Source organism: Eschscholzia californica, unplaced genomic scaffold, assembly GCF_041429995.1.
Source record: "Eschscholzia californica isolate CP2 unplaced genomic scaffold, dmEscCali1.0.p SCAF_5, whole genome shotgun sequence".
NCBI classification, from domain to species: Eukaryota; Viridiplantae; Streptophyta; class Magnoliopsida; order Ranunculales; family Papaveraceae; genus Eschscholzia; species Eschscholzia californica.
Window position 1 is genome coordinate 20,893,858 of NW_028238472.1, and position 121,378 is coordinate 21,015,235.

At 36.9% G+C, this 121,378-nt stretch overlaps 4 protein-coding genes and 2 long non-coding RNA genes across 10 annotated transcripts; 1 reads left to right on the forward strand and 5 right to left on the reverse strand.

Annotated features, from left to right (window-relative positions):
- Positions 1–2,640: 2,640 nt before the first annotated feature.
- Positions 2,641–15,686, reverse strand: LOC147537761 (uncharacterized). Of its 2 annotated transcripts, XM_086644422.1 has the most exons (3): positions 14,615–15,184; positions 11,939–14,539; positions 2,641–3,788 (listed from the first exon to the last, which is right to left on the reverse strand). In XM_086644422.1, the coding sequence occupies exon 2, from the start codon at positions 13,680–13,682 to the stop codon at positions 11,955–11,957; it is 1,728 nt and encodes a 575-aa protein (XP_086500548.1). In that variant the 5' UTR covers positions 13,683–14,539; positions 14,615–15,184; the 3' UTR covers positions 2,641–3,788; positions 11,939–11,954. The 2 variants fall into 2 exon arrangements, with proteins under 2 accessions (XP_086500548.1, XP_086500547.1); XM_086644421.1 differs by having other exon boundaries at positions 11,939–15,686.
- A 13,277-nt stretch (positions 15,687–28,963) lies between these two features.
- Positions 28,964–104,248, forward strand: LOC147537762 (uncharacterized). 2 transcript variants are annotated; one of them, XR_015226287.1, is made up of 4 exons: positions 28,964–29,138; positions 30,467–31,130; positions 34,208–34,252; positions 104,166–104,248. It is a non-coding gene; the product is annotated as an uncharacterized LOC147537762 (long non-coding RNA). The 2 variants fall into 2 exon arrangements; XR_015226286.1 differs by lacking the exons at positions 34,208–34,252; positions 104,166–104,248 and having other exon boundaries at positions 30,467–31,142.
- On the reverse strand, positions 66,954–73,704 carry LOC147537763 (sulfate transporter 1.3-like). Of its 3 annotated transcripts, none has more exons than XM_086641138.1 (14): positions 73,429–73,704; positions 71,461–71,833; positions 71,319–71,367; positions 71,003–71,210; positions 70,732–70,906; positions 70,362–70,427; positions 70,167–70,280; positions 69,968–70,084; positions 69,747–69,873; positions 68,815–69,101; positions 68,528–68,718; positions 68,282–68,367; positions 68,094–68,170; positions 66,954–67,456 (listed from the first exon to the last, which is right to left on the reverse strand). In XM_086641138.1, exons 2-14 carry the CDS (start codon positions 71,791–71,793, stop codon positions 67,313–67,315), a joined length of 1,974 nt encoding a protein of 657 aa, XP_086497264.1. In that variant the 5' UTR covers positions 71,794–71,833; positions 73,429–73,704; the 3' UTR covers positions 66,954–67,312. The 3 variants fall into 3 exon arrangements, with proteins under 3 accessions (XP_086497264.1, XP_086497262.1, XP_086497263.1); XM_086641136.1 differs by lacking the exon at positions 73,429–73,704 and adding an exon at positions 72,112–72,455; XM_086641137.1 differs by lacking the exon at positions 73,429–73,704 and having other exon boundaries at positions 71,461–72,455.
- Positions 88,790–89,879, reverse strand: LOC147537764 (uncharacterized). The gene is made up of 2 exons (XR_015224880.1): positions 89,648–89,879; positions 88,790–89,131 (listed from the first exon to the last, which is right to left on the reverse strand). It is a non-coding gene; the product is annotated as an uncharacterized LOC147537764 (long non-coding RNA).
- LOC147537765 (uncharacterized) lies at positions 90,202–102,996 on the reverse strand. Its single transcript, XM_086639957.1, has 4 exons — positions 102,915–102,996; positions 102,454–102,510; positions 101,805–101,876; positions 90,202–90,426 (listed from the first exon to the last, which is right to left on the reverse strand). Exons 1-4 carry the CDS (start codon positions 102,960–102,962, stop codon positions 90,202–90,204), a joined length of 402 nt encoding a protein of 133 aa, XP_086496083.1. The 5' UTR covers positions 102,963–102,996.
- A 7,046-nt stretch (positions 104,249–111,294) lies between the features above and the next one.
- Positions 111,295–118,343, reverse strand: LOC147537766 (MICOS complex subunit). The gene is made up of 12 exons (XM_086639258.1): positions 118,195–118,343; positions 117,924–117,987; positions 117,157–117,828; positions 115,404–115,541; positions 115,118–115,270; positions 114,945–115,022; positions 113,869–113,961; positions 113,661–113,780; positions 113,358–113,435; positions 113,049–113,228; positions 111,963–112,064; positions 111,295–111,837 (listed from the first exon to the last, which is right to left on the reverse strand). The coding sequence occupies exons 1-12, from the start codon at positions 118,203–118,205 to the stop codon at positions 111,604–111,606; spliced, it is 1,923 nt and encodes a 640-aa protein (XP_086495384.1). The 5' UTR covers positions 118,206–118,343; the 3' UTR covers positions 111,295–111,603.
- Positions 118,344–121,378: the final 3,035 nt, after the last annotated feature.

Sequence of the window (121,378 nt, forward strand, 5' to 3'; positions counted from 1 at the left end):
TCTCGATTCCTACGATGGATGTTCATAAGCACTACGTATGTCCGGAGATGATACTTAGTCAAACAAACTTCCTAAACGATTAAAACCGAATCATCGAAAATGTCGTCTAGCCGCCTAACTCTGTGAAGTGCATGACAAGACACATGAAATTTGGATCTAGACTACGATCGATATCGATCACTTTGCCTAATCGATTAACTATGCGAAGTACTTGATAAGACACATGAAAAACGATTGAAACAAGTAATCAAAATAAGAAAACATCAATTTATTGTCAAAACATTAAATCATCACATAGATAATCACAAATTCATCACATTTCATCTCATTAACGACACACTTGATTTAGCTAACATGGTGAATAAGTAATAAATGAAAAGAAGATGATGAGAAATCCCCCTTTTTCGATGTGGTTCGAGGCTAGGTTCGTCGGAAAATTTGAGTAGTTAAGGTTCAGCCGATCTCCCCTTATCAAATTTCTGGATTTCCCCTTAACAGTGCATAATGGGTCTCCCCGAGCAAAAATCAAATCTCCCCTTAGCAACCAGACTCATCTTCTTCATTTAAAACCCACCACCATTAAAGCTTCACCAAGCTTTCTCTCTCTAATCACTTTCAATCAAAAACCAAATCAAACAACATGGGTAGCTAGCCAAGATGATGGGGAAAAAACAAAAAAAAAAAAGATGATGGGGAACAAAAGTCCTATGGTTTCCGGCCAAGAAAGTTGCCGAAAACTTTAGAAAAATCCGGTCAAAGAATGGTGGATTCCGGCCAAAACCTCAGATCCGGCCAGAGCAAGCTTTCCGAGCACATTCCTTCCGTCCCGTGCACGCCCTTTACTCGTCCCGCTCGTCCCGTGCTATCTCCCAACTCCGAGCTGCTGCTGCTCCCATGAGCAGCTGCTGTTCCGGCCGAGAATAGCAGCTACAGCTCGTCCCATGCTGCAGCTGCAAGTGTCGTTCGTACTGCTGTCGAAACAGCTGCTCGTGCTGTTGCCGATTTGGTGCCACCTTGTCCGTGCTGTTGAAGACCCGTGCAAGATGAAGCAACCCGAGCTGCTTCAATGGAGCTCGAGATGCTGCTGTCCCGTACACTCATGCAGCCGCGACTTGGCCGGCCAAGCTTTGGTCGGCCAAAGCTTGGCCGGCACCTCCTCTCCTCCTCTTACTCTCTTGCTCTCAAACCCTTGGTTGTTAGTGAAGAACACCAAAAACCTTAGAAACTCAAGCTCTCTCCTCTTGGTTTCTTTCCTTGCCAAAGTTGAAGATGATGAATAGTGTCCCAACTTGTGTTTACACAACCCTAGACTTAGTCAAACTTGACTAAGTCTTAGGCCATTTTGACTTGGACCAAAAAGGTGCCCATAGAATCTCTATTATTCTCTTCCTTTTTGGGCTCTTGGGTTGGGCTTCTTTCTAAAGCAAGGGAGTGCCTTCATCTTGTCTCTACATTTAGAACCAAGGGGGTGCCTTCATAGAATCCTTGTTTCAAGACCGAACCTCGGCTTCTTTCATTCACAACTTCTCCGTCCGAACTCCGAATCGACTTCCGTTTTCACCGTCGGACTCGTCATTGACTTCACTTGTTGTTTGACTTCTGATTTTGACCAAAATGACAAAAATACCCCTGGTGCTCTTTTCTTCCCTTTTGTCGCATAAGATAGAAATGTGATAATTCGCTCTCTTTATTCCGAATTACACACCAAACCCCAGATAAACTACCTAACAATGAAAACACATAAATAATTAGAAATAAAACTCGAAAAGAACTAACTCATCAAAGTTAAGTGACCTAAATGTGGCATTTTCACGCCACATCAACATCCCCAAACTTAGAATTTGCTAGTCCTCGAGCAAACAAACAAAACAAGACAATAAAGTAAACCTAGCTCACTTTCGGAGGACTCCCGGTTGCATTTAGCATATGCAACAAGCCTTTAAACCCTTAGGTTACCCCTAAAGGACGAGTTTTGTCTCGTGAGGGTTTCCAGTGAATACACCCACAAAGTTCTAGATTTCCAAGAGACATAAGGGTTCAACTATCGATGCAAATAAGGCGATGATCAACAAGTGAGAGACTTAAGTATGTCAAACATATGAACCAAACCAATAAACACAAAAGCATGCTAAGAGTCTCCTCACTAATACTTTCATACTCAAGTGCAAATGTCTCATCATCATGAGTATCATCCAAGGCTAAAGTTACAAAACCTTGTTTCCTATCATAGCACATTTCGCCTCGACTTTAGCCTCACGGTCATACGCTCTTTAACATGAAATCACTCAAATCGAATTGCAATGGTTCACTCTCATGTGTGAGCATGGAATAACGGAAACTCAACACATACAAAATTAAATGAGGATAACAAGTTCTAAAACGAAATGATCTCTTAAGAATGGAAATAACCACTAACGGAATGGGGAAGCTCACTCACCCTTCTCACCCACTCTACCCTCTAATAATGTCTCTTAAAAGTCAACGGATACAAGTGATGGAATGGAAGATGATGAAATCCCGAGAATGTCGATGCCTTCAACGATAAAAGAACACTCAAACAACCTTTAAACTTAACTTCTTGCCTTGAATACTTTATTTTCCACAACACTTACACAAACACAAAATAACACATATATACACTTTCTTTCTTTTTTTTTTTTTTTTTTTTTTTTTTTTTTTTTTTTTTTTTTTTTTCTTTTCTCTTCTTTTCACTTTTCACTTTCTTACACACATACCCAAACACCAAAACAAAAATACAACTAGTATTCTCAACAAATCACCTTTACTTTCACATTTTGCTTTCACATCCTTTTTTCTTTACTTTTCATGTCTTGATTCTCGAGAGTAGTATGATGAATGGATGGTGGAGTATCCGTTTCCCTAAAGTTGACACCATTATCGGGTTTCATGGACTACAAGAGTAAGGTTTATTCGCTATCCTGATGTCACTCCTAGTGGCTAAGGAAGTTGAGCTCATGAGATCGTCTAAGCTCTTTTGAAAGTTGCGAAGTTGAGTAGCTCTTCATTCTACTCGGAGTTAGCGCGGAAGAGTACACTCAAAAGCAATAACAAGGCTCAGATATCTCACATGGGTTGAAGTCTCCACTAATGACTATTTTAGGTCACTTAGAAGTGTTCCTTCTTCCTTAAGATGCTACTCACATGATAAGACACCAACACCAAAGGACTTAACATTCATGAAAAGACTAAGAGCATGCATAAGATTTATCAAGAAAGAACCACATGTATCAACATACTTAGAAATACCACTAGAGTCATACCAAATCTACCCAAAATTTTCAAATTTGGTCAATTTGTTGAACTCTCTTGTCTTTTGAAATCTAAGGTCATGATGTCATGCGACCAAAAAGTCGTATCCCCATCCCCAAACTTAAAACTACATTGTCCTCAATGTTCTAAGCATATACTCACCAAAAGATAAGAGGTACAATAAGTTAAAGAGAAGAGTGGAAGGATATTACCATAGCCGGCGGAGATAGAAATTTATACTACCAAGACTTGTGTATTCGAGTTCCAAGTTGATGATAAGCCCATCGCCATCCCCAAACTTGGAACAAACCACGTCCCAAAAGTATACAAAGTGAGAAACACTCCTAACACATCAATATAAAACATAAGAATGAAGCATAAGCATGACAACATAAAAATGACCACTCACGCAGGATCACTCGATTGCATCGAACCATGTAATTAGTCATTGATTCTCTTGCTTGCACAAGAGCACGAGTTAGGTCTCGTGGAGGGTTTTCAGAGATGATACCCACAAACTGAAGGAGTTGAAGGAGATGTCCTTCGACCAAGGTGACAATGCGAACAATTTGTCGGATAGGACAATTGATGTGGAAGATCATCAAGTCCGATTGATTTAGGGATCGTAGAGTTGTAGCTAGAGACCAACTACGATCGTCGAATTACGAAGTAATTCGCGGCTAACTTCGATCGGATCCTACAACGGGTTACACATAAGAGTGACAAATTGATCTAAGATATGACTAGTGGGAGTGAGATATAATCATGGGAGTGTCCCATAAACATATCTCATAGGCCTAAAAAGGAATTAGGCAAAGATAGTACAAAAAGGCCAAAAACAGGGTTTTTGGGCCTAGACCGGTTCGGGTACTTCTAGGACTCGGATTGGGCTGAATTTTGGAGGGTTAGTTGCTGATATAATAAACATTATATCTGCCAATTTTCGTGGTGTTTGGGCACCTCCTCCTTGGGGAATTGAGAAAATACCAATAGTTGCTATTTTCGACTATTTCCCTAAATCTTATTCTAAAGGGTGTTTTAGGAAACCTAAAAGGAGGTGGATTCTTATTAGGGTTCTATATAAACACTCTTAGGGCAGAGAATAAGGTGTGGAATTTCTCTCTAAGCTTTCTTACTCTACCACATCAAGTAGAGAGGAGAAAGTGAGCTAATTCCCATTACTATCAATCTAGTCAAAGAAGAAGGTGTTCTTCTTTTCCAACCACCATTGGTGTGCTAGCTATACAACAAGGTGGGAGATCAAATTGATTGCTCGTGTCCCAAGTAGAGGAGCTACACTTGAAGCTCTTGGTCTTCTTCAATCAATTCAACTAGTTCGAGGGAAAAGCGATTAAGGTAATCTACTATCTCCATTAGATTAATTACTAGTTTTGCATGTGATCCTGGGAATACTAGTGTAGACATTAGATGTCATATTTCCACTATAAACACTAGTAGAAGGGTGTAAATCCCTACAGTGGCGTCAGAGCCTCTTGCTATTAACTAGTTTTTGCTAAGAATCGAACTAATTAATATGCTTAATAGTTTGAAAATTGAGTTTATAAAAGTATTTTAAAAGATGTTTTTAAAAGTATTTTAAACTCATAATTTGATGGGATTCAATAAATTTTCAAATTGAGAATCAAATTGATGATTAAAAGTGTTTTAAAAGACTCAATTTCATTGAGTTTCAAACTAATCCATGCTTGATTATGTTGATAGTTATATTTAAAAAGGTTTTAAACATAAAATTTGATTAATTATGAATTGGATTCAAAGATTTTTCAAAATTGATTTCAAAATTGTTCTTTGAAAAATTTCAAAAACCTAGATTTTGATCCAAAATTGGTTTGATTAAGAGTTGTTTTTAAGTTTTGGAAACTTTTGAAAAACAAAATTTTGGAATTTTAGAAGTGTTCTAAAAAGAGTAGTTTTGACTTTAGGAAGCTCTCAAAACAAATTTGGAAAAATTTAAAAGTTTGTAAAAGTTTTAAAAATTTTTTAGAAGTGTTCTAAAAGGAATTTCAAAAATTTAAGAAAAGTTTTAAAAATTGGAAAATAGCAACTTAGAGTTGCATAAGAATTTTTTTTTTTTTTTTTTTTGGAAACTAGGGTTTTGAAAAACCCTAGTGTCCGGCCAGGAGGCTCCTGGATGCGTCCTCTGGACGCGTCCAGAGCAGCTGCTGAGACGCCTCTTGAAGACGCGACCAGCAGCTGCGATAGAAGCTTCTGGACGCGTCTTGAAGACGCGTCCAGGTCGCGTCTAAGACGCGACCAGCAGCTGCGAAGGAGCTTCCTGGACGCGTCTAGGACGCGTCCAGAGCACTCGACCAGACGCGTCTTGGAGACGCGTCTGGGAGGTTCTGGGTGTCTCGGACTAGTCCGAGACACCTAGTGCTGGTCCGGTCCAGTACCAGACACGTCTAGGACGCGTCTGGTACATGGACTAGCGTCCTGGCTCCGGCCAGGACGAGACCAGGCCTTGATAGGCCTCGGCCAGGACATGCCGGCCCTATGGGCCGTGCTATGTCCGGACCTTGTCCGAGCCCTTTTTTGGGCTTGGGCCGGGACTTGTCTAGGACTTGTCCCGGGCTTTTTCGAGGCTTTTCGGACCACGAAAAGGGATCATCATTCGAGTGGAAGTTTTTGCCAAAAATTATTTTCCGATTCCAACCAAATAATTCCAAAATCAATCCGGGCCATCCAATAGCCCAAAACGGATTTCTCTTTAAATTGATTTATGAAATCATTAAGAATCGAACCAATATTTTTTCCGAAATTGACCCGGGCTTTCTCGAGCCCAAAACGGAGTTTTTCTTAAAGATGATTTTAGAAATCATAAAAGATAAAACCGGAAAGCACCACTAGTAGAATTCTTCGAATTTAGACTTAAGGTCCGTAATGTGACATGTGATGTCAACAAAAGTATCTCCCAAGATAATCATGCATATATAATTCTTAGCCTTGATATATTATATGATTGCATGTGATGTGAATGCGGGAAACTAGTATGGCCATAGATTTATTTCTTTATTCTTGTTTTAAGCACGGATGGGTGCATGCTTTGTAATTAATTTTAATTTCAAGTTTATACGATCTGCGAATCGTTAGAGTCTTGTAATTAGAGTTTAGGGTCTATGAGTCCATTGAAGAAACTCGAGGATGAAATCCAAAGGCAAGTGGGAGAAATCAATGGAGGTTCCAAGATGGCGATCTAAGACGAACCAAAAGGCGAAACAAGAAGAAAACCAAGGGTGATTAGATCTTCTAGGTTAGGGGCCATACTAGGATCCATGTCTGCTTGATTTACTTTCTCGCGCGCATTTACTTACTTATTTACGCTTTATGTCGTGGATGTTAGTTAGGCTAAATAGTTCACTATAACAAACGCCAGACTAGCGTAAAAGTCCCCAAAAGTAATCTTGAGTAATCGCCTATCCAGATTAAGACACTCGTTGCGCCCTTGTTCGAGGAAGGTGGGTCGGCCTTCGCAGAGTACCTCCTCTACCTTGGGACAATGCGGGTAGGTCTATAGAAGAGGCCTACACGTCTAAATGGTTTTACTCAACGAGATCAGCAAGAGAGTCTTGGATACTCGAGGCAAAAGGATAGATTAGTCATTCATTAATGAAATCTATTAACCAAGAGTCATAAGGTATGATCAGTGAAGGAATTCACTCACCCGGAATGACGGAGTCAAAGGGTAGGGCCTTCGTCCGCTTTACTTCGAAGAACTGGGGTCTTGGAATCACTTATTCAATCGGGGACGATTTTTATTGAATAATGTGGGAAAACTAATGTTTTTCAAAAACGATAACGAGTTTTAAAACTTTGCCATTTCTTTATGTAGTTTTAAGATGACACAAACGATTTCAACATTGAATCACACCTAAGGGAGGTGCTGATCCACTTCCTAGAATGGAAGAATGAATCCGAGAATAATTCTCAGATTCAAAAGGAAGGTCACTAGAATACCCAATCCCAATGTTGACTCATACAAGAGAAGGTCAAAAGCCATTTGCAAGCAATCGTATAACATTCTCTTTGGAAGAATAATGAATGCTAGCATAACCATTAAGACAAACTGAGGAAGAATTTCCCACAGAAGTCATAAATGGAGAGGTACGAGACCTCCAAGGCAATCTGAAAGTCATCCTAACGGAAGACAACAGAATACATCTATTACCCAATTCAATATTGATTGAACAAAGATAGATAAGACCTTAGATGAGTCACTCAGGTTGTTACAAACAAACTGAGCAGAACATACGGGAATATCCAGTCTAAGAAAGGTTCTTAAGATTTGGTACAAAGAATCTAAGAAATAGATTCAAAAGGGCAAAAGGATCAGTCAAGTGAGACAAACATTTGATCAAAGAAAAGCAGCTACCGAGTACATGATCAAGAGTATTTCTCATTACTGTGAATGTTTCTGAACAATGGCTAGACCATTTAAAAGGAAACTACCTTTAGCACCTGGAGGACAAAAGGAATGGAATTATGAATTCCGATTCCGTATCCTTGTTAACAAAGTTAAAAACAAGTATCGTAAAATTCCTTCATCAGGTATTTAAGACCAGATGAGCGGCTCAGTGGGAGCTCAAGGAAATCACATACTTGACTAAAAGAAGTAAAGATCCAAGAGGGAGCAGAAGCAGTAATGCTAGGGATGCTGAAAGGGATCGAAGTCTTCTTTTAGACACTGATCTAGCTTAGAACTTAATAGTGATTATTTTGTTCTTCTAGAAACGTCTGATGTTTTAAACCAGTGATAAAATTAACTGAAGGTTAACATTGATAATGGCTAAAATCAAGAGATTCAAACTCATTAAACTTCAGCATTGTCAATTGGGTCTTAAGGACTAATTGACAAAGTCACCCTTTTCAAAAGGCATAAAGACTAGTAATCTATTAGGACTCATACGGTGTTATGCAGACCTATAAGTTTACTTGCAGAAGCTAACGAGAGAAACTTCAAATACGTACTCTGACAACTTCATGAAGTATGGAAACGTACAAATCATAAAGTATAAGTCAGAATGTTTGAAAGGTTCAAACAAAGTACAAACCGAAGTAAAGAATCACTTTGACAAGATAGTGAAAACTTGAGTCAAACACTTGATAACCATCAAAGGAGTTGAGAAACAGTTTCCCAACTCTGCTCCATGGAACACATCCGACGGATGGTGGATTCAGTGGGAGCAATCGAACATTGCTATGCATAATTCGATCAAAGATGGGTTTAAGCCAGTCTTCCGAATATTTTGGGACATATTCTATAAACGATTGTTTTCACACTTACCAAAATTCCGTCTAACAGCTAAGCTTGTAAAAGCATTACAAAACTAGCTAATATCTGATGCAATTTCTTTTAAAAGAAATTTGGGCTTCTTCCATAACTAATCAAGAGAACAAAGTGTTTGTTGCTCATGATAGTATTCTTCTAATAATTAGCACACCTAGTAGTCTGGGAGAAAACACTAATTATTAAAAGAATAAGTGGGAGAAAAGTACAAGTCGATTTAATTCGATCATGAGAAAAATCATGGAGGGTCATGAAGAACAATCATGAAACTTGTACAAGACGATTAAAGTCGACCAAGAGCAACAAACTGCGGCTCCTCGGAAAAGGAAAGGTTAAAGACATGATCTTATAAACCCACCGCACAAAAGCGAATGTCATTCGCCGGAGAACTCTCAAAACAAGTGAAAGTGTCTCTAAAGGAATATCTTAAAGTAATTGAGAAAATTCCAAATTGTTGTTCAAAAGCCCTAAAAGGTCAAATCTCAAAGACACAGAAAATAAAGGTTATTTCTGAAGAGATAAAAGACCTGCGCAGAAACGGAAACTGACTCTAGATTTTGGCTAGAACCCAAAATCATCGTGGAATCCATATCTCGTCAAGACATGAAGCTTGATAATTTAAGTCAACAAAAGACCTAAATTGGTTTTCCAAAATAGAAAACTGAGAAGGATGGAAACATTCGTGTTTCCCGAAACGAGACAAGAAGAATAAAGATTCTTCCAATCAAGTTATGTCCACAAGCATGCTTCAGAAATCTATCGACGGATTAAAAGCACGCAAGAGTTAGAATCTTCGATTCAGAAGGCAATCAGAGAAATTTGATTCCTGGAGAATGAAGAAAATCTTGAATCACGAGTTTCAAGAAGGTAAGTGGGAGTAAACAAACCTTCCGGGTCCGTATGCAGAGTACATACAAAAGATTGAGTACGACATAAGGTGTTGTATAACAGTAACGAACTGACTCAATAAAGGACCACACACAAAAGGATAAAATGCCATTTTGGGCATCTGAAGATCTATAAGCATAGATCAAAAGGATGATAGGATTAGAGAGACTCAGTACGCTGAGATGCTTGAGATCCAAAACAGAAAATCTAAGACTCGGAAAGTCTAAAAGAATTTCGACCCAAAAACTCATGACAGAGGGCGTTGCAAAACTCGGAGTCTAAAAGACACCGATGAGCTAGCACGCATGAGAGAGACATTTATGTTCGAAAACATAAAGTCAATTATGTTGGACATGATTAGCATTTAAACATCCGAATTCGGATTGGAAAACCGAAACACTACTTAGTACATCCTAGAAGGCTAAAGGATGAAGTAGTACAAAATTGAACATGTCATCGTAGCAAACTTCCAGACATGGAAGGAAAGTAGGCTAAAAGTGTTTTAAGCCGGGAACTGTTGCAAATACTACACAAAGAATTAAAGGCCTTAACCCTAGTAAAGATTACTAGATATTATCAAGGTTGAAGATAGTAATCTTCAAATTAATTGATAATAAGCAAAGTTTAAAACCGACTACCACGGTAGTCAAACTAAACTGTCACCTAAGGCATAGTATGAGATTCATACACAGTCTAAGGCATGAGGTGTAATTTTAAACCTCGACAAGTAAAACTGAGTGGGTAAAAGGGGTTTTACGGAAGAGGCTCAGATTTACAACTCTCGTTATCAGAAATAATAAGAATTATTTCACCAGTCGTCTAAACTTGGTTTAGTGTTTAAACGACAGTCCATAGATAATAAAACGTTCCGAATAGGTTTGTCAGATACGTGATCTGATGAATGAAACCCTATTAAGTGAACTTGGAATATTTATTATCAAAAATCCCTGGTCCAGGTCATTGCATGGACAACAATGACTCACGAAGACTAGCACGGGAGTCGATGGGTTAGCGCAGTTTCATGGGCTATAGGAATAGTATATTCTATTCGACTACGTGGGTGTATAAAAGGTTTATACACTGGATAACCCTCAAATGAGAAGTACATCATTCGTGATGAACGTCAATACTTCTCATAAAGACAATTGGAGAGATTCCTCAAAACATGAGTGCTCCACTCATCTTATGTAAGGAATGCCCGACTTTGGTTCCGTTAAACGCCGCGCCGTAAAAGGAGGTTATAAAGACGGATACTGGGGAGGACAGGATAGACATGAAGTTAAGTGGGAGCGCAAGAATGGATTGTGTCACATTAGGTACAAAGTGTCTCAAGGCCACTTGATGAGTAGCAACTGAAAATGAGTGGCCGCGCTCAAACGGATTAAAAGTTAATCGTTTGTCATTTACAGTTGTACTCGGATATCAAGAAAGTTTGAATGATGTGACGTATCAGATGGGATACTAAATTGACACGGGAATCGAGGCATTGCACTTGTTCTAAGTCCAAGTGGGAGTCTGAAGGAGTTGAAGGAGATGTCCTTCGACCAAGGTGACAATGCGAACAATTTGTCGGATAGGACAATTGATGTGGAAGATCATCAAGTCCGATTGATTTAGGGATCGTAGAGTTGTAGCTAGAGACCAACTACGATCGTCGAATTACGAAGTAATTCGCGGCTAACTTCGATCGGATCCTACAACGGGTTACACATAAGAGTGACAAATTGATCTAGGATATGACTAGTGGGAGTGAGATATAATCATGGGAGTGTCCCATAAACATATTTCATAGGCCTAAAAAGGAATTAGGCAAAGATAGTACAAAAAGGCCAAAAACAGGGTTTTTGGGCCTAGACCGGTTCGGGTACTTCTAGGACTCGGATTGGGCTGAATTTTGGAGGGTTAGTTTCTGATATAATAAACATTATATATGCCAATTTTCGTGGTGTTTGGGCACCTCCTCCTTGGGGAATTGAGAAAATACCAATAGTTGCTATTTTCGACTATTTCCCTAAATCTTATTCTAAAGGGTGTTTTAGGAAACCTAAAAGGAGGTGGATTCTTATTAGGGTTCTATATAAACACTCTTAGGGCAGAGAATAAGGTGTGGAATTTCTCTCTAAGCTTTCTTACTCTACCACATCAAGTAGAGAGGAGAAAGTGAGCTAATTCCCATTACTATCAATCTAGTCAAAGAAGAAGGTGTTCTTCTTTTCCAATCACCATTGGTGTGCTAGCTATACAACAAGGTGGGAGATCAAATTGATTGCTCGTGTCCCAAGTAGAGGAGCTACACTTGAAGCTCTTGGTCTTCTTCAATCAATTCAACTAGTTCGAGGGAAAAGCGATTAAGGTAATCTACTATCTCCATTAGATTAATTACTAGTTTTGCATGTGATCCTGGGAATACTAGTGTAGACATTAGATGTCATATTTCCGCTATAAACACTAGTAGAAGGGTGTAAATCCCTACACAAACATCAAACCCATCTCAATAGACCAACCAATCATATAACAAAAGACGAAATATTTGGGGGTCTACCCATACGAAAGTTATAACTGGTAAGAACCGTCTCACCACAATGTAATGGTATGGGTTTATACGTGAGACGACAAAAAATAAGAGGTAATCTCCAAATTTGGATGATGACAAGGCAACAAAGTTTGATAAAATAACAGAGGGGGAATGCATTTCACCAAAATGATCTACAAAGGTCTCAGGAATCAAACTAGTCATGTTGTTATGGTCCTCCTGAGCATTAATAGTATTGTCCCTTTGAACTACCGGTGCAAGCATATATATATCACAGGTAGGCAATAATTGTTGAGAGAATGAGAGTTTAGGTCTATCAACTGGTTTTGGTTCAGATTTCGACTTTAAAGCCTCGTTATGTTCATCTCCTCTCTCAGAATTTGTAAGATCCTCGGGTATATCTACCTTCATGGGGGTCTCCAAGTTAGATACTTCATCTATTTCGAGAGTGGAACTAAACGTAACACATTTAACACTAGCACTAGGTGTATTACCCTCACCTATACCCTTGGAATTTGTTGGAGTTTGGGGTTGGGAAACCCTTTTCTCGATGTCTTTCAATTTTTCCTCCATCTCTTTAAGGGCGTGCAAGGTATTTTGGCTAATCTGAGTTTCTGCCTCATAAAATGATTTCGAAACATCTTTAAGAGTCCTCTCATGATGAGACGCATAAGAACCAACTAAGGACTCTTGAAGATTCTCATAATCATTGGTAAAGACATCACTCCTCGAACCTACGGGCTTCATATGAGTGTTTACGACATTTGTGCATCCTAGCGAGACATCTCGACAAAGAGAAATAGTAGGGCATTTACTTGCTACGTGTTCTCGACTTGCACAAATGCTACAGACACTATCAATCGCTAAATCACCATCATGCATATCTATAAATTCTTTCCGAGCCATGTATGCAATTTTATCTTCTACTTCCCCATTCTCCTTTAAAAACCATATGCCTCCTTTTGAGTAATGGTTTCCTTCGGCTATATCTCCGTCACTCTTAACGGGTGTGTCCCAATCTTGGGCCTTCTCCGCTAAGAGGTCGAGATACTCCCAAGCCTCATTAGGACTTTTACTCATAAACTCTCCGTTGCACATCACTTCCACGAAGTGTTTCAATTTGGAGGTCAAACCATCGTAAAAGAACCCGATGACCCTCCATATTTCATAGTTATGATGTGGACATGCGAGAAGGAGGTCTTTAAATCTCTCCCAACACCCAAAGAAGGTCTCCTCTTTGTGTTGCCCAAAATTCATAATTTCTCTTCTTAAGGTGTTGATTCGATGGATTGGGAAAAACTTTTTCAAAAACGCCCTAGTCATCTCATCCCAACTTCTTATAGTCCTAGGCCTTAGAGAATGAAACCATATCTTCGACTTTTCTTTCAATGATAATGGAAATAGTTTGAGCTTAGCGACTTCCTCAAGTACTCCATTGATTGGGAGTATCGAGCAAATCTCATCGAACTCTCTCAAATGAAAATATGGATCTTCATTCTCTAGGCCTCGAAATATAGGAAGTAATGGAATAGTCTCAGGGTCTATGTCTAAATTACACTCATAACTCGGAAATATGATGCATGAAGGTATGCTAGCCATATTAGGTTCAAGGTAGTCTCTAAGACTTCTAAGTGGTCGATGAACCTTATACCCATCATTCCAACTATCATTCCCATAACCATCCATTGAAGCACAATTAAAGCAAAATGCAAGCAATCACAAGTTTTCAATTCAACTACTATCAATAATAGACAAGATGCAAATGCACTTAAGCCGCTCAAATTAGTAAAGGTTAGGGAACGATACTAGAGGTGGCGTTTGTTACCACAATTTGATCCTCTTCCCTTTTCTTGTGTCTCCCTTTATATCCCCAAACTTGTTAACTTTCGTCCTTTAGAGCTCCTTGGATGAGTACCTTAGAGAAATTCAAAAAAATTAAGAAGAAACTACGAAAATAAACAAAAAAACGTCTAAGTAAACAAATAACACCAAACTAATGAAAAACACGACAAACGATATTCAAACTACTAGACCTATCCCCGGCAGCGGTGCCAAAAACTTGATGCACCCGAAAAGGTTGCAAACCCAAGCGGAGGTATCAAGTAGTAATCCGGCAAAGCCGGGATCGATCCAAGGATAGGAAAGTAGTTTGGATATTGAAGGGTCTTATTCGTCGGTTTAAGTGTTACTAGCTAACTTAGACTAAGACGGAAAGAAACAAATATAACGGGGGGTTTAATGAATAAGCAACAAGGAGAAAACAAGTAAAACAAACTAAATTATCAATGTAAACAGGCGAGAGAGATTCGAGAGAGGAGTTGAAGGAACAAGAGTAGGGAGGCAACAAATAAGTGAGAGAGGTGTCGAGGTCCGGGAATCCGTTGTGGTGAACCTACAACTATTTACGGTCCAATCGAATGTATTGATACAAACCTAGTCTCGATTCCTACGATGGATGTTCATAAGCACTACGTATGTCCAGAGATGATACTTAGTCAAACAAACTTCCTAAACGATTAAAACCGAATCATCGAAAATGTCGTCTAGCCGCCTAACTATGTGAAGTGCATGACAAGACACATGAAATTTGGATCTAGACTACGATCGATATCGATCACTTTGCCTAATCGATTAACTATGCGAAGTACTTGATAAGACACATGAAAAACGATTGAAACAAGTAATCAAAATAAGAAAACATCAATTTATTGTCAAAACATTAAATCATCACATAGATAATCACAAATTCATCACATTTCATCTCATTAACGACACACTTGATTTAGCTAACATGGTGAATAAGTAATAAATGAAAAGAAGATGATGAGAAATCCCCCTTTTTCGATGTGGTTCGAGGCTAGGTTCGTCGAAAAATTTGAGTAGTTAAGGTTCAGCCGATCTCCCCTTAGCAAATTTCTGGATTTCCCCTTAACAGTGCATAATGGGTCTCCCCGAGCAAAAATCAGATCTCACCTTAGCAACCAGACTCATCTTCTTCATTTAAAACCCACCACCATTAAAGCTTCACCAAGCTTTCTCTCTCTAATCACTTTCAATCAAAAACCAAATCAAACAACATGGGTAGCTAGCCAAGATGATGGGGAACAAAAGTCCTATGGTTTCCGGCCAAGAAAGTTGCCGAAAACTTTAGAAAAATCCGGTCAAAGAATGGTGGATTCCGGCCAAAACCTCAGATCCGGCCAGAGCAAGCTTTCCGAGCACATTCCTTCCGTCCCGTGCACGCCCTTTACTCGTCCCGCTCGTCCCGTGCTATCTCCCAACTCCGAGCTGCTGCTGCTCCCATGAGAAGCTGCTGCTCCCATGAGCAGCTGCTGTTCCGGCCGAGAACAGCAGCTACAGCTCGTCCCATGCTGCAGCTGCAAGTGTCGTTCGTACTGCTGCCGAAACAGCTGCTCGTGCTGTTGCCGATTTGGTGCCACCTTGTCCGTGCTGTTGAAGACCCGTGCAAGATGAAGCAACCCGAGCTACTCCAATGGAGCTCGAGATGCTGCTGTCCCGTACACTCATGCAGCCGCGACTTGGCCGGCCAAGCTTTGGTCGGCCAAAGCTTGGCCGGCACCTCCTCTCCTCCTCTTACTCTCAAACCCTTGGTTGTTAGTGAAGAACACCAAAAACCCTAGAAACTCAAGCTCTCTCCTCTTGGTTTCTTTCCTTGCCAAAGTTGAAGATGATGAATAGTGTCCCAACTTGTGTTTACACAACCCTAGACTTAGTCAAACTTGACTAAGTCTTAGGCCATTTTGACTTGGACCAAAAAGGTGCCCATAGAATCTCTATTATTCTCTTCCTTTTTGGGCTCTTGGGTTGGGCTTCTTTCTAAAGCAAGGGAGTGCCTTCATCTTGTCTCTACATTTAGAACCAAGGGGGGTGCCTTCATAGAATCCTTGTTTCAAGACCGAACCTCGGCTTCTTTCATTCACAACTTCTCCGTCCGAACTCCGAATCGACTTCCGTTTTCACCGTCGGACTCGTCATTGACTTCACTTGTTGTTTGACTTCTGATTTTGACCAAAATGACAAAAATACCCCTGGTGCTCTTTTCTTCCCTTTTGTCGCATAAGATAGAAATGTGATAATTCGCTCTCTTTATTCCGAATTACACACCAAACCCCAAATAAACTACCTAGCAATGAAAACACATAAATAATTAGAAATAAAACTCGAAAAGAACTAACTCATCAAAGTTAAGTGACCTAAATGTGGCATTTTCACGCCACATCAGAACGCTCAAAGGAATAATGACCGAGGGATACACATAGCTCGAGACTGATCAGATTCGAAACGATATCGGCGGGTTTCGAGAAGACACGTCAACTCTCCCACTAACAAGGCACCACGTGTCCACACATGCTGAAATAACTGCCGTGTACAACAACCCAAAAGATCAGCGCAAAAAAGGCGTGATCAGAAGATCAAATACGTGACGTCACAGAATAACGCATGGAAAGGAAATTAATTGCTTGAGCAGAGGTCGAAACGTGTCTCAGGAGAACAAACTACGCGTCCATCAGTCTAAGACAAGCACAGTTTGAATCAGTTCTGGCGAATATAGTCTTAGAAAAAAGAGGTTTTACTGTCAGCAGTCTGTACCAGCTCGACGAATATCAGCTCAGAAATATGCAGCTTTGGGAAACCAGAAGAAAGACTGAGTTTCACGAAACATCTCTGGTCCAAGTAAAATCCTTGACTTCAAGGTCTTCAATGTTAAAAAACACACGAGTTACTTCTATTCCTCAGTCTCGTTACTTTCGACTAAGGAGTGGCGGGACTCATGATGATGCATAAAATGTCCAGACGTTGGCTAACGTCTGAAGAGCCAAGATCAAACCTGAAGTCTAGAGGGTCAAACCGGCTTAAGGCAACAGGACAGCTGAGCTCCTGATGGTCCACCGCATATTCCTCTAACTCGAAGGTCGGCGAGAAGCAACCAGCCCTGCATGGCACGGACAGATCAGCCCTAGGGTCTTCAAAGGAGTAAGGGGGGTCCACACAGGTTCGGCCAGTGTCTTACGCCCAGAACTGGGGAGGCAGCAACGCCAAGCGACCTACCGACTTAATCTGGAAACTTCTAGAAAGATCTCAGTCGGCTACACATCTCGAAGTGTTTAAGTCAGTTTGAACTCCACGTATCTAAAGGAGGAAACTTCTCTTTTAGAGTCTATCACACCGGCAAGATATCTACGGAGAATCCTTGAACTTAGGAACTTCCACTTATCAATGATCCAGGATAGACTCTGAGAGGAACCCTAGATACTCAAGAGAGGAAACTTTCCCTTCGGTTTGACGGCAACCGCCTTACCTCATCCACTAATCACAGTCGGCCTAACATCGCCTATAAAAGGCCCCCCACATCGTCCTTCACTGGACACGATCTCTTTACCTCAAAAAGATCACAATAAACTCAGAGTTCTCATAACTCACCCCCAAAAGGATCAATCAATATTCATTCTTTTACTTCAAAAGCACCCTGACTGGCTTGAGCGTTGGAGCGGTTTTCGAACCCTTTGCAGGTTTTCCTCCCTCGAAAACAGATGACAGGAGGAAAGAGCTGGAGCAAGGAGAAGGAGCAAGGAGCGAGGAACAAGTGCCAGGAGCTGGAACATAGAGAAACAGAGCTGAAAGCAGGAACACAGAGCTAATCGATCCCCGATATAACAGAGGATTCGTACATAACTAAGGTTGTCATGCATCAACTCCCTATTTCATGCTGATCTAACAGAAAGCCATTTTTTGACATCAGCAATATCATTGTGAATGTACAGGAGCAGTTGGGAACTGAGTATTTGGCCAAAGGAGAAGAGATCCAAGAAGAAGCAGACGCCACAATTGCTAAGGATGCTGCAAGAGGTCGGAATCTTCTTTAGGCACTAGTCTAGATTATTTTTTTCTAGTTAGACATCATCTCTGTACTAAGTATTATGGAGAATCAATAAAAGAGTTTAGTTCTTAATTGAGATGTCTTAAAGGTGCTAAATTAACATTTGTATGGAAAGATTCTAAACTGGGTTACCTTGTAAAAGAGACGCAATAAAATGTGACTCATACTACGAGGTCATCCCAATGATAAAGGGATGAGAACAGAGCGTTCGATATAACCAAGAACGCTTGGGAAGAGAAGAATCGAATTGACAAAAAAGAGAATCTTGAGTCAAAAACAGAAGTTGATCGTCATTTCTAACCTATCCAAGTTGGAGCGTCCAAAAGGATAAAATTGAAGAGTACGAATCAAACTCTATCCTTCGATAAACACTATATGTCTAGACACAACTTCCCACACATAACCGAAATCCGTCTAAAAAGATAAAGGTCCGTGTACAAGGATTACAAGGCATATATTAGCAAATCTGACGTAATTTCTTTAGAAGAAATTTGGGCTTCTCACAACCAATCAGAGAACAAAGTGTTTGTTGCTCTTGATGGTATGCTCCTAATAATTAGTTTCGAAAGAAATAATTAATTACGAAGGATAAGTGGGAGGAAAATTCGAATGGATCGACCAAGAGCAACAAAACTGGTATAATACAGTGGGAGGAAAAGGAATAAGTATCTACCTCGCAAGACGAATAGAAATTCGTCAGAGATCTATCAAGTAGTTGAAAGTTACTCAAAAGAGATATCTCAAGTGTTGAGAGTATCATGTTGCTCATAAGCCTTGAAGGTCGTTACTACTTATCTAACAAGCCTAGAAGATTGAAATCTTACTAACAAAAGATAAGAGCATAGACGTGCGCAGAGACGGAAACCAACTCTATAATTGGCTAGGAGTCAATTGATTATGGAATCCTTTCTCATCAAGATTAGGAACTTAATAATTTGGTCAATGGAGCGAAACCATTGGAAGAAAATTAGTTTTCAAGGAAGAAAACTGAGAAGGATGGAAAAGTTGGAGTTTCCCCAAAACTAGACGAAGAAGATTAAGATCGCGGATTCATACCAAGAGGTTATGAACGAGATCTTACATCGGTCTAAGTTTAAGTCCATACTAACACAAGGAAGTCAAAAACCGTAACAATCGTCGACTTTAGAAGTTAGTAAACAAGCATGCTTCGGAAATCCGTCAAGGGAATGAAGCAAGCAAGAGTTGAAATCTTCGGTGCAACAGTGGAAATCAAAGACGTTTGATTTCTAAAAGAATGAAGAAAATCTTGAATCCTAGGATTTCAAGAAGGTTAGTGGGAGAAACGCTTTTCAGGTCCGGTATGTAGTGTACATACCGGAATTGAGAACAACATAGGGATGTTGGAATCAGTTAATGAAGGACCACAAAGGATGAAATGATTTGGGTATCAAAGGTCTATGAGTAGAGATCGAAAGATGATAGGACTTAGATAAGAAAACTTGGGATTCTTAAAAGTCTTAATACGAAAGACTCTAAAAGAGATATTCGACCCAAATCTCATGGCACATAGCTCGACAAGACTCACAGTCAGGGGACCCTGATGAGCAAGCACGCGTGAGGAAGATTGTTATGTTATAGGCATAAGAACGGTCATGTGGGACATGATTTAGCATTTGCTCAAGACATCTCGAATAATGGAGTATTGAGAGGTGTTAACATTCCAACTCAAATAAGATAATCTGAAACCACAACTAACATCCTAAAAGGCTTGCAAAATTGTTAAGATGAGTTAGAGTAGAGAAAGTTGAACATGTCAATGCAAACTTCCAGACATAGAAGAAAAGTAGGTTGAAAGTGTTTCGAGCCGGGAACTGTTGCAGACTCTACAAACGAAAGAATTGACGCCTTAATTCTAGTAAAGTGTTACTAGAAACTATCGATGGAAGATCAAAGGAAGTGACCTTCGATTAATTGATAATTAGGAAAGTTTAATCGGACTACATCCGTAGTCAACTAAATTGTCACCTAAGACAAAAGTATAAGGGTCATACAATATGTCTAAGGCATAAGGTATTTCAGAAATAACCTTAACTAGTAAATTGAGTGGGTAAAAGGGTTTACGGAGGAAGGTCAAATTTACGAACTCTCGTTATCGAAAATAAGTTAGTTATTTCACAATCCTCTAAATTTGATGTAGTATTTAGACGACAATCCACGGATAATACAACATTCCGAATAGGTTTGTTAGATAAGTGATCTGCTAAATGAAATCCCATTAAGTGAATTTGGAATATTTAATTGTCATCTCCCTAGTAGCAACTGAAAATGCGTGGTCGCGCTCAAATGGATTAAAAGTTAATCATTTGTCTTTCACAGTTGTACTCGGGATCAAGAAAGTCTAAATGACGTGACGTATCAGATGGGATACTAATTGCATTTGTTCTAAGTACAAGTAGGAGTCTGAAGGAGATGTCCTTCGACTAAAAATGCAAATACGAGCAATTTGTCGGATAGGACAATTGATGAAGAAGATCATCAAGTCCGGACGACTTAGGGGTCGTAGTGTTTAGCTACAAACATAGGAGAGTCCCATAAATATGTCCCACAGATCTAAAATAAGTTTAGGCAAAGATAGCACAAAAGGCCCACAAGAAGGGATTTAGGGTCGGGGCTTAAAAGGAGTTTTAGGGCCCATTATAATGGTCGTCCATGCTTGGCCGACCTACCTATAGGGGCTGGCTAGATCTGCCCAAGATCGGCTTGATGTGGTCGGCAAATAATAAGGAAAAGGGAAAATATAAACTACTTTCTATTTTCGACTATTTCCTTAATCTTATTCAAAAAGGACTTTTAGGAAACCTAATTAGGGTTGGACTCTAACTTGGGGTTCTATATAAGGTCTCTTAGGGACTTGATAAGGTGTGGAAATTCTCAAGAAGTTTTCAACCCCTACAATATCAAGTAGAGAGAGAAAGAGAGATATTTCCTAAGCTATCTAATTAGTCATAAAGAAGAAGGAGTTCTTCTAATCAACCCACCGTTGCAGTTCTAGGTAGCAACAAGGTGGGAGATCAAATTCATCATTCGGGTGTCTTGAGTAGAGGAGCAACACTTGGACCTCTTGGTCTTCGCATTCGATTGGAAAGGTTGGAAGGAAAAACTAGAGATTTAGGTAATCTCCAACTCTTACTTGATTATTAGCTTATGCATGAGATCTTGGGACATACTAGTGTTAGACATTAGAGCGGAACTAATGTCTGAGATTTCGTTAGTAACACTAGGTGACACCATAACCCAACAAATAGATACCTTTGTTGGAATTGCGAAATCCTTCATTTTTATCCTCCAGGTACATAGTGCGATTTCTCCACCAATGGCCAAGACCGTTACAGTAGAAACACTTCGAATCCGGAGAAGTGTCTTTGGCTAATCGCTTGCTTCCTTCATCTTTGAACCCTTTGTTCCTCTGAATCAACAGAAGTTCCTTCTTTGATTCAGACATTTTAATGCCTTTCCGGGTTGCTTCGGAAGTCCCGTACTTCCTCAACCACGATTTATGTCGAGACATGTCCCTCAATCGTCGGCTGATTGTATGTGCATCCATTTTCCAAAATCTCTTTTGAAGATTTGGTTCCATGGTTGCCAACATAAGGCATGTTACTGAAAACGGTTTTATCTTGATAATTTTGGCCTGCTCTTGTTCCTCTGACGTTGAGGTTGGAGTTATATTTGGAATTGGGGTATCCAGTATGCCTTCATTATTTGTGGATCCGAGAATCATTCTCAGATTCATCTCTCAATCGTGTAAGTCATCCATGTTCAATTTATCTTCTTCGAGGATTGAACATAGGTCGAAAAAACTATCTTTTGCCATTTTAAAACTACATGAGGAAAAAAGGATTTTTCTAAGTATTACATTCGATATTTTGCAAAAAGACTATTTTGCCACATTATCCAAGAAAACCGTCCCTCGTTCAATAATATAATTCCGAGACCCTATTTCTCAAAGATTAAGCGGACTAGGGCCCTGCGTTAACCTCATTGATTTGGTTGAGTGAACTACTTCATTGGTCATAACCTTATGACTTTCGGTTGATGGATTACATGTTATATGTTAAATCCATCCTCTTGCCTCGAGTAGTTAAAACTCTTTTATTGATCTCGTTGAGTGGAACCATTTAGACATGTAGGCCTCTACCATACACCTATGCGGTTGTCCCATTGTAGAGATGGCACCCTGGGGATGCAGACCCACCAACAATAACAAGGGATCAACGAGTGTCTTAATCTGGGTAGACATCCTACTGAAATTTCTGTCAGGGACTTTTTACCTTTTTTCCTAGCATGCATTATAGTAAACCAAGAACTAATCATCCACGACATAAACATAAATAAATAAGTAAATGCGCGCGAGAAAGTAAATCAAGCACATATGGATCCTAGTATGACCCCTAGTCCTAGAAGATCTAACCTTCTTGGGATTCTTCTTGTTTTCGCCATAGTTTGCCTGGATAGCCACCCTCGAACCTCCATTAAATTCTCCCACTGAAACTTGGATCCCATCCTTGAGCTTCTTCAATGGACTCATAGACCCTATACTCTAATTACAAGACTCGAATGATACGCAGATCGTATAAAACTTGAAATTAAAATTATTACAGAATGCACTCACTCGTGCTTAAAACAAGAATAAAAGAACACAACTTCTATGACAATACTAGTTTCCGCATTCACATCACATGCATTCATAAAATATTCTAAAAAATCAATTATATATGCATAATAATCCGAGATACACTTTTGTCGGCATCCCTATGTCACATACGAACCTTAAAGTCTATATTCGAAGAATTTGACTAGTGGTGCGTTTCGGTTTTATCTTTTATGATTTCCAAAATCAAAATTTTGTTTGGCCCTTTGGACAAACCAGATCACTTTCGGAAAAATTTGGGTGGAACCGGGAGTAAAATCGGATTTTTGACGCAAAAACTCTCACTCGAACTAAGGCCCAAAAATTAGCTCGGGATGGCTCGAGACAAGCCTCGACCAAGGCCCAAGGGTTTGTCCCTCGGCCTAGGCCACGGATGGCCATTGGTTTGGGCCAGACATAGTACGACCGTAGGCCGACATGATCTGGCCCGGACCAGTTTTGGCTAGGACGCGTTCGGTTAAGTCCCAGCTCCTGGTGTCTCGGACTCTAAGACCGAGACCACCTCGGACAACTTAGGACGCGTCCAGGAAGCTTTCAATACTCGTCTCGATCATAGGCCGAGACGCGTCCCAGACGCTTCCTGGCCCGATTTTAGAAACTTCCAACTTTCTAAAGCTTCCAAAAAAAATTTTCTTTTGCTTCCAAAGATGTTGTTCCATATTATAAAAGAAAATTTTTTTTCAAACAACTTCTAAAACTAATGAAAAACAACTCTTTTTAATAACTGAAATTAATCAGAATTGAACTTTTGAAATTTTTTTAATCACCAACTCTAAAATCAACTTGAATAAATTTTAAATCACATTCCAAACTAAACGAATTGATGTGTAAACAACTTTTAGACTCATCTATCTATCAAAACAAGCATAGATTAGTCCAAAACTTAGTCAAAATTAACTACGTGCAAGAGGCTCTGATACCACTATTGGGTTATCGTGTCTCCTAGTGTTGTTAGCGGAATCCCATACATCTAATGTCCAAAACTAGTATCCCTAGGATCTCATGCATAAGCTAATAATGTAACCAAGTTAGTTTAGAGATTAATTTAATCGCTAGTTTTCCCTCGAACCTTTCCAATCGCTTAAGAAGACCAAGAGCTCCGATTGTAGCTCCTCCACTTGAGACACAGAGCGATAAACACCTTTCCAATCGCTTAAGAAGAACACCTTCTTCTTTGACTAGATAGATAGTTGGGAATTTTCCCTCTTTATTTCTCTACTTGATGTTGTAGAGCTAGAAGCTTCTTTAGTTTTTCAACCCCTTATTCAAACTCTAATGAGACATTATATAGAACCCTTTATAGTACAACCCTAATTAGTTTTCCTAAAAGTTCCTTTTGAATAAGATTTAGGAATTAGTCGAAAATAGGAACAAGTTTTTATTTTCTTCTAACCCTTGTTATAGCCAGCCAAGGCATGCCCTAAAGGGCTGATCTGGCCGACCCCTTACGGTGTGGCCGACCATACCTAGGCCAGCTGTGATTCCCCGTGTCCCAAAATAGACATGACCACGGCCCGACAATTCACAAACGAGACAAAAATTTGGCAGTCTCCTCTGTAAATCGAATCGGTCGTACTTGAAAACCTGTCATGCAAACTATACATTCACGTACACAGAAATATATGATAGAGCGGAAGGTAAACAAACTCAACATTACTTCGGGTCGAAACCCGAACCATATAACAAAATACAAAAGTCTCTTAAGACAGACATACCACTTATAAACATGTCTAAGTGTTATATATATACATATTAGAGTTTGATTTCTGCAATAAATACATAACTTGGAAATGACGAACAGCCAAAAAGCAAAAGATCAAAGAAAACGACGTAACCCTGCTAGCCTCGTCAGACAAGATCACCGGCTGGAATACATACTCCGTCTCGAGGCTACGACAAAGCACCTGCACACTAACAACTGGTAGGGGGTCAGAATACTCACTGACATGAGTTATTCTGGTAGAAATCTAAAATCCATCACGTTTTCAAAAGTTCATTTAACAAGTTGTAAACATCATAACAAAACGATTTATCGGTCAAAGCTGTATTTACTATTTATAAACCATTTTCCTTAATCTAGCAAGTAATAGAAGTGATTAGCTGCCCATCCGTGGTGCGCTCCTAATTAAGAGAGAGTTCCTCAGGTGAATCTATAGTGCGTTAGATAGTGCCGTCCTATAACGGCACTAGCTAATGCGCTAACATCTCCTCGAGAAATAGACTTACCCTTAGCCGATAAGTCCCTCTCTCACTAAGGGACTCCACAATCATTGAAGAGTTTACCTCATGGTACATATATACCTTAAGTACCTAAGATGTTTTGACACCGAGTTCGAATAATAGAGCGGTCCCCCAATACCCATGGAAGGACCTAAACCTTATTCTATTCGGTACCCTATCATGCATCTAATGCGATCTTTCAAAATCCATTTACATTCGTATATCAAAATCATATTCTTATTCAATTCAGTATCTTATCAAACACAAAAGTGGAACAACCAAGAGTCATATCACACACAAAGCAGAGGGATTCCCAATCAATGTCACCTCCCAGGCGAGCGGTCAGGGTGTACGGTTCTGAGCCTCGAGCACCAATGGCGAGCAAGTGAAGCACTCTACTCCTACGGGTCTCATGACTAGTGTCGCCCACCTCACCGGTCTCACATGGGTCACACCCGTGTCCACATGTCATCCTACCTCAATGACTACGTGCCCGTAGGTTGACATAATCCGCAGTCAGGTACATACAAGAAAATGCCAAGTAGTTCGCAATCACAGTAAAACAGTTCGAAAACATTTCTCGTATCACAGTAAAACCATTCAATCATGTTTTAGTTCATCACTTAAAATCGATTTTCATGCTACCTAAACTCTAGTTATATTGGAGCATATATAATTGTAGAACCTAGCACATTTCATTATCTATAAAACCATGTTGGATAAAGGATTCAGAACCCCTACCTAGCGGTAATTCTGCTATGCCGAAACCGTAGCAAAATTGTCCACGATAAGCTCTGGCTCCCCCCTCTACCAAAACCATAAAGAACCAATACAAACATTAGGTTCTAAATGAAGAACCTTCGCACAATAAAATAAATAAATAAAAGAAAACAACGAAAACTTAAAACATAAAAGCAAATCCGCTAACTCTGGAAGACTTCAACTATAACTGAAACTGATCAATCTCTAACTCTTGTAGCCATATCTAATTAACGTGAATCCTAATCCATTTAGAAGACATTTATGTCCTTAATATTTTATTATTGATTGGCTTTGCCTAATTCAGATTGAATCGTCTTCTAAATTAGCAAAATACGAACAACAACAAAATAGACTTTTCCTAACAGCATGCTGCTCACTATAACAGTCATAACTCTTTCATCCAAACTCCAAATGATATGTACCTTATCATTTCGGAAAGCTAACATCCTAAACTACGACTATTGTGTTTCGAGAAAGTTCGTCCGAATAAACTACAAGGCCCAGAAATGTTCAAACAGTAGATTGAATGTAACAGTCCCTCACACCGTCCTTCGGTTGATAATCAAACACCATTAACCTCTCTAACATCATTTAAATTCCAAAATTACTTAACCCTCAATAACATAAACCCTAGAATTTCATACAACTATGAAAACCCCCAAATTTGCAACCATAATTGATTCGAAAAATCAGCAAAGTTGTTGAGTTTTTTACCTTGACTTAGTTGTTTAACTTCTCCTTTGATGAAACCCATTCCAATTACTATAAACTCGAAACCAAAGAATCCATTAAAACTCAAAATACATAAAATTGGATTTTTAGAGAGAGAGAGAGTATGAATTTCTTACCAAAATCAACAAAACCTAGCTTGAATCACCCCTTAAAGCTTGAAATTTGACAAAAACTTCAATTCCCATTCAAAATTCCATCCAAAACACTGTGATCAATTTTCGTCAATACCCTAGCTTGGATCACTCCTTGAAGCTTGAAATTCGACAAAAGCAAGTATTCCATTTAAAATTCTACCAAAATCATCTCTTTCATCGAATTTTTCTCTTGGGTTCATCGAAACCCTAAAACCCCAACGGAAAGATCGAACAGAGAAAGAAATCTGATTTTCGTTCTCTCTTTTCCATTCTCACAAACTTCCAGTTCCGTCTCTGGTTTTGACCGGATCGCAAAATACCCCCTCCCTCAAATTGGGACGGTGCTGATTTAGCCCCTCTTTTGATATGAACCAAATGTCAAATAGTCCCTCAACTAACCTTAAAAACATGAGATGTTACAGCAGCCCCTTATGGTGTGGCGGTCATACCTAGGTCGTCCCCTTATGGTGTGGCCGTCTATACCTAGCCTGACCCACTAATGGGCCTAAAACACCTTTTTAAACCTCGACCCAAAACTCCTTCGTTTCGGTCTTCGAATTATCTTTGTCTTATCTTTCTTTAGGTCTTTTGGACATATTTATGGGCTAACCCATGTTTATGTATCTTATCCCTCTAGTCATATCTTCCCATCAAATTGACACTCTTTGGTGTAACCCGATGTAGGATCTGGACGAAGTTAGCCGCGAATGGCTTCACGATTCGACGATCGTAGTTTGTTTCTAGCTAAACATTACGATCCCTAAATCGTCCGGACTTGATGATCTTCTTCATCAATTGTCATATCCGACAAATCGTTCGTATTGCATCATTGGTTGAAAGGCATCCCATTCAAGGATTCGGATTACCGAAATAATGAAATTGCTGGACTCATTCCAGCGCCAATCGTTGATTTCGAAAAATGTCTCCTCAGGTTACCAGTCAGGAAATTGAGACCTTGATGGTGGATCTTTCAATTGAATGATGCTCTGTCTAGATGAACGATACTCCTTCCTTTAATTCCCGTTCTTTGCTCCTAAAAACCTAGGGAGAAGACCTGCAAAGAGTTCGAAACCCTCTCTGACGCTCAAGACAACCAGATTGCCCTTTGCAGTTAAAGAATGAGTATTGAGTGATCCTTGTGGAACGTAATGAGCTTACCTTAGTGAAGGTGATGAGGTGTCATTTTATAAGTTGATTAGGACCGACTGTGATAGACGGTGTGGATGAAGCGGTTTTGATCCACCGTTTGGGATAAGACTACTGTTCGTAGTTAGGGTTCCCTTTTTAGTTTTTCTCGTATCTAGGATAATTAGAAGTTCCTCTATTCAAGAATACTTCATAGATATCCTGTCGAGTTGATAGATCTTCAAAGAGATGTTTCCTCCTTTGAGACTCTTGAACCCCAAGTTAATTAAACACTTAGTATCGTACCCGACTGAGATCTTAAGAAGATTCGAAATTAAGTCGGTAAGCGTGTGGTGATTCTGCCTTCCCATGTTAAGGGAATAAGGCGTCAACCTTGCTAACGTGCACCCCCTATACTTCTTGTGAATCCCTGGGCATACCTGGTTATGTTTTTGGCAAAATAAGGTTGGAGCTCCTTTGATAATTTGGCCGACCTCCCAGTTATCGTCTCGGCTTAGGTGGCAGATCTCTTTAGGCTTAGCGGTCCTGTTGCCTTGAGACAGGTTGACCCGTTGGGATCCGGGTCTATTCTTGACTTCTTGACGTCAGTCAAAGGATTACCATTTTATGTATCATAAGTATTTTCATTCAAACATATTATTGTTGAAGAATCAAAGGATAGTTTGAACAAAAACATCAATATGGAAGAGATGGGCTCGGTTTCAAGGGTTTTGAAACCCTTGAAACCGAGCCAATTCTTGGAAGATCTACACTTTTTGGAATCTAAAAACCCTGGATGAGCTAGGCATCTAGGAAGGGATCTGCTCCTGTTTGAGAACCCTAGAAAAATTTGTAAATTTTTGTAGGTTTTCCAGGAAATTCTATTAACCGTTTCTTTCACTTCGAATTTTGCTCATGAAACCTTTTTTGATTCTTCCAAACTACAAAAATGAAAATATAAAATGAAATAAAAAAAGTTAGGGTTTTACCTCTTCAATATCATTAATTCATACTATAAAAATGTTTGTAAAAGCTTCTTTAAGCCGAGATTGAGAGGTTTTTTCTTCCTCATGCACTTAGGGTTTGAGAAATAAAATAGTGAAGGGGTAGAAGTTGTCGTTTACTTGTAGTAACCGTACAAGTATAAGAATAAGAACAAGAAGAAGAAGAGTGACAATCAGGGTTCCTATTTTTTTTTTTGATGAAATATCAGGGTTCCTATTTGTTATTGTATTTGTTTATGGTCTTCAGATTAATCACTGTTTTAATATTTAAGGATTTATAGAGTTGTTCTCTAATAAAATAAAAGTCCCATTAAGTCAAACATAATTGTCTTGCACCATGTCCAAAAATAATTGTCCAAATAATATATTTGGTTGTGCATATATTGGAATTGATGTAAGTGAAAAATTACCCCGAATTTGTGCCAACTTATGGAATTGAAGTCGGTCTTCAATGTCGGCCCCAACAGACTTATAATTAGGTTAGTTTCCTTGATGCTTCTCCAAGTTTGTTTGGAGGTCCCGTTCTCCGGCGTTTTCTAGGGTTTTGTTCATCAACAAAATAGATTAAAGAAAGAGACTGAAGAAGATTAAAAGGTATTTTCTCTCTCGTTCTCTCCCATGAGTTTCTGTTCATCTTTATGTGATTATTATTCTGAAATCACTGCTTAATACCTTGATTTCTGTTTATTAGTTGTTTTTTTTATTATAGAACACATAGCTATTGCCTAGTATTGTTTGATTTGTAAGATTCTCTGCTCCTTTTTACATGGGTTATCTTAGGAGGTCATAACTTTCTAGTTCTAAGTTATCTTAGTATGTTTATTTTGGAGTCCTTCATATGAATCCCCTAGTATGAATTCAAATCTAAGTATTTTTATTTGAGAGTTGAGATTTTTTAGGACAAATATATACTCCTAAAAACTAATATTGTAAACAATTAATTTTTTGTCAAAAATATGAAGCAATCACATTTATGCTCAATTTGGTTTCGTGAATATCAATGCAAGACAAATCTAGATGAATTCTATCTTCTAATTCATCTAAAGCTAAAAAAAAGTCAATTTTCATTGTTCAAGAACTCCCACTCTCTAAACTTTACCCAAAAAATCAGAATTCAAAATCAGGAACTCACAATATCAAAATTAATCACCAAAACAATCTAAATAAGTTTTTAAAACAATCCAAATCAGTAACCCAAACAATAGAGTAATAGGCAATGAATTAAGCAAAATCAATAACCTAAACAATCACATCCACCCAAAATAACAAAATCAATAACTTAAATGCCTAAAACAATCAGAATTGAAGTTTATGAGCTTTAGAAAGAATCAAAAACAAGAAACATTAAGGAAGAAATGCTAGTTATCTAGATCATAGATGGTAGATGACAAACCCTAGATTTCGTTTTTGTAAAGAACTAAGAGGCCTAGATTTTGATTTTGGACTTTGATCTTCAACCTATGGAAAAATGTAGCCTACCATCGATGTTAGAGACGGAGAAGTGAGACGATGATTGAGCTTTGCAAAGAAAAAGAAGTGATGATGATGAACCGATCAACAACTCACTCTCTCCGCTCTTAGAAGTCGAAACTCAATCCCTGCACCTAATTTCCTCCTCCAAAATCAAACTAAACAAGAAGTTACTAGATTACTTACTCCTACCTGTTTAATAAAATAACGAGTGGCAGTCTCGCTGTAGCTCCGCCTTTGGCTATGACCTTCTTTCATAATGGGAACCCTGATTTTGGAACCCTGATTTTGGAACCTTGATTTTGAATTGAAATTTAATTTTGTGTCTGCTCATGTTCGTTGAAATTCTTTCTTGGTCAACAGAAATCGGAATGTCTCATGTTATTTTTTTCTAGTATCCAATTTACAGAAAACTATATGGCTGATTAAGTGTTATTTTTGTTTCTTATTAGGTTATTTCCTGGGAATTATGTCTTTGAAAATCGGTTCCCCTGATATAAATGGAGAAATCACAGTTGATATGTTTAGAGAGGAGCTTAAAACTAATAAGCTCATTTGTGATATGAAGCTACTAATGGCATCAGCCGTTGAAGATGTGACTGCTTTAAAGAAATGTTCGATTTCGGAGGGTTTTGCCGAGTTAGCTGAGATTAAAATGCAAAAAATCATGGAGAAAGCAAAACAAATCAAAGACCGATTGAGAAAGATCGAAAGAGAGCGATCGGCATTACTTGAAACTTGTTTAGAGCTTCAATGCAGGATGGAAGCTCAAGTGGAGTACATAAAAAACCAAAAAAATTATTTAGAACTTCGAAGAAATGATTTATCGACTCAAATATCGCTTCTTACTGAACAAAAGGGCATGGGAGTAGACGAAAAGATAACCTGGTTGTACAGTGAGAAGTCTATAATTGAATCCCGGGTTGTTTACTTGATACCTTATGAGGAAGATCGAGATGAAACTCTATCTGACTTCAAGGAAAATTTGGATGATTTGAAAAGTGTAGATCTAAACGATCTCCAACTAGAAGTAGACTCAAGTATGCAAATGTGGAAGAGACAGTAAATTACTTTAGAAGACTGAAGTAACAAAGAGTTGGAAAATGAAATTAACTTGTTCAGGAAAAATAACCTAATTAACTTGTTCAGCAATATGAAGATAAACTGATATGAATGTAAAAGCAGAGACACCAAGATTATTAAAGGTTGCAAAAAACCCCTCCAATATAGAAGGTAAAAACCACGGGACCTAGTCCAGAAATCTTCCACTATGATTAAATAATGGGTTACACAATTCTTCACCAAACCTATGGTGGATAAACCAATTGTTCAAGATGTGTGGAAACACTCTTCGATAACAATTCTTCCCTAAACTAATAGAGGATTTACCAATTCTTCTCTAAAACAATAGGGGATTAACCGACTCTTCACCAAAACTATGGTGAATAAACTGAACAAAGAAACAAAGAATAGAAATCTCTTACTCCTTAGGATTTGAACAAATCCTAGATTACCAATGGCTGAAGAAGATAACCACAAACTAAATTGCTTCACAAGATTAATAATCTTCTTTTCTTCAAACCAATATTCTTTTCTTCAAACCAATATTCTTCTCTTTCAATCTCTCTTGAAAGAACCACTTCAGAAATCTCTCTTTCTCTGACTTCTCTTTGTTCTGCAAAGTCTCATCTCTCTTATCTCTCTCTCTAACCTGAGAAGATATATTTGAGAGGATTCTCTAGTAACTCTCCCAACTGGGAGCTCTCAATTGGGAGGATACTCTCTAACTTGAAAGTATGATACTCTCTAACCTGAAAGTATGATTCTCTCTAACCTGAAAGTATATATCTTCCAGTCTTTTTCATCCATCTTCATCGGTTTTCTACCGTGATTTTTAATGGGTGCAGCTAAGTCTTTGCAGTATAACAAATCTTCCATCTTTGGTTTCCACATCAAATAGTTTTCTCCATCTAAGCTAATCATGCGATTACTACTCCCTTCCAAATTTCTGAACGATAAATCTAGCCTCAGCTCTGGTACCACTTGTTAATAATCTCTTCACTTTCATGCCTTAAACAAGGAATAAGGGAAATCCTATTCCAACTATGAGTCCTTTTATTATAAGGAGGGACCCCAACAAACTCCCCCTCCCGACTTATGAAGAGGGGGGACCTACCATCCCCAAACCTGCAACACTGCTACATAGCTCATGTTTGCCTTTGGGTAATTGTTTTGTCATCATATCTGAACCATTGTCGTCATTATGAATTTTCTCGATCTTCAACACCTTGTCTTCAAGAACATCTTGAATCCACTGGTATCTCACATTTATATGCTTGGACTTGGAATGGAAACTAGAATTCTTACTGAGGTGGATGACACTTTGACTGTCGCAATGAATAACATAACTAGAAGTTTCTATTTTTCCCCAAACAAGGAATAAGGGAAATCCTATTCCAACTAGGAGTCCTTTTATTATAAGGAGGGACCCCAACAAACTCCCCCTCCCGACTTATGAAGAGGGACCTACCATCCCCAAACCTGCAACACTGCTACATAGCTCATGTTTGCCTTTGAGTAATGGTTTTGTCATCATATCTGAACCATTGTCGTCAGTATGGATTTTCTCGATCTTCAACACCTTGTCTTCAAGAACATCTTGGATCCACTGGTATCTCACATTTATACGCTTGGACTTTGAATGGAAACTAGAATTCTCACTGAGGTGGATGACACTCTAACTATCACAATGAATAACATAATTATCTTGTTTCATACCAAGTTTTCCTAACAGCCTCTTCAAGTTGACTCATGATTAGTGTCCATCAACTAAAAGTGAGAAAGAAGAAATAGAGAAAAATCCTTATGCTTCAGCTGTAGGAAGCTTGATGTATGCAATGGTGTGTACGAGACCGGACATTGCATTTGCAGTTGGAGTAGTAAGCAGATTTCTTGCCAATCCAGGCAAAGAGCATTGGTTAGCAGTGAAGTGGATTCTGAAGTATCTTTGAGGTACGTCTAAAGCTCGTATATGTTTTGGTAATGATAAGCCAGTATTAGTCGGTTACACAGATGCAGACATGTCAGAAGATGTACACTTCAAAAGGTCCACATCAGGCTACCTATTTACACTTCTGGGGTGAGGCAATGCGTACTTCATGTTATCTGATCAATTTATCACCTTCAACACTATTAGATGGAGATGTAGCTGAGAGAGTGTGGGATGGGAAAGAAGTCAGTTATGGACACCTAAGGGTGTTTGGTTGCAGGACTTTTGTGCATATACCTAAAGATCAAAGAGCAAATCTTGATGATAAAGCCAAGCAATGCATCTTTTTAGGCTATGCAAATGAGAAATTCGGATACAGGTTACGGGATCCAGTCGATAAGAAGATTATTAGAAGTAGAGATGTGGTCTTTCTTGAAGATCAAACTATTGAGGACTTCGGGAAAGTTGAGAAACGTGAGAATCATAGTAATGATCTCATTGATCTAGATCCACATATCTCTTCTAAGGTTATGTATGATAATGCAGGTGAAGAACAAAATCATGAAGATGAAGCTCATGAAGATGTTCCTATGGGTGATGATGTTAAGCAAGGAATGGAAGTTTAACATGAACCACCAGCTGAATTGAGAAGATCGACTAGAAAGAGAGAGCACCATCTACCAAGTATCCTCCACACGAGTATGTGATGGTTACATATAGTAGAGAACCGCAGTGTTATGAAGAAGCCCTAGATGATGAACACTAGAAGGAGTGGTTGAAAGCTATGCAAGATGAGATTGAGTCATTGCATAAGAATAACACTTTTAAGTTGGTTGAAAAACCTAAGAATAAGAAAATTCTTTAAAATAAGTGGGTGTTCAAAATCAAGACCGAAGAAAGAAATTCACAACCCCGGTACAAGGCACGCCTAGTGGTGATAGGATTTGGGCAGAAGAAGGGTATTGATTTTGATGAGATTTTCTCACCGGCGTTGAAGATGTCCTCTATACGGTTAGTATTGGGATTGGTTGCAAGTATGAACCTAGAAATTGAACAAATAGATGTCAAGACCGCTTTCCTTCATGCTGACTTGGAGAAAGATGTGTATATGGAACAACCAACAAGGTTTGAAGTTAAAGGTAAGGAACACTTGGTTTGAAAGTTAGAGAAGAGTTTATATGGGCTGAAACAAGTGGTATCAGAGCATATGAGAGTCCATTTGGTTTGCTTCAAAAATAAATTGAATGAAGTTTGTTTAAGCATCTATGCTGGTTTGTTTTGTGTTAGGGTATGGTTTTGACCTTGTATTTCTACATAAATTAAGTAAATTAGGGTGTTCGATTTTTTAGCACTTATAAGTGCTAATCACTTACTAAGTGATAATCACTTACTAAGTGATAATCACTTAGTAAGTGCTATGGCGTTTGGTTTCCATCACTTCTAAGTGTTTGATTTTTGTTTTTATATTAATTCTAAATGTCATAAAAATGAGAAATTGTCTATTTTGACGTTAAAGTTTTTACATATTAGCATTTCATACTAATTCATTATGCTCGCGAGTTTGGATACAAGAGAATTGCGGTTTATGAATACTTTCTGTTGAAAATATTAACCTCAAATAACTAAAAATTATGAACGAGAAAGAACTTACATTGCATCATGGAGTTTGGGTGCTTCCGTGATTAATGAAGGAAGAGATGTGAAAAAATTTAGGAGAAAAATTTAGGTAAAGGATGAGTGAAGAAGGAAAAGAATCGTCCCTAAAATCATAAAAGGTTTTTTTACTTATCAATTGTTTAAGATTTTCTTTTTAGTTATAATTATTTTGGTAATTATTATATTCGGAGAAGGATAAAAATGTCTTTTTTAGCACTTAGAAAGGGAGCGGCTTTGGGGAACAAAGAAAAATTTCTAGGGAATAAAGACTTAGTCAATCATGATTGACTTAGGAGTCATATTTATTTTTAGACCCAAAACTTGACTAACTTGTCTTTTGCCCCCTAATCTTCATCTTCCTCAGACCTCATCCCACCACAAATTTCGGTCACCAACAATTCCAACCACCTCTTTTCTTTTCCCCTCCTCTTTTACCTTACTTTCTCTTTAGATCTGATTATAAACTTACAATGGCTCCTAAACAATAATGATCTAGGTTGACTACATCAGTAGTACATGCAATTTATTGAACCATTACCGTTTTGTCCACAATCAATTTGCTTTCATACCTGAAAATAAAATTAGTCAGTGATTAATAGGATCGGAAGAAGAAGAAGAGGATTAGGTGGATTAGGTTTTATAGATCGTATACAAGGAAATTAATTAATCCTAAAAACTTAAGGCATCAGAACAAGCTTCAAAAAGGAAATTAATATTAGAACTGAACTTCAAATTCCAAACTCCGACCAATTAAGAAGACAACCAAATCCATGTAAACTATAACGTAATTTGCAGATCTATGAATTCTAAACACATTAATTGGATAGATCAGCAAGATTTAATAACAATTAATGAACAAACAATAAAATCAACAGAAATCAAGAATTTGTGAGATGATTACCTTGTAGATGAGTTGATTTTCTCTCTCTACGAAGAAGAATGGAATCGATCGAACTCATATAACAAGAGAGAGATGGTTTTGCACAGAGGGGAAGAAGAGTTGATTGAATTTCAAATAGTAACACAAAAGAATAGAGAGAGAGAGAGAAGAGATCTACCTATGGTGATTTAAGGAGGAGATAATCTCATAATCAGATCTAATGAACAGTATCTTTTTCGCTCCTACTCCCTTCACCATCTTCTTCAACACTGATCTGAGTTGAAGGAATAGGTTTTAGAAAGAGAAAGAAGGGGAAAAGAGGATGAGGAGGAGAGAAAAAGGGAGAGAGAGAGAAGTGAGAGATAAGGTGGTGGTCGGAATTGTTGGCTAGTGGAATTTTTGGTGGGATGAGAGTTGAGGGAGATGAAGATTAGTGGGCAAGTTACAAGTTAGTTAATTTTTGGGTTTAAAATAAGTTTGCCCTCTAAATCTTTATTCCCTATAGAGTTTTTATTATTCCCCAAAGCCTCCACCAGTAAGTGAAAAAAAAATAAGCTCAGATTTGGGGCTTACTTTTTTGCACCTACTTTGGCCCCACTTACAAGTGATACTCACTTATTAAGTGAAAAATCAAACAACCTAAAATTGCCGGCCCGAACTTATTAAGTGAAAATTACTTAATAAGTGCAAAAATCAAACACCCTCTACGTCAAGAAAAGGTTCGTAAGTACTAGAAGCATTGCAGCTAATCAAGTGTCACGTCAAACAAAACAAATATTACTGTTGTTCAATCACTTCCGTTTAGGGATGGGAATCGGTCTGATCGGGCTTACCCGCGGTACAATATCAATCGGGCTCGGGCAGTCTGGGTCCAGATACTAGTATGGCCGACAATAAATCCGGTCCGGTCTGAACCGGTCAAATATTTAAAGTCCCCTGCCCAAAGCCTGGTTCTTTCTTCGGGTACCTGGGTATCGGTCCGGGCCGGTTTGAGTAAACCGAAAGTACTAATAATTTTAGGCCAAATAGGGCAAAATTGGGTCCAAATTAGGGGAAAATTGGGGGCAAATTAGGGCAAAATTTGGGTCAATTCTACTTGAAACAAGATGATGAGAAAAAACAAGATGCAGAATAAACAACATGAAACAAATTTAAGAAGAAACAACATGAAATAAATCTTAAGAAGAAGCAATAGATATTAAAAAACAGATCTTAATCATCTATTCGTTGTTCTTCTTCTTTGCAATCTATTGGTTCTTCTTCTTCTTCGTTCTTCTTCAACTTCAGTCATGTTTACCTTCGTTCTTCAACCTCGCAGAGATGAGAGAGAGAGAGAGTTGAGACTGAGAGAGTTGAGATGAGAGAGGAGTCAATGAGAGAGGAATTCAAGAGATGATTCGTGAAAGAAGAGATGAATTCGGGAGATGAGAAAGAGAGAGCTCTAGGTCAATGAGGATGTCTTCAATAGAAACCTATTTATACCCTAGGATGGAAACCCTTAATCTAACGGCTGGTAATGTGACTAATCTCTTAATCGGTCGGGGCGGTCCGGGCTTGGTTATGTGTAGCCGGTCAGAGCTCCAAAACCAGGACCGGCCCGACAACTCCAATCGGTCGGTCCGGGTTTGGCCCGATCGGACATTGGGCGGTGTCGGGTGTCTCCGGACTTGGGCGGACACCGGGCGGACACCGGGCGGTTCACGGTCAACAGGTTTTTTTCCCAGGCCTACTTCCGTTTGAGCAAAAGTTAAGTATGTTAGTTTTTACAATTTTGTGTCTTTACAGAGATACTTGATAAATTTATCTATTTTCTGCAAATGAGTACATAAGTTAAAAAAGTTTTTGTCTTTACAGATTAATATACTTTCTAGATTTATCTATTTTTAGTAAAAAATTAAAGTAAAACGTCACGCAATTGAAACTGAGGAGGTTTTTTGAGGAGAGAGAGAGCAGTGACGTCAGCCGCGTAAACTCTTCCCTTTCCTTTTCACCTCAAGATCCCCAATTCTAAAACCCCAATTGTAGCATCTTCATCACAAACTCCTCCACCATAATCAGTCAAGAGAGCTTTAAAGATCCCCCAACTACTTCCTTCTCTAAAATCCTCACAAACGACAACTAAAATCTTTTGCTGAGCACGAGATTTTTGCTTCCCAAGACAAGAACTCTAGGGATTGGTGGCGACTCACATCGGATTTCAGCTCGAGGTATAGTCAACACCAACTCCAAGACAACCAAGCAATAGATTTTAACACGTAAGTAGGCTCTAATTTCATCTATTTGTCTTATTTAGCCGGTTTTTCTTCTTCTTTCTCTGGTTTTGTTTTCTCTCTCTATAGTATTTTTCTTCTCCTCTATCTCTCTCTAGAATGTCAACGGTCACGACCAGATCAGGTGAGTAGACGGCTCTGAGGTGTAATGGATTCCCAAATCCTTTACATGTCGAGCAATGATGTTCTTTTGGCCGGGTATCTTCGTCTTCTTCCTGCTTCCCCTCCTCTATTTATATCTCTCTCCTTCTGTAACCATCTTCATCTTCTTTCACCATATCACAACCCTCTTGTTTCTTGTTCTTATTATGGCAGTCCAATACTCCCTTTCAACTCACGGCAAACTCACCCTCAAATTTACTAAACCCTCTTCTAAATAGGAGCTTCAACCAGTCAACTCTGGTTTCATTGGAAGATGGGTTTGTCCCTATGTTGTAGGTCTAACCTTCATCAAGAAAATGCTTTACCCACAATCTAGGTTCTTTAGGGATTGTGACTACGACCCTACCCAAGGTTCAGTGAATACCTTTCTCCTTAAACCCAAGAGTTAATTCATCCTTGAAGCCCTTAATTTTTGTCGTCCCTGAATACTTCGAGGGATGATGTTAGTTATAAGGAGGTTGAATTGCCTCTAACTGACTCGACTGATGACTTGTTCTTCGAACCAATGAGATGCACTCTATACAAGGTACCTCAGGCCCTCCAAAACAGAGAGGAATTCGACTTCATTTTTGGTTGCATGGGAAAATCATCAGCATCAAACCTAGAAACTTTGGAAGGGTCAACAACAACACAGTCAGTTCATTTCTTCTACGACGTTCGTTCCCCTTTACTAGCTGTCATCAATCCAATTTTCTCCAATGGGGAGAAAAAAAATCAAAATCAGCTATCAAAAGTTTCCAGGAGCAATATGCCAACTTTGTCGTATCATTGATCATCATCTAAACAGATGTCCTATCTTTGTCAACTCTTCGGCAGAAGATAATGCCTCAGATCCAGAACCGATGGTAACCACCATGGATGACTCCCTCATCTCACTTCCTGAACCCCCTCAGTTGTTAGCACCACCTCCCTCCCCTGTTTATAGTACTATTCCTCCCCACAAGCTGTTTCAACCATCTGGTAAGAGAGGAAGAAACAACTCCAGACACAACTCTTCTAACTTTTCGGATCATTCAGAAGAGAATATGCAAGTTGATACAATGATGTTGGAGAACGTCAACGCCAGGAGACTCCTTCAAGAATCATTGCCCCTCACTCACCGCCTGAACATTATCACTAATGCAGGAGTGGAGGAAGATGCTACACCTTCAGTCTCATCTTCTCACTGATTATCTTGTCTGTGTCTATTTTCTTTTTCTTTGCTGGTTTATCTATCTTTCTGTTTTAGTTAGTTCTGTCTTTGTCTCTTGTGGTTGTAAGAGTCTAGTTCTATTCTCTTCTGGCTAGCGTCCATATCTGGACTTTTTTGAACCTTTAGTGCAGGTAGGCTGAACTAGGGGTGGGAATTAGGACGGGTGGGTCGGGCACGGGCACAGTAATACTCGGGCACGGGCAGGTTCGGGCAATGTATCAACTTGACCGACAATTTTTTCGGGCAGGTCGGACGGGTAAACCAATACTTTGGGTCCGCCATTACCCGCCCGAGCCCGGCAAAAGAGTTGAGCAACTCGGGCAAACGGGCGGGTTTGGTCGGGTAGACCGAATGTGCCCTTAAGGAAGGGAAGATTTAATCCCAACTTTAGAGCTAGCAATTAAGCCCAATACGAACCACTCAAGCAGTGTCAAGCACAAGGGAGTTATTTTAAGCACCACCCTCATGTTAGTTGTTACTTGGATGATCCATGGTTGAGATCTCTAAGGTATTTATAGAAGCTAAAGCTTCTTCAATTCCTAAGAAATTTCTATGTGGTACTATCTCTTCATCTTCAAACTATGAGTGTTGTCACTCTAATTTAGTCCCACATAGAAACATTTCTAAAGAATGGAGTGACTAAACCATTATATAACTCTTGTGAACTTAGAAAGAAAGTAAATTTAATGAGGCTAGGTCATTGTACTATGCCCATGAACAAAGATTACTGTGTCATTTAAACTAAATCTCAAAGTCTGTAAAAGAGATTGTTAATAAAATTTGGCAAAATATGGTCAAAATCTCTATTGTCGCATTGAGCAATGGCTTCAAAAAGACCTCAACTGTCCAAATATCAAGTAACACACAAACTATGACCAATCTTGTAATGAAACTAATTGTCTCCAAAAAAGAACAAATACCAATGCTCCGAAGAACCAGTTGCTACACCACCCTTAGAGAGCACCAATAATGCTGAACCTAGGAAGAAAATGCAACACATCAGACCCTTATTCTGGAGGTCCACCAAACCGATCTTTGTTTGGAGGATTCAAGAAACACACCGGTATGTTTAGTCATGATTTCGGATAAAAAGTTCAGTTATTTTTTTTAATGTTTTTTTTTTTTTTTTTTATTTTTAAAAGAGAGATTGCCTTTGAACAATCATGCTTCTGCTGTTCTCACTAATCTCTATCGAACACGATAATACATTCCATGAAGAAAGAGCAAGTGTGGAATTTGGAAGGGGATGCGATGAAATTCAAAATATGGTGCAGAAGACGGGATTGGCTCACATTGCCAAGTACTCATACCAAAAGTTGGATCCAATCTTAATCTCGGCATTTGTGGAGAGGTGGTACGAAGACACCAACACTTTCCCTATGCCCTTTTGGGGAGATGACGATCACGTTGGAAGACGTAAATCGTTTGTGTTGTCTTCCGGTGATAGGTGTTGTGGTTTGCGTACCAGAGGGGTTTAATACCAATATTAGATTATATGGTCTTCATTGTGGAAGTATTATCCATAAACTAGACACGGACTGGAGTAAGAATTTGACGTGATTTTGTACACATATTCAATAGCTTTTTAACTACATAATTCTCTTCACAACTCAACCTATTAGCATACGTATGACCATGATGAGTTTCGGCTAACTCTTGGTTATGAATTCCATACACAACGACCACCTTCCACGTATCACCTTCACTCGATATTTCTTTGAGATTGAATGGAGTTGCATTTCGTTTGTGTTACTTTTTGTTTTCTTTTCAAGAGGTAGACTTATTTTTGGAACCAAATCCTTTTTCGTATGTGACTGAAACTCACCACTTACTTTCATAAATTAGTTGTAATCTTGGTTTAGTGCATGTTTTTCTACGCTCTGGCTTGCGTATCAAATTACAAAATTATGCCTTCTACCAACTTCCTTAACCCATTTGACTAGTTTTTCTCATCTCGAACACCTTTTCAGTCAGATAATGCTCACCAACATCAATACTTATTCTTTGCCCACACGTGAATGCACATGGATATTTGAAACATTTAGTTGTCGGATGTTCTCTTCGACTTCGTTGAAGAAAAAAAGGGATGTACTCTCGACTTCGGCATGCCACTCATCCTCCCAACGGGGACCTCCGAATCCCACGGTCTCAAAGAAAGAAGTGAGAGATGAGGGCTTTCATTTAAATCAAATAGGGTTATTTCCCAAATAGCCCCCAACTTTATGACCAACTTCCTCCCTAGCCCCCTACTTTATCAAAAATACCCAGAAGGCCCCCTTTTTTAGTTGCCTTTATAAGCCCGTTAACTAGTCATCACCTCTCTCTCCTCCATCTCATCACCTCTCTCTGCCACCTCATCCTCTCGCTACCTCATCGTCTTCACCGGCGAAGGTAATCGACCGACCAATTTTCCTGCCGGCGACCTTCAAACATTAAAAACAAAAAAAATTCTCCCTCTACCTCTCATTTTCCCTCTCTTCTTCTCTCTTCTTAGGACAAGAGAGAGGAAGAGAGAGAAAAGGAATACCTTATAGGAATACCTGACCTAGAACCTTTCGTTGAAGCTCTCAATAGAAGAAGTTGCAGACATAAAAGATTTCACCTCATCAATTGAATGTCTTCCAAAGGCTTTAGATTTGATTGAAAAGCTTTTAATAGATGAAGAACTTTGGAAATCTCAACTTCGGCAGTAGTGTGTAGATTTTGTTTTTGATCCATTTGGAAACACAAAATCTTTAAATTGGGGTTTTTATTAGAGATAAGTAGGTTTGACTTAAGATCAGACTGGATTTGGTAAACAAAGAATGATGAGGGTTCCGTAGTCAATGATGAATTCTAGGAGAAGGGGATCAAAATAAGCCATTAATAATTCTCTTCCCCAAAGGCATCTTTGAGTTATATTCTAAAATCTTCAACCAATTTCAATATTCTCATCATAAAATTGTAACAATAAACAGACTGAAAACCCAAATGGTAGATTACAACTATAAAAGTAAAATCAAAATCAGGTGGGTTTTCTAGAGAGGGAAAGAGGTTTAAGATTATGGGTTTTGTTTCATGGAACTTACTTGAATCGTCGACTTTGAATCGATTGGTAGATGCCCATTCATTATATTTTTCAGAATTCCTCGAAGAAGGAATGTTCCATCCTTTATCATCACCAACTTCATACTCCCTGGATTCAACCAAGGTGAGTTGGTAATAAACCAGATAATAAGTAAATGTGTTCTAAAACTTGGATTAAAATCATACCGTTCGATCAAACAACTAGTGTTGAAAATATAGGATTAAATCAATGGTATCTGTAAACAGGTGATAACTTTCTCCGCTATGTCGTGGTATGGAGGCCACTGCCTTGAAAGTGATTTCGGAGTAACCTTGGTGCTAATTCCTTATTTCCGTTCACTCCCCAAGGATTGACCACAACTTACTGCCTCTGTCTGCACTAACAGAGATAGTAATGGAGATTGCAAAACTCAAAGCTTAAGCAGACAGAAAGCAGAAGATAGCCGAAATTGAGTTGTGTGTTTTCTCTCTCAGTTTGGGCCAGTAGATATAGTCTTAGAGAAAACCCTAACCACCTAGGAAGCGTGGTAAAGAAGTAAGGAGATAAACTCGGAAACTAATTAGATTAAACCCCACGAAATCAGTTTGAAATAAACTTAAAGACTGATTATGTTAATCCCACCGACTTAGTCATAATCCGAGTTTGAGTCAAAGTAAAACTACTCTCTGTGGAAAAAGAGTAATTTCACTTTAAGCTCCCAAGCACCTGGGCACACGGGCATACTGGCTCACAGTCACACGGGTTCACGGCCCAAAGGGCCAAATAGCGAAGTGCCCAAAGAACCAAATGGCCAAACCCCCAATTGCCTCGCATGTGTGAGCACGCGTCTGGGAACCTTCTTTAGTCCACCATGTGTTTTACTATGAGTTGTCAAGCAACTTATTATAAAGCATCTTTAGTTTCACTAGTTGGAAGACGTGGGATAATTGTCTAGAGAAAGAAAGTTTTGAATGCCATCTTCGCTCTAAAGGTGGGCCCCACCCATGTGCTAACTAGAAGACATGATAGTCTTGACTAGTAGTAAGTAGGTGAGGCTCACTCTCAATTAATTACAAGATGGTAATGGGCCCAACCAAGGAATTTATCCACATGGGCCCAACCATGCCATAAACCCAGCAATCCCCCACAAGATGGCTATCAAAGACTTCTGACTACTAAGCTGAAGTGGGACATGTACTTAAGTCTTCAATAACTTTCGATTTGAATTGACACATAGTGGAGTGGGGCAACAACCAAAAATAGAGCACCCAAGTGAAATTACTCTTGAACTTGGTGATTCTTGGCTGACACCCCCACAACACATACGATACCCGTTGAGTTCTGTGTTCTCCGCGATTCGTTCATGTTCATTCAGTAGGCCCTAAACATACCTTGGGACTAATGATCTTTTAGGAAGACTGCTGTATGTATTTGATTAATGGTGGCCTTTCACCCTCGGGCTCACGTAGGTGATTTCTTCAAGTCTACCTCGATGTAGACGTCGACCCCTCATTCGGGTCAAAAAATCATTAAAAACTTTGGTAAGTTCATCATCGTCATCATCAGCAACTGTACACCCATATATTCCGTCTCAATAGGACCACCTTTACTGGTGATGGATGTAACAGTCATCGGTGCATTCATCAAGTTCGTCTCAATAGGACCACCAGAAAGGGCTATAAATGCATCAAGTCTGTCTCAGTAGGACCACCTTGAAGGATATGAACACATTCATCAGTCGGTGCATTCATTAAGTCCGTCTTAGTAGGACCACCGCAAAGGGATATCCGTCTCAATAGGACCACCGCAAAGGGATATAAATGCGTTAAGAGCTTCATGCTCAGCCTTAGGTCCAACTCTGACCCGTTCAGCGAAGTTTTGCTAGCTTCACTTTAGCTAACTCCGCTCTACGCCATAGGAATAGAAGATCAACACAAGGGCTTCTACCCCATTCCCCTTGACGTTTCGAGAACTAATCTCCTGGTTAAGCCTTTAGTTAGTGGGTCTGCCAGATTCTGTTTTGACCTCACGTAATCCAAAGCTATTACACCATTTCTCAGCATATGCTTCCCTGTAGCATGCCTTATCATGATGTGTCTCTTCTTGCCGTGGAATACATTAGTCTTTGCTATTGCAATGGCAGCCTGTGAGTCACAATGAAGGGGAATTGGTGTCATCTCCCTCCCCCACTGTGGTATGTCTCCCAAGAGACTTCTTAGCCACTCTGCTTCCTAACTGGCTAGCTCTAGCGCGATAAATTCAAACTCCATAGTGGAGCGTGCTATACAAGTCTGTTTGGAGGATTTCCAAGACACAGCACCTCCACCCAATATAAAAACATAGCCACAAGTCGAACTGATCTCATCGTTGTCAGTGACCCTGTTAGCATCACAGTAGCCTTCTAGAACAGCTGGAAACTTACCGTAATGCAGACCTAGATCAATTGACCCTCTTAAGTGAAGGATATAGTCCTTCTGTCTGAAGGAGATGTCCTTCCGAAGGAGTGTCCTTCGACCAAGATGGCAATGCGTACAATTTGTCAGTTAGGATGACGATGACTTATCCAGAAGATCATATAGTCCGGTCCAATTAGGGGTCGTAATGCTTAGCTAGAAGCCGCTTATGATCGTCGGATCACTTCGGTAATCCGCGACTAACATAGACCGGATCCTACAACGGGTTACACCAAAGATTGGTAGCTTGATCGGAGAGAGTTGACTCATGGGAGCTTGCCTATAGATGGATATGATCCAGTCTGATAGTGCCAAAAGATAAAAAGAATCGGACTCGAAAGAGAAGCCAGAAGAAGGTAAAAACCCACTTATAGGCCGACCAGACGAAGACCGGTAAAGGGGAGGTCATGACCGGCCATAGTGTGTGAGTGGGCCGGCCAGGCCAAGCCCATTAATGGGCTTAAGTGGCCGGCCACACCCTAGTTAGGGGAAACCCTAATTCAGTCAGAAACAAGTTCTGATGTGTTTACTTTTTCTAGGACTCTTACGGAAACCTAATTGGACCCAAATTCTAATTGGGGTTTCTCTATATAAGAGTCATTAGAGAACATAAAAAGGGTGGATTTTCTCAAGAGAAAACAACTTCTTTCTCACAATATACAGCTAAGTGGAGAGAAAGGGTTTGAGAGAAAAAGCTCCCAAGGAGGCAAAAGAAGAATGGTTCTTCTTCTCAACCTTCAATGGCGTTCTAGCAGACAACAAAGAAGGGAGATAAATTTATTTACTCCGGTGTCTTAAGTAGAGGAGCTACACATGAAGCTCTCATCTTCTTCGGGATAAAAATATTGGAATCTAGTTCGTGGGAAAACGAATCCACCTATTCTTCTTTCAATTTTTAGTTCATTATTAGTTCATGCATATGATCCTTGTAAACTAGTGTTAATCATATGATGATTGATATTCCTCTTACAACATTAGTTAGATGATTATGTGTATTAGATACGTACAAAACCCTACAGTGGCATCACGAGCCGTTTGCATGTAACTAGTTTTGGCTAGAACGAATTGGATTCAAACTTGATTTATTAGATAGATTAGTTTGAATAGAGATTTGAACATGTTTTAATTAGTTTGAATTAGATTTATTCGTAATCAAAACACGTATTTGAAAGAGTTTCAATGCGTAGAATCATTAGATTTTGAGTTTTTTGAAAAGAGTTTTCGAAAACGGATCTAACGGATTATAGATTTTGAAAAACGGGTTTCAAAATCATGAATTAGGCCTAGGTCCGGACGCATCTAGATGTGTCTGGACCCTTCGCCTTGCCTTATGGGTGTCTCGGTTGGTGCCCGTGACACCCTAGGCCGTCCGGATCCATCCCGACCTTTGGCCAGGTCTCATGGTGTCTCGGTTGGGTGCCGAGACACCTAGGACCCACCAGAGGCGACCATCGCGTCTGGTGGAAGCTGCTTAGACGTCTCGGATCACATCCGAGACGTGCTCGGGCTACCCGAGCCACCAGACGCGTCCGTATCTATCTCACGCGTCTCGGCCCAGCCGAGACGCTTTTAGGGTCCTAGGACGCGCTAGTGGCCGCGTGTGTCTCGGTCCTAGACCGAGACACACCCGGGATGTGTGGGGCGCGTCCCAGACACGCCCTTATCCCGGGCCAGCAGACGCGCCCTTATCCCGGGCCAGCAGACGCGTGCAAGACGCGTCTGCTGCTGCTGGCCGAGACGCGTCCTGGCCAGCATGCATATGCAGCCCTATTTACATATTTTTTTTTAGCAACTTCTAAATTTTTCAAGTTTCCCTTTTTTTTTGAGTGGCTTCTAGAAGCCATAAAATCCCAATTTGAAAACCATTGAATCCCCATTCAAAACATTCAAATTAGATGTGTAAAACACTTTTAAACACAACTATCAATCTAATCAAGCATGGATTAGTTCGATTCTTAGCAAAAATTAGCTATTTGCAAGAGGCTCTGACGACACTATTGGGATTTACACCCTTCTACTAATGTTTATAGCGGATAAAGACATCATATTTCTAACATTAGTATCCCCAGGATCACATGCATAAACCAATAATGCTAAGTAAATAAAACTAGTTCGATGATTACCTTGATAGCTAGTTTTTTCCTCGAACCTTTCCAATCGCTTTTGAGAAGACCAAGAGCTTCAAACGTAGCTCCTCTACTTGGGACACGAGCAACCAATTTGATCCCCCACCTTGTTGTTAGCTAGCACACCAATGGTGGTTGGATAGAAGACCTTCTTCTTTGACTAGATAGATAGTTAGGAATTAGCTCATTTTCTCCTCTCTACTTGATGTGGTAGAGTAAGAAAGCTTAGAGAGAAATTCCACACCTTATTCTATGCCCTAAGAGTTTTTTTTATAGAACCCTAATAAGAATCCACCTCCAATTAGGTTTCCTAAAAGACCCTTTAGAATAAGATTTAAGGAAATTGCCGAAAATAGTAACTAGTTGATATTTTCATTCCTTGAGGAAGTGACGTCCAAACCCAGCCAAAATTGACAGATTTTATGTTCCTAACATAAGGAACCGACCCTCCAGAAATCAGCCCAATCTGAGCCCTAAAAGTGCCCGAATCGATTTAGGCCCAAAACCCGATTTTGGGCTTTTTGTACTATCTTTGCCTAATTTCTCTTTAGACCTATGAGATATGTTTATGGGACACTCCCATGGTTATATATCACTCCCACTAGTCATATCCTTTCATCAAATTGACACTCTTATGTGTAACCCGTTGTAGGATCCGGTCGAAGTTAGCCGCGAATTACTTCGTAATTCGACGATCGTAGTTGGTTTCTAGCTTAAACTCTACGACCCCTAAATCAACCGGACTTGATGATCTTCTTCATCAATTGTCATAGCCGACAAATTGCTCGCATTGCAATCTTGGTCGAAGGAAATCTCCTTCAGGAAAGCGAATCAAGGTATTCTTTTTTCAGTTTCTAGTTCATTATTAGTTCATGCATATGATCCTGGTAAACTAGTGTTAATCATATGATGATTGAGATTCTGCTTACAACATTAGTTAGATGATTATGTGTATTAGATACGTACAAAACCCTAAATTAAGTACTTAAGCAGCCGACCGAAGTGCATTCTAATGTTCTTCACTAGGGTAATGTGGGAACCTACTAAGTCTGTTAACCACATAGGCTATGTTAGGTCTAGTGTGATTCATTAAAAACATCACACTTCGTATGATCTTAGGATACTCTGATTGTGAGACACTAGCTCCTTCATTTATCACTAGAGTTGTGCTGGGATCATAGGGGGTTCTCACAGGATTAACATCATACGAGTTGAATTTTCTCAGTATCTGTTCACATAATGAGGTTAACTTAAAGAGATGCCTTTTTGGGTCCTCTTTAATTTGACCCCTAGTATGACATCTGCCTCTCCTAAGTCCTTCATCTTAAACTTAGATAGTAGAAAGGTTTTGACCTCGTTCACATCATCTACGTTAGCACCAAAGATAAGTAAGTTATCAACATACAGACAGATGATGACATATCCAGACTTGCACTGTTTTGAATATACACACGAGTCTGAATTATTCGCAGTAAAGTCATTGCTTACCATGGTAACATCGAATTTCTCATACCATTAAATGACGAAATAAACTAATTTTATTTCGGATAACAAGAGTTTGTAAAAGTGAGTTCCCCACATAAACTACTTTACGTGCACAATTTTACAAGTCTCTTTAAGGCAGTCTTTCATGACCTTAATTCCTTAAATTCGCACATCTGATTAATTAATACCCACTTCTACTTGTCCACTTGGAACTTATGCTTATCGTCGGTTGCCTTTTGGGTTGTGTAATGCACCCGCCACTTTTCTAAGATGTATGATGAGCATATTTTTAGATATGGTAGAGAGGTTTCTCGAGGTCTTTATGGATGATATTTCAGTCTTCGGGTCATCATTCGATGAATGTCTGCATCACCTCACACTCGTGTTGGTTCGATGCAAAGAGAAGAACCTAGTTCTCAATTGGGAGAAATGTCACTTTATGGTTCGCTCAGGAATAGTCTTAGGGCATGTCATTTCAGAAAAGGGCATTCGAAGTAGATAAGGCAAAAGTAGAGTTGATAAAAAGCCTTCCAGTCCCTAAAACGGTCAAAGATATTCGATCGTTTTTAGGCCATGGTGGATTTTTGATGAGACATGAAAATGTCCCATCTGAATCTCTAAATTTGGGTTAGTTAGTCCATTTCGGGCAGTTACTCTGATGAATTATGTATTTCTCTTTCCCAGGTGTCTTTTACGGAATTTGGTGCAAAAATTGCTAAAATCGGGAGAAAGACACACTTGAGGGCATTTCGGTCATTCAGAGATGAGGGTGTTCTAGAAATTTAAGTACTCCGTTGAAAAGTATAGTGCAAGACGAATCGGTAGGCGAAAATACGATGGAGAAATCGCTGGGAGAGAGAGCAAAGGCAGAGAAAGAGAACAAAAACACGATTCTCATTGTTTCTTCCGAGAAGAGAGAAGAATTGTAGAGAGAGAAAGATTATTATTGTGTTTGATTATCAATTATAAATTCACCTTTTGTTATATTGATTACCTGGTGTAAGGTTTTAAAGTGAAAGAGAGAAAAACAAACAGTGGAGTGAGAAAAGTCAGTTGAGGAAGACAATAAAATTGGTTGGAAAATTATTTTCCCACAGAGAAATCTATTCCGAGAAGATGAGAAAATCGTATTCCTTTAGGCTATGTTTGGTCTGTTTGTCTGGAAAATAGTAAAAAAAACAGAAGGAAAATACTTCCCTAAGACCCTATTTGGTTGCAAATCAGCAGGAAAGTTAATTCTCTCCCACTTAATTCTCATACTTTAAATTATTTAAATATTTATCTCTCTCAGCATGAGTAGCTAATTTTCTAGTTTAGGGTTTTGATGAAGTTCTGATTATGCATATTTCTTTGACGATTATTTTGATAGATTAAGTGCTTCAAGTATTGAGTTCTTTTAGACTTTGTTCATGATTTTTTCATCGGTTGATACTCTTGAGTTGATTTATCATATTTAGAATGACACCTTTAATGATCAATACTTCTTAGTTGTTAGTCAATTATTGAATCATGACTTCTCTTTCATTACTTATGCTTCTTGAAGCTTGATCCACCATGTTTAGGTTAGGTTCTTTAATGGTGGATACTTGCTAGTTGATAGTTAGAGTTGATAAGAACTTAGTATTTTGATTCATAAAAGATATGAAATTTAAAGTTGATGTCTATGCATGATTAGAATGGATTCTAAACCCTAGGCTTTCTCCCCATTTCAGTGCATGTTCATTATTTGTTTTAATATTTTATTTCATCACCAAAATCATTTGAAAAATCACACTACTTTTAAGTATTAGGATAGGTTTCACTTAGTTCCTGCGGATCGACCCGGTCTTACCGGAATTATTACTTGACGCGCGTATACTTGCGGGTATAGACCTATTTAGGAAACTTTCTAAGCCCATCAAGTTTTTAGCGCCGCTGCCGGGGACTATGTTTTAAATTTGTTCTAATCTTGGAAAGTTTTTATTTTTGGTAAGTTTTGAATTTTTGAATACTTTGACTTGCTTCTCTGTTTTTGGTGTGTAGAACACTAAGGAGCTAAAGAGGAGGCGCAACAAGGAGGCGGACTCGAAAAGAAGAAATTTACATTTATTTTATTTTATTTTATTTTTGGTGAGAGAGAGACTTTAGACTTTCTAGATTTTATTTTTGGATTTAATTTTTTGACCCTAATTTAAGGGGCACAATTGCAACTGAAGCCAAAGAAGGCTCGGGTTCGGACACTTGAGGGAAGAGTGGCCCGGGTCGTCTACAAAGGTCATCGCCCGTCTTGAATGGGAGGTAACTTCTCTGATCACCCATGAATCTCCTGTAAGTGGGTTACTTGTGTGTTTGTTTTGTGTGCCTCATTTATTTGACGAACTTCTTAGTTTAATCGTCTTTAGTAAGGGCACAAACCCCAATAGAAGATAGGAGTCGGATTTCATCACCGATCTCTTGCCCATTTAGGAAACAACGCTGCGAATCCCAAACCTCACTTCAATTAAAATCTGGTTTAGACATTGGCCTTAGGGTATCGAGCTCATAGGATCTTTGAAACAATTCAGGGACTTAATTTTTATTTGGGCATTCCTCAAAAGGGAATGTCACTCAATTCTTTAAAAGGTCAACTCGAGAAGAGGAAATGTTACCGAAGGTTGGACGGCTATCACAACGTTCATTGTTGGCTGTCTCCAAGAATTGTTTGGCCGTATTACTTTGACGGAGTAACCCTCATAACAATTATAGTTCAAGCTTTGTTACGGAGTAGGAGCTGTCTAGATTTTTAAGGTGAATCTGACAAACCCATTAACTAAAACTAAGTCTAACTTGTTGCTAGAATTTGTTTAGGTTGCTTGGTGGAGTCAGCTTGTTTGTGCTTGCTTTTCCTCTAGGGTCTTCGTAGTGATTCTTTGGTTTAGCAAAAAAATAAAAAATTAAAAGGGAGATGGATAGATCATGGTCCCAACATAATGACAAAAGTGACGAGAGATCTTCAAATCTACCATGGTGGTACAGCAAATGGTCAGAATAATGTTAGTCATCCTAGATACAATGTGCATAATGATGGTCGTAGGGATTATTATCAACCTCAAGAAGGTTATGAACTATATTATAGATATCCTGACAGATCATCTTACATGCATTATAGTAGAGAGTCTTATGCTCCAAGTGTGTCCCACCCTCAATGGGATAACATTGAAACTAATGACTCTTACATGCATTATAACGAAGAGTTTTATGCTTCACACGTGTCTCAACCTCAATGGGATAATGGTGAAACTGTTGACTCTTCATCTTTAACATCATCTTCATCGGCCTAAACTGTTAGTGATCTTCAAAAGAGAATGTTCGATTTTTGTCAGAACTTAGAAAAATAGACTGACAATATTTGTGGAACTATACAAGAAATGCTCAGTAGGACAACTGAAGTTATAGAAGAGGATAATGTAGAGTACAATACACAACACCCTGTGTATGATGATGAGGACACTATTTTAGAGGAGTATAGTTCTCCCGAAAATATCGTTATTGAGCCTAAGATCTCAGAAACGATGGAGCCCAATATTGAGATATTCTCTCGTAGTACCAAAGTTGAAATCCCTTCAGGCCAAAATGAAGAGGCTGCTAGAGTTGAAGATGATGAGAAACCTAAACTCCCAACTGGGGATGATGAATCATGGTTGACCGATTTGTTAAATGAGTGTAATGACCCGTCTGGCTTAGGCGAATGTCTAGAATTTTTAGAGGACCCCGATTACAGGATGTCTATCCGACCCAACTTCTAGGGATTGTGTGTCTGATAGCAGGATTTCTCCATTGAAGGAACCCGAAGTACCCGTTTTAGAGAAACCTAGTTTAAGTTCGGTGTCATTGATAGTCCTCTAGATAATTTTGCATTTTGTCCTTCAGATACATGTGTAGATTTTGAAACAATCTCTCCTTTTGTCTATCATCAATATAATGACCCCTTCTATCTGGTCTGTGATCTCTCTAGTGCAGTACCAAACTTAACGACCTTATTATCGTCTAAGTTTGGAGATTGCCCTTCTTTCGTGATAGTCTCACTTACACTATCACTAATTCACAAAAATGTGAAACTATCGTTCACTGAAAACTTTGTATTTTGGGTGGACCCACAGATGTATCGATCATTGGTTTACAGTTAGTCATATTTCTGTAATCCAGTAGGTTAATTCTACTATTTTTTTTCGAGTCATCTGTTTTGTCTGGCTGAAGACGTTAAACTTAGCGCTTTCTGGGAGGCAACCCACGGTTAGGACGTTGGAATCAGGTAATATCTTACCCTTCACCCTGTTATTTTTTACATAGTCTTCAGAACATTGAGGACAATGTTCGGTTTAAGTTTGGGGATAGGGGATTGAAATTTTTGCTAAGTCCTTAATTCAAAAATTCAAAAGGGTTTAAAATTTTTTCAAAATTTAAAATTTTGGATTGAAAATGTGAGTCTAGTTGTTTTTGCTTGTTAATTGTTATAGAGTCTAGTTGATCAAGCTATCCGTTTGCTAAAGGTTTTTCCATGAATTTCGAATCTTGAAGTTGTCTGTGCACTAGCCATGTGAGTGTTAAATAAGTGAATAGTTGACTTTTCGGAGAAAACTTAATCGATCATTAGTGGAGACTTAACCCATGTGAGATTTTGAGCCTTTCTTTTTGCTTTGAGTGATCTCTTCTGCGCTAACTCCGAGTAGAGTGAAGACCTACTCTACCTCGCAATAAATAAAAGAGCTCATTTGATCTCTTCAGTTCAAAATTTACAACCACTAGGGATGCCCTCAGAAATGCAAACTTTACTCTTGTAGTCTGAGAAACTTGAAAACAGTCTCAACTAAGGGAAGATAGAAATCATTTTACCATTTAGAACCCTTAGAGTAAGGCATGAAGCAAAGTGGAGAATTATACCTAAGGAAAGTGTTAAGAAAGTATGTATCAGAAAAAAAAAAAAAGTATTGAAAAAAAAAGGAAAAAAAAAATAGAAGAAAGAAAAAACAAATTAAGTTGTTTTTAAGTGTTTATCCTTTGAAGTAATTCTTGAAGGTTTGAAGACGTTGAGTTCTCAGGAGTTCTAGTTCATCTATAGTGCCTATCGACCTCTAGGAAGCATTGCTTGATAGTTGATCAGGTGAGAAGAGTTGGTAAGCTTCCCCATCCCGTATTAGTGGTTGTTTCCTTTTTATAAGATCAGTCATTTACGAAAAATTTAGTCCGATTTTTTTCATGTGTTGAGTTTTCCTTCATATTCATACTAACACATAGAGTGAACCATTTCTGAGTGACTTCAATTTTTGAGGGTATGACCGTGAGGCAACAGTCGAGGCAAAATGTATCAAGACGGTAATCAAGGTCTGGTATGTTCAGAACCGAGATGATACTCATATTGGCTGGCCACGTGCACTTCGAGTCTAGATTATTAGTGAAGGGATTTTTAGCTTTTGTATGGTTTGGTTGACGTGGATTTCGTTGCTATTAGCTTTCGAGAAAACCACTTTTACTTGTCCGTTTGGAACTTATGCTTATCGTCGGATACCTTTTGGGTTGTGTAATGCACCCGCCACTTTTCAAAGATGTATGATGAGCATATTTTCTTATATGGTAGAGAGGTTTCTCGAGGTCTTTATGGATGTCTTCAGTCTTCCGGTCATCATTCGATGAATGTCTACATCACCTCACACTCGTGTTGGTTCGATGCAAAGAGAAGAACCTAGTTCTCAATTGGGAGAAATGTCACTTTATGGTTGGCTCAGGAATAGTCTTAGGGCATGTCATTTCAGAAAAGGGCACTTGAAGTAGATAAGGCAAAAGTAGAGTTGATAAAAAGCCTTCCAGTCCCTAAAACGGTCAAAGATATTCTATCGTTTTTAGGCGATGCTGGATTTTTGATGAGACATGAAAATATCCCATCTGAATCTCTGAATTTGGGTTAGTTAGTCCATTTCGGGCAGTTACTCTGATGAATTATGTATTTCTCTTTCCCAGGTGTCTTTTACGGAGTTTGGTGCGAAAAATTGCTAAAATCGAGAGAAAGACACACTTGAGGGCATTTCGGTCATTTAGAGATGAGGGTGTTCTGGAAATTTTAGTACTCGGTTGAAAAATAGAGTCCAAGACGAATCGGTAGGCGAAAACAGAAGTCAAATCAGAGTCCGGGTTAGCAAACTAGAGCAAGTCAAAGATTTAATCTAAATCAGGTCTTCAAGACACGTGGCATGCAATATGACGTAGTGGGAGCAATATTCGGTACATAGGTGGGCTGCATAGGACGACATTCGGGATAGGTGCTGAAGAACGACTCAATACATGCGGGCGCCCAAATTCTGGTACTCCTCGCTTGCCACCTAGCGTCCAAATCCGTGCCCTTTAATCTAACGGTTTCCTTGACCATGAAACATACTAATAAGTTGTCCCGCGATACACCGTATCTAATCCCTATAGCCAGCACATGGTGTGCTTTTTGTAGCAACTTTTATGGAATTCTTTTGAATTCTTGAATCTGTTGTAACTAAAAAGGATAGGGGGATTGGGTGAAGGGTCCAAAAGGAGGCCCTTAATAGGATTCCCATCCTAGGTAGGCAAAAAATAAAAAGCAGGTCCAAAGTGTCAGGTTGGGAAAAAAAAATGACGAAATGGCCCTTAGAAAACGAAGTATTTACGATTCATGGCATCGAAAATTACAAAATTGCCATCGAAAAATTACAAAATTGCCATCGAAATTTCTAGGGAAACGATTTTTTTCTGAAAAAGAATCTGACAACCCGTCCATCAGAATCTGTACTGTTTAAAAATTTACGGAACTGCCACCGAAAAATTCCCGGGAAACGAAATTTTTTTCGGGAAATTATTTTATTTACTGGAAATTTTTTTCTGTACTAGACAATTTTGCTGGGCGGGAATTTGAAAATTCGTAAAAAAATTTGAAAATTTGGGCGAGAATTTGAAATTTCGTTTGAAAATTGCGAAAAAAAGATTTTGTGACCGGGAAATTATTTTATTTACTGGAAATTTAGGCGGGAATTTGAAATTTCGTCCAAAAAAATTTGAAATTTTAGACGGAAAATTGAAATTTCAAAAAAATTTGAAAATTGGAATTTTTTGTGTACGGGAAATTATTTTATTTACCGGGTGGGCGGGAATTTGAAATTTGTAAATTATTTTATTTACCAGTCAGTTTTTTTTCAGGAAAACGTCTGCATGTCCCGTCCAAGGGCAAGAGGGGGATAAAAATAAAAAAACTGACATTTGGACCTGCAACTAATTTTTGGGTAAGAGTGGATTTTTTTTTGGGTTTACCCCCCAGATTTTGGACCTTTGACTCAAAAATCCAAAAGGATATGAGTGTGGGATTTATGGAAAGTGTAAAGAGGACGTTGGCTGGAGTTACAAGACGGGGAAGGAAAATGAGATTTTTTTCCATCTCTCTCTCCTAAATCTGAACATCTTATTGAAACCTAGAGATTAAGTGAAGGTTATTAAGAGGGATCAATCGAATTATAGATTGCTGGATATATTCTCTGAAAATAGATTATCTAGAAAGAGAAAGAGATTGAAGGATAGACAGCAAATCATGACTGGATTTTTCCTCTCTATAAATTCAAAGGCGAGGCATCATCAGAGGGGGATCTCTCCATTAAAGGAAAAATCAGAGAGAATTGATCATCTCCTCTTGAACTTCAATGATATAATTTCTATATATATAGAGGCAGAAATCCATGGGAGAGAGAACAAAGGCAGAGAAAGAGAACAAAAACACGATTCTCATTGTTTCTTCTTCTTCTTCATATACTGTTTTCTTTATTTTTGTGAGAGAAAGAAAGAAACAGAGAGTTAGAGAGAGAGAAAAGAGAAACAGAGAGTTAGAGAGAGAGAAGAATTGTAGAGAGAGAAAGATTATTATTGTGTTTGATTATCAATTATAAATTCACCTTTTGTTATATTGATTATCTGGTGTAAGGTTTTAAAGTGAAAGAGAGAAAAACAAACAGTGGAGAGAGAAAAGTCAGTTGAGGAAGACGATAAAACTGGTTGGAAAATTATTTTCCCACAGAGAAATCTATTCCGAGAAGATGAGAATATCGTATTCCTTTAGGCTATGTTTGGTTTGTTTGTCTGGAAAATACTAAAAACAGAAGAAAAATACTTCCCTAAGACCCTGTTTGGTTGCAAATCAGCAAGAAAGTGAATTCTCTCCCCACTTTACTCTCATACTTTAAATTGTTTAAATATTTATCTCTCTCAACATGAGTATCTAATTTTCTAGTTTAGGATTTTGATGAAGTTCTGATTATGCATATTTTGTAGACGATTATTTTGATAGATTAAGTGCTTTATGTATTGAGTTCTTTTAGACTTTGTTCATGATTTTTTCATCGGTTGATACTCTTGAGTTGATTTATCATATTTAGAATGACACCTTTAATGATTAATACTTCTTAGTTGTTAGTCGATTATTGAATCATGACTTGTCTTTCATTACTTATGCTTCTTGAAGCTTGATCCACCATGTTTAGGTCAGGTTCTTTAATGGTGGATACTTGCTAGTTGATAGGTAATAGTTAGAGTTGATAAGAACTTAGTATTTTGATTCATAAAAGATATGAAATTTAAAGTTGATGTCTATGCATGATTAGAATGGATTCTAAACCCTAGGCTTTCTCCCCATTTCAGTTCATGTTCATTATTTATTTTAATATTTAATTTCATCACCAAAATCATTTGAAAAATGACACTACTTCTAAGTATTAGGATAGGTTTCACTTAGTCCCTGCGGATTGACCCGGTCTTATCGGAATTATTACTTGACGCCCGTATACTTCGGGTATAGACCTATTTAGGAAACATTCTAGGCCCATCAATTTTATCGACGGTTTATTAAGGATTTCAGCAAGATATCTAGACCTCTTTGTAACCTTTTGGCAAAAGAGAACAAATTTGTCTTTGATGGTCCTTGTTTAGAAGCCTTTGAAAAACTGAAGCTTCTGCTTACTTCCGCCCCCATTATCTGACCTCCCAACTGGATTATTCCATTTAAGATCATGTGTGATGCATCTGATTATGCAATTGAAGTCGTGTTAGGTCAACGTGAGAATAAACTTATTCACGTTATATACTATGCTAGTAAGACGTTGAATAATGCACAGTTCAACTACTCTACCACTGAAAAAGAGTTGTTAGCTGTAGTGTATGCCCTAGAGAAGTTCATATCATATCTTGTGGGTTCTAAGGTCATAATATTCTTTGATCATGCTGCATTAAAATATATCCTTTCTAAAAAGGATGCAAAACCTAGACTGATTAGATGGATATTGCTGCTACAAGAGTTTGATATAGAGATTCGGGACAAAAAGGGTTCTGAATATTTAGTAGCAGACCACTTGTCTAGACTTATAGTCGAGTCTGTAGAAGACAAGTTACCCATGAGAGAGAGCTTTCCTAATGAGCAACTTCTTAGTGTCTCCCAATTACCTTGGTTTGCTGATATAGTGAATTATCTGGCTACTGGTCAAATGCCCAAACACTAGACCAAGCAAGATCGTGATAAATCTCTAGCCGAGGTAAAACGGTTCTTCTCGGACGATCCATACTTGTTCAATTATTGTCCTGATCAGATCATTAGGAAATGTGTCCCTCATAATGAAAAGTCTAGAATCATTTCCTTCTGTCATGATCATGCATGTGGCAGACATTTTAGTGGTAAAAAGACGGCTGCCAAAATTCTACAATGTGGTTTTTACTGGCGGTCTATCTTTAAGGATACCCATGCATATTGTCTGGCGTGTGAACGATGCCAGAAGTTGGGAAGCATTTCACGTAGGAACATGATGCCCCTTAATCCTATATTGGTAGTTGAGATTTTCGATGTGTCGGGCATCGATTTCATGGGTCCCTTCCCAAACTCTTTTGGAAATTTGTACATCCTAGTTGCAGTTGACTATGTGTCGAAGTGGATAGAGGCAGTTGCCTGTAAAACGAATGATCACAAAGTTGTGATCCAGTTTTTAAAAGAAAAAATATACTTTCACGTTTTGGTACATCGCGGGCAATCATTAGTGACGGGGGAACACATTTTTGTAATAGGCAGTTTGAGCTTTTAATGAAAAAATATGGTATTACCCATAGAGTGTCTACCCCATATCATCCACAGACTAGTGGTCAAGTCGAGGTGTCTAATAGGGAGATCAAACGCATTCTTGAGAAAACGGTTAACACAAATAGGAAGGATTGGTCTTTACGAATAACCGATGCACTGTGGGCTTACCGTACATCGTTTAAGACCCCTATTGGAATGTCTCCATATAGACTAGTGTATGGCAGAGCATGTCACCTACCTGTTGAGTTAGAGCATAGAGCATATTGGGCTATCAAGCAACTGAATTTTTCACTTGACAAAGCGGGTAGAGAGAAAAAGTTACAACTCAGTGAGTTGGAGGAGTTAAGAAACGATGCATACGAGAGTGCTAGGTTGTATAAGCATAAGATGAAAATGTTACATGATAGAAATATTTTAAGAAAAACATTTTCACCGGGTCAGAAAGTTCTCTTATATAATACTCGTTTGCATTTATTTCCTGGTAAACTTCGTTCTAGATGGACATGACCTTTCACGGTCAAGTTTGTTTATCCTTATGGTGCAGTCGATATCGAGGACAAAGATGGTAGTATGTTCAAAGTGAATGGACAACGTTTGAAACCATTTTTAGAGATGTCAACCGACATAGAGGATGTTTTTATTGAAGATCCTGTCTATCGAGACTGATCCGTTGTGATCAGTTTCGTCTGGCTGAAGACGTTAAACTTAGCGCTTTCTGGGAGGCAACCCATGCATAGGACTACTACATACGGTAACATCTTGCCTTACATCCTGTTATTTTTGCATAGTCTTCAAAACATTCAGGACAATGTTCGGTTTAAGTTTGGGGATAGGGGATTGAATTTTTAGTCCTTATTTCAAAAATTCAAAAGGGTTTAAAATTTTTCAAAATTTTTAATTTTTTTGATTGAAAAAGAGAGTCTAGTTGTTTTTGCCTGTTAATGGTCATAGAGTCTAGTTAGTTGTATTATGCTTTTGTTAAAGGTTTTTCCACGAATTTCGAGTCTTGGAGTTGTATGTGCACTAGCCATATGAGTGTTAGATAGGTGAAGAGTTGACTTTTCTGAGAGAACTTAATCAATCATTAGTGGAGACTTAACCTATGTGAGATTCTGAGCCTTTCTTGTTGTTTTGAGTGATCTCTTCTGAGCTAATTCTGAGTAAAATGAAGAGCCACTCAATCTCGTAATACTGAAAGAAGAACTCATTTGATATCTTGAGTTCAAATTTTACAACCACTAGGGATGTCCTCAAGAATACAAACTTTACTCTTGTAGTCTGAGAAACTTGAAAACAGTGTCAACTACAGGAAGATAGAAATCCATTTACCATTTAGAACCCTGAGAATAAGGCATGAAGCAGAGTGGGGAGAATTATAACCAAGGAAAGTGTTAAGAAAGTATGTTGTGTATTTTGAGTTTTACTACCAGAAGTCAAAAAAAAATGAAAAGAAAGGAAAGTTTTTGTTTAGTTGTGTTTAAATGTTTATCCCTTAAAGTATTTCTTGAAGATTTGAAGACGTCGAGTTCTCAGGAGTTCTAGTTCATCCATAGTGTCTATCGACCTCTAGGAAGCATTGTTAGATAGTTGATCAGGTGAGGAGAGTTAGTTAGTTTCCCCATTCCATATTAGTGGTTGTTTACTTTCTATGAGATTAGTCGTCAAAGAAAATTTAGTCCATCTTTTGAAATGTGTTGAGTTTCTTTCTTGTTCATACTCGCACATTGAGTGAACCATTTCTGAGTGACTTAAATTTTTGAGTGTATGACCGTGAGGCAACAGTCGAGGCGAAATGTATTGAGAAGGTAATCAAGGTCTTGTCTTTTCAGAACCGAAATGATATTCATTTTGGCTGGTCACGTGCACTTCGAGTATTGATTAGTAAGGAAGGGATTTTTAGCTTTGGTATGGTCTGGTTGACTTGGATTTTGTGTCTATTGGCTTTTGAAAATTTCTATCGGCTTAACATTTTTAGTCCATGTCGTATCTAGACCCTTCTGAATTTTTGAGTTTTTTGAATTTTGTGGGTATATTCACTGCAAACCCTCATGAGACAAAACTCGTCCTCTAGAGTAACCTAGAGGTTTAACGGCTTGTTGCACGTGCTAAGTGCAATCGTGATTCCCTACGAAAGTGGTGAATTGGACTTAGTTTTGTTTTCTGTTTTGCTCGAGGACTAGCAAAATCTAAGTTTGGGGATGTTTGATGAGAGATGAAAATGTCCCATCTGAATCTCTTAACCCGGGCTAGTTTGTCCATTTCGAGCGGTTACTGTGATGATTTGCTTGTATTTCTTTCTCAGGTGTCTCTAAGGAGTTAAGCACGAAAAACGGACAAAACAGGGAGAAAGGGTTGCTAGGGGCATTATGGTCATTTATTTATTATGGTAATTTTGGTCATCATCGGTGCTCGGGTGAGAAGTGGAGTCGAAGACGGTCCGGACGGTGAAAACGGAAGTCAAATCGGAGTCAGGACGAGAAAGACAGAGCAAGTCAAAGTTTGGGTCAAAAGTAGTGCGCAAATAAACTAGAGGACACGTGGAGAAGGTCTAACAGAGCACGTGGTCAAATCTGGACAGCGAGTGAATATTTCGGTACAATATAGGGCAGAGGCGGGACATCTTCGGGTCCTACTCAAGGCCCTGATTAGTTGTAATGTGACCCACGCTACTAAAATGCTCCCGTCCACGCGGTACTAGATCCAACGAGTGACGCGCATCCAACATGATCCAGCGATTCATGATTCACCGTATCACCTGTTCTAGCAGCTCGCAAATAAGAGCAATTAACCGGGACCAGATTTAAACGTAAATCTCTCTTTCCCTCTTATTCTCTACTGATTTTTTTAGGAAATCTCTTTCTTTTTTAGAAGCAAAACAGAGAGATAGAGAAAGGAAGGAAAGTATTGAAGAGAGAGAAGGAAAGAATTTGAAAGAGAAAGGAAACAAAGAGAGAGAAAGCGTGGAGATTATGGAATGAAATAGGAGATGATTTCCATTCTAGAGAGAGAGATTTTTCGGATTGGATTTCTTCTATCTTCTATATAAAACGGCTGGGAAAGAACTAAGGGGGGTATCTCTTGACGGTTAAAGAAAGAGAAACAAAAATATCATACGGAGATCTCCATGCGGAAAAAGAACAAAAAACACCACCATCATCTTGCTTCTTCTTTATTGTTTATGATCTTTCTTTGTGAGAGGGAAAGAGAGTTAATAGAGAGATAGAAAAGGATTGTTGTTCATTGCTGGTTTCTTTTTGAATTGTAGAGAGAGAAAGAGTGGTTGTAGAGAGATTGATAGAGAAAATTTCATCATCCTTTCTTCTTTTTCTTCTATTGTTTTTTGATTTTTGTGAGAGAAAGAAAGAAACAGATAGGATTATAGAGAGAGAAAGGAAGAGTTTAGAAGGAGAGAGAGAGATTTTTCAGAAAGTAGAGAGAGAAAAAGAGTTGGGGAAGACTAGAAAAACACCACAGAGAAATCATTTCCAAGAAGACGAGAAAATCGATTTCTTTTAGGGTCTGTTTGGTTTGTCTATCTAGAAAATAGCAAAAACAGAAGGAAAATACACTTCCTTAAGGCTTTGTTTGGCTGCCAGAGGAAAATTTGCGAGGAAAAGGTTGTTTCTTCGCCGATTCTTTCACCTTCTCTTATTTTATTGATTTTTATTTCTCCTACAATGAGTATAATCTCTTTAGTTATGTGTAGCTAATCTTATCACTTAGAGTTAGGGTGAACTCTTGATTATGTATGAGTATGTGGCCTCTTTAACACAACATCTTGAATGATTGTTAATGTTACCAAGTTTAAATTCCTCACACTTGACTCATGATATCTCTTTCATTAGTTATTCTTACATTTTGATGTTTCATATTTAGACTTAAAGTCTTTAATGGCTCTTTCTTAGGGTTTGATAGCTAATAGTTAAGTTTCTTTTTTTTTTTTTGTTGAGATAATAGTTAAGTTTCTTGTGTGAATGTGTTGTTAAGTTTGTGGCCATCCAACTCAAAACCAATTGGCAATGAGTGGAGAGGACCTATTCTTTATATTCTTGGTTGCTAGTTACCCATTCTCCCATGTGGGACTATTCTTACACGCCCCCTCACGTGTGGCGTTCTTTGAGCCTAACACGTGTGTTTTTTTTTTTCTTTACGGGTGACGTGGAGCACGTGTGGCTTTTAAGCCTATCACGTGTGGGCCTAGCTCTGATACCATGTTAAGTTTGTGTCGATCCAACTCAAAACCAATTGGCAATGAGTGGAGATGACCTATTCTTTATATTCTTGGTTGCTAGTGGATTTAACGTACAGGTTGCTTATTGGGTTTTAACAAATACGATATTCCGAGGTTGGAACAAGTGGCTACCAATTCTTGAGTTATAATAAAAAAGATTTGAGTTATAAGGTCATAATATCTACACATTAAGTGGGATTCCGAAACTCTAGGTTGTTTCCTCTACAAGTTTCTTGATTATTTACTTATTCATTATTTAAGTAGTTTAGTAACTTTATTATTTCATCACAAAATCAAAATCGAAAAAAAATCCAAGTTAGTTTTAGGTTTAAGAGTGAGTTTGACTTAGTCTCCGCGGATCGATTCCGGTCTTACCGGGTTTACTACTTGACACCCGTATACTTGCGGGTGGTGACCTATTTAGGAAACTTTCTAGGCCCATCAGTGAGAGAGATTCGGGAGAAGAGTCGAGCAAGCATCATCGAGTGAGAAGGATACTTCGATCCACAAGACCGATAGTGACAATAACTAATTATCTAGAGCATGAAAGTTTAGCTAACTTTACCCACATTGACAATCCTAAGCACAATATGTCAAAATAAGCATAATAGATCAAAAGTTACTAAGTATCGACTATCAAAGTAATAACACACTAGCAAATGAGTTGGCAATAAACAAGTATGACACTAATAAGTATAATACGTCAAACTAAGTATAACCGATCAAAGTTACTAAACATCGGATATCAAACTAAACACATATTATCAAACTATATGTCAATAGACGATTACGATCTAGGTTTCTAATTAATAAAGTTAGACAAAGTTAATCAAACTAACATTTAACAAACAATGAGTCATTCATCACATATCGAATCATGTTTCACGAGCACCCGAATACAAGGTTTAGCTCGACATGGTGGAACACATAATAAACGAGAAGAAAATAAAGAAAGACAAAAGTTAAGGTTGAAATCCCCCTTTTTCGATGATGGCGCGAGATTAGGTTCGTTGGAAATATGTATGTGTTGTCGATCTCCCCATAGTAATGTCTTGATTTCCCCATAATAGTGCAGTTTAGGTGTCCCCTCAGTGAAAGAAGGGTTTCCCTTAGCAATAGTGTCTTCTTCTTCCTCTCAAACTAAAACCACCATGAAAGCTTGCTTCAAGCTTTCTCTCTCTAGGAAACCAACAACAAATCAAAAACAAATGGCAAGGAAGTCACCTAGAAGTCAAACATAAGGACTTTAAAACAACAACCATAAAACTTTCGGCCAAGAAGTAGGAGTCCGGCCAAGGTTAAAGGTCTGGCCGGAAGCTTCGAATCCCAACCTAGGTGCGGTTGTCCAACAAACCCGAGCCACCTACTACCGTCCCACGACCGTGTGCTTCCCAATTTGCTTCTTGTGTTGGCTGGTGATGACCCGAGCTGCTGCCTCTTTGGAGTTTCTTTGAAATCTCGAGCAGCCCGGGTGCTGAGTTTCTGGCGAGCTGCTGTTAATCCCGACCTGTTGTTCCTCTATTTCCCACGTTCTCTCCTCAGGCAACTTTGGTGTGCCGGCCAAGCTATGGCCGGCACTAATCCCCTTTTCTCTCTCTAGCTTCAAACACCCACAAAACAATAAAGTAAAATCTAACTCACTTTCGGAGGAATCCCGGTTGCATTTAGCGTTTGCAACAAGTCGTTAAACCGCTAGGTTACCCTAGTGGAAGAGTGTCGTCTCGTGAGGGTTTCCAGTGAATATACCCACAAAATTCAAGATTCGAAAGACATAAAAGAGTTCAACATCGATGTAAATAAGACAGTGACAACAAATGACACATTCAAGCATGCTAAACAAGCGAATCAAAATCGATAAACGCATATATATGTTAAAAGTCTCCTCACTAGTAGTCTTATCCTGAAATGTAAGTGTCAAACCATAATGAGCATCATCTAAGTCAAAAGTTACAAAACCTCGATTCCTATACTATTACATTTCGCCTCGACATTAGCCTCGCGGTTATACGCTCCCAAACATGAAATCACTCAAAAATATATAATAACGGTTCACTCTAAAGTGTGAGCATGGAATAAGGTGAAACTCAACACATATAAAACAAATGAGGATAACAAGTTTTAGAGCGAATGATCTCTAAAGAATGGAAATAACCACTAAAATGGAATGGGGAAGCTGACTCACCCTTCTCACCCACTCTACCCTCTAACAGTGTTTCCTAAAGGTTAACGGATACGAGTAATGAAATGGAAGTGATGAGATCCCGAGAATGTCGGCGTCTTCAATAAAAAAAACGCTCAAACAACTTCTAAACTTAGCTTTCTGCTTTGAATACTTTATTTCTAATAACACTTACTCACACAAACATAAAATAACAATTATACTCAATTTTTTTCTTCCTTTTTTTTTTTCTTTTTTCTATTTTTTTTCTTCTTTCTCTTTTTTTCATCACAAAACAAAGACACTAACACTAGTATTCTCCACAAACAACTTTTTCTTCTTTCGGACTTTGTTTCACATTCGTTTTCCATATCTTCCATGCCTTCATTCTCGGGAGTAGTATGTGAATGGGTGGTGGAGTATCCGTCTCCCTAAAGTAGACACTATTATCGGATTTCATGAACTACAAGAGTAAGGTTAATTCGCTATCTTGGTGTCACTCATAGTGGCTAAGGAAGTTAAGCTAATGAGATCGTCTAAGCTTTCTTCATTCTACTCGGAGTTAGCGCAGAAGAGTACACTCGAAAAGAATAGAAAGGCTCAGATATCTCACATGGATTTAGGTCTTCACTAATGACTATTCTAGGTCCCTCAGAAAAAAAATTTCTTCCTTAGGATGCTACTCGCATGATCGGACAACAAATGCTAAAGGACTAAACATTCATGAAAAAAACTAAGAGCATGCATGACATTCACCAAAAAATAAACACATGCATCAACATACTTAAGCATACCACTAAAGTCATGTCAAATCTACCCAAAAATTTTCAAATTTGGTCGAATTATTGAACCTTCTTGTCTTTTGAAACCCATGGTCATAAGGCCAAAAGGCCATACCCCCATCCCCCAACTTACAACTAACATTGTCCTCAATGTTTCAAGCATATACTCGCCAAAAGATAAGAGACATATTAATTTAAAGAGGAGAGTGGAAGGATATTACCATAGCCAGAGGAGATAAAAGATAATACCATCGAGGCTCATGTATACTTAGGTTCCAAGTTGATGATTCCGACATCCCAAAACTTAGAATAAACCATGCCTCAGAAGTAAAACAAGTAAGAAATGCTCCTATAATCAACAAAAAAAATGTGAGAATGAAGCACATAAGATCATGACCTTATAGAAATGACCACTCACGCGAGATCACTCGATTGCATTGATCTATGCAATTAGCCGTTTATTCTCTTGCTTTCACAAGAGCACGAGTTATGTCTCGTGGAGGGTTTCCAGAGATGATACCCACAAACATCAAGACCCCACTCAATCAGTCAAACGATCATACAATAAGTGACAAAAATTTTGGGGAGCAACCTAAAGAAAGCTCTATGCTGGTGCTAATCGTCTGATGAAAAGATAAAAAAACGTAAAGTGCACATGAGACGATAAAGGAAAATAAGCCATCCTCAAACTTAGTGGGCGCACAGTCCACTAAGTATGCATAAATACAAGGAGCGACAACTAAGATGTCATCAAAACGATCAACATACACTAGCGAGACTGAGACATCGAGATAAAGAAATTTACAGAGCGTGAGAGAGAAATCTAGAGAGAGAAACATATAGAGAGAAAAAAGAGATTTACAGTGATAGAAAGAGAGATATAGTTACAGAAAACAAGATCTACAATGAGAGGGAGATAGAGTGAGAGAGAGCGAGAAAGAGAGAAACAGTGAGAAAGAGTGAGAGACAGCGAGAGATGAGGTGATTGGTGGTCGGAAGTGGAGGTGGTGGTCGGAAGTGGAGGTGGTGGTCGGAAGTTTTGGAGGTGGAGAAGATAAAGATTAGGGGGCAATTCTCAATAAAGTAAATTTTTGGAGTAAAAGAAAAATATACCCCTTTAGTCAATATTGATTGACAAAGTCTCTATTCCCTGAGATTTTATATATGTCCTAAAGCCGCGGCCATAAGATAATCACTAATAAGTCTCATTTTTTCCCTAAATCTTCTCTTTTTCTCTCTAAACCTCTAATTCTCTCTCTACCAACTTTTCCTTCCACCTATTTCATTCATTTCTTGCTAGACTTTTAGATCTTATATTCTTCTTTGTCTTAAAAAGTTGAGGTGAAATGAAAAGGTAAAAAAATCAGAGTTATACACAATGCATAGTCCATATCACTACTAGCAAAGTCAATAAATGGAGCCTTCCAATTGTGGGGTACTTTTTTGTATTTCCATGTTGAAATTATGTAAAGATGACTGTTAGGAAATATACATAAACACTATAATGATAATCACTAAGCACCCCAAAATGATCAAGAAAAACCAAAAACTCACACTCATATTCAACCCACACCTCCTATCTTGTCTCCCTCAGCTCCTACACTTCTCTTCAACAATTCACCTTCTAATGAGCCATGAGAACCAAAAAGAATTGTAGCTTACTCTTCTTTCCTTACCACAAGTTTCTTCTCCACACATTTCCACATATTTCTTTATTGTATCATGTTGAAAATCTTTGTTACACCGTGTTGTCCTATAAACATAACAAGTGTACACATTTGAACTTCTTAGACGTCGTCGTGCGTCTTAGGGTTGCAGGTTAACACCGCTTCTGCCACCGTTAGAAAGATCTTGTCGAGTCCGATCACATCAACCAAACTGGATGCATGTAGCTTGTCCATGACTGCTGGCCCAGGATTGGCTAGAATAAGCTGTTCAAGAAAATATAATCAATTCCAGAGTACTTGAAAAAAAACTACTAGTAACACTAGAAAATAAATGTAAAATTAAGTTTGTAGACATCCAACTCAAAACTAATTGCCAGTGAGTGGACATGTCCTACATATTATATTCTTTGTCAGCCGTTTGTTCATGTAGGACTATTCTCTGATGCCCTCGCAAGGTTGGCTTTCTTTGAGCCTAACATGTGTCTTTTGTTGTGTGACATGGAGCAACTGGGGCCTTGGAGCCTATCCCATGTCTTTTGCTATTTGATGTGGAACTGGTGTTAACGTTGGGCCTATCACGTGCGCGCCTCGCTCTAATACTATATTAAGTTTGTAGGCATCCAACTATTATCCAATTGGCAGTCAGCAGTGAGTGATAGGTCCCCGATATTATATTCTTGGTCATGAGACTTCTCCTGGTCCATATGGGATTATTCTCACATGCAGTTCTTGTCTCACTCAGTTTCATTTCTTTAGGGTTTATGCAACGGGATTCATGATGGTTTTGGTTACAGATATTTCTCACTAGAATTGCATCAAAGTGTGGTGATTGTTCATGGCCCACATGCATTATTTTGAGATTCTTTATCTAAGCGCCATTAAGTAAAAAAATTCATCATACCACAATGTCTCTCTTTTGTAAGCTCTTGTACAAATCCTCAAGTGCATGAATGCCACTGGTATCAACATCAGTTACAGCTACAAAAACCATACAACATATTAGTTATATAGAGTATCATCAATGAACTGAATTTTATCCTATAAAGCATATCTAAATATCTAAAAGAACATCCAACACAGGAAACTTACGTGACATCTCTACAATCAAAAACTCGACTCTTGGAAGGTCTTTGGCTTTTATGTAATCTTCTTCATCAGCCAACCACCTCAAAATCCTGTAAGAAAAACTTATTTTAGGGCATTGGCTCGTCTCTATAATCGATTGATTATTTTGTTAGGCGTGTCAATAGTCTTGAGGGCATTCTTTAGAATCAAAGGTATCAAAGAAGCAAAATCAAAATGAAATTAAAAAAATTAATTTATAGAAAACCGGACCTATCCTTAATGTAGTTGGAGTTGGAAAAGTAGATTGCCGAGTCCACCCTTACGATAAGAACGCCTGGAACTTTTGTAGCATCAGGATATTGCTCAATGTTCCTGTATATTGTTGATTGCGGGAGTTTCCCTAGTACTGCTGTTCTCGGTCGTGTTACTTGTAGAAGGATTTTTGCGAAGGATATGGAGACCTGTTATTACAATTGACAAACAAGTAAGAAATAGATCATTATTATAACCCGACTAGATGAATCAACTCAAGGTTTAGCATAGCACAGAATTATTACAGCAATTAAAAGGCCCATCTCGACAGAAGCAAATATCACACCAAAAAAGGCTCCAATGCAAGCAACGAAGTCAAATTTATCGATCTTCCAAATGAGAAGTGCTGCATCGTAGTCAATTAAACCAAGGACGGCAGATATAATGATAGACGCAAGAATGGCATTTGGTGTGTACTTAAAGAGGGGTGTGATGAGTAATAGGGTCAGAACAACGACAAAAGACATCACAATGTTGGAGACAGCAGTTTTACAGCCAGCCATGTAATTCACAGCAGAGCGAGAGAAAGAACCTGAAAAAAAAGCGACATCAGTTTAGAAACAAGAGTTATTCATCGACTTACTTATTAACCAGAAGCTTCTCATACTATACATGCAGCCAAATTTGGCTGTCTGGGACTAATCTTATGTATCATGAAGCCAAACTCGTACATCTTTGCTACCCTTTCCTATAATTTGACTTGTTCATACTTCATACGATTAGTCGATAATAGTATGTACCCATATACACACCTATAACTGGTACGTTTATAGGCATCCAACTCAAAACCAATTGGAGCTAGGTGGAGAGGCCCGAGATATTATATTCTTGGTCATGAGAATACCCTCATCTATGGCGCTTTTTTGACCTTATCATGACCTTTTTGTTCTGCAACGAGGAGCTCGTGTGACTATTGAACCTATCATGTGTGGGGCTAGCTCCAATACTATGATAAGTTTGTGAACTTTCTACACGAAACCCTTTGACAATGAGTGGAGAAGCCCTAAAAATTGTATTATTGGTCATGGGAGTACCATTTGCCCATGTAGCCGGCTATTCTCCAATTAAGCATTGTTTCAGACCCATGATAGGCCTATCGGTTGCCCCCGTCTACATCTTGCAGACCCACGGATTCACTGGACATATCTATACGGTGCTAACAATATATTATTCTTACCTGTAGCCACATAACAAGATGTCATTGACCCAACAATATTCATTGTTCCTAGTGCAACCATTTCTTTGTTTCCATCCAGTTGATAGTCTTTCATGGCTGCAAATGTCCGTCCAATTGCAACAGCTTCCTGAGAGTTCCAAAAAATTGAGTTTACTTTACATGAACTAACAGATAATCTCATCTCAATAATATTAGGCAAATAGGTTGTGAACTTTGTTTACCGTCAATGCGATCATACCAGACACGACTCCAATCCTAATACCTACAGTGAGATATTGACCGGTGAAGTAAATTTGCTTTAGTGATGAGGGATTTACACCTTTCTCTATATGGTTGACCTTCAGAAATAAAATTACTATTAGCATGATTCACACTTTGTTTTAATGTTCAAAGTAAGAAGAAAAGTGGAAGTTTACTTACTATTTGAACGCCATCTTTGTCGGCACGAGTAATAAATACAAAAAATGTGGAAATGATAACAGATATCAAAGGAGCGATAGCGGGCACCCAAAAGAATTTCTTGTTCCTCTTTCCCTGTGTTCCCATAATTCATGATATAATCAAAAAATCAAATCAACAAAAGTTTTGAGATAATTGAAATGAAGAGATTCTTACAATGTACTTAGCCAAGAGCAAGAAAACCAAGAATGATACACCGATGAGTATCGTCTGCCAATTCCACTGCAACCATGTTTAAAGAAAAATTTAGTAACTTCAGCTTGTAGATCAACTGGGAGGGTCTTAACATCGAAACAATCACGGGGCGTATGGTTGATGAGATACTCTAATGGATAGAAATCGACCTAGGCTAATTAGTATGAATACAAATAATGTTGTTCCTAAAAGATCAACTACTAGTAGTCTAGCCTACTAGTCAACCTGTCCATGACCACGATTTTGTAGAAGATTCTAATCACTCTAAGACAACTATCAAATAGAGGTGATTTTAACTTAGACTGACATGTGAAAGCTAGAGAATCCTTACCCCATGATGTGCTGAACCCCATACCGAGCGCATGACAGATACAATGTCACTCTCTTTGGTAAATTTTTTAATTCCTAGTAACCCTTTAAGTTGTTGAAGGGCTATTGTTACTGCAGCTCCAGCCATAAACCCAACAATTGCAGCATGGGATAGGAAGTCAATCAAGAATCCTAACCTGACAGCATAAACCGAAAATAATTGATGTTATAGAATAGAGTGAGTTGTAAAATTCAAAATAAAGGAACCAATAAACGAGAAGAAGATAGCTCACCTGAGAAACCCAAGGGCAAATTGAGTTACTCCAGCAAAAAAGGTAGCCGTAAATGCAAGTCTCTGATACTCCAATTTATTAGTTTCGGGATCAATTTCGGTTTGGAGAAGAGTCCCTAGCAAGAGAGAAACAACGGCCACTGGTCCGATGGCAATATCCCTTGAACTCCCCATGAATGCATAAATCAGTGGTGGGACAAAGCTCGAGTCTGTTACATAACTTGAGGAATTAGATTTAATATATAGCCATACACGTAAGATCCAATTGTACATAAGAATAACCAAAGAAAAGATCTTGATAAACATTAGAAACTTACATAACCCATATTGTGGATCAAGATTTGCTAGTTTTGCATAACCAATATCCTGTTTTTCAAGTCAGACAAGTTAGAACAGTTTAGTGATGATCAATCGTTAAACTGAGTTATCGTTTTTATCCATTTTCAAACTTCTATTTACCTGAGGAATACAGAGACTTGCAATGGTCAATCCAGCAATGAGATCTCCTTTAAATTTAGATAAATTGTAGTGTCTTCCCCACTCAAGAATTGGAAAAACTGCCTGGATACCTAAAATTAACTTTTTCGACTTCGGTTGGTCCTTGAAAGGCCTTAAAGGGTCATCAGAAAAGAAAGTTTCCTTCACAATATTCTTGAATTCTTTCAAAAGATTTTGTTTAGGCGGTAACCCCACCTTGTGAATGTATTGTTCATTACCCACATGCCGATTGGACGACATAGATGCATTATTCCTGTCATTTTCATCATCGTTGGAATGAATCGAATGACCCATTTGAGAGTCGAACCTATATATTGATGTGATCACTAATTACCTGGTAAATAGCAAAAACAAGAAGATCATAAGAGGGTAAAATGCTGATCTGTAGGCCCAAAACTAAACACCAAAAGTAGCTTAGGTTTAGTCCACTTGAAGTAAGACGAGTACTTTCGGCCACACCAAGCATATTTGAGTTGCATATAACTAAATACGTAATATAGTTCAGATAGTAATACTGCATTGATCGTCATACAAATGGATCTTACTCTAAAATAAGATTGCATTCATAAGAAAACTACAACTAGTTCATGAAACAACAAAAACAAAAACTACCTTCAAGCGATAGAATGTTTTGTTCTATAAGAAGGCAATAGATATCAATATGGACTAAAAGACACAAAGGTTAATGCATGGGAGTATAAGAGATATTTTTTCTTATATAGAAATTCCCTGTCAGACCTCCTAAACAGAGTTGAAGAATAAGATTTCTATGAACTAATGAACCTAGATCATTTTCCGATCAAATACAAAATTCCAAAGTTGACTAGATACTAGTTGTATACTAATATTTTAATATGATGAAATGAAAGATGTTTGTAGGACTCTTGTATCACCACTGTCAATGAATATTTAAATAGGGGTAAAGTGAGAATGTGAGATATTAGCTTAGGTCATGTAAATTTCAAGAAGACTAATAAGCAAATATAACCATTTCTTTTTCACTTTTCGAATTGTTTACTTGGAAAGTTAAAAAAGAGAGCTAGAATATGGTTACTTTTGTGATCAAAAGTAAAAGCGACGGACGACTACGAACCACCTCAAGAAAAAAACAAAAGAAAGCATCATAAGAGCATTTTTCATGGTTGTTATTGATTCTCATTAGAAGCCACACATGTGTCATTTCAATGATAATGTCAAAAGCATTTAATTGATCGTAACATTTCAACGTTACGAGACTTTAGACCTTGTTTACAACTTACGAAAACGATGAATAACCATACGTCTTGATATGGAAATACCTTACTGAATTAGTTGAGAGATAAATAACGTTGAAATATACTATAATACTACATAAAATTAACAAAAATGACTCTTAACCTCAACTTCCTTAACTTGGATCTTTCACAATATTTCAAACTTAGGAACTAGGTCTTAATTGCCTTTTATGAACTAAGCTAAACAAAAAGAGATAAATAACAACTCATCCTAAACATGTATTAACTATAAGGCAATGGAACTTAATATTTTGGGATAACATATTTTAAGAAACCAAATTCAAAATTTTATAATCATTAACAACAAAATACTAAAAACTGTGAAAAATACTGAAGCAATTGAAATTAAGGGTTTTCATGATTGTAATGAAACAATGACCTAGTAGAATACCCAAAACCCAATTAGACCATAATTCAATGACATGCAAGGTGAGTAACAAATGAACAACTACCCATGAAAATACATGATTATTCAACACCATTAACTTAATTAAATGTGGGTCCAAACAATCCTGTTAATATGTATTGAGAATGAATATTTTACATAAATCTAGAGAGAGAGAGATAATGGGGTTGGCCTTGTATGAGTTGAAAAAGCTTTGATTTAGAACCATCAATTGTGACTTGCATACATATTCAACTCAAAATCAATTACCTTTAGCAGAGATTCTTATAGAAAAACCAGCCAAAACCAGAAACTTCAAAGACCTTTAGATAAAAAAGGAAAAGAATCTCTTGTTATTTCTCTAGGTTTTTGGGGTCTCTCCCTCTCTCTCTCTCTCTCTATATATATATCTATAAAGCAATTATATCAGTGGAAAGAATTGAGATTCTTTTGAATAGTGTCTAGATTCAATGAACTTGATAATCCTCCAAATTTAGGATTTAATGTTGTAATAAAACAGCCCATTGAAATTGTCATTGTTTATTCAAGGAAACTACAAACAGAATAACTCCTCTGTTCTTGTACGGAGAAAATTGGGTCTCTATTAGGAAATCTTTCTGGGCCCCTACTCCAACGTGAACCCACTATATTTTTTTTGGTTTTTGGTATAGGAAGAGCACTATTTAGTAAAGGCAGTGCGTTAAAAAGGTCAATTTATGTATTTGCTCTTCCTTTACCAAATTGATTTAAGGAGGGCGTTATAAGGATCATTTAATAAATAGTGCCAAAATAGAAGGACTTAGATAAAAGTTAATAATAAATCTAATATTTTATTCACTTGTAGTTTCTCTCACATAAACAACCAAAACCCTAATATCCTCACTACTATCAACATCACCATTAGTATTAAAAAACTTGCAAAATTTACCATCACTATAGTAAATTTTCGGTTGGATCGACTGAAAAGACAACAAATTCGGTAGGGTCGGCTGAAAAAGACAACAAATTTTGGTCGCAACGGCTGAAAAACATGAGAAGTTTCGGTTGGGTCGATTGAAAAAGATAACAAATTTCGTCTGGTCCCGCTGAAAATAGCAATAAATTTCGGCCGAGATGGCTCAAATTGGTCTTGTTTTTTCAACCACTCCGGCCGAACTTTTTTAAAAATTTCAGTTGGTATTCATGAATTTTTATTTATGCTAAGCGAAATTTATTTTTATGTAAATGTCACTTATATATTTTTAGGTCGAACAAGATTCTCTCTTCTCTCTCGAAGGTTTTTAGTCGAACATGAGGATACTCTCTTGTCTCTCTTTTGGTCCAAAATAGTTTGATGGGAGGGACCAAAGTATAAATTTGAGATATTTTTAAAAAAAATGTTTATCCCTCCCTATTCTAAAAAGAGTGCTCTCCCTATCTAATGCACTGCCTTTGCTAAAAAATGTTCTTCCTATACCAAAACCCTTTTTTTTTGAGAATAAGTATTTCTTTTTGTTGAGATTGGACTCGGATATGATAGGCAGTTAGCCCTAGGCGTTCGCTTAGGGCTCTAAATTAGGCCTTCAAATTTAGAGGCCCCCCAATTCATAAAATAGTGTATATATAGATTGTATTATTTTATACATATCAAGCTTGATTTAGTAGAGTTGGTAGACTAGTTGATTAATGAACATAAGGTTAAAGGTTCGCCTCCCACAACTAGCATTATTTTTTAGATAAATTTTTCTTTTAAAGATAAGCACTAAAAGTAAATATGTAGATACCAAATTTAAAACACAAGGTCATAACATTTACACCTTAATAAAAGAATCTCTTTTCTAATTTCTCTTCAATCTCACATTTATATTTCATTCTCTAGAATCTCTACAGAGGTTTATCACACATTTACACCTGAAGAATAATTTCGAGTCAACTACTTTTTGCATAGTTACAAATATCATCTATGTTTTTAGGCTTGTCTGCTAAATTTTTTCCAGAAATTAGAGGCTCCATTTGGCACTTCCATGTAGAAAATGTGAACTTTATGTTGCTATCTGATTCGGTTTAGTGGTAGTAGAATATAATTTTATCAACGTTTAGATCATGGGTTTATTGGTTAATGTTCTTTATGGAAGAATCTAACATCGAAGGTAAAACATGGCAACTGAAAATACAAAACAAAAGCATTTCAAGATCCGAAAAGCACCTTAAGCAAAAATTGGATGACATAGAGTCACTTGAATTTAATTCATTTGTTTCCACTCATACTTTTTATTTGATGAAATTGTTTTCACTTATACTTAAAAAGAGTTTTTTTACTTGCTCTTATGATAGTACAAATATCATTAAAAGAAACTTGCAATTTCCAGAGTCTTACAGATATGAATGAAGATCTTTCATCAATGAAAAAGAACAATTATAATCAGTTGACCTAAATCATTCTGATAACGATAGTTCTTAATTTCTAGGAGAAGGTAAGTGTCAATGCTACGGAGCACTGGAGCATGTACAAGTGATATTTGAGAAGCAGGTTAGTATGAATTGAGAAGAAGTACATTTTTTTTATTCTGTTAAATTACTTGCATATCTCTACTAAAGATTTTAATCTGAAGCTAGAATATGTATGTGGTTTATGTTGTTCGATTGTCAATCTGGACTTTTTTTATCCACCAGAGACTCTAAATTACTAGTCTTTTATAGTTATGGTTTATGTTGTTCGATTGCCAATCTAGAGTTTTTTACTCACCAGAGACTCTAAGTTACTAATCTTTTGTAGTTACTTTTCAATAGTTAGTTTTCTAAATGTTGTTCGATATTCTTCATGCGTTACTTTTGTTTATGCAATCCATGCTTCTTTTGATTTATTTGAACAATGAAAATTTGTGACAATATTTCTAACTTACCAATCTTGTGGTATTAAACACTAAAACTCTTCGATATAATGTTACTTCAATTACAGAACTACGACAGTGTGGCAACCACATTGAAGTGGAAATGAATAACACAAGCATGGCTTTGTCTAGGTCCCCTAATTATGTCGTTAAACGACAAGTAATAGAGGGGCAAGAGATAAACATCAAGTCCAGTGCAAGGAATGTTTGTTGAAGTGGGAAAGATGAAAGAAAATAAGTTCCATCTATGCTCATTGTTTCACTGGATTGATGATATGTCATTACCAAAAAGATGACCTACCAAAGTTGAACATTAAGGTCTGATTTTGAATCAAGGAATTTCATAATTTTATATTAACATGCTTTTAACTTGTGGGTGTATGTTAGATTAGCAAATTTTGAGCATTATATTTTTTTCGATTATCTCATTGACAGGTTTCAAGATACTGCGTGGTTCACATATAGTGATTTCGATTAGTTTGGAGTAGTCTTATTGATTTGTTCAGTCAGGTTGATTGTAATCACACCTCCATTATTTGGTCTTCTTTAAACTTAGACTCTATCTCAACTGTTACTTAATCTAACAAAAGATATTGTTACGGTGAGAGAAGGTAAGTGGACAAACCATCAATTCTACTTTATACTTTTCTGTCTTCTAGGTTTTTGATGCTTGGAGAATATGAAGTGCTAGAGGAGAAGACCATATTGGGGATTGTCCTTAAAGAGAAGAACTGAGCTTTAAGGATTTTGATAGAAGTTGAGATTTTGAATACTTTTACGGGGATTAAGGGTTTGGAATTCAAATAGGGTTGTAATTGGATACTATCTTATCATTTAATTCCAAAATTTCTACCAATGGCTAAGTTTGGTTCATATACATCCCTCAAAATTCTCTTATGTTTGAACTACAAATAAATACTTAATGTTCTTTGTTTAACGATTCATCACCTAATAGCTATAAAGATGCAAAATGTCTTTACCGCAATATATACTACCAAATAAAATGTTCAAAGAATTTACCGTGTCGTAGGTACGGGCTATAATCTAGTAATCAATAAATCGAAAACCTAAATGGTTCGAGAAGGAATTACATTTACTCGTTCAAGCGAAAATAACTCTATAGGTAATAAATCGAAGACAAAGGCACAAGCTATGACCAGACATAAAAATGATAATTACTCAAATAAAATACAAGTCCCATTCCACAGGCATTATCCTTAAACACTATGGGTCAACAGTTAAAGATGAACATAATTCGATAAGAGTTCTCTTTGTTTTTGCAGGAACAGTGATGGGCCTAAGAGGTTACCCTAAATAGGTCACCACTCGCAAGTATACGGGCGTCAAATGATAATTCCGGTAAGACCGGTTCGTTCCTCAGAGACTAAGTGAAATCTATTTTAAGACTTGGAAGTAACTCGGTTTTTCTTTGAAAACTGTTCTGGTGATGATAAAATCAAATACTGAAAAAAAATAAATAAAAATGAACTCAAATGGGGAAGGAGTCTAGGTTTTAGGAATTCACCACATAAAATCACCTTTAGAAACAAATACTTAAAATGGTTAATTCTTTTTTTTATAACTCAGAATCTCGGATAATGAATTATCCTAATTCTGGGAGATGTTTTCGTTAAAACCGAATTAAACATAACGATGTAATCGTTTTATTTTAAATAAATAAATCTCTAAACTATTATCTATCAATCGGTAAGTATGCATCATCAAAGGATTCAACCTAAGTATGATGCATCAAACTAAAAGTATAGATAATGAATTGAAAATCTATTTATCAAACTAAAACGAATTAAACTATGAAGCATTAATCAAGAGTTAATCAAAAAGATATATCTCTAAAAGATCAAAAATGGGTTTCATCGTAAAATAGATGGAGAGTCTTAGCTAATCATGATCGAGATTTAAATAAATATGAAGAATAAAAGAGAATGGAAGAAAACTAAACTTTTTCTCGCTGGAAATTGTTTTTCCTGTCTGGCAGCCAAACGCACCCTAAGGAGCAGCTTTCCTTCTGTTTTTACTGTTTTCCAGACAAACAGACCCTTAGAAAAAACGATTTTCTCATCTTCTCGAAAATATTTTCTCTGTGGGAAAATTATTTTCCATTCAATTTTCTCATCTTCTCCAACACTCCTCTTTCTCTTTCTACTGTTTTAATATCTCTTTATCTCTCTCTTTTTGCTCTGTTTTAACTCTCTCACTAATATAATAACAGAAAGAAGATGATATGAATATAAATCAATAAAAAACAGAGTTCATAACATGAATAAATTCCTCACTGTTTCTCTCTCTATTCAACAATCTCTTTCTCTCTCTATTAATCTCTCTTTTCTCTCATGAAAAAAGAAAAGATTACAGAGGATAAAGCAATTGATAAAAGAGGATGGTGCTGTCTGTTACTTCTTTAGCTGTATGGAGATGAACTGCTCTTTCTCTCTCTCTATAACTCTTTCTCTCTCCTCTAAAGATTATAGCAGTGAAGCTCAAGAGAAGAAGAGATTGAGGTGTTGTTGTCCTCTGTCCCTCCAAAACCGAGATATCTCTCTCCTCTTTTGTTCCCTATCTTATAAGAGAAGTAGGAGAAGAAGCAAGTAGCCGAAAGTTCTCTTCTCTCCTTTTTTAAAATATCTTCATCAATCTCTTTGGCTTTTGGTATAGGGACCTTGCTTAGATGTATTGGGACATTAATTTTAAAGGGACATTGGCACTTTTAGTAAGTAGACATTAATTTATAAACAAGTCCATCAAAACATCTTTTATTTATTTACAAAGCCTTGTCAAATATTAACAATTCAGCAATAACTTAAAACCCTAAAATCATTTTGAAAAGAAAAAAAAAACCCTAGCTTCTTTTGCTCGTCCCTCTTTCTCTGTATCTTCCCTCCAGTCTCTCTTGGAAGCTAAGTTCTCATAATCATCTATCACATTTCCATCATCTTTAGTTAGTCATCAAGTTTGAGTGGATCATCTTCAACAAATAGAATTAGTACAAACAACATTCGTAGAAGAAAAAAATTTGACCAATATAGCAGAATTTCGACCATTGTGGACGAAATTTATAAACTATTTCGCCGCCGAAATTTTGAAATCATTTTGCTAACAAACATAGTCAGTAATTTCGATCATTGTAGTCGAAAAAGGTCATCTTCACCAATTAAAAAAATGCTCGAAATTTGGCAACGAAGAGAAAACCTAAAATTCGATTTTCTTCAATTAAATGTCAAATAAGTATTCTTCTTACCTCTTGCAACAAGCCTTCACTACCATTATTACTACTTGATTGTGTTATTTTACTAGATTGAGAAAAACAATCTTGTATTAATGATACATCATCTTCTATTAATGAATCATCATCTTCCTTCCATGAAATATCATATTTTATTAATAAAACATCATCTATGTCTTGAGACATATTAAACACTTGAAATAAAGAATAAACAAGGCTATGGTGGTTATTAGTGTTGATTATTTGTTGTATAAAAGGTAAAAGTAGGGTTTTGTGGTGGAGTTTTTAGGGTTTAAAAGATACCTAAAAGATGAACAAAGACATAAAATATTTTATTGTTATTTTTTTAATTAGCTTTGAATCCCTATAAATATTTATTTGTTTATTTTAATCCTTAAAATTAATGTCCTTCTACCAAATTAGAAAAGGGACATAAATCATAAAAAAGTTGCATTTGGAAAAAGTCCCAATACTATATAACTGTGTCCCTATACCAAAAGCCATCTCTTTCTCTCCCTTCTAAGGAAATCTCAATCTTCACTTTCTATCCATCTCAATCGAATCTCTCTCGGTTCTTTCTATGATTTTCAAGAATCTGCTCCAATCCCACTTTCTCTCTCTACTGGTTATTCTCAATCACACTATTAATGGTTAGAAATTCTAACTCTTTGAAACTTTCCATCTCTCCCTCTAATGAGCAACCAGCTTTCTCGGTTCTCTCTCTCATACTTGTTCTTCACGTTTAGAGAAAGAAGAGAAGAAATCCCTAGAATTTTGGGACCACTCGGTTGTAGCTTGCTGGACATTTAACTGAGAATTATTATGTGTATCATGGAGCAATTTAAGAGGATGCATCGACCGACCGATTGGCGCAGTCGTGTTTCCTTGTCGTTAGATCCTTCAGAGGAGCATTGAAAGTAGTTTAGTATGAGTACCGAATCACTTTCCAGAAGAAATCCCCAATTTAAACCTCGCGTCCCACCATTGTACAGAAAGTTTTACCATCGTCGTTGGATTGTCGGCCACATGTCGCTGAAGACTCCATCTTGACCTTTAGTTAAAAGACTTTGACTTGGTATAACTTGCTCACATGGCCTCCGATTTGACTTTCGTTTTCACCATTGGGTTCGTATTCGACTCTACTTTTCATCCGGGTATCAACATTTCCAATTCACCAGACTACCATAATCTCCAAATTACAAAACCACCCCTAGGTGTGCCTTTCTCCCGTTTTTAACCATTTTTCGTGCTCAATTCCTTAATAGACACCTGGGAAAGAGAAACACACAATTCATCAGAGTAACTACCCGAAATGGACTAACTAGCCCAAATTAAGAGATTCAGATGAAGCATTTTCATGACTCATCAAACAGGAAAATAAGACTTTTTTATTCCTAGTTAGCCTAGGATATGTTTCATTTTACTAACCTACTAACGTTTTTGTTCAAGTGTGAGAATTACACAGGAAATACAAATTAAGACAGTGCAAAAACACGAAGTGTCAGTCGTATAAAGGAATTATTCATATAGGAAAAATATTTACACTTTGAAAGAAGAAGAATATGAAAGGGAGAGAGAATATAATGGAGAACTCGCCACCACAATGGGAGTAGTAACCGCAAGAAATGCATGTTTGATCCCTCAGGGGGCCCTTCTTAATCGTAACATATATCCTTGAACATTGAAAAATGCATCTCTGGCATCACAAGGAAATCCTCCTATTAATCGATGAAAGGGATATGTTGGGCGAGCGTGAAGGATTGTGTTTAATATGGTAAGTCGCCCATTTACCAAACCAGAATGTTCTGATGAACCCAGCGACACCTTCCATCTCTCTATAAGGACCGTGAGCTCGAAGGTCGGAATCGACCACCATGCGGAAGATCAGGCTGGAGTAAATGTGAGGAAAAGTAACCCAAATAGCACGAAAGCCCATGGCAAGGGAATAAATGATCTTTTATCTCTAAGAGAACAATAAGAAAAAGAGGAAATAGAATGGAGAAGATAAAGGAAAATTCACCACCACAACGGGAGTAAAAATCACAAGCACTGCATGTCTAACCTCTCTAGGGCCCTTTCTCGACTGTAAAAAGTACCCCAAATGAACAACACGTCTCTATCATCACGAAGAACTCCTTCGACTGATCGATAGAAGGGGCGTACTAGACGAGCGTGAAGTATTGTGTTCCATATGGTAGGTCGGCTCATTTACCAAAACAGAATGTTCTGATCAACCCAACGACATCTTTCGTCTTTGTATAAAGACCGTGAACACAGAGGTCTGGATCGACCACCATGCGGAAGATTAGGCTGAAGTTAATTTGAGGAAGAATAACTTAAACAACAAGAAGGGCCATGACATAGGAAAAATTGATCTCTCATCTCTAAGAGAATTTATAGAAAAGAACGGGTTGATAATTAAAGCGACCAGGCGTGTGGGAAGTCGAACCAGAATGGCATAAATGAAGAACAAAATCTGTTCTCAGGAGAAGCTAAAGGCAACAAATCTGTCGCATCCAAAACACACGTATGCAGCCCTCGAAAGCATCGTTCCTCACATAAATAAAAATAACCGGAATTCGCCAACAACTCTGGTGTAGGTATATCGTAAACCCTAAAGATTTATTTACTTAAATCAATTATGCGTTATTTTTATTTTAATACGAATAGACCTAGTCCAGGAATGACTATATAAATCTTCTACTCCTTAGTTTCTCCTATTTCAACTAAGGAGTGGTAAGACTCGTGATTATCGAAAAAATTGTCATCAGTTGACTACGGTCCATAAATCATAAAAAGACCACAAGCCTAAAGGGAGTAGTAACCACAAGAACTGCATGTCTGGCCCCTCAGGGGCCCTTTCTCAACCGTAACAAATATCCTTGGACATAGAAAAATGCGTCTCTAGCATCACTAGGAACTCCTCCGACTGATCGATCAAAGAGATATACTGGACGAGCGTGAAGGATTGTGTTCAATATGGTAGGGTGATCCAATTTATGAAGACATGATGTTTTGATGAACCCAACGACACCTTCCATCTCTGTATAAAGACTGTGAACACGAAGGTCGGAATCGACCACCATGCGGAAGATCAGGCTCAAATTAATTTGAGGAAAAGAACCCAAACAGCAAGAAAAGCCATGGTGAGGGAATAATTGATCTCTCATCTCTAATAGAAGAAGAAGAAGAAAATGCAATAGAATGGAAACCAAAAAGGACCACCATAACGGGAGTAATAACCACGCGCACAGCATGTCTGACCCCTCAGGGCCCCTTCTCAACCGTAATAAATATCCAGTACATTGAACGCGTCTCTGGCATCACGAAGAACTCGTTCGACTGATCAATGGAAGCGACGTACTAGACGAGTGTGATGGATTGTGTTCAATATGGTATGTCAGCCCATTTACGAAAACAAAATGTTGTGACGAACCCATCGAAACCTTTGGTCTCTGTATAAAGGCCATGAACACTGCGGTCTGGATCGACCACCATACAGAAAATCAGGCTGGAGTTAATTTGAAGAAGAATAACCTTAACAACAAACAAGGGCCATGACAAGGGAATAATTGATCTCTCATCTCTAAGAGAATTTATAGAAAAGACTGGGTTGATAATTAAAACGACCAGGCGCCATATTTTTGGAAAATAAAGGCTCATTAAGAACCAAAGACATGTAGAGAAATCCTGTGTGGGAAGTTGAAACAGAATGGCATAAATGAAGCATGATCGATAATTAGGGCACTTAAAAGAAAATTCAACTGCTGGCAATTAAAGAAGTTCACTTGGTCAAGGGGAACAACCAATGACGAATTACTGGCTAAACAATACAAAGGGAAGGAATAAAATATTGTACTTGAAGGATCTATTACATAAAAAGTTACAACCCAAGATAGCAGACTTTACATCCTAATCCAGATCTGGACCCGCTAAGACAGGATCTATAGCAATGACTTGGAGGATGAAAAATCTATGTTCTCCGATAACTTTCATGTTGGAACTCATTGATTGAATAATTGAATGCTAAAAATTAGATTCAGCATTCAGTCGTTAATGATTTTGGTCTTATTACGACTGTTGAAATCATTTACATTTATTGTAGAACTACAAATTGTTCGAATGGATTTGAAATATAATGTTCCTGGTATTCCTTTTCATTAAACCACCTGCTACTTGGTGTCTTGTCGAAATTCGTTGTGAAACAGTTTGATTGGAGGAGGATGAAGATATTAACTTTATTAATCAACTTTTATGGGTCGAAATTCTTCTTATAATTCCTTACTAGATATTCAACTCCCTATATATTATATGGAAATTATAGATGTAGTTTCATATCTAAACTTAAAAAGGCCAATATTCTTGTTTCTCAATAAGCTCGTGCTTTGGTATTAGAGGTTTAGCTTTGCTGCACTGAAAAAGTGGTTTTTGTTGAAGGTTGTAGGAAAGGATTTTATAGCACCGAGAAGCAGCTAAGCCGTAATCTTGTTGATTTATTGCGACAACTTAGTATAGACTTCGATAAGTTAGTCTTAATTAGTTCTCTGAATGATATTGTTTTTACTTTCGTTTACTATTTGAATTATTGACTTCGTTATTTTGCGGAGTTCGATAGAAACGAAATAGAAGAATGTACTTTCAAGTACTTTTTGGTTCGAATGTTTGGTTTTGTATTAGCTATATAAGTAGTTTCTAAATGGCACATGTTTTATATTATTTCATTAGTATATTTTTTTCTAGTAATCAATAATATTACTTCTACAGTAGCAGTAGTAACGAAAGGTGGATTCTTCGGGGAATAAAGAAAAATCTCCAAGGAATAACAGACTTGGTCAATCAAGATCGACTTACGGGGCATCTTTAATTTTGATCTAAAAACAAACCCGATTGCATTTCAGTCCTTAATTATCATCTTCTTTTTCTTGTTTTTGTGCTTCTTCTTTTTCTTTCTGTAAAAACTAATCTTCTTCAATTTCTCTAAGTTGAAGAAGATGACAAAGGGGAGATTCATCATGGCTGTAGCAGGGCTACCCAAAGTTTCTCCACCATTATTTAGAATTTTAGATAGAGAGAGAAAGGATTTCTTTCTTTACCTTTAAAGAAAACCCTGAAATAGTAAACTAAAGTAAAGCCTAATTGAATGCATCTAGAGAAACTTCAGAAATACTAAAAAATCTTCCTGAATATTAAAAAAAGCAAATCCTTAACTCTAAAACCCTATAAACAATTTTGGCAAATCATTCACACAAAAACGTAATTAAATAGTCCAATTACACAATTCAAAGAGGGTTCATCATCTCTACTCACTGAAGATACTGGAATAGTTGATAATGAAGTCAGTCAATTGGAAAATAATTTCCAAGCCTAACCCCTAGTATTTCCCCACTCTGATGATGTCTTCGTTGATTCGAGTAATACCTAGCTAAATGGATGAGATGCCTTCATAGGGGACAACAACATTATCTCCGATGTTGCCGAGAAAGTCCAAACCTGACCAAAATCAGAACCTGCAGGTATAACCCAAAAACCACCAGCTAAGGCGGATGAAATCCACCGCCACAACGGCAATTACAGTAAAAGAATCGTTCTATTCATTATCACGGAAAACATCACCAAGTTGATTTTTAGTTCTAGGACGCTTACCAAGTAAATAATGAGTTGAATTGAAAAAATGAGAATTGAGGTTTTTATCTAAAGAAGCAGAAATTGAAGTTGTAGAGGAAGAAATGGGGAGATGAAGATTACGGAGCAAAAGATAACAAAATTAAATTTCGGATCTAAAATAGAAATGTCTCCCAAGTCAAATTTTGTCGATCGAAGTCTTTATTCCCCATAGATTATTCTTTATGCCCCAAAGTCGCGACCTAACGAAAAATAGAAAAACTAATTTAAAAAAAAATATATATAAATATATCTTTTTCCGACATAATCTAAATGCGTCGAAACAAGTCTGTGCTCACTATTTTCGGCCAGATAGTACGAAACAGGCCACCGGGAATAGTGGGGTTTATGTTATTTTACAACGATTTTTCAACGCGAATTTTTCCACGCAGAGTATGAGTCGGAAAGGTATTTGCTACGCCATTTTTTCCACTACTTTCTGACGGCCTTTCTTTGTCGAAAATAGTCTTTTGCGACGAAATTTTATCTATTTCCGACGGTTTTATTTTGTCACAAGTAGTCTCTTTTTTGTAGTGATTACAGAAGAAATTGAAATTTTTTGGAAGAATCACGGAAGGATAACCAAATAAGTCATAGAAAGGCCAAGGAGACTTACGTCCCAATCTACCAAATCGACTCTATCTCCATCAACATGGAAAAAGAGAAGAGACAAAATCGATTCGTCAAAAGAAATGTGTCATCTGATTTTCAAATTTGAAATCAGAGAAGGAGTAATTCTGAAAATCATCCCCAACTTCTAACCAGATCTTATGAAAAGATTAAGCGGGGAAAGAAATTCTATTTACCACCTAAATTCATCCCCACGACGAAGTAAGTAAGTTGAACCGACTCCCAAGGTTAGCATTGCCTCTTTGAATAGACCTCCCGTGTAGCACAATTCTTTGAATGAAATAGTGAGCAAGGAACTTCAAAATCAAACTTAAATAAGGGTCCCATCACGACCTTGAAGAAATCAAAGTAATTGAAGAAATAAGATAAGGAGAAAAACAACTTAGTCAAAGTTACACATGAAGAAAAATATCAAAGGAAAGGAACAACTTAGAAAAAGTTTTCCACGACAAAAATCAAGGAATCAAGCAAGCTATTTATAGGCAGAAGTTGAAGGGCAAAATTTTCGAAACAGATTTAAAGAATAAATGAGAAACGCCTTTAAAACTGGTGAAGTGATCAATGTGTGCATAAGGAAATTGTGGCGAACAAAATCTAAAAGAAGAAATTTGAGGTGAAGAAATAGAAAAGGAAGAACAAAATCTATTCTCAAGAAAAGCTAAAGGCATTCAAGTCTGTCGCATCCAAAAACACACGTATGCAACCCTCGAATGTTGTGCTCATTACTTACATAAAAATAACTCTGAAGATTTATTTACTTAAATTTATTATGCATTATTTTTATTTTCTTACGAATAACCCTAGTCCAGGAATGATTATAAAGTTCTTCTACTCCTTAGTTTTTCTTCTTTTAACTAAGGATTGGCAAGACTCGTGATTATCTAAAAATTGTCATGAGTTGACTACGGTCCATAAGTCATGAAAATACCACAAGCCCAACGGGTGAACCCGTATCAAGTCAACTGGGAGGTTGAATCTAAAAGATGTCTACCTTTCAAGCCCAGAAATAGGAGGTCCCTACGATTGGCCTAGGCACCTAAGCGCTGCTCTGGCTCAAATACAACCAGGGGGTTTCTTGGATTACGGAAAAGACAAGGGGGGTCTGCGTAAGTAGGGTCGATACTTGAATCCCGAAACATGGGGGGTGAAAGCGTGCTTAATAGTTTACCGACTTAATCCCAAATCTTATCTAAGATCCTAATCGTGAAGATATTGAGTATTTAATAAACCTGAGACACAAAAGTCATGTGGGGAGAAATACTCCCTAGAAGAAAAACACAATCAGAAACAGGATGTATCATGAATACCGAGTATCATTCGATAAGGAACTTGTCTATATCAAATCTACAAGATAATCCCAAAGAGGAAACCTAACATCTCCTAACTACGAAATAGTAGTTTCAATCCAACACAGTGTATCTCAGTCGCTCGATACAGTCGGCCAAAGAAGCTTACAATTTTTCCCCCAAGGTTCGTGAGGAGCAGATTGAGATTAAAGGTACGTAGTAGTCTCAACATCCGGAATGATACCAAAAGGACAAATTTTGACATCATTAGTACTTGTGCCCAATTGTTATAATCCTAAATGGTCCCCAATATTATACTATTAGGTAGGGACGGATCCCGTACTAAGGGGGTGCGAAATTATTTAACTACGGATCACTCATCTTGTTTCTTAAGCGTGTCTTGACTAGCTACATAGATGAAAAATCTCTTTCAACAGAGGCAGTTGCAAGGAGGAAAGTTTGTGCTAAAGTGACAAGCAAATAAACTAAATGATACGCCTTATCTCTTAGTTTCCATCAATGTTCTTGCAAGAGCTTCAATCTCATCTAAATTTAGGAAATCATCATTCCGCCTCATATCGTAAATGTAATTATCAAGCTCAGAACTAATTAACATAATGTCAGGACTACAAAAATTGAGATATAAAATCTAGCAAGACGCACCAACTTACGTTTGTCAAAAAGGGTAAAACCTCTAGATGGACTCCGTCATGCCATACAAAAGAGGAACTTAGTATTCTTCTCAAGGATACTTATAACAGAATGTGCAAGAATATCTATAACAAAACGAGCATGAAAAGTTCTAGCAAAGATGTCAAAACCGAGATGACTTACCAATGTTGGAGTCGGTTCTAATGTTGGAGTCGGTTCTGATGTTGGAATGAAAAGTAATGCTGAAGTCAACTCCGGAACTTCCGGTATTAAACTTGATTAACCCGAAGAAATTTTTTTTTAAAATATCTTTCCATAGTTGATAGTTGAACTTGAATACTTGATTAGATGAAGGAGATGTGATTTTGGTGTGGTTTGAGTTGAAGAAACAAGAAATATATATAGAGATATAGAATTGAATTGTGTAGTGGGATGGTTGGGTAGTTTAATTGAAGCTTATAAGATTTAGGGTAGTTGAATTGAAGTTTATAGAGTTTAGGTAGTTGAATTGAATAATTTCAAAACATAACAATCAAAAATACTTAGAATGCTTATGGATGGAGTGAATCCCTCATCCACGGACGACTTACGCCAAAATAACCCACGCCGATACCACATTATTACATATATATATTTATATAGATATATAAATTAATACTAGTATTAATTTTTTGAGGGGGGATCCAGGGGTGCGGTTGCACACCCTCGCACCCCCTTGGATCTTGTCCCTGCTATTAGGGATGACTGCCCTTATCTTAAACTGATTAGTGACATATACATAAAAGTTCTTGTGTCCCTAATAAACAAATTTTTTTTGTAGTTTTTTAATTTTAACATGAGTATGATGATTTACCCAATCTTTTCCGCAACTTATGTAGACTAGATTGTAAATTAGTTTAGTTAAGAAATCATTAGCTACTAAAAAAGAACTTGTATGACAATTATTTGTAAAATTATAATTTATAGGTCACACCAAATAGAGACAACCAAGCCTTATAATGAAGGCCATGATGGTCGCTATAAGTCGTTTGAATCATTCTAATAACCACTGCCTAGAACGATTGCTTAGACTAAAGAGGAGTTTACTTTAGAAAGATTTGATCTTCAAACTTCTATGGTACTGGTCGTGGTTTTGTGGCCATAGTGGTTTTGGTGAAAATTGAGACGAATTGTGTCTAATGGGGGTATAAAAGTCAATTTACACAATTCAGAATTTCGGCTTTCATGTCAAGTCTTTTTTGAAGTCTGAAATTATTGGGCTCTTTTTTCCGCCCATTCGGACACTGGCCCAATTTAGTTAAGTTTTCAGATTTACTTACATTAAAAATTAAATATCTGAAATCTGAATTGGGACTTAATACAGATTTCTAATCTGAAAAACAAAAAAACAACCACAACGACAGTCTCTTCTACTATAAACCTTAGAAATTGCTAGATCTTATTAAGTTTCTTCAAGTTTGTAGATCTCCATGACTTTAAAGAGTTTAGGTCTGGAAGACTCAAATTGCTAAGCTCTTGCCTTTGTCCCTGGTGCAGGGTTTAACATCGGAGCCATTTCCATCTCCAACAAGTTTTTCATTAGGTTTGGCACTGACACCCTGTTCTTCTCCACATATATCCTCGTAAACCATATTCTGCAAAGTGAAACCATAAATAAATTTTGACTATATAAGAGTAAATCTCTCATACTGTAAGCAATAAGGTGTTGATAGTGTTTTGAGTAAAATAAGTTCCTTATTTTAAACCTAAAAATGATACCTTATTTCTATTATGAAACTCCCCATGATTGTCATTATAAAAAAGAATGGAAGGGAAAAAGGTATTCATACTTTCTTATCAATTGGTGTTATGGAATGTAAGTCAAAATCAAGCGAGAAAGAAACAAACAAAAATAAGAGTACAAGAATTTTTTTGAGAAAAAGTAATTATTCCGAAATTCATGTGCTTTGTATGGCTTCTAGTATGTACATCTCCAAATTTTGGGTATAGTTTATTACTCCACTTTATAATATTTCTGAGTTTGTTATATCTATCTCAAAAAGATTTCTACAATCCATTCAAGTTTTTTGGGTGAATATTAGCCAAATAGGTATTTTGACAATTGAATAAACAAACAATTAACATTAAGGAGTAGTAAGAAATAATCATACCTCCATGGCTTTGTCACTAGGTAGACCGCCTTCTCTTGTAAGTTTCTCATTCTTTTGAGCTTGTGGATATGCTGGTTCAACATTGGTGGTAGTGGTCGTTATAGCGGTAAGATTGGTGGTACCGTTAGTGGTGTTCGAGTAGTAGGAGTTCAATGTTGCTTCCAAATCATTCATCATCTTACTTATCCTTTCATTATGATTATCAGTCATGGGAGAGAAATCATGTAATGTCCTGAATTAATAGTCACACTAGTTTATATTGAGTTATTTCTAGAAAAAATTAGTCAAACAATAAAAATTGAATCTTGCCAACAACCCTTGGCTCAAGTGGTAAGAGGTAAGTCTTCCAACTTAAAGGTCAAGGGTTCGAGGCACACGCTTACCAATTCAAAAAAAAAACTGAATCTTTTCGTGAAAAGAATGTTTTTGTAATTCTTCAAACCCACACTGACACACATTAATCAACTAAGTTGGCCGAAAAAAAAAAAGAAAAAAATAAGAGCACATCCATTTTCTTTTATGGAAAACCTGTTTTAAGCTTCTTTGTATAAGTTTCAAGCATCATGTTTGCTTCGAGATTTAGTATTAATCAGGAACACAGAACTATGTGAAGTCGAATGAGAAAATAAGAACATGTGAAAATGTATTAAATACCCAGTCGAGATAATTGGTGCAGGTGGGTGAGGAGGGTCATCATTGAACGGAACAAAGACAGACCAATTCACTTTCTCATAGTCGAACTGGATTGATGCCTCATTTCGTTGATTCGCGGTCCTCATCTGCAGTTTGTAAGCAATTCAAACGTTACAAAACATACTAAATTTTTTATGTATCATTGCTATAATAGAAAATGGTTAAATGAGTCAAAATATTATACACAATAACTAAAAAAAAAAATAGGTTTGGTTTTGGAATCACTAATAGTGTTAAGATAATTATGTGTATTTATCAATGCAAAAAAAAAAAAAAAAAAAAAAGATTATTATGTGTATTTATCATTGGAAGATGCTAGAGTGCCCAGTTTTTTGGGCATTTTAATGCCCAGCTGATGTGGAATCACTAAAAGACAAGGTTTTTTCAAAGTTTGACTACGGTGGGGATCGCTTTTGTTTCTAAATGAGGAAATATGTCACCCTGTAAGTACCAATTTCTAAGTCACTCTATCATTTCCCTTTATCATTTATGTGTTAAATAATGTTACTAATTTCTGATTCACTTTCTCTCTAAAAAAAAATCCAGAAACTTTAAAGTTCTTCTTCTTCCCATTTACTTTTCAAATTGTTCTCTATATCTCTCCCTAAACTCGGACTCTCTCCTTCGCTCTCTCTAAACTCAACGGTTTTGTACATCTCCTACTCATCTTCTTCATTGCCAACTTATCATCTCCGATCACCGCCATCACCGAGCACGACTCTCTCATTTTCTCTCTCTAAACTCAATCAATCTATACTCTTCTCGTCTTCATCTTCACTAACTCGTCATCTTCAAACTAAGTTTGTAGATCTGGTTTGTTTTATCTACGGAGAAGAAAAAATGAGCACGAGATTTTTTAATAGATTTGCCCCTACGCCTTTTCTACAAGACGCAGAGAAAAGTCACATACTATCATGAACTAACATTCAGGTAATATGATAATGTTTTATGAAAAATATTTAATTTCTAGAGAGAGAAAGAAAATCCTAAAAATATGAGTGACTTTTGTGAAACTATATATTAGAAGAGCCTTCCGAAGATTCTGTATGTAATATTATAAAATAACAAACGAACATGTCAAACAAAAAATGTAATTAGTTTCTATACATGTACCAGTTATCTTTCTAGAGACAGAAATACAAATGAAGCTTAATCAGATTATGACATGCTCGATTTCTTCTCGATTGAATCTCGTTCTTGCTGGAAGTGATATTAAAGGTGAACTAATGATAAAGATCTTTAATAGACAGTCGAAGCGTCGAAAGCTTGTCAAATAGAAAAGGAATGAGACAAATCTATTTAAATACAGTAGAATCAATTTATTTTCTACTCGTGATGTATTATAAACAACTATATTGTGTTGTGGTTGTTCATATCCCATTATGACGAGAAGCAAATAACTGGTTTAGAAAGAAAAACAATAATGTGTTCGAGTTGAAGGACAACATAGGATTTTGTCATAATGATTATGATCGTTCATAATACTATGATGGTTCATAATACATCATGAGCAATCATAATGTATTGCGGGAATTCACAAGATTTCACACCCTGAAGAAAATTGATTTTGAACCTTTCTTCAGGTATGATTTCTTCACTACAAAAATGCGAGTTACTCCCGACAGTTTTTGACAACGGCATTATCAAAAGCTCTCAGGATAGTTTTTCATGCCAACGAAATTTAGTTGAAGCATGTACTGACGACAGTAATCTACATTTTTTGTCGCTCGAACTCGTCGAGCATAGGTTAGTACAATCACCTGCATAACTTGATTTTTCATGGAGACGATAGACCTACAATTAGTCATATGCACACATCAATTAAGTATGCAAATGAACAAGTCTTTGAACATGATAGTGTCGAGGAAGACTTAGAAGATATAGTCTGAGGCATTTGTGGAAGTTATGGAAGAAGTGAAGATATAGATGGTGCAATGACGTCTATAGCTTGTTAAATAGACGAATAAATAGTTATATCCTGCTACGGATAAGATGACTATTTTTATCTTTTTTATGATGTTATGAAACTAAAAATGCATTAATAGTTATATTTTTGTCAGTGGTACTTGTTCCTTATAATTTACCATTATGGTTGTGCATGAAATAACCTCTCATGATACTCTCTTTGCTTATACCTAGACTTCACGGTCTGGGAAATAACATTGACGTATATTTGAGGTGGTTGATCGACTAATTCAACGAATTGTAGGAAGAAGGGATAAAAACTTACTATGCTTCTAAAAATAAAATATTCAAAATGCATGTGGGTTTATTATGGACCATAAGTGATTATCCTGAACTTGCTATGTTATCAGGTTGGAACACTAAAGATAAACTGGCATGTTCAACTTCTTGCGACTGAGCATGCCATAGATATTTGTCTGATTGGCGGAATACAAGTTACACGGGTCATAGATGGTTCTTATCTTTGAATCATAAATTTCATAAGATGAAGAAGAAATTTGATAGAATTACGGTTCGAAGACCACTTCCAATCCCATTTTTTGGCACAGATATCTTGCTAAAGCTAAGTTACTTACCAAACGTATCTGGTAAAAATTTTAAAGAGTGTTTGAGAGGTGATATTGGTCATAGTAAAAAAAGGGGGTCACAAAGTAGACAAATATTCTGTCAGATAACTGGAAAAAGTTCAATATTTTTTATGATTTGCCGCATTCGGAACATGATATGCTTAAAAATAATTTAAAATTTTATGCATATTGAAAAGAACATTTGTGACAATATTCTAGGCACTATTATGGGTATTGAGGGGAAACAAAAGATAATATGCCGGCAAGATTACATCTTTTGAAAATGGGTATTAGATTTGAGCTCAACCAAAATAAAAAGATAACGGTAAACTCCACATTCCAGACCCATGTTATACTATGGACAAGTCACGTAAACGATTGTTTTACAACATCCTAAAGAACTTAAAGAGTATGGATGATTACTCATCGAATATTTCTCGTCGTGCGAATGCTAAAGAGCAAAAGATATATGTTTTGAAGAGTGATGATTCACATGTTCTCATACAATATTTGTTGTCTTTAGCAATTTGAAAGACTTCAATGAAACAAGTTTGCATTTAGATTAATAAAGTTTAAGACATTCTTTCGTAACTTAGGCTCACAAGTAGGTCATGTTTAAGATTATCAAAGACTAGAGTATAAAATGCCGTTTATTTTGGGCAAGATGTAGAGGATCTTTTCATCTTACCTTTTTGGACATTATGGTTCACTTTCCCAATTATGCTTATCGTAGGTACTTACTCTTCTAATGAGTATTTACTCATGTGTAACTATATATTTGTATACTGTAAAGACATATATCTGTAATACAACTCCACGTGAGGGTTAAATTTCCGATGAGTGTATGTCGACAAGTGTGCAATCTCATATTTTACCAAACATATGGAGAATGTCAAGTCACACTCCAATAAACCACTCCGGTAGATAAACAACAATCGATCACAAGTGGCATCTATTTACACTTGATGTAGCTGAGAATAATCGAGTGCATCATTATATCTTGTCAAGTGATAAGGATGTGTACGACTTTATCGAGTAAGTATGTGTTATATAATTACTTTTTTATAATTTGTAAGACTGGTGAGATGATACAAACTATCAATTTGTAGAAGTACAACAAATTGAGTCCTCAGACTTCAAAACGAACACGTTAGAAACAATATGTTCAGTGGCTTAGAAACAGAGTAAAATAATTAAAGAAACTAAACAGTACTTGTGAGAAAGAAAAACATAAGTGAAGAAGAAGAAGGTGAAAGGAGGTGCTAACAGAATTGCCTACCGTGTGGGCTCTAGTTATTGACCCCTTATAAGTGATATCTTTTAAGGGAACTTATACACTTGTGTGTTCCTCATGTGTAACCCTTAGGAACTTAGTTAGTTTGTTAATCTATTTTAGTGGTTAAATTATAACTAACTCTTTCTTTCTCTAGCTCTCACTCTCTCTCTCTACTGAACTCTAATATAAAAAAGAAATATATATTAATAATCGAGCAATCAATAAAGTAAATTTTCATGGTATCAGAGCCCTAATGTGTTCAATTCATCGAAAGTGAAAAAACCTAAGCTAAAGAAATTGAAGAAGTTGAATCTTTTATCACAACTAACTGTTATTGAAGGTAGAGATGTGGTCAATCCAGCTTACATTCAATGGAAGAAGAAGGACAGTTTTGTTAAATCTTGCATCAAAGCAACCATTAATCAGTCTATAGCTTCTGATATTCTTGGGTTGAAACCAACCAGAGATATCTGGAAATACCTTCAGGTGATTTACCTTCAAGAATTTGAAGCAAGTCTTCTTTGAGAAACAAACTTCAGAACATCAAGAAAGGCAATGCCTCCATATCTGAATACGTAAGCAAGATAAAGAACCTAGCTGACTCTCTAGTAGTTGTAAATGATAAGGTCAGTGATTGTGTGAATTACCTATAATAGCTTTACAAGGTCTAGGGAAAGAATACTCCCAATTTGTTATAGCTATTCAAAATAGAGATGGAGTTCTAAACTTTGCAGAATTCAGGAGCAGATTGACTGATCATCATGAGCACTGGTTAAAGGAACAAGAAAGTGATGAAAATGAGTCCTATTTTGTCAAGTAATTCCAACATAAAAGTACTATGAGATCACCATTTCAAAATCAAAGATTGATAAACCAAACTCAGAACTTGGAAGTATCCCAACCAAGAATGATGAATAAACAGAGTACTAAGTCAAATACTTCTCAATCAAGAAATAGGTTCTTTGATTTTACAACAGTTCCTTGTGATATTTGTTATAAATGGGAGAGTACTGCTAGGCAATGTAAAATGAGATTCAAGGATTTCTCAGAATCCTCTTCAAGTAAACCACTTCAGAGAACTTTTGTAAACTTGCATCTGCAAGAAGAAGAAGAAGAAGAAGAAGAACTTGGAAATCAACAAATTGAAGATGAGGAGCAAGCTCATTATAGTAGTGAAAAGGCCAACCTATCTTGTCAAAATGAAAAAGACAAGAAATGGATAGCAGACGCAGATGCCACAAGTCACATGACTTACACAAAAGGAAATTTGAGTGACAGCTACACCCTGTAATGATACAAACGGAGTAATGATAGGAATAGGAAAGTCCTTGAGCATTGACAACACAACACAAGCTATTTTTCTAGATGGTACAACCTCATTCTAGCTCAAAAAGGTACTTCATGTACCAAATATACAAAAGAATCTGTTATCCATCTCCAAGTTCATAAAGGAAAACTTTTCTATTGTTGAATTCCTGCCATATAGATTTCCTTATCAGAGATTTATGGTACAAGGAGGTTCTAGCTGATGGACCAATGGTGAATAATTTGTATAACATTGATTTTACCATCAACCCCTACACCAACACTTCAAATGGGTCAGAAGAGGCATACTCAGTTAGTGCATCTACTAAGATGGGGCATAATAGGCTTGGACGTCCTTCAAGAGATGTGATTTTGGGTTTAGAGAAAAATCAAATGATCAAATTAACTTCAAGAGACTTCCATTCTATGTGTTCTTCTTGCCCACTAAGTAAAAGCCAGAGATTACCATTCCCACTATCTGAAACCATCTCTACTGGTCCTCTTGAACTCATTCATTGTGATATTTAGGGACCAGCCCCTGTCACAATAAAAACAGGTGTTACATACTATATATTTCTCATGGATGATTTCAGTAGGTTCTTTTGGATATATCCTATGAAGTATAGATCAGATAGCCTTAGCTGTTTTCAGCATTTTCAAAGACACTATCTATTTTCAGTATCCATCAAGCAGTTTTAAAGTGATGGAGCACCTGAATTGGCAAAGGGAGACTTTTAAGCTCATTTAAACAAATGTGGTATCCTATTTAGAAGCTCTTATCCATACACTCCAGAGAAAAATGGTAAAGCAGAGAGGAAAAAATAGACAAATCACTTCACTGGGAAACACCTTGATATTTCAAGCCTCTGTGCCTTTGATACTGCCTCATATCTCATCAACAGAACACCCAGCAAGGTACTGTATTTAAAACACCTTATGAGGCTTTGTTTCATAAAATTTCAAATTATGTTATGATTAAAGTATTTGGAACATTATGTTACCCATACCAAGGTGATGTCAGGACTGATAAACTAAGTCCAGGGTCTGCCAAATGTGCCTTCATTAGGTACAATCCAACTCACAAAGGCTACAATGCCTTGACTTAGCCACTAACCAAAGAATATGTCTCTAGACATGTTATATTTGATGAGTCATCTTTTCCATTTGCTGAAAACACCATCCTCATCTCTCATTCACCTCAAGACAAAAACCTTCTTTTGTACCACCTTGCCTTTACCACCCCTTACTCCAAGTCCACTTCCATCAATCCCCTTTTATCATACTGACTTCTCTTTAAATGATTAAGAGACACCCTCCCCTGCTCATTTTATCACCAATACAGATTCCTATCACCTCTTCCACTTCAGCTAGTTCACCCTCTCTCAGTGAACAACCCATCCCATCCTCCCCTCATAATGTAAGCACTCATCCTATGCAGACCAGACTTAAGAGTGGGATCATCAAACCAAAGGGTATTCCTGATCATGTGGCCCACTTCACTATTCCTCATGTTTAGCAAAGGCTTACATAGCTGCTATCTCTCCTATTGATGAGCCTAAATATTATAAGGAGGTTGTAAAGTCTAAGCACTGGCTTCAAGCAATGAGCACAGAATACAAAGCTCTTCTTCAGAACAACACTTGGTCTTTAACTCCTAGGCTGCCTCTATGAATGTTCTTGGGAGTAAATGGATATTAAAGGTGAAATATAAGTCAGATGGTTCTCTAGAGAGATATAAAGCTAGGCTTGTGGCCCAAAGGTATAATCAACAAGAAGGACTTGACTACCAAGAAACTTTTAGTCATGTGGTCAAAATTCAGAGTATAAGAGTGGCTCTAACAGTTGCAGTTACACACAAATGGCTCATTCAGCAGCTACAAGTGTCTAATGCATTCCTCCATGGAGATCTGAATGAGGATATTTATATGAAGCAATCTCCAGGTTTTGAAGATCCCCATAACCCAGATTTAGTGTGTCACTTGCACAAATCTCTTTATGGGCTCAAGCAAGCCCCATGAGCCTGGTTCACAAGGATAGCATCTTATCTTATCACATGGGTTTTTACTCAAAGAACTTCAGATACCTCAATGTTTTTTTATTATCAAGGTGGGCATCTCTTACTATTTCTTCTATATGTTGATGATATTATCCTCATTGGGTCGAGTAGCTCTTTGATGACCAGATTGGTAACTAACCTACGAAGATAATTTACTATAAAACAATTGGGAACTCTTCATTATTTTTTGGGTATAGAGGTCCAACACTGCTCTTCCTCACTCTTGTTAACTGAGTCAAAATATATAGCCGAGTTGTTAAATAAAGTTGAGCTCCTTGATTACAAACCAAGTTTAGTACATGTCTCTCATGGTCAGAGGGTGTCAACGTTGGATGGGGAACCTATTGAAAATCCATTGTTTTACAGAAGTTTGATTGGAGGCCTACAATATGCTACTATGACAAGACCAGACATCACATATGATGTCAATTACTTAGCAATTTATGCACCATTTTAGATCAACTAGGCTGGTTCTGCTCAAGAAAGTTCTTAGATACTTGAAAGGTACTTTGGGTGCTAGCATCACAATTCACCAGGGGATTTATCTTCTCTAACGGGTTACTAAGACCCCGACTAGGGAAGCTATCCTGATTCTAGGAGGTCTACAAGTGGTTACTGTAGCTTCCTTGGGTCTACTCTATATTGCTGGTCTTCTAAGAAGCAGAACATTGTGTCAAGGTCCTCCACTGAAGCTGAATATAGGGCCCTATCACCAGCCACATCTGAATTATTATGGATTTCATACTTATTGAAGGAGTTGCACATTCAGCTTAGGTTGCCTATGACACTTTTCTGTGACAACATGGGAGCTAAATACTTGGCATCCAATCCAGTTCTTCATGCCAGAACCAAGCATGTGGAGATTTATTTTCACTTCCTTAGAGATTTGGTTCATCAGAATACACTTCAATTGACATTTGTATGAAAATTTAGCTGATGTCTTCACAAAAGGAGTTCTCTTCTCCACTTTGGAGTTTATTCGTGGCAAACTTATGTTTCTTCCCAGTTCAGAACATGAGTTTGAGGGGGGTATGAGAAACAAGAACATAAGTGAAGAAGAAGAAGGTGAAAGAAGGTGCTAACAGAATTACCTACCGTGTGGGCTCTAGTTATTGAGCCTTTTATAACAGATATCTTCTAAGGGCACTTATACACCTATGTGTTCCTCACCTGTACCACTTAGGAAGTGAGTTAGTTTGTTAATTTGTTTTAGTGGTTAAATTGTAACGAACTCATCTCTCTAGCTCTCACACGCTCTCTACTGAACTCTAATATAAAAGAGAGAGATATGTTAATATTCCAGCAATCAATAAAGTTACGTTTTAGTGCTCAAGTCTTGAAGAGCTCCACAAGAACGTTACACAAGAGATTATAGCTAAGACGCGGAATAGTGGTGTGGCAATAAATGCAAGTCAGACTTGTTACTCAGGAGTCAAAGATTAAGAGAATTAATTTTCTGTTGGATGAACCATATGTTTCGTGAGCCCATACAACATTGAAAGTTAAGATATCTGCACAAGAGGTTGGAAATAAAGAGAGATCTCATTATGAATCTTACACTTACGAACACGCGCCTACTTCATCAATCACCTGAACATTTTCCCTGCTTTGGTCCTTTGAGCCTTTAGGGTAAGACCTTGTACCTTTCCTCTTCCTTGTCAATATTAATTCTAATTACCAAATAAATTGCTAAGGCTCGTAGTTTGTTTTAGTTCGATTTTCATGGAGATGTTCACTATTAGCATCTCCCACTCAAATGGGGCACCGATCTGTCAAACATCATTATTGCAAATTTATTGAATTGCAATTTAGGTTGCAAAGTACTGCTTGATTACCTATTGAAAGTTATGGGGCCAAACACCATGTTAGGTGTTGGATTTTTCATTGTGCAATAATCTTTTGGTCATCCGGTTCCGTCAACTATGCTACTTATTTTTTTCAATGTTGTTAGTTAGGTTTTATTTCATTTAATATAGTTCTTTCATATTGGTGGAAATAAGATATATTAGTGTTTTGGGCATTTTGAATTATTAGCATGATAATTAGTTTAGAGCTACACTTAATAAATGTGTACTGTAAGATTATGGATACCTCACTATTGAATTGAGTTTTGGTTATGATATTTTATATTCTAATAATGTGCAGGAGAAGTTGGACAAGCGAATGAGAGAGAGATTCTTTTGTTAATATATAATGTCGTGAGTTCTCAGATAACAAGACGAGTTTGGATGATTTTGTTGATATAGAAAAGGTTTCTTTTTCTTATTTTGTTCAACTCTTAGGCATGATGGATATAAAAATGTGGATGATTTTATCTGGGTTGCTAATGAATGTCAAATGAATAAAATAGATTGTCGATGCGATATTTCACTATTTGTTTTAGACTTTTTACTCTAGATAATTTTGCAACAAATAAAAGGCAATGGTCATATTATTTCAGAAATATATGGCATCTAGTTATGAAAAATCCCATAATAAAATATATAACGATTATATTATTTTGGACATAACAAAGATGTAGGATCTTTTGTTGTGGACTACACTGCAACAAATGCTTGTCTAACTGTTATATTTTTTCAAAGAGTTTTTTGAGCTTACTCCTTGTCACTAATTGGTACTTGAGTTTATATGTCCTTAATAGTTTTGACAAAAATTCTAAATTCAAGGGGTAAGATCAATTACCAATTACTGAACTGGGTAAACTCAATTACTAGTTGGTGTTGAGGAGGAAGGCGCAAAAACCCCTATTTCAAAAGGTACAGTACCTTTGACTGCGGAAAAGTCGTAACAATAGGTCATGTTTTCGTTAGGCTTTACTGGTCGTAGCAAGTAGGTCTTAACAGAAGCCATTTGCTATGGCACCTTTCACGGACTTGTAGTCGTAGCAAAAGTTAGATAGCTATGGAATTTTTTTTTTTTTGTTATATGTTTCGTTATATGTCCATAGATAAAGGGATCTGTTTTGTAGTGCTTTTCGTGTTGGGATTTTTACTTGGCTTCTTTTGGTAAAAATACAATTCTATGTTCGATTAATCCTTTATATGCTTCTATCACATTATGAAAATTTTAATGTTATCTACGATAACATATTGGCACATTTGAAAGATTAAATATAACTTAGACTTTTTTTTTCGTTGTTGTTGAAGGGTATAATTTAGACTTTAGGTACGTTAAGTCTATCAACGATTAGAAATATTATAATCTTATTCCATCAAATGCCTCAACCAAAATGTCTCTTTTTATAATCAAATTTTTATTCTTAGTTTTTACGACATTGACAATGAAGAACTATTAGTTTTGAAGAATAAAGCAATATTTTGATACTTTGTTTTAGGTATTATAAGCTATGGAAGGGATCTAAGGGTTAATGTTTTTAATTATACATGCATGAATTTTAAGTTTGCATTTATATTTCTCAACAAAAAAAAAAGGCCAGCGCTTTGGGGAAAGCTAAATAGTTTCCGGGGTGTGAAATTATAAAGGGAATATGCAAAATTTTGAACAGTTTCCGGGGAAACATATTTTATGGAGAATATGGTTCAAAATAAAAATAAAAAACTCTCCACCTCACCTCTCTCCTCCATCTCATCTTCTATCTCTGCCACCTCACCATCTTCACTGACGAAGGTCGCCGGCCGGTCAATTTTCCGGCTGGCTACCTTCAAACATTAAAAAAAAAAATTCTCTCTCCTCTCTCTCTCTAAAAAAAAAGTTTTTTTTATTTTAAGACCTAGATCTGATCTGTTCGTGAGGAACAGATCTGTTCCTCACGAACAGAACGGACCTAGATCTGGTATGTTCAGACCAGATCTAGGTCTTAAAGTAAAAAAAAAAATTTTTTTTTTTTAGAGAGAGAGAGAGAGGAGAGAGAATTTTTTTTTTTTAATGTTTGAAGGTCGGCGACCTTCGCCGGTGAAGATGATAAGGTGAGGTGGAGAGAGAGAGGTGAGGTGGAGATTTTTTATTTTTCCCCCTAACAATTTACAAAATAAAATTGTCAAACAAAATTGACCAATTTTTGACCAAGTCTTCACACCCCAGAAACTATTTAGCTTTCCCCAAAGCGCTGGCCAAAAAAAAAAAAAATTTGCATTTATATGTTTTTATGAATTTATGTTTAAGTGTATGAATTTGCGTTTAAATTTGTGAATTTATATTTAGCTTTGTTTTTATGAATTTGTGTTTCAAGTTATGAATTTATGTTTAGGTTTAGACTTTGGTGATTTTATTTCATTATTTCTTGTGTTTCTTCTCTAAAGCAGGAACAAACGTTTTAAAAGCATTAAAACTTGATACCAGGTATATATTGAGCATGTGTTGTCGCCATCTTACCACTTGTGGGGATTCCGTCCCGCAACCAAATCCTCCCTATGACAATCAAGATAATAACGTTAATTGTGGCCTCTCCAAGGCAAAACCCTAACTCAATGATTTTTTTTTGATGAAGAACCCTAACTCAATGATAGTGTGTTGATAAAAAAAATTGCTCTTCTCTTTTAAACTTAAAAATGATGGTATTATTAGTTATCGGATTATTTACTCTAACTAACCCAATTTCTTTATAAGAATCTAAACTCGACCAGCAAAGTAAATAACTACAAGAATTTATTTATTCAACTAGTTAAAGTTTTAGGTTTTGTGCCGATAGAAGGTATATCTTTTATAAATGCGTCACTAAAAATTTATATTAAAGAAATAAACCGAAGAAGTATACTGTTTGAAATCCTGATTCCAACGTGGTAGTGTACCGATACTTGTGTCGCGTACCGATACCCGTGCCGCGTACTGATACCTGTGCCGCGTACTGATACTTGTGCCGCGTACCGATACCCTACCGCGTACCAATACGCGTACCTTGTACAAGGTAACATTGGTTAAGATCTACTGATTCTGGTACAGGGGTGGTATCAAACCGAAAATTTCTTTATAAAATAAAAATTGATACCTCAACCGCACTTATCTGCTCATGTCGTTGATCCTCGTTATTGTTGTTCATTGGTATCTGTAATTGTTATGGTGCGATCATTAATTATTTGGGATTTAATGAAATATTTATTGACAACAGTCAAGATATTTTTATCCTCTGTTGTGGATTTTTAACCAGATCAAGGAAGCCAGAATTAAATGAGTCGATGATTTATTTTGGTTATTGATCCTCTTACACGATTTGTTCCAAGATAATTATGTTAACTCAGAAAATTGATCTCATCCCCTCCTCTTCAATCACATTTCTGTAATTGAAGAAATGCATATTCTTGAAAACATAGTAACAACTACAAACATTAACAATAAAACATATACAACTTACATGATTTCCCATGTTCTGTTTTCCAAATTGAAAATATTCATATTCTTGAAAGCATAGAAACAACCAAAGACATTAACAATAAAATAGAACACATATACCTTAGATAAATTCCCATGTTCTGCTTGGTTAAACGGTTTTCTATTCATCTTGGTAATGACTGTTCTCGATTAGAATTCTATATGGGGATAATAGGGATGTATGGCATATATATATATATATAGGAAAATCACAAAAGATATGTATCCATTTAATAGTGATATAAAAACACCTACTTTTCAAGAAAATCTGAACTAGTTAATGTTATTATTAACTGCATACCATTTGGAGAAAAAGTTTACAATTTTGTTATAACGATACTACATATCAAATATAATATTTTGGTGCCTAGTCCAAAAATCTACACCTAAACACACATTTAGTCCATCCTAATATCAATATAGGATTTTAAGCCAAAATAATAATTATAGTGGATATTTAGTCTAAATTGGCTCATCTCTATAGAAAAAACAGTTCTTTGTCATTTCTATTTAATCATAATACCCATTATAACGTTTTATATAAGAAAAACCCACTTTTGAAAACCAATTCCCAAAATTCTCTTTCTTTTTTTCATAGATTTTTCGATTGATTTCAAACTTACTATCTGTTTCGCAATATACACGTTATTTAGTATCAAATACGTATATTCTCCATGAAGAAAAGCGTTCTTAACATCTAACTGATGGAGAGGCCAATGGCGAATAGCAGCAATCGAGAGGAGGACTCGTAAGGAGTTGGTCTTGGCGAAACACATTTAGTATAGTTAAAGTATGTTTAGATGTCGAAGTTACAGTGTTTTTCTGTTATTAATTCTTGCTTTGTTTCATAAATAACGTGTTATTTATTGTTGAAATTGCATACTTTATTTCATTTTTTTATATGTGTCATACATAACACATTATGTATCAACAATATTTCTTCCAAAATGGAAAATGACTAAAATCTTATATTCTGGGAAGATTTGACCTTAATCTCTTTTTGAAATTTATGTTGGACCTAAAACCCGTGGATCCTATCAAGTATAGATTTTTCTTCTTATAACTTACAATAGATCATTTTTTTTTAATATCCATTAAAATTTCAGTTATCACCTCCAAGATTTTGGTAATAGCAATAAATAATAATTGTCAATAATAATATTATTATAAAGAAACAATTTATCTGTCAAATTAATATCCGTTTAAATAATAATTGTTATCATTATTATTGTGAAATTTAACAAAATTCCCTATAAATTTTCGCAATGGAGATAAAGGATCAGCCCATTTTTTTTTTCAGTTTTCAGCTCCTAAGCTATTTTCATCCGGGAGATTTGCTGTTTGGACTCCCTTTCATATAATTGACTTGCTGTTTGGACTCCCTTTTTCCAGAGTTGCATTTTGGACTCCCTTTTTTGACGGAATCATCTAGGAATATTCCGTCTCTAAAGTCATATTTTAAACAATTCCCAATTTATCCTTATATAATTATATAGCACTTTGGACTCTCTAGTTTACTTAATTCATCTTCTTCTTTTATCTTTAACTCATCTTCTTTCTCACAAACTCTAATCCAAGAAACATGGCTAATGAGGTAATGGTCTTGCTCTATTTGATGTTGACTTCACTCATCTAAGCAATTGCAAAATAAATATCACATTATTATTGTGCCAATCAATAACTTTTCTTTTTTTTATGAAAGTGCCAATCAATAACTTCAGAATATGAAGTCAAATACTCAAGAACAAATTCATCTACACAAAAACTAAATTCCACCACACAAATCCGAAAATGAAGAAAAATATAACATTGTAGGTTGACCATTTGTACCACAATGATTCTGTGAAGGCCAGCGCTTTAGGGAAAGCTAAATAGTTTCCGGGGTGTGAAATTTTAAAGGGAATATGTAAAATTTTAGAGATTTTTCGGGGAAATAAATTTTAAGGGGAAATAAAAAAAAACACTCCACCTCACCTCAATCTATCTCCACCTCACCTCACTCTCTCTCCACCTCACCTCTTTGTCTTCTCCGAAATTTTCCGGCCGGCGACCATTAAAAAAAAAAAAAAAAAAATTTTTTTTTTCACTCTCTCTCTCTCTCTCTAGAAACTCCGGCGAAGGGGTTTCCCTTCGCCGGAGTCCCGGTCTGTTCTTCAACAGACCGGAAGTGGTCTGTTGAAGACCAGATCTGTTGAAGAACAGACCGGACTGGTCTGTTCTTCAACAGACTGGAACTCCGGCGAAGGGAAACCCCTTCGCCGGAGTTTCTAGAGAGAGAGAGTGAAAAAGGAAATTTTTTTTTTTTTTAATGGTCGCCGGCCGGAAAATTTTCCTGTCGGCGACCTAATCGGAGAAGATAGAGGTGAGGTGGAGAGAGAGTGAGGTGAGGTGGAGAAGTATTTTGCTTTCCCCCTAAATAAAATTGTCAAACAAAATTGACCAATTTTTGACCAAGTCTTCACACCCCGGAAACTTTTTAGCTTTCCCCAAAGCGCTGGCCTTCTGTGAAACCCAATCTTATCAACCATGTGAAATCCTGCATTTCTAGAGAGAGAAAGAGGTTGGTCATGGTCCTCATCTTATTTAACTCCTTTAACTCTTTATGATTTAACTCTTAAACGGCCAACAATAACTTTGTGGACTTGTTCTCACACATGAGGGAGCAACCTCACTCCCAAATCCAGTCCCCCTTTTTCATCAGCCCCTTTGACTCCTCCACCACCAATCAGGGCCGTGCCTGAGAATTTGAGGGCCCAGTGCCAAAATTTGGTTTGGGCTCTTTGCATGATCAAAATATACAAAAATTATACATAAGATAATAAACACGTTCAAAATAATTTGATTATAAAAAGATAATTGATTGTTTATTTATCAAGTCAAAATGTAATTAAAATACATTTGAAACAAAAAATTTACTCCTTGTATTTTTTTGAAGCGAAATCATCAATTAATGGTTCGTAATCAATCTTGTCTAAGAACTAACTTTTAATGTTGAGCAAAGCTAATGAAAAATTGTTGCACTCACAATTTATAAAGAAAAAGTTAATTAATTAATACGAATTATAACGGATTAATCAATTTGATAAGAAATTTAATCTTCAGATAAAGAGATGATCTGTAATAAAAAAATGAGAGAATAAAAAGCAATATTGTAATGTATAATGATAAAAATATAGATAGAGAATAACATATAATCAATAAAGAGAGCACAAAAAGGTAACTAGAGAGTAAATGTAATAGCTAAAAAACAAAAGGGATTTTTTTTTTTTTTATACAAGAGAGAAATTAAATAACCACATAAAAATAGAGTGAGAAAAGTATTTCACGTGGTTTACCCTAAGTGCAAAGTAGAGACACATTTTTTTGAAAAGAAACTGCCTTCCATACTTGTAAAGCAGGGGCCCACGTAAGTTTACCATGATACTTTACTCTAAAAGTGCCTTTCACTTTTAAACTTGGGCCCAAGTGAGTTTACCATAACATTTTACCCTAAAAGTGCCTTTGACCTGCACGGGGATTAAATTTTGGGCCTACTTGAGTGGGGGGGCAGTGCGGGCGCCCTGCTCGCACTGGGCACCGCACGGCCCTGCCACCAATTCCACTTCTTCCACCACCGCTCCCAATTTCTCTCCTTTTATCAACTGAAATTGGAAATAGGCTAACTCTGATAGAGATTAGCCTATGATTTAACTCCTTATGATTTAACTCTTATAGAGATTCATTTGAGTATAAATGTGGATTTGATTAATGAGATTAATTAAAATCATTAGATAAATGTGGGTTTGATTAATGAGATTAATCAAAATTATGAGATAAATGTAGTTTAGTTAACTCGTGGTTTACCTACTAAGATTGGGTTAAGTCAAGAGAGGGTAAAATAGTATTTTCCCTCTAAAACTGTTATACTTTACTTTTTTTTGTAAAAAGGGGGTTCAAAAATGCAACTTTGGAAAAAGGGAGTCCAAATAGCAAGTCAATTATATGAAAGGGAGTCGAAACAGCAAATCTCCCTTTTCATCCTTTTATAAAAAAAAAACAAAAAAAATGACCTGCCAAATTAATATCCATCTAAATGATAAGTGTTATTGTTATTCTCATTATTATTGTGCAAAATTCCCTATAAATTTTTGCGGTGGAGATTCTAGCAATTTCTTTTTCTAGTTTTCAGCTCCTAAACTATTTTCATAACTTCCATTTGGTACCAAAGAGTTACAGTTGGTTGCAAAAAAATAATTGCATTGATTGCATTGAATTTGGGATTAACCAAATAAAATACAAGAATTTGAGTTTTTAACAGAACAAAATACAAGAATTTGAGTTTTTAACAGAAGAAAATACAAATTTGTGTCTTTTTACCCAAACAAAATATAACTTGTCTTTTAAACTAAAAAAACTTACAATGTTTTTGTTTTAAATTTGATAATTTTAAAAAACAAAGTAAAATATGAACTTTTGGGTCTAGGATCCAAAAAAAGAAGGGGTAATTAGTCATATATCTATAAACCAGTAAAAATTCTAAGCCTAAATAAAACTTGAAGTGGGCTTAAGGTCCAAATTACAGTTTGTGGTGAGCCCTAATTCTGAAATGATTATCTTCCTCCCGTATTAACCCTCTATAAATGCACTTTACCCCTTGGAAATCTAAAGATTTCTTAGAGTTCAGTTGAGATTGAGTTAAGGAAACCAATACTCTTTTGCTCCACCCAAAAATCCTTTTTTTCTCTTTCCATGTTGAACTGAAACCACCTAAATCATAAAACTTCTTTGATTATGGTTCATCTTAAGATTTGCAATGTGATCATCGCGCTTCTTCTTAACAACTTTTTTAAATTCAGATTTCAATTGCCAAGTGAATCTTTATTTCTTCTCAGTTATACTTTTTCTTAACAGTTTTGTTATTTTGGGTGCATTTCTGTCATCTTCTGAGGTGTTTCTGGAAAATAGAAATGATATGGTGTGTTGGAAGAAAGAATTTCATGGTTCCACGAGTTCATGAGTCCAAATGATTTCTCTTGGGTTGTTTGGTAAGTTATAAGAATTTTAATATTTATAATTATTGACTTTTTTTAATGCTTATTTAGAAAAAAAATTAAAGAAACGTTTTTTTCGAACATCATTTTTTCAAAACCGTTTATTTTTTGTCAAATATCATGTTCCTCGAAAAAGCATCTATTTTTCTCGAAAGTTGTTACTTCGTAGAAAAACTTTTCAAAAATCGATTTCCTTTTTTCTTCTAAATCGGTTTGTCCGAAAATTGTTTTTTTTTGTTTGGAACTTCTTTTTCTAAAACAACTTTATCCGAAAATTTATTTATGTTTTTGTAAACCATTTTTCCCGAAAAACAAGCTTTTTTATCTCGAAACCCGTTTTTACCCCAAAAACAGTTTTTCCCTAAAATTTTTGTTTCCTAAGACAGTATTCCAAAAAAATTGTATTTTTCGAAAACCTATTTTTTCGACAAAAAATGATTTTTCGGGAAAAAACGATTTTCGAGAAAAAAAAATTTCATGAAAAATTTGTTACAGAGAAAATTCAGTTTCGGGAAAAAGGTTATCGGGAAAAAAGTAATTATCTAGGAAAAAAATGCTTTCGGGGTAAAAACTGTTTTCAAGAAAAAAACAGTTTACGGAAAATCTCGTGAAGAAACGATTTTCGAAAAAGAATCGATTTTAGAAAAAACGATTTTCGGGAAAAAAAATGTTTTATCAATTTCAGGGGAAAACGTTTTTGGGAAAAAATTTGATTTTCTAGGAAAATTTATTTCCGAGAAAGTGGTTTTTGGAAAAAATCGATTTTGGAGAAAAATCATTTTATTAAAGAAAACGGTTTAAAGGGTAAAACGATTTTCAAGAAACAATACTTTTCTCGATTTCAGGGTAAAACGATTCTCGAGACAAAACAATTTTCGAGGATAAACGATTTTTGGGAAAAAAATCTGGAGAAAAACGATTTTCGAGAGAATATGATTTTGGGGGAAAGTAATTTTCGGGAAAAAACTGTTTTGGAGAAAAACCAGTTTCGAAAAAATAAACGATTTCGGTAAAAATCGGAAAAGAAAGGCTTTAGGGAAAAAATGGAGTATGAAAATAAAAATTATTATATTGAAAAAAATATGTTTTTAAAGAACTTTTTTGTTAGGTTAATTTTAAGTTTGAAATTTGGGTTTATTAACTCAAAATCCTACCAAATGTTAGGGGTAGGGGGATTTTGGTTTAAACCAATTTTGCACTTAAGAATCTTTAGTATTCAAGAGTCCTAAAAATTTTAGTAGCCAAACGGACTAAGGAATCATGATTCCTACCAAATCTCATTTTCGGTAAGAATTAGGAATCATGCAACCAAACACACCTTTTTTCTTTTAAAATTTCAATTATAGATAAATTAATTTTTGAGTCAACAGTCCAAAATCTGGGGGGTAAACCCAAAAAAAATCCACTCTCCACTCTTGCCCAAAAATTAGTTGCAGGTCCAAATGTCAGTTTTTTTTTTATTCCCCTCTTGCCCTTGGACGGGACATGCTGACGTTTTCCTGAAAAAAAAACTGACTGGTAAATAAAATAATTTACCAGTACCGAAAAATTCAAAATTTTTTGAAAATTTGAAATTTTCAAACAGAAATTTCAAATTCCTGCCCAGCAAACCATCTCTTCCCGGTAAATAAAATAATTTCCCGTACACAAAAAATTCCAATTTTCAAACGAAATCTTTTTTTCGAAATTTCAAATTCCCGCCCAAATTTTCAAATTTTTTTGAAAATTTTAAATTCCCGCCCATCAAAAGTGTCTAGTACAGAAAAAAATTTCCAGTAAATAAAATAATTTCCCGGTCACAAAATCTTTTTTTCGAAGTTTTCAAACGAAATTTCAAATTCCGGCCCAAATTTTCAAATTTTTTTACGAAATTTCAAATTCCCGCCCAGCAATAATGTCTAGTACAGAAAAATATTTCCAGTAAATAAAATAACTTCCCGAAAAAAATTTCGTTTCCCGGGAATTTTGTCGGTGGCAGTTCCGTAAATTTCTGAACAGTACAGATTCTGATGGACGGGTTGTCAGATTCTTTTTCAGAAAAAAAATCGTTTCCCTAGAATTTTCGATGGCATGAACGGTAAATACTTTATTTTCCAAGGGCCCTTTACGTAATTTTGAACCCCAAACTCACACATTGGACCTCTCTTTCATTTTTAGGCAACCTTGGGTGGGATTTTCATTTTGGGCCCCTTTTTGGACCAAGGGCCCAACCCCTCATAGATAAATACATATGTGAAAATCATGATGCAAAAGATACCATTTTCAAAAAATCACTTAGATTATAATTTACTAGCTCTACAAAAAAAATATTTTTTTTTATCATTTTGCTCGTAATTTTTTTTATTGTACAAAAATTTTGCCCAGAACCTTCAAATTGTTAGCCACGGTTGTATTACCGAGAGTGCTATGTGAACTAAATTTTTTTATTAGTTTGCAACTTAATCACTCAGCTTCAGTAAAAGACAAGAATTCAAAATTTGACTACAATTTATTCTATTCTTTACTTGAGTATGTCCCCATGTCACAAATGAAGTCATTCTATGGTACACTTGGCATTTTCCATTGCCTTATAGGAGGGGACACCCCTTGCAACAAAAAAAAAAGAATATATAGAAGGGGACACCCACAATATTGATTCAATATCTAAATTACCAAGATACATTTTACTAACTTTCAACAAAAAAAAAAAAATACATTTTACTATTTCAACAAAAAAAGATACATTTTACTAGACATAGGAAGGCTTGGAGTTGGGTTCTGTTGTTTCTTTTTTCGATTTCGACTTAATGGAATGTTTCTTATTGCGAAAAAAAAGAGAAAAAAATAAAAGAAATTCATAAGAAACAAGAAGGGTTAGTTTACGAAATGATCGTACATAAGTACCGTGTTTTACGAAAGAGGTATTGCCGATTGATATAACTTGCTTTACCCTTTGATTTTCTTTCTTCAAAAACAGTCGGCATCTTTCTTAGCTGAAATCAGCTATTACAACAAGAGTTTTTTTACTTTCTATCTTAGGGTTTACTACTTTGTTTGTGCACTAAAAAATGACCAATTTATCAACCATTTTAATGAGATCATTTTGTTTAATCTAATCAAAAGAAATATGAAGTTACCTGAGTTCTTGATACAAGTAGCTAAGAAATCTAGAAAAATAATAGTGAATGTCATAATTTGTTACTTTCCCGAACTAATGTCAAAATTGTATAAAGTTTACTTAAATAATCATAATTTTTAAGTAATGCAATTAGAATTAACGGTGTTAAAACTTAACGACGTTAAAATTTAACTGGTCCTAGTCCACGACCCTTTACATAATAATAAACAGTCATGCATCATTCGAAAAACCTGGTACTAATGTACGACCCTTTTGCAAATTAACCCCAAAAGAACCCAAAATTTGAAGATAAAATAGAGGTATGAAACTGTTGTTCCAGAAAAATTTGAATTTGAGATTCTTGAATAACATCCAATATTCAGTTATTCATGTACCTCACCCCAAGATCAAACTCAATGAGGCTTACCTACTATAGTCACCTAGCGAGCTGTTCAATGAGGGGAGAAACAGAACTTTATTTCGAAAAATCAATTTCAGCAAAGGAAGACACAGAATTTCAAGCAAAGAAAGCTTTCAATTTCTTTTCGGCTCTGCAGCTGAAGGAGTACCACTGTACCGCAGAGCAAAATTTATCTCAAAGGTTTGTCATTATGGGCATGAACCCTGAAGGTACAAAAACGAATTAGGCTAGACTAATTGATGTGGCGTAAGATTGAAGCACAGAAAGAGCTTGCTCAGTGATCGCTCTGTTCCTTGCTCGTCTAACCCAATCTTCGATCACTTCTTCTGCTTTGCTACCACTAACACCTCCTTCTAGGGCATCGGCTGCTTCAGACAAGTTTCCTTCCACTAGAAGCCTCTCAACTCTGCTGATTAAGGATTCGATTCCATCTCCAGATTGTTCATCTTCTCTTACCTAAAATATGATAAAACAAAACACAAAAAAGCGGAAAACAACTCATTATGCTTGGTCATTACGCAGGGTTAAAACTACGCCGTAATTTTAGAGAAACAGCATCATTAAATGCATAATAGAAGTACCTTTAATCCAGAGGCAATAAGTGCCACGGTATGTGTCAAGATGCCTCCACCACCAGGTGGGATAAGGCTATAATGTCGAAGCGTATCTTTCAAGGCATCAAACTGCATGGAGAACCGAATATTAGATGAATACAGTTTACAGCGATTTTAATAGCTCATTGGACACCAATTTTATATTTCTATACCCAAAAAATATTTTGTTTAAATTTTCAATTAATAGCTGTTGTTATTCTAATCCAGAAACTGGATGCAGCAAGAAGTGATGATTGATTAAGGAAAGATGATGAGTTGTTCATTCTACAGATGACAGATTTGTCACAGGTAAATGTTCCTTTATGAAGAAGATTTGGACACCTTTGTCCACCAGATATTAACAACTACCTCATCAGTAGCAAACCAGTACGGTCAGCCGATCACCTACCCGTTTCCCTTCCTAATTTATCTAACCTTTCCAGACTTTCGCAATTCATAAATTTCCTTTCCTCCCCTTTCATCTTTTCGTCAACACTTATTTCTCAGCCGATCACCTACCCGTTTCCCTTCCTAATTTTTCAAAACTTTCCACACTTCCGCAATTCATAAATTTCCTTTCCTCCCCTTTCATCTTTTCCTCAACACTTATTTTTCTCCGTCCTCTCTTTCCCTATTTTCCAAATATACTCCTCCTTTCCTTCTCTATGACTCCTTATGTTTTCCAAAATCTCTGCGAAAGTATCTACAAGAATTCAGGCAACGGTCCTATCAAAAGTTGTGAAACTCTAATCCTCTCTTAGTTCAAAGAAGGTTGTTAATGCATTTTCCCTGATGTAATTATCCCTCAACTTCTTAAATGAAGTAAACTAAGATATAATACGAAGTACGAACAACTATTTTGGTATTCCTTGGTTAAAATGCACACGTCCTTGTCACTGATACCCTATGTCTAAGACAAAAATAGTAGCACCACCCTATAATATGTTGGAAATTAATAGTTTTTTTGTATCAATAGTTCACATCAAGGCAAAGAAATTATCATCGATTGGTACCGAAAAATAAGATGAATAGTAGTGTTTATCTATAATCATGGGAAGGGTGTTTGTAACTTGCCTTCTGATTCAGCTGCATTTGTGTATCAGTGCCATGGTTCAGTGTTTCTTCTGGAAGGGACGAGAGAACCACATTCAAAATAGAGTCCTTGTCAATGTCCTCAAGATAAGTGTTTAATGCATCAATCTCTGTCTGAATCGGTAATCCCTTAGACAATGAATCTTCTAGTGCAAGTGCTCCCTGCACAGTAAAAAACATAAGCTTGAATACAGGACACAGTAATTTGGTAATCACCAAATAGATTACAGAATAAAAATTTTAATGTCACATGTATAGCCAAATTACTTAACCGAAAATAGAAAACTTTACCAGTGCAAGCTTGTGAACAGAGTGGCTCTGCTTAGCCTCTTCAGATCGTGCATAAAATGCCATGCATAAGGCATTAATCTATAAACAAAGCAAAAAAAAAATGACATAAGTTTATAACTAGTAGTGGAGGCGGTTAAGATCAACAAAAATGAAGCAATACTATACAGAGATAGGATAAGTTAGAAAAACTCTTGAAGAAGAATATGATGTTGGAGACACAGTATAGTGTCAGACAGTATCAAAATACAGAACTATGAAGCATATATGCATATAGGATTTTATCAAGTTTGGCAGAAAACGAACATGAAGATTAGCCTCTGCCATTTTTTCAATTTGTGATGCTTTCTCACTTGCTATGGCTGCAGCAAGTTCTGCTTTTGCCAAGTCCTGGATCTTCTTCAGTTGTAATTCTGCTTCATTTTCCTGAAACCATGCAGAAATACCAAGTTATACTTAGCAAAATGTGTATTTGTAGCAAATTAATATTGAAGTGCAGGAATAAAACCTAAACCTTTCGTTCCAGTTCCATCCTAAGATTCTCTTCCGCTTTTTCTTGATGCAGCTTGAGTGTAGCTGCTGCCTTGGTTCTTTCTTTGTTTAACTCCTGTGAACATATCAGTTTGAGACTCTGAGTAAGCCTTGACATAATATTATCATGCTTAATAGAAATCGTAGAATCAAGCTCCAGTGTGCAGGCATCGTCATTTGACCATGACAGCAGAATCCTTAATCCAACGGTTTCAGGAAAAATATCATTAAGATGTCCTTGTGTGGATCCTGGGTACTCTTATGATAACTTAAAAGTGATAAATAGGTATATCACTATATAGGAAGTTAAGGTACATGTTGGATTCGGAGCTACGAGACAGGAACTCTCAAATACCCATATATAGGTAATGACAGATCAAAGGTAGGAGGATCAATCAATGATGAAAATAAATATACCATAATGCTTCTGAAGGACTAAGTGGTACACCACCTGCAGGTCCTACACCATTGAGTCTAAATCATAACAATCATGATGCATACAATTGAACATTACAATCCAGACTGCAGAAGGTCACGATGCTGACCTACGTTCTCGACTAAACCATGCTAATCAGGAGTCTCACCTTCGATCAGTTGTTTAAGAAAGACTGTTATTATTCCCTTTATGCGATTGTAACAGAAGGTAAGCAGTTGATGCAGGGATCAGCTTGGTACCAGTAACTGGAGTGTTCGCCCTAGTAAAGGCTCGGGCTACCCCGATCTCGAGCCGGTACCCGAGTTACTCAAAGAAATCAGCTGATCCCCACTAACCGGGGATTTCGACCTACTGAGGCTTTCCCTAACGATGGAAAAACATTACGCTTTTCCCCACCAGTTGCAAGTTCCCATTTTATTTTATTTTTTTGCCATGTGACTATTTCTAAATTATTATGTCTGTTCTTTACGCTATAGTCTACTCACTCAAAAAAGAAGCAGAATCAACTAGATGTATTAATTTAAAATTGAGTGTAAAGTGAACAGACCAAATGAATAAGCCGTAAAACGGTACAACATATAAATGAGAAAATGCGGTAAAATCAAGATGAAGAGTTCTATAACCTTATCCAATATTGCTGCTTCTTCAGCATACATAAGTTGCTTGGCTCTTGCATCCTTCAATTCCTTCTCATACTTCTCCTAGAAAACAAAAAAGGGAAGGCAGATGATAAATAGTCAAAATAGAAAACAATATCAACAAGTCAAATTAAAAATAATGGCTACCATTCACAAACCTTCAATTTCCTCTTCTCTTCGGAAAAAATGCGAGCATCCAACTCAGCTTGCTGGTTTTCAGCTGCATGAATGGCCTCCAGAAAATCAAGAACCAACTTTCCATCCTTGGATATGTATGCATCCTTAAACTCCTCACCAGTGCTTTGTAGGACCTTCAATTTGCAAAATCAAAATAAAGAAATGGAAAATGAGTATTCAATTACCTTCAGATTAATAATTTAACAAATATAGAAATAAAATAAGGTAAAGAATGTTCATCATGAAAATATAATTCAATCAAATCACCTCTATTTCTTCAGAGGAAGATAAGGAACCAGTGTTACTCTCTCCAACAAAGGAAGTAGTAGGACCTTCTCCATCCTTTTGTAGAGAATATGCCTCAAGAAGGGAACTTGGTGGATCTACATCAGTATTTACTGAAGCCTGCAGAAAGTGTGGGAACATTTTGTTTTAGAGACTAGAGTAAACCCAACCTCAAAAGTAAATATTAAAAATGTGCTTGAGAAAGAAAAACAAAAACTAGGAGAAGTTAAAGCTGTATTGGTAGTTTTCTTAACGCAGAGATGGGTCGTAACTACCATCAATATATAATTCTTCCTTTTTTGAAAAGAAAAACTACTAACCTTATCAGCTAAACTTGGTAAACAGGGAATTCTTCTACTATTATTAAAAAAAGGTTCAACTTTCCTCTGCGACTGATGTTTCTAAAAGAAGAAAAGAAATCTAACCAATCATACATCTATAATGGTATATCGTAATATGTGGTCAATCAAACATTCAAACTTATGAGTATATGCACAATGCAATCCTGAGAAGGGCATGACAGCTGAAATAAATGATAGGGAGGCCGAAATATCAAAACGTCCTTGAACAGACATCCAACGTGGTGCGCCACGTATAATTTTGTTCAGAGCTAGCGCAGAAATTGCTTAACATTGGACTTTTCAATTCGGGTTGATAAAGATTATTGGCTATTCATCCATAGTCCTTACTCCTTACGCTATTTGATCTGAACTGTTGAATTTGATCAACGGTCAAGATGTAAAAAGAAACCCTCACGAAGACAATTTTGAAGGCTAATTTTCTCTTCTACCACAGCAGCAGCAGATGAAGACGGTTTTCTCACCGATTTCTCTTCAAATTCTTCATTGTTTTTGCTTCATTTTTATCTCAACTCTTCAAGGGTTCTGGAGTATGGACCAGTTCTAAGCTCGATATTGTTTCAGTCTTCGTAGGATTTCTGAATCCAATTTCCACTCTAAGAAAACTACGCTTTCTGATTTTGAAGTCTAATAAGAAGACCAAATTTGTTGAAAATATTAAAGAAGCTGTTTGCAAGTTCCTCTCAAGAAAATTCTAGTTAGAGCAAGAAATAGAAAGTTAAAGAGAAGTTATGTGGACTTTGAGTTTCAGTGGCAGAAGCTTATTGAAGAGGTTTTGCCATGGGATGAACAGTTCTTCGAAGGCTGTATAGATTATGGCCTTCTACAAATTCAAGTTACAGATGGTAGTTGAGACTTCTAGATTTTTAGGTGTTCTCCTTGTTTTCTGCTACTGCTTGAGTTTTGGTCCTTATACATATAATAGGTGGAAATGAAGATTCAAAATTGATTTCGGTAGTTCAAAGGGATTTTATTTACCTTTGGACTGTTGATTTTGATCAACAGTCCAGTTACAAGTCGAGAATCAACAGTCCAGTTACAAGTCGAGAATCAACAGTCCAGTTACAAGTCGGGAATCAACACTACAGTTACAAGTCAGGCGGGGAGTGCTGGTAGATTTGACATACTCGTATTTTTAGGGAACCTAGTAAAAGTTCGGATTTCAAATGAAATATCCAGACCAGCTAGGAAAAAAACTCGACGTGGCAAGCCACATCGGATTTTGGTCCAAAGAGGGTCAGGGATTTCAGCTTCTTTATCATTTCTTAATCATAAACTTTTCGTGCATCCCAAAGCAGCACGAGAATAGAGCACAAAATTACTAAGTAAACCCTCAAAGCGACAAAGAAAAATGATATGAGTGTAAGTTATTTTACCACTGGTATCTCCTCTGTTGCAAGCTGAAGAGGGGTTGTTGCTTTTGACTCAATTTCTTCTGTTACGTTCTCTAGCTCAGTTTCTTGAATAGAAATTGGTGTTTCATTAGTTTTCTCACTTTCCCCTGTTTGTTCAGATGGTAAAATTTTTTCCTTTTCTTTCTTCTCGAGGCTGAACGCAGATGAAGGTTCAACTTCAAGGTGAGTACTGTTCTGACCATCAGACTCTAAACTTGGCAAATCGTTCTGTTGGGCGAGGAGTTTGTCCTCCTGGGGTGTCAAACTCGACTCATCTTGAACAATGGGAATGTCTGAATGAGTTTCATCACCTTTTAGACTACTCAAATCAGGTTGGAATTTGCTTTCCACTTGCTTGTTTTCTGAAGCTACTTCGTCTCCTAAACTTCCATTGTCGCTTAACACTTTATCATCAGTATCAACCTTAGATGACTCAATTGATTGCTTCTCCTCTTTAAGAAAAGGTTGACCTAAATACCCACCTTGATAAGCACCAAAACCAGCAGCACCCAGTACAATACCTCCAAACAAAAACTTCGGGAAAGCGTTTCCCGATTCTGGTGATGGTTTTACTGAAGAACCAGATGGTTTTTGTGATCCATTTCTATTAGAACTAACTGAGAATTCTCTTCTCGAATCAACGAAATATGGCCTCTACAATAAAGCAACAACCATTGACAAAATGAAATAAGATAACTTCTCATTTTTCTAACGAAGCAATGATAATTTGAGTCAAATTGAATACATGCCTGAGTTAGGGTTTGTCTAGAAACCCTTGAAATTGATCTACCCGATGAAAACTCCAAAATGCACCTAAAATTTGAAAAAAGATAGTGCAGGTCTAAGTGAGATTTCTTAGGGTGAAATATGTTTGATTAAAGAACACTAAAACGTACTGAAGAAATTGAAGAAGAGATCAAGTAAATTGATTTTGATTGTTCTAGGTCGGAAAATCAAAATATGAACCCTAGATAGAAAAAAATAGATACACGGAATACTAAAATTATTGATTATTTTTACCTTCGCATCATCTTGGTCTTTCTTAAGTGCTTCGAAAATGAAAATCAGGAGGCCATTAAAGTATCAAATTTTGAGAGAGAGGAGGTTTTATGTTGCAGAAGGCAAGTGAGAAATGCTTGTCGGGATTCGAAACTCGACAACGCTGCGACGGACTTGACTATCGCGGATTACGCTCTCGACGGGGGTACTACACAAATTTAGGGAAACCCCTGACCCCTAATGTGCAGTTAAAAGGTTCACCTCACGTTGGTTCAGTGGTTTTACCGGAGGTTTTAAGCGTATTAATGTAAAAGTAAAAATCTATATATATATATATTTTTTTTTTTTGAGAAATCGGAAAAATCGACTACGTTCTACGTTAGTCGTTACAAGGCATTGATACATCACGAAGATGTGATAAGCACGATAACCGCCTAAGTTAAATCATGAAAGAGGCCTCCAACCCAACATAATAAAAGAAGCCTAAAGTCCGACAAATTTATTACATAATTTATACTAATAATAACCTGGGACCTTACTTTACTTTAATTACTTTAATTTAACTAACTCTTTTGATTACTTTAATTTAACTAACTCTTTTATTGTCCCCTCTATTGGTCGCGGTGGAGGACTCTTACTTTACTGGTCGAATTCCATTAATATTAATATTCATTATCCCTCTTGTATTTTAATTCATTTAACTATTACCCCTGACTCTACCGCCATCCCTTGGGACCTTTTTTGCATTTACGGTCCACCACGAATACAAGATAGGCCCTCTTTTTGGGCAGATCTCTCTACCAGAGTCCAATCAACTACAAACATTCTTTGTTGTCTTGGTGACTTTAACACTATCAGATCGCATTGCGACAAATGGGGAGGCTCTACTACCACCCCTTTCATGCATCATTTTAACAGATTCATGACGGACTCTGGAGTTTTAGGGTTTTCATGGTCCGGGCTTCATCTGGACCAATAACAGATCCATTCATCACCTGACTAGAGAGCGTCTGGACCGGGCTATTTGCAATGCAGACTGGCTTATAAACTTCCCTAATGCAGGCCTCTTTCACTTACCTAAGTACAATAGTGACCATGCCCCGATTATTCTTAAACTCCACACTCAGACTAGAATCCAGGCCACTATTTCCAGATATGAAATTTTCTGGTCCTCCCACCCCGACTTTAAAGACTCTTTTAAGTCATCTTGGGATACTTCGACTGGTTCTTTTCATGATAGAGTTACCAAAGTCAAATCCTCTTTGAAAGGTTGGAGTCAACAAACCTTTGGGATATTACCAACAGACTCAAAATTATCAAAAACAGACTCCTCCATATTCAAACTAGATTACCTAACTCTAACACAATTGAAATTGAATCTCAACTCCAGGAACAGATTCTTTATCTCGAAGAACTCCAGAGAACAAAGGTTGAGCAACGTTCAAAACTAAATTGGGCCAAAAACGGAGATCGGAACACTAAGGCTTTCCACATCTCGATGTCCCAAAGACGCAACAAAAACAAAATCAGTCAGATTCACAACTCTACTGGAGAACTCCTAACATTAGAAAGTGATATTGCAACAGAGTTGATAGCTCATTTTCAAAACTTATTTGAATCTGAACCAGTTGGTCAGATACCTCCAGACCTTCTACAGGCCCACAGAGTCATCTCGGCAGAAGATCTGGCCACTATTTCTAGCATTCCAATAGAGGAAGAAATTAAGAAAGTGGTAATGAACATGAACGCTTCTAAGAGTCCTGGCCCTGACGGTCTACCATGCCACTTTTACCAACATAACTGGGATACATTGGGAGCAGCATTGGTAAGTGATGGGCCTAAAAGGTTAACCTAAATAGGTCTCCACCCGCAAGTATACGAGCGTCAACTAATAATTCCGGTAAGACCGGGTCCATCCGCAGGGACTAAGTGAAACCTATTCTAAGACTTAGTATCACAGTTTTTCTTTTCAAAATTGGTTTTGGTTTTGGTGATAAAATATTAAAGCAAATAATTAGACAAGTAAAAATGGGAAGTGAGCTCGACGGGGAGAATTCTAGGGTCTCGAATCCGCTTAATCATGGTCAAATAACAACCTAATCATCAATGGCTCTATGTAACCAAATTTCTTGAATGATGATAAATCAACTATTGAGTTACACCTGATAAGTATCAACCACAAAAGAATTTAACCTAATAATGATAGATCAAACCGGAGGCATAACTAATGAAAATTATATCATCGACAAAAGTGAACTCATTTATCAAATCACGGATTTCTAACTATTGCATATCAACTTATCAAGCATCAATCATAAAAGAACCTAATCTAATCATGATGGATCAAGTTAGAAGTATAAACAATGAAAGAAGATCACTAAAACTACGATAAGAGTTTAATCAACGATATTACGTTGAAAAAGGGATATACGTTAAACATGATCAAAACTTCATCGAACCCCTAAACTAGAGAGATTAGCTAATCATGATCAAAGAGATTAACAGTAATACGTATGAATGATAAGAGAGGATGGAAGAATAACTAAACTTTTCTGTTGAGTTCCTGTCTGGCAGCCAAACACACCCTAAGGAGCAGTTTTCCTTCTGTTTTTACTGTTTTCCAGACAAACAGACCCTCAAGGAAATTAATTTTCTCATCTTCTCGGAAAAGATTTCTCTGTGGGAAAATAGTTTTCCACGGATTTTTCTCGTCTTCCCCACTGATTTCTCTCTCTCTCTCTACTGTTTCCCTCTCTTTTTCAATTTAATTTCAACTCAAAACATCAACCAATTGAAAGAAGAGATGTTATATAATATTAAAAACTTGAAAATACAAACAATCTCTCTCTGTACAAATTTCTCTCTCACTTTACTCTCTGTCTCTCTCACAAAAACAAAATAAAACAGAGGAAGAAGAAGATGATAATGGTCACTGTTTCTAACTCTCTCTATCCTTCTCTCGAAATTAATTCATTGAAGCCCTGAGAAGGAGAAGAATAGAAAGAGGTTCTCTAATTTTTACTCCCCAAAAGATGAGATATCGAAATAGTTGATGAAGCTCCCTCTTTATACAATAATGGCAGAATCTCCCCATGAAAATAGTAAAGTGAAGAAAGGAAATAAAAAATCTCTGAAAATTCCTTTCTCTCTCTATAAACAGCAGCTAAATCCTTCTTCCAGCCGACTCTCTCTCACTAGAAATATA

Coding starts and splice junctions, on each gene's coding strand:
- LOC147537766 (XM_086639258.1), bottom strand. Junction 113,436..113,660: donor TGGCAGAGGCTAATCTTCAT/GTTCGTTTTCTG, acceptor CTTTGTTTATAG/ATTAATGCCTTATGCATGGC. Junction 111,838..111,962: donor TTATTGCCTCTGGATTAAAG/GTACTTCTATTA, acceptor ATCATATTTTAG/GTAAGAGAAGATGAACAATC.
- LOC147537761 (XM_086644421.1), bottom strand. CDS start 13,682: ATGGATGGTTATGGGAATGATAGTTGGAATGATGGGTATAAGGTTCAT.
- LOC147537765 (XM_086639957.1), bottom strand. CDS start 102,962: ATGAATAGAAAACCGTTTAACCAAGCAGAACATGGGAATTTATCTAAG. Junction 102,511..102,914: donor AACATGGGAATTTATCTAAG/GTATATGTGTTC, acceptor TAACAATTACAG/ATACCAATGAACAACAATAA. Junction 101,877..102,453: donor AGCAGATAAGTGCGGTTGAG/GTATCAATTTTT, acceptor TGATTGTCATAG/GGAGGATTTGGTTGCGGGAC.
- LOC147537763 (XM_086641138.1), bottom strand. CDS start 71,793: ATGGGTCATTCGATTCATTCCAACGATGATGAAAATGACAGGAATAAT. Junction 71,211..71,318: donor TGATCCACAATATGGGTTAT/GTAAGTTTCTAA, acceptor GTTATGTAACAG/ACTCGAGCTTTGTCCCACCA. Junction 68,171..68,281: donor TTTGATTGTAGAGATGTCAC/GTAAGTTTCCTG, acceptor TGGTTTTTGTAG/CTGTAACTGATGTTGATACC.